A 143,441-nucleotide genomic window follows, 5' to 3' on the forward strand; every position below is an offset into this window, starting at 1 on the left:
CAACAAGCTGTAGTAACCAGTCCTGACAGGCAGGTATCAACAAGCTGTAGTAACCAGTCCTGACCAGCAGGTATCAACAAGCTGTAGTAACCAGTCCTGACCAGCAGGTATCAACAAGCTGTAGTAACCAGTCCTGACAGGCAGGTATCAACAAGCTGTAGTAACCAGTCCTGACAGGCAGGTATCAACAAGCTGTAGTAACCAACAGCAGTATCAACAAGCTGACCAGTCCTGACCAGCAGGTATCAACAAGCTGTAGTAACCAGTCCTGACAAGCAGGTATCAACAAGCTGTAGTAACCAGTCCTGACCAGGCAGGTATCAACAAGCTGTAGTAACCAGTCCTGACCAGCAGGTCAAGCTGTAGTAACCAGTCCTGACCAGCAGGTATCAACAAGCTGTAGTAACCAGTCCTGACAGGCAGTTATCAACAAGCTGTAGTAACCAGTCCTGTCCAGCAGGTATCAACAAGCTGTAGTAACCAGTCCTGACAAGCAGGTATCAACAAGCTGTAGTAACCAGTTCTGACCGGCAGGTATCAACAACCTGTAGTAACCAGTCCTGACCAGCAGGTATCAACAAGCTGTAGTAACCAGTCCTGACCAGCAGGTATCAACAAGCTGTAGTAACCAGTCCTGACCAGCAGGTATCAACAAGCTGTAGTAACCAGTCCTGACAAGCAGGTATCAACAAGCTGTAGTAACCAGTTCTGACCGGCAGGTATCAACAAGCTGTAGTAACCAGTCCTGACCAGCAGGTATCAACAAGCTGTAGTAACCAGTCCTGACCAGCAGGCGTCAACAAGCTCTAGTAACCAGTCCTGACCAGCAGGTATCATCAAGCTGTAGAAACCAGTCCTAACAGGCAGGTATCAACAAGCTGTAGTAACCAGTCCTGCCCAGCAGGTATCATCAAGCTGTAGTAACCAGTCCTGACCAGCAGGTATCAACAAGCTGTAGTAACCAGTCCTGACAGGCAGGTATCAACAAGCTGTAGTAACCAGTCCTGACCAGCAGGTATCATCAAGCTGTAGTAACCAGTCCTGACCAGCAGGTATCAACAAGCTGTAGTAACCAGTCCTGACAGGCAGTTATCAACAAGCTGTAGTAACCAGTCCTGACCAGCAGGTATCAACAAGCTGTAGTAACCAGTCCTGACAGGCAGTTATCAACAAGCTGTAGTAACCAGTCCTGACCAGCAGGTATCATCAAGCTGTAGTAACCAGTCCTGACCAGCAGGTATCAACAAGCTGTAGTAACCAGTCCTGACCAGCAGGTATCAACAAGCTGTAGTAACCAGTTCTGACCGGCAGGTATCAACAAGCTGTAGTAACCAGGCCTGACAGGCAGGCGTCAACAAGCTGTAGTAACCAGGCCTGACAGGCAGGCTTCAACAAGCTGTAGTAACCAGGCCTGACAGGCAGGCGTCAACAAGCTGTAGTAACCAGGCCTGACAGGCAGGCGTCACTAGTGGACAAGGGGCTTCTACTGGCATGATCTCCACCTGCCTTTGGGGAGATGCGTGTTTAGATACTGTCTGGGTGAGCAATCCTATTTGTGTGTGTGTGTGTGTGTGTGTGTGTGTGTGTGTGTGTGTGTGTGTGTGTGTGTGTGTGTGTGTGTGTGTGTGTGTGTGTGTGTGTGTGTGTGTGTGTGTGTGTGTGTGTGTGTGTGGGTGTGTGGGTGTGTGTGTGTGTGTGTCAGAGAGAGTGATACAGACAGAGAAAGACAGACAGAGAAAGACAGCAAAGAGAAAGAGAGAGGGAGCACAGAAAGGAGGCAGAGAGAGCAAGATGAGTGGTGGAGGCTAAAAATGCGTCTAAATTATGATGATTTACATAAAAAAGTGTGACAAAAAAATGTTGGCACAGCTCCAAGAAATGCATGTTGTTACAGAATTCAGATATGCTAGTGATGCCATAGTTTCATGCCAGCCGAAGTGCCAGCCTGAATTCATGTGTGTTTACACAGAAGGATTACATAGAGGAGAAGGATAACCTGGCATGTCTAGACAGAGGTTCTAGTGCAAACCAGCCAAACTCATTTGTAGATTTTTCCACCACACTCTGTCGTTCTCGTTTCCACAGTTATGAATGTGGAGTGTTTACCTCACGCCCGGCACAATATTGGTGCTGCTGTCGTATTTTTCCTTCACTCTGAAAATGATTTGTTCTCCTTCCCCCATCCATCTCCCCATATCTCTCTCTCTCTCTCTCTCTCTCTCTCTCTCTCTCTCTGAAATAGAGCAGGCAGACTCCTCCCAGTCCCCCCTCTCTCTCTCTCTCTCTCTCTCTCTCTTTCATGCTCCCTCCCTCCACCCTTTCTGGGTTAGTGTCATTCTGTAGTGGAGATGTGGAGTGTCCTTCTTTCTCTCTCTCTGTTTCTCCAGCCTAATTCAGCTGAGGAAGGTAAGAAACTACTTTATCTTTCTATTCCTATATAAGACCGTGTGTGTGTTTGTATTAGTGTGATTGTGAGTGAGCTTTTTGTGTGTTTGTACGTTTGTGAGTGTGTGTGTTTGTGTGCAATGGATGTGGCTCTGTGTGTGAATGTATGTGTGTATGTGTGTTGTGCGCTTGTGTGTGTTCAAGAGGGATGGAGAGTTGGTTTGTCTCTGTATGTGTGTATGTATGTGTCTGTGAGAGTGTGAGCATGCGTGTGTGTGTCTCCATGTTATAGTGTGTCAGACAGGACTTAGTTGGCATGGGAAAAGCCAGGTTCTCCATGGGGCCGGTCAAGTTCTCACAACAAAAGAATACAAATGTGGGGCATAATCAAAATGAACAATACGTTGCATAACCCTTCTCTCCCTCTGAACCCTGCCACCCCCCACTCATGATATCATGAATGTGACAGTTAAAGACCCCCTGCCTCCCTCCCTATTCAGCTCCACTACAGCCACAGTACTCCCTACCAGCACGCCTCCTCCTCCTCCCCTCCTCCTTTTCCTCCACCTCCACATCTATCTCTCCTCCCCTCCTCCTCTCCCGCCTCCTCCACCTCCACATCCATCTCTTCTCCCCTCATCCTCGTCCACCCCTCCTCCCCTCCTTCACCTTCGCTCCCCTCCACCTCTCCTCCCCTCACCTTCCCTCCTCCACCTGTCCTCCTCCCCTCCTCCTCCTCCTCCTCCTCCTCCCTCCTCCTCCCCTCCTCCCCCTCCTCCTCTCTCCTCCTCTCTCCTCCTCCTCCTCCTCCTCCTCTCCTCCTCCTCCTCTCCTCCTCCCCTCCCCCCCCCTCTTCCTCCTCTCCTCCTCCTCCTCCCACTGTAACATGTGCCTCTTTTCATTTGTTGGTCTTTATTCCCATTGTTCATGTTAATGGGAGACTGTCCCAGTATTCAAGACAGCATGTTGTTGCAGGCTTTGATAGTTCTTGGTGATGATTTATAGTCAAATGGATGGATGGCTGGATGGATGGATGGATGGATGGGAAAGAGATAAAAAGAGAGAAAGAAAGAAAGAAAGAAAGAAAGAGAGAGAGAGAGAGAGAGAGAGAGAGAATATCAATAAAGCCCTCAAATTTAAATTTAATTTAAAGAGAGAGAGAGAGAGAGGGAGAGAGAGAGGGAGGGGGAAGGATGGATGGATGGATGGATGGATGGATGGATGGATGGATGGATGGATGGATGGATGGATGGATGGATGGATAGCTGCACAAAATCCACATGCATAAGGTGGTCTGTCAAGTTGAAGTGGACTGTCATATTGAAGTGGGTTGATATGCGAAAACTAAGTAATAGTTAATGACTCACTATCTGTCTTTGGCCGTGTGTGTATGTGTGTGCGTGCGTGTGTGCGTGCGCCTTTATATGTGTATGTGTGTGTATGTGTGCATGCACAGGTGTAATTCTTTGTCTGTGTGGTGTGTACATTTGCATTCTGTCTCCATCTCTTTGGAGAGGCCTCTGCATATATTTCATCTGAAAAGCACTGGAAAGCTCCTGTTCTATTTGAAAGAAGAGCGATGATGGGTGATGTGCAGTGATTGATGTGTATGAGTGGTTATTCATGATGGCTCTGTCTATGTGTGTCAAAGCAGGGGAGGAAACTGCTCTGTCTAGCTCCACAGATTTGAGCTGCAGCGTATGTAACAGATGGTCTTTACTAAGATGAAATGTGGTGTGTGTGTGTGTGTGGGGGGGGGTAGATTGTCACTGGCACACAGATTCTGTTGATGTGCTGAATGATTGACAGATCTCTTTCTCTAATGCTGTATTAAGCTGATAGCACAGAACTCCATCTAAAACCGACATAAAACCAGTTGGTTATGCCAAGAACTGATGGTGGTGGGAGGTTGTGATTTAATTGAAATTAAATGAATATCTGACTGTCTGACAGACTGTCTCTATGTATGTGACCATGTGTTTAGTGTCTGTGGGATCTGGTGTCTGTTTTTGTCTTTCTTGGCTGTGTGTGTTGTGAGTCAGTGTGCAAGTGTGAATACATGTTTTTTGTTCTGCATGCACCAATGAGTATATCTATGTCTGTCTGTAAGGTTCTTCAGAGAGTTGTGGTTGTTGAATCTTGTGTTGTGTTTGTCCAGTGAATTCCCTGTCCAGAGGCTACTCTACACTGCTTAGGGTTGAACAACTGACGCTTTATGTCTCTGTGTGTGTTAGTGTGTGTTAGTGTGTGCGTGTGTGTCGGGGCTCACTATGGTGGCTGAAAGGTGTTGGTGTGTACACTCCTATAGCCAGGTAGGAGTCAAAGATCACAACATACCAAAGAGATTGACAAGGTGCTGATTGATGTGTATTAAACACGAAGAAAAGAGATACATCTCTCATACTCCTTGTTTTGTAGCGTCCTCCTCTGTGGCAACGTCCTTTGAAGAAGAACATCTAATAACTGGGTTATTACTCTAAGGTTTCCTGTCTGTGTTGATCCATCCATCACTCTCCTTTGAGTTTAGCTGTTCAACAGGTCTCCGCGGGTCTCCTCTGTGGCAACGTCCTTTGAAGAAGAACATCTAATAACTGGGTTATTACTCTAAGGTTTCCTGTCTGTGTTGATCCATCCATCACTCTCCTTTGAGTTTAGCTGTTCAACAGGTCTGCGCGGGTCTCCTCTGAGTTAGGGAAGACTGCTTTCAGTTACTATGCCCCTCCGTACTGGGATGACCTACAGTTCATTCTAAAACGTCATTATCTGGTCCCAGAAGGTGAATTTAGGCCTCTGATTTAAAAAAACGTGACCAATGAAAACTGCCCTTGTTTTGATTGATTGTATGTATTTGTTTCTACTGCCCTTTTGAACAGAACGTGATTTATTTGAAATGTTGTAAGTCATTTTGTAGTGATCATTGTTAAATGTGTTGCTCACGTTGCTTGAACTGTGGTTCTCAGGGCACCATTGGAAATGAGACTCTGGTCTTAATGGGTTTCCGCTGGTTAAACTGAACTGTGGTTCTCAGGGCACCATTGGAAATGAGACTCTGGTCTTAATGGGTTTCCGCTGGTTAAATGTGTTGCTCACGTTGCTTGAACTGTGGTTCTCAGGGCACCATTGGAAATGAGACTCTGGTCTTAATGGGTTTCCGCTGGTTAAATGAAGGTTAATAAATCAAATGAAAAAGCTGCTGACTTGTGTTGGGTTCAACACTAACCGGGATGCACCAACAGGAGACAGGCCTGATCACCTCAGGCACTAGAAGATGCCTGAATGGACCTTTTTTTGGGGGGGGGGTCAAATATCCCCTCTTCTGTTTTGGTAGGCTGTAACTTGTTAACCTTTTACGGTAGTGGGCTAAACCAGCGTCACACAGAGTTTTTCTTGGTAGTCTTAACAAATCTACTTTGAAACAAAAAATGTACACCTCTCACACATGGTTATGAGCTTAAAACAAAGAAGACACCTGAACCATGTCAGATATATATGGAGAGAGTTGAAATGTATTACATTTGGAGTTTGCATCCCAATATTACACTTTATATACATCACAGTAGACTGGACAAAACCATTTGACATAGAAACACCCCCCCCCCCCCTTAAAAGACCTAGATGCACTATTGTAAAGTGGCTGTTCCACTGGATGTCATAAGGTGAAAGCACCAATTTGTATGTCGCTCTGGATAAGAGCGTCTGCTAAATGACTTAAATGTAAATGTAAATGTAAATGTTTTCAGCAGTTTTTTTATAATGTAGATTAATTATGAAATTATGAAAAATATGAATAACATTCCACCCATGAGGAAATAGAGGGCGATTTGGTCATTTTGACTGCAGGAGAAGGCTATGACATGATTGGCACTGATAACTATGGCCAGTGTCTATAGGATATGATTCATATTTTCAGTTCAGCCTGACTTTGAAAACAGCAGACTTTAGTGTTAAATGCCTAACAGCAGACTTTAGTGTTAAATGCCTAACAGCAGACTTTAGTGTTAAATGACTAACAGCAGACTTTAGTGTTAAATGACTAACGGCACACTTTAGTGTTAAATGCCTAACAGCAGACTTTAGTGTTAAATGACTAACAGCAGACTTTAGTGTTAAATGACTAACAGCAGACTTTAGTGTTAAATGACTAACGGCAGACTTTAGTGTTAAATGCCTAACGGCAGACTTTAGTGTTAAATGCCTAACGGCAGACTTTAGTGTTAAATGCCTAACAGCAGACTTTAGTGTTAAATGACTAACAGCAGACTTTAGTGTTAAATGACTAACGGCAGACTTTAGTGTTAAATGACTAACGGCAGACTTTAGTGTTAAATGCCTAACAGTGTTAAATGCCTAACGGCAGACTTCAGTGTTAAATGCCTAACAGCAGACTTTAGTGTTAAATGCCTAACAGCAGACTTTAGTGTTAAATGCCTAACGGCAGACTTTAGTGTTAAATGACTAACAACAGACTTCAGTGTTAAATGCCTAACGGCAGACTTTAGTGTTAAATGACTAACAACAGACTTCAGTGTTAAATGCCTAACGGCAGACTTCAGTGTTAAATGCCTAATAGCAGACTTTAGTGTTAAATGCCTAACAGCAGACTTTAGTGTTAAATGCCTAACAGCAGACTTTAGTGTTAAATGCCTAACAGCAGTCTAGGCCTAATATGTATTTGTTTCTTGTTTATAACAGGCTGTCAGGCTGAGATGGGCCTCTCATCTAGCTGTGTGAGTTAGAGATAATAATTCTGTCATTCTCACCAGAAACGGACCCTTTTTAATGTTGATCTAACCATCATGGTTCTCTTTTATAAATCATTCATTCAGAGCATTCTGTCCTACTGCTTGACCTGCTGGTTTGGGAATATCAAAGGTGCACAGAAAAAAAGGTTGGACAAAGTAGTCAAGACTTGCAGAAGAATCATGGGGCAGCAACAGCATGAACTGTCATCTCTCTACCTGGGCAGAGCCCTCCGGATCCCTCCGGATCCCACCCAGTCCACCCCTTCCCTCTGGTTGACTCATCCCACCCAGTCCACCCCTTCCCTCTGGTTGACTCATCCCACCCAGTCCACCCCCTTCCCTCTGACCACAGGTACAGACTACATTTTCTACATATTAGTCATTTAGCAGACACTATTATCCAGAGCAACTAGGGTTACGTGCCTTGCTCAAGGGCACATCAGCAGTTTTTTTTTTTATTCACCTAGTCGGCTCGGGGATTTGAACCAGCAACATTTCGCTTATTGGCCCCAAACGGAAAAAAAATCATGGCCAAATACTCTTTTATTCTGAATGCAATTCTGCAATTTAACAAAATGTTGGACTAATTACACTTAGTACTTGCGCTATGACTATGAAATTCGCTTACCCTGCCTACTGTCTTGGAAATATCCTTTGCTATTTGTGGTTGTTTTTTCATTTAAACATTTTATATGTGATATGTTCTATGACTGCTGCAAAATGAATTGCCTCTCTGAGAACATTCAAGTTTTCTGAATTCAATTCTGAGGTCATTTAGGCCAGTGCTGGTAGCAGGTTCTGGCATTAATTGAGCAGATAATTGGCCTTATCTCTGGTGTGATAAGCTGTTCTTTCAGGGCATAAGAAATAAAAGAAAGTGTGATAAAACGGAGCACGTGTCTCTCAGCGGGAGTCTTGGGACCGTGGAACCGCTTTAAAAGAGCAGCTCTCCCACTAAAAGCTCGCTATGTCCTTGAGGGCTGGCCGCCTGCATGTGTGCGCATATGGTGATTGAAATGGCTTCGTGTGAGGCGAGAGGAGGATCCCTCAACGACACCACGACCCCTAGGTGAGCCAGGGCTTTGTTTTTCTTGGGACATTTTTTTTTGGGGGGCATACATTGTTTTTTTTCTCACATTTATTAGGCTTATTTCCCCTGTCTCCCCTTGCGTGATGTGAGGATTATCTCAGTGGTCGAGTCTGGTTTATCCATGGCTGAGTCATTAGTCACTTCTGTGATTCAAGAGCCATGAACCCCGAGGCGACAGAGACCAAAAACCACTCACTATCTGGCACAGAAGAGTTAACTCATCTGTCGAGGAGAACAACATTTTTTAAACGGAATAATAATAATAATTGTGTGTAATGGAAATGTGTTTCTTCATATCCCAACTCCCCCTGAGACACCCGTGGGGAGTGGGGTCACAGCCAGGGTCATCATTGAATAGCGCCCCTGGAGCAATTAGGGTTAAATGCCTTGCTCAAGACCACAGCGGCAGACTTTATTTTTTCAACTTGTCGGCTCCGGTATTCAAAGCAGCAACCTTTCGGTTCTGGCCCAACGCTCAACCTCGAGGCTACCTGCCGCCCAAATTAGCCCTCTAGCAAGATAGCCTCATAATGAGCCAAACAGGATTGTGTCAGAAAAGGGAGAGATAGGGTGAGAGAGGGAGAGTAACAGTTTGTTCGTGGAATGGTTAGGCCTAGGCCTGCTTTTTGAGTAAGAGGAAGAACAAATGGTGAATTAAGTTAGCCCTGAAATCAAGCTAGCTGGATAACGTGCCAAATAGCCCAATAATATTAGTCTGAAACTGGAAAGAGAGACAGGGCCACAGAACGGCAAAATAGCAGTTAATTCATTACTGAGTGGTTTAGGGATAGGCCTACTGCTACATTTCTGCCAAAAAGGAAAACATGGTTAATGGAGTTGCCCAATAGTGTGCCAAATGAGAGGGAGCTTTTAGAGCATCATGGGAAGGTAATGCCCAACATGTCAGAGAAGAGATATAGAGAGGCAGTAAGAAAAGACAGGGTATTAGCAGGGGGAAATAACTTGCTCAATGCTTCACCAAATTGTAACTGTCTGTCTTCCTGTATCTTGCTGGTGCCTGTTCAGTGGCTTACTTCTTGCTTCATTGCTAGGTGAAGCTATGCAGACTGTAACAGGGCGTGGGGTGTGATGGGTTCAGTGGCTTACTTCTTGCTTCATTGCTAGGTGAAGCTATGCAGACTGTAACAGGGCGTGGGGTGTGATGGGTTCAGTGGTTTACTTCTTGCTTCATTGCTAGGTGAAGCTATGCAGACTGTAACAGGGCGTGGGGTGTGATGGGTTCAGTGGTTTACTTCTTGCTTCATTGCTAGGTGAAGCTATGCAGACTGTAACAGGGCGTGGGGTGTGATGGGTTCAGTGACTTACTTCTTGCTTCATTGCTAGGTGAAGCTATGCAGACTGTAACAGGGCGTGGGGTGTGATGGGTTCAGTGGTTTACTTCTTGCTTCATTGCTAGGTGAAGCTATGCAGACTGTAACAGGGTGTGGGGTGTGATGGGTTCAGTGGCTTACTTCTTGCTTCATTGCTAGGTGAAGCTATGCAGACTGTAACAGGGCGTGGGGTGTGATGGGTTCAGTGGTTTACTTCTTGCTTCATTGCTAGGTGAAGCTATGCAGACTGTAACAGGGCGTGGGGTGTGATGGGTTCAGTGGCTTACTTCTTGCTTCATTGCTAGGTGAAGCTATGCAGACTGTAACAGGGCGTGGGGTGTGATGGGTTCAGTGACTTACTTCTTGCTTCATTGCTAGGTGAAACTATGCAGACTGTAACAGGGCATGGGGTGTGATGGGTTCAGTGGCTTACTTCTTGCTTCATTGCTAGGTGAAGCTATGCAGACTGTAACAGGGCGTGGGGTGTGATGGGTTCAGTGGCTTACTTCTTGCTTCATTGCTAGGTGAAGCTATGCAGACTGTAACAGGGCGTGGGGTGTGATGGGTTCAGTGACTTACTTCTTGCTTCATTGCTAGGTGAAGCTATGCAGACTGTAACAGGGCATGGGGTGTGATGGGTTCAGTGGCTTACTTCTTGCTTCATTGCTAGGTGAAGCTATGCAGACTGTAACAGGGCGTGGGGTGTGATGGGTTCAGTGGCTTACTTCTTGCTTCATTGCTAGGTGAAGCTATGCAGACTGTAACAGGGCGTGGGGTGTGATGGGTTAACCGCTGCTCTCTCCATCAGCACTTGTCCTCTTTGTAACCAACAGTGAAGTTTTGATGACTCCCTTTGACGTGCGTGAGCTTATTTCTGGAATTGTGTTAATCCCCCGTTTTCCTCATTCCTCCTCTCCCTCCCTCCCTCCATCCTTCCACTCTTTCCCTGTGTCTCTCTCTTGGTGGTTGTATGTAATGATGGAAGGTAGTAGAATCTGTCCTTGACTGACTGTCTGTGGATGGAGGCAGCATCTGGAGCGTATTAAGAGACAGGGTGGAGATGGGTGGATGAATGGAGTGTTTCAGTGTTTGTCTATAAGTGTGTATGTTGGAGTGTCTGTGCCACGATGTTTGTGTGCCTTACCTTCAGTGTGTGTGACTGTGTGTGTTTTGTAGGTGTGTTTGGGCCCATCGCAGAGAGGTGCTAAAGCATGTTTGTGTGCCTTACCTTCAGTGTGTGTGACTGTGTGTGTTTTGTAGGTGTGTTTGGGCCCATCGCAGAGAGGTGCTAAAGCATGTTTGTGTGCCTTACCTTCAGTGTGTGTGACTGTGTGTGTTTTGTAGGTGTGTTTGGGCCCATCGCAGAGAGGTGCTAAAGCATGACACACACACCTTTGGTGTCCATCAATATTAACAGGGAAGAGTTTGGTAGAGTGCTAACTGACTCTACTGCCTGGAAAGTATCAAGGCAGCCTACGTCTCCTTTTAGATGTGACTAATATGTACAGTACGAGACACTACTCACAGTGGGTGGCAGTGTATGCGTTAACAACTGTAGCTACATAGAAAGGAAGGGGGATGGAGGGATGGAAAAAGAGAGAGCAAGAGAGAGCAGGCAAGGCCACTCAACTGAAGTGAACACACCAGTGACAGTGGGACAGAAACTAATGCCAGTCACCTTTACACTCCAGAGTGGAGTGCATATTAACACCACAAGAGAGAGAGAAAAGAAGACAGAGAGACGTAAGGATTAGAGAGGGGGAGAACAACACCTTAGTTCTCTCTCTCTACCTCTGTCTGTCTTCCCCAAAGACAGGAGATAAACACATACTGTACTGTGTCTGTCTGTCCGTCTTCCCCAAAGACAGGAGATAAACACATACTGTACTGTGTCTGTCTGTCTGTCTTCCCCAAAGACAGGAGATAAACACATACTGTACTGTGTCTGTCTGTCTGTCTTCCCCAAAGACAGGAGATAAACATATACTGTACTGTGTCTGTTTGTCTGTCTTCCCCAAAGACAGGAGATAAACACATACTGTACTGTGTCTGTCTGTCTGTCTTCCCCAAAGACAGGAGATAAACACATACTGTACTGTGTCTGTCTGCCTGTCTTCCTCAAAGACAGGAGATAAACACATACTGTACTGTGTCTGTCTGTCCGTCTTCCCCAAAGACAGGAGATAAACACATACTGTACTGTGTCTGTCCGTCCGTCTTCCCCAAAGACAGGAGATAAACACATACTGTACTGTGTCTGTCTGTCCGTCTTCCCCAAAGACAGGAGATAAACACATACTGTACTGTGTCTGTCTGTCCGTCTTCCCCAAAGACAGGAGATAAACGCATACTGTACTGTGTCTGTCTCTCTTCTTTCTTGCATTCTGTCTCCTGTGTCACAGCCCTTCCCCTCTCGTTTTCTCCCTCTCTCTCTGTCCCTCTTCTGTCCGTCCACCAGCCTTCCTTTCTTCCATTCTCTCTCTCTGCGGTGTCACAGCCCTTACCAAACAAACAGTGGCTCTGGCATCAATTATGAAACAGCATGTATCTCCTTATTTGAGGTACGGAGAAGCCTGCCCAATGTCACTTTACAGATTAATAATAGACTCACGTAGAGGAGGAGAGGATGAGATGGACACGGGGACAGATGGAAGGAAAGGGGGAGAAAAGACAGAGGTATAGAGGAGAGAGAGAATAATGAAAGTGGGATAAATAGATCCATGGGTACACAGAGCAAGAGAGCGAGTGAAAGAGTGACCAGACAGACCACTGCATTAACACACCACTCAGGCCCAGATTGCAGACTCAGCAGATTTCTCATCTGTCAGGGACAAACTTTGAGTGTCTTCCCTCTAGAATGGGGACTGGAGGAAGCAGTAATAGTGCAAAGGAGGCCTACTGCTGTTCACAGTGCAGTTGTGGGTGTTTGTTGGTGTCCTGACTTTTTAAAGTCAGATACTGTGGAGAACTAGAGTGACAGTAAATTTTAGAATGATCTATTTGTTCAATCTATGGTTTAGGGGTAATGTTAGGGTTAACGTTAAAGATGAGGGTTTGTGGTTGAAATCCCATTTGTGATTTTTATTATTTTTTATTTAAACTTTATTTACAGTTTTTCTCAGTCGCTTTGGTGCATTTCTTAGATCAAAAGTGCAATTCTTGATACTACTTGTACAAATTCCAAATCATCTAGTCACTTGTGCACATCATTAAAGCAATTTCTTATTCCTTTTGAACAAATTGCAATTGATAATGTACAAGTGTCAGCTTTTTTCCACATTATCAATTGCTCATGTCATGTTGATCAAAATATAGTAGATGGTTCTCTGTTGAATAGTCTTACCCCTCAAAACATCTAGGCATTAGTTCCTTGCATAAGCCATTACATGCAAAATTGTTGAACTATTTGTCATAAACTGTCAAGCATAGTTTTACACATTTCTATTAGACCTTTTATACAAAAACATGAATTGATGAATCGTGCAGGTGAAATTGACCCTCACTCATGAAGGAATGTAAAAGTGTTAGTTCAACCAACAATCAACCAGTTGTCTAAATTGCTCAAAGTTGCATCTCATGAAGAATCAATTGGCAAGCATATATAGACAGACCACAACACAGAGTTGCAATTTTCCAATAATGGATGGACCAGGAAACGAACAGGGTCAACAGCCAAGAGGAGGAAGAAGAGGAGCAAGGATGCGTGGTGGAAGGCAAAACAGAGGAAGAGGCAGAAGAGGACATAGGCGCATATCTGATGACATAAGGGCCACTATTGTAGACCATGTTGTCAATCATGGCCTTACAATGGCTGAGGCGGATCGAAGGGTGCAGCTGAATATTGGGAGGTCAACCGTGTCCTCAATAGTTCAAACGTTTCGAAGGGAGAACAGGTATGTCCACCAATGTACACTGCACTGTTACTGTATATAAGCAGTATACTGTATACTTCCTACAATGCTTCATATTACAGTAGTCCACTTGTATTTCACAGCATACAGAAATATACTCTATACAGATACATACTGCACCTTACATGCACCCACCTGTATGTTTTACAGTAAAATGTGTGTTCGCATAGTTTTTGTCTATGTGAAAGTGTGCGATGCATCACTGCATTTCCCCACATAGGACTGCAAGATTACCTCAAACCGGTGGCAGAGTACGACTTTTCACACCTCAACAGGAGGAGGCTATTTGCACCATGGTCCGAGTAAACAATGCCATGAGACTCAGGGAAATACAAAGGACCATTATAGAGGACAACGATGTCTTTGAAAACATCCATACGGTTAGCATCTCAACCATCGACAGGGTGCTGCATAGAAACCAGATGAGTATGAAACAGCTGTACCGTGTACCATTCCAAAGGAATGAGGACAGAGTTAAGGAGCTACGGTACCAGTATGTACAGGTAAAACATATATCTATGTAACTACTTTACAGCAACATTTTATAGTGATACATAGTACAGTAAGCATAAACTGCACACATTTCCATTGCTGTGGAAGGAACATACAATATATGTACATTTTATGTCACTCTTCCTTACCAAAACAAATTCAACTGTGTGTTCTGGGATATAGCGTATAATGGAGTTGGAATCAAGTGAACCCTCTCACAACTTTGTATACGTGGATGAGGCTGGCTTCAACCTGACCAAATGCAGAAGGCGGGGTCGGAATATCATCAGTCACAACAGAGCTACTGTGGATTTGCCAGGCCAACGGGGAGGAAATATCACCATGTGTGCTGCTATTTCGGAGCATGGTGTCCTAACCCATATCCACCTTATAGGGCGATACAACACCCAGCATCTACTCAACTTTTTAGAGACTCTCTACAGGGCTCTCATCCCTGATGATGAGAGGGGTCTGCTTAGAGAGGATTTGTATGTGGTAATTTGTGATAATGTGAGTTTCCATCGATCAAACATAAGGCAATGGTATGTGACCCACCCGAGGATGCTCATAGAATTCCTCCCACCTTATTCACCATTCCTTAATCCAATTGAGTAGTTATTTTCAACATGGAGGTGGAAGGTGTACGATCGTCAGCCACACACACAGATGACCCTGCTGGCTGCAATGGATGCAGCATGTGAGGACATCACAGTAGATGCCTGCAGAGGATGGATAAGGCATTCCAAAAGATTCTTTCCACGTTGCATTGGAAGGGAAAATATCCGGTGTGATGTGGATGAGAATATGTGTAGAGACAGCACAACAGTGCTGCGGGCAAAGTTGTGCCTTAGGGGTGGTTTCCTGTGTTTCTTTCTAATTTAGTTTTTTTTCCTTTGTGCCCCTTTGGGTTGTCCAGTCTCTTTCAATCAATAACCCACATACAGTAATATGTAAATAGTACTGTTGAAATTGATATATGCCATAGAAGTGAAACCTTGTGCATTTTCAATACAGTAACTGTCATCCAAACTGTAGCCTAAGTTTACATCAGGTAATACTGTCAAAGTACACAGTTACATTGACAACATGCCTAAACATTTTGACGACCTTGTTCGTGAACAATGACTCAATGACTCATTCTGATGACACTGACATGATCATTGGCATGAATATTTACTGTTGAGAGATGTACTAAGGATTTTTAGTGACTGACTAGCTTTAGAAACATATCTATTGTATATTGCAGTTTGTACAAATTGTTCTGAGAAATGCACTTATTATTTTGCACATGTTACAGATGATGCTAAAAATGCACCAAAGCGACTGAGAAAAACTGTAACTAGGCAAGTCAGTTAAGAACAAATACTTATTCACAATGACGGCCTAGGAACAGTGGGTTAACTGCCTTGTTCAGGGGCAGAACGATTTTCACCTTGTCAGCTCGGGGATTCAATCGAGCAACCTTTCGGTTATTGGCCCAACACTCTAACCACTAAGCTACCTGCTGTAACGAAGTAGCCATATGCTTTCCCGTCTAGCAGGGCCAGATAGTGACTACAGACACATATCACCTCAACCACCGACACTGTCAGGGAAAGTCAGCAGGCTGCGCTACTCTGTAAAGACAATTATCCCCTGAGGTTGTGTGATATTGAAAAACAAAGGCAATTGAAAGGAGAGTAGTCAATGTTTCAGTGGCAAACCTTTTATTGTCATGCAACACGCTACAATAGTTGAATTCTGGCACTAGTTCCAATATAATTTCCAAGAAACACATATTCCATTGTAAATATAATGGCAATTTGAATGCCAACTGTCATGGAGCGGTTGGTTTTCATCATGGAGGATAGTTTGCAGAGCTGACAGAAACAGAATTGACATCAATTCTCCGAAAATCACGTTTCCGTGCTCTTAGCTGAAGTGAGGCTTAGTCCCGTAGAGGAGAGATGTAAGATATGGAGAGTCAGATTCGCGGCTCTTCACGTCTCTGACAAGAAGCTAAATAGCAGAGATCATATACATTTCTATGATTTAAACATGAATCTGGTCCAAAGTAGAGGGTTAATTAAATGTGAAAAGAGACATCCGTTAGTGTTGTGTTCTACCAGGATAAAAAAAGTTTCCGTATTTCTAAGGAGGCCATAATGTGTGTGTGTGTGTGTGTGTGTGTGTGTGTGTGTGTGTGTGTGTGTGTGTGTGTGTGTGTGTGTGTGTGTGTGTGTGTGTGTGTGTGTGTGCATGTGTGCTTGTATTTCTATTTCTGTACATGTACAGTACCAGTCAAAAGTTTGACACACCTACTCATTCAAGGGTGCTTATTTTTAAAACTATTTTGCATGCTTGTAGATTCTTCTTGTATTTCTATTTCTGTACATGTACAGTACCAGTCAAAAGTTTGGACACACCTACTCATTCAAGGGTTTTCCTTTATTTTTAAAACTATTTTCTACATTGTAGAATAACAGTGAAGACATCAAAACTATGAAATAACATGTATGGACTCATGTAGTGAACAAGAAAGTGTTAAACAAGTCCAAATATATGGCTGCAGGGTTGAAATATGCTACTCTCTCATTGTTTACTGTTGTGCTATCATCAGATAATAACATCTTGTGCTTTCGCCTTTTTGAAATCGCTTTTTTGAAATCGGACATGTTGGCTGTATTCAGGCTTTAATTTGCTATCTTGCATGTGTGATTTAATGAAAGTTAGATTTTTATAGTAATTTATTTGAATTTGGCGCTCTGCATTTCCCCTGGCTTTTGGCCAGGTGGGACGCAAGTGTCCGGCCTATCCCAGAGAGGTTTAACACCCCGGACATCCTACAATCTAAGCTTGATGCCCTCAATCTCACACAAATTATCAATGAACCCATCAGGTACAACCCCAAATCTGTAAACACGTGCACCCTCATAGATATCATCCTAACCAACTTCCCCTCAAATACACTTCTGCTGCCTTCAACCAAGAAATCAGCAATCACTGCCTCATTGCCTGCATCCGTAATGGGTCTGCGGTCAAACGGCCACCCCTCATCACTGTCAAACACTCCCTAAAAGACTTCAGCGAGCAGGCCTTTCTAATCGACCTGGCCCGGGTATCCTGGAAGGATATTGACCTCCTCCCGTCAGTCTCCCTATTCGTTAAAAGTGCCTTCCTCACCATCTTAAATAAGCATGCCCAATTCAAAAGATTTAGAACCAGGAACAGATATAGCCCTTGGTTCACTCCAGACTTGACTGCCCTTGACCAGCACAAAAACATCCTGTGGCGTACTGCATTAGCATCGAATAGCCCTCGTGATATGTAACTTTTCAGGGAAGTTAGGAACCAATATACACAGGCAGTTAGGAAAGCTAAGGCTAGCTTTTTCAAGCAAAAATTTGCATCCTGTAGCACAAACTCAAAAACGTTCTGGGACACTGTAAAGTCCATGGAGAATAAGAGCACCTCCTCCCAGCTGCCAACTGCACTGAGGCTAGAAAACACTGTCACCACCGATAAATCCATGATAATTGAGACCTTCAATAAACATTTTTCTACGGCAGGCCATGCTTTCCACCTGGCTACCCCTACCCCGGTCAACAGCCCTGCACCCCCCACATCAACTCACCCAAACCTCCCACATTTCTCCTTCACCCAAATCCAGATAGTGGATGTTCTGAAAGAGCTGCAAAATCTGGACCCCTACAAATCAGCCGGGCTAGACAGTCTGGACCCTCTCTTTCTAAAATTATCTGCCGAAATTTTTTCAACCTCTATTTGCAACCCCTCATCTGAGATTCCCAAAAATTGGAAAGCTGCCGCGGTCATCCCCCTCTTCAAAGGAAATCGACCTGGCCAAGGCTTTCGACTCTGTCAATCCCCACATTCTTATCGGCAGACACAACAGCCTTGGTTTCTCAAATGACTGCCTCGCTTGGTTCACCAACTACTTCTCTGATAGAGGTCAGTGTGTCAAATCGGAAGGCCTGTTGTCCGGACCTCTGGCAGTCTCTATGGGGGTGCCACAGGGTTCAATTCTCGGGCTGACTCTCTTCTCTGTATACATCAATGATGTCACTCTTGCTGCTGGTGATTCTCTGATCCACTTCTACGCAGACGACACCATTCTGTATACTTCTGGCCCTTCATTGGACACTGTGTTAACTAACCTCCAGACGAGCTTCAATGCCATACAACTCTCCTTCCGTGGTCTCTAACTGCTCTTAATTGCAAGTAAAATCAAATGCATGCTCATCAACCGATCGCTGCCCGCACCTGCTCGCCCGTCCAGCATCGCTACTCTGGACGGTTCTGACTTAGAATATGTGGACAACTACAAATACCTAGGTGTCTGGTTAGACTGTAAACTTTCCTTCCAGACTCGCATCTCCAATCCAAAATTAAATCTAGAACCGGCTTCCTATTTCGCAACAAAGCATCCTTCACTCACGCTGCCAAACATACCCTCATAAAACGGACCATGCTACCAATTCTCGACTTTGGCGATGTCATCAATAAAATAGCCTCCAACACTCTACTCAACAAATTGGATGCAGTCTATCACAGTGCCATCAGTTTTGTCACCAAAGCCCCATATACTACCCACCACTGCGACCTGTACACTCTCGTTGGCTTGCCTTCGCTTCATACTCGTCGCCAACACCAACTGGCTCCAGGTCATCTATAAGTCTTTGCTAGGTAAAGCACTGCCTTATCTCAGCTCACTGGTCACCATAGCAGCACCCAGCAGGTATATTTCACTGGTCACCCCCAAAGCCAATTTCCTCCTTTGGCCGCCTTTCCTTCCAGTTCTCTGCTGCCAATGACTGGAACGAACTGCAAAAATCACTGAAGCTGGAGACTCATATCTCCCTCACTAACTTTAAGCACCAGCTGTCAGAGCAGCTCACAGATCACTGCACCTGTACATAGCCCATCTGTATATATCCCATGCAACTACCTCATCCTCATACTGTATTTATTTATCTTGCTCCTTTGCACCTCAGTATCTTACTTGCACATTCATCTTCTGCACAGCTATCACTCCAGTGATTAATTGCTATATTGTAATTACTTCACCACTATTGGCCTATTTATTGCCTTACCTCCCTTATCTTACCTAATTTGCACACTGTATATAGACTTTTTTTCTACTGTATTATTGACTGTATGTTTGTTTACTCCATGTGTAACTCTGTGTTGTTGTATGTGTCGAACTGCTTTGCTTTATCTTGGCCAGGTTGTAGTTGTAAATGAGAACTTGTTCTCAACTATTTTTAAAATATTTTATTTCACCTTTATTTAACCAGGTAGGCTAGTTGAGAACAAGTTCTCATTTACAACTGCGACCTGGCCAAGATAAAGCATAGCAGTGTGAACAGACAACACAGAGTTACACATGGAGTAAACAATAAACAAGTCAATAACAGTAGAAAAACAAAGAAAAAGGAGTCTATATATATTGTGTGCAAAAGGCTGAGGAGGTAGGCGAATAATTACAATTTAGCAGATTAACACTAGAGTGATAAATGATCAGATGGTCATGTGCAGGTAGAGAACTAGCCTGCCTGGTTAAATAAAGGTGAAATAAAAATGTTAAAAATAACAAAATAATGTTAAAAATAACACATCAGAGACAGTGAGAGAAAGAGAGACAGAGAGAGAGAGACAGAGAGACAGAGACAGAGACAGAGCGACAGAGAGAGACAGAGAGACAGAGAAACAGAGAGCGACAGAGAAACAGACAGAGCGAGACAGAGAGAGACATAGAGACAGAGAGAGACAGAGCGACACAGAGAGACAGAGCGACACAGAGAGACAGAGCGACACAGAGAGACAGAGAGAGACAGAGAGAGAGACAAAGAGACACAGAGACCAGAGAGACAGAGAGACAGAGCGACAGAGAAACAGAGAGAGACAGAGAAACAGAGAGAGACAGAGAGACAGAGACAGAGAGAGAAAGAGAGACAGAGACAGAGAGAGACAGAGACAGAAAGACAGAGAGAGACAGAGCGACAGAAAGACAGAGAGAGACAGAGCAAACAGAGACAGAGAGACAGAGAGAGACAGAGAGAGACAGAGACAGAGACAGAGCGACAGAGAGAGACAGAGAGAGACAGAGAGAGACAGTGACAGAGAGAGACAGACAGAGAGAGAGAGACAGAGAGAGAGAGACAGAGAGAGCGACAGAGAGAGCGACAGAGAGAGACAGAGCGAGACAGAGCGAGAGAGACAGAGAGAGACAGAGAGAGACAGAGTGACAGAGAGAGACAGAGCGAGAGGGAGAGAGAGAGAGAGAGAGAGAGACAGAGCGAGAGAGACAGAGAGAGACAGAGCGACAGAGAGAGACAGAGCGACAGAAAGAGACAGAGCGACAGAGAGCGACAGAGAGACGGAGCGACAGAGACCGAGCAACAGAGAGAGACAGACAGAGCGACAGAGAGAGAGACAGAGCGACAGAGAGAGAGACAGAGCGACAGAGAGAGCGAGACAGACAGAGAGAGACCGAGAGACAGAGACAGAGACAGAGAGAGACAGAGCGACAGAGAGAGACAGAGCGACAGAGAGACAGAGAGACATAGCGAAAGAGTTTCAGAGAGACAGAGCGACAGAGAGACAGAGAGAGACAGAGAGAGACAGAGAAAGAGAGAAAAAGAGAGAGAGATGAAGTGATCAAGATGAGTCTTGATATATGACGAAAGACTCTAAAAGGGTATTAACTGAGCTTATGGGGGAGGGGATCCTGTAGTTTGTATTCTTAGAGGTGTGTTAGACTTGTTTTAAGTTAGGTATGCCTATTCCTATCTCCTCCAAGATATTCCCCACAGTTTACAGTCTGTACAGTACAATGGTTTTAGTGGAGCTATTCATTATAATGCCTGCAGTTGGATATCATCTTTTGCTATCATAGTCTATTTCAATTCTGCACTTGATGTTAATACGTACCTTCAGGATCCTGGTTTACTTTAGTGTAACATGAGATTATGAGGGAAGGAGGGCGGGCGGGAGGGAGGGAGGGAGGGCGGGAGGGAGGGAGGGAGGGCGGGTGGGAGGGAGGGAGGGAGGGAGGGAAGGAGGGCGGGAGGGAGGGAGGGAGGGAGGGCGGGCGGGCATGTGGGGAGGTTGAAGGACAGATTTGTGGTCTCCATCTGCGAGCATAATCCAAAATAAATCTCTTTACGAGAGAAAGAGGGAGAGAGAGAGAGGGAGGGACAGAGCGAGGCGGGTGGGGGGGGTCGAGAGACAGAAGGAGAGAGAGAGTTTAAAGCATCTCTTTAGTGTGGGTCACTGTGTTATCTGTCTAGCCAAACCACCTTTTCAGATCACATTCCATCTCCCTGATCATCATTTAGGTGACAGTCTGTCCCACTTTATCTCTGTCTGTTTCTGTTGGAGAAAAAGACAACGATTCTCCCTCATGCAAAAAACTCTGTAACATGAATTAGAAATGATAATATATTCTAAATGTTATGGCTGAAATGCAGAAATGATTCATTTGTAAACAGAGGATGGTTTCTGTATCTGTGTGAGGTAGCCTTCAGCACTCTGCCTCTCTCTGTGTCAGTCTCTCATCTCTCTCCGTGTCAGTCTCTCATCTCACTCTGTGTTCGTCTCTCATCTCTTTCTCTGTGTCAGTCTCTCATCTCTCTCTGTGTCAGTCTCTCATCTCTCTCCGTGTCTCTCTCATCTCTCTCTGTGTCTCTCTCATCTCTCTGTCTCTCTCTGTGTCAGTCTCTTTCATCTCTCTCTGTCTCTCTCTGTCAATCTCTCTCTGTCACTATCTGCCTCTCTCTCTGTCAGTCTTTCTCATCTCTCTCTCTGTGTCAGTCTCTCTCATATCTCTCTCTGTGTCAGTCTCTCTCATATCTCTCTCTGTGTCAGTCTCTCTCATCTCTCTCTCTCTGTCAGTCTCTCTCATCTCTCTCTGTCAGTCTCTCTCATCTCTCTCTGTGTCTCTCTCTGTGTCAGTCTCTCTCTGTCGCTATCTGCCTCTCTTTCTGTCAGTCTCTGTCATCTCTCTATCTGTGTCAGTCTCTCTCATCTCTCTCTCTCTCTGTCAGTCTCTCTCATCTCTCTCTGTCAGTCTCTCTCATCTCTCTCTCTGTCGGTCTCTCTCATCTCTCTCTCTGTGTCTCTCTGTCAGTCTCTCTCATCTCTCTCTGTGTCTCTGTGTCAGTCTCTCTCATCTCTCTCTCTGTCGCTCTCTGCCTCTCTGGGTCAGTCTCTCTCATCTCCCTATGTGTGTTTGTGTGAGTGGTGTGTGTGCACGCATGTGTGCATGTGTGTCAGCGCACACTCTTGTGTGTATGTTTGCATGCTAATTAGGTTAGCTGATTAGTGCAGTGTGTGATGGAGGCAGACAGCGTGTTTGCTCTGTGTTAACCCTGTCTGTGCTGATGTCAGCATCAATCACGTGGCATGTGTTCTGAACACCGAACCCCCCTCATGTCAAATAATGACTGTTTGCTTCCCTAATCCTAAAGTAGCTGACATCCAAGGGCTTATAGAATACTGTTGCAGGCACTCAAAGTTACTGCATGAAACTTGGGAATAATTGGTAGTTAGGCTTCTTCTCCGGATGCTGTTGGTGATCTGTACTAGTGGAGTGGTTCACCAACCATTTCCTCACTTGATAAATAAATGCTGTGGTTGTCACTTTTATAGCAATATAATTTGCCCCCCCCCTTCTATCCCCCTTCTCCCCCTCTCTCTCCCTCTCTCTCCCCCTCTCTCGCCCCTCCTCTCCCTCTCTCCCCTCTCTCTCCACCTCTCTCGCCCCTCCTCTCTCTCTCTCTCTCTCTCTCTCTCCCTCTCTCGCCACTCCTCTCCCTCTCTCTCTCTCCCTCTCTCTCTCCCTCTCTCTCTCTCTCTCTCTCTCTCTCTCTCTCTCCCCTCTCTCTCTCGCCCCTCCTCTCTCTCTCTCCCCTCTCTCTCTCGCCCCTCCTCTCCCTATCTCTCTCTCTCCTCTCTCTCTCTCCCCCTCTCTCGCCCCTCCTCTCCCTCTCTCTCTCTCCCCTCTTTCGCCTCTCTTTCTCTCTCTCTCTCTCTCTCCCTCTCCCCCTCTCTCGCCCCTCCTCTCCCTCTCTCTTTCTCTCTCTCTCTCCCCCCCTCTCTCTCTCTCTCTCTCCCCCTCTCTCGCCCCTCCTCTCCCTCTCTCGCCCCTCCTCTTTCTCTCTCTCCCCCCCTCTCTCAGTGATGCTGCTGGACACAACAGAGTCTACCTCGGAGCTTGGCTGGACCACCTATCCTGACACTGGGGTAAGCAGAGGACAAATTACTGGGCAAATCTCAAAACCCACGCACACACACACACACACACACACACACTCAGGGCTCTGGTCAAAAGTAGGTGGACTTCATTGGGTATATAGGGTGTCATTTGAAACATAGCTACTGATCGATATGACATAATCAACGTTGACATTGGTAATAGATTGCATTATGAGGCTCCAGTTCATAAGATGGGTTTGGGGTCCCATCAGAGGAAATCAAAGCCTGTGTGTGTGTGTGCATCATCTTCATCATTACTATACTCACTGAAGCAGTATCCAAAACAAATGATTGACTGTAACTGTCCTATTATATGACGGACTTACATTTCAATCTACTGTATACAGCTGCATCATGTACTCTTGTATCCATCAGTCTTTCTGGTGTTATGAAATACAGAGCTTGTATGAATACCGTACAGTACAGGCCTGGTGTATATTAGAGCCAGCTGAGTATGATCACGCTGATTGCTGTGAGGAAGCTTTGCATTTGCATGGGTGTGTTTTTTATAGAGCCACAGAGATGAGAAGTGGTTCTGAGATGGAGATATGGTGATTGGACCTGGGGCACTAAGCTAAGAGAAGCAGACAAAGAGGGAGAGAGCAAGAGAGGAGAGAGAGGGAGAGAGTTTTCCGTTAACCCTTTCCTCCCCCTTCTCTTTTCAGAATTCCTCCTCTTTGTCTTGAGGGCCTGTGGATACTCTTTATATATATTTTCCTCCCTTCGTCTTGTTCCTCCTCCTCCCCTCTTTCTCTCTCTCCCTTTTTCTCTTCCCTTCGCTGCCTCTCTCCCTCTCTGTCTTCCTCTGCCCTCCAGTGTCCCTGCTCCTCCCTGTCCTCTCTCTCCTCTGCCTCTCTCCATCTCTCCTCCACTCCTCTCTCTCCTCTCCATCCCTCCCACACTCCTCTCTCTCCTCTCCATCCCTCCCACACTCCTCTCTCTCCTCTCCATCCCTCCCACACTCAAATCAAAAATCAAATCAAATCAAATGTATTTATATAGCCCTTCGTACATCAGCTGATATCTCAAAGTGCTGTACAGAAACCCAGCCTAAAACCCCAAACAGCAAGCAATGCAGGTGTAGAAGCACGGTGGCTAGGACAAACTCCCTAGAAAGGCCAAAACCTAGGAAGAAACCTAGAGAGGAACCAGACTACTCCTCTCTCTCCTCTCCATCCCTCCCACACTCCTCTCTCTACTCTCCATCCCTCTATCCCTCCTCCTCTCCTCTCCATCCCTCCATCCCTCTTCCACCCCTCTCTCTTCTCCATCCCTCCATCCCTCATCCACTCCTCTCTCTCCTCTCCATCCCTCCATCCCTCTTCCAAACCTCTCTCTCCTCTCCATCCTTCCTTCACTCCTCTCGCTCCTCTCCATCCCCCATCCCTCTTCCACCCTCTGTCTCCTCTCCATCCCTCTTCCACCCTCTCTCTCCTCTCCATCCCTCCATCCCTCCTCCACTCCTCTCTCTCCTCTTCATCCCTCCCACACTCCTCTCTCTCCCCTCCATCCCTCTATCCCTCCTCCACTCCTCTCTCTCTCCTCTCCATCCCTCCATCCCTCTTCCACCCCTCTCTCTTCTCCATCCCTCCTCCACTCCTCTCTCTCCTCTCCATCCCTCCATCCCTCTTCCACCCCTCTCTCTTCTCCATCCCTCCATCCCTCCTCCAATCCTCTCTCTCCTCTCCATCCCTCTATCCCTCTTCCACTCCTCTCGCTCCTCTCCACCCCTCCATCCTTCCTCCACTCCTCTCGCTCCTCTCCATCCCCCCATCCCTCTTCCACCCTCTCTCTCCTCTCCATCCCTCCATCCCTCCTCCACTCCTCTCTCTCCTCTTCATCCCTCCCACACTCCTCTCTCTCCTCTCCATCCCTCCATCCCTCCTCCACCCCTCTCTCTCCTCTCCATCCCTCCATCCCTCCTCCACTCCTCTCTCTCCTCTCCATCCCTCTTCCACCCCTCTCTCTCCTCTCCATCCCTCCTCCACTCCTCTCTCTCCTCTCCATCTCTCCATCCTTCCCACACTCCTCTCTCTCCTCTCCATCCCTCCATCCCTCCTCCACTCTTCTCTCTCCTCTCCATCCTCCATCCCTCTTCCACCCCTCTCTCTCCTCTCCATCCCTCCTCCACTCCTCTCTCTCCTCTCCATCCCTCCATCCCTCCTCCACTCTTCTCTCTCCTCTCCATCCCTCCATCCCTCTTCCACTCCTCTCTCTCCTCTCCATCCCTCCATCCCTCCTCCACTCCTCTCTCTCCTCTCCATCCCTCTATCCCTCTTCCACTCCTCTCGCTCCTCTCCACCCCTCCATCCTTCCTCCACTCCTCTCGCTCCTCTCCATCCCCCCATCCCTCTTCCACCCTCTCTCTCCTCTCCATCCCTCCATCCCTCCTCCACTCCTCTCTCTCCTCTTCATCCCTCCCACACTCCCTCTCTCTCCTCTCCATCCCTCCATCCCTCCTCCACCCCTCTCTCTCCTCTCCATCCCTCCATCCCTCCTCCACTCCTCTCTCTCCTCTCCATCCCTCTTCCACCCCTCTCTCTTCTCCATCCCTCCTCCACTCCTCTCTCTCCTCTCCATCTCTCCATCCCTCCCACACTCCTCTCTCTCCTCTGCATCTCTCCATCCCTCCCACACTCCTCTCTCTCCTCTGCATCCCTCCATCCCTCCTCCACTCCTCTCTCTCCTCTCCATCCCTCCATCCCTCTTCCACCCCTCTCTCTTCTCCATCCCTCTTCCACCCCTCTCTCTCCTCTCCATCCTTCCATCCCTCTTCCACCCCGCTCTCTTCTCCATCCCTCCATCCCTCCTCCACTCCTCTCTCTCCTCTCCATCCCTCTATCCCTCTTCCACTCCTCTCGCTCCTCTCCATCCCTCCATCCTTCCTCCACTCCTCTCTCTCCTCTCCATCTCTCCATCCCTCCCACACTCCTCTCTCTCCTCTGCATCTCTCCATCCCTCCCACACTCCTCTCTCTCCTCTGTATCCCTCCATCCTTCCTCCACTCCTCTCTCTCCTCTCCATCCCTCCATCCCTCCTCCACCCCTCTCTCTTCTCCATCCCTCCTCCACTCCTCTCTCTCCTCTCCATACCTCCATCCCTCTTCCACCCCTCTCTCTCCTCTCCATCCCTCCATCCCTCTTCCACCCCGCTCTCTTCTCCATCCCTCCACCCCTCCTCCACTCCTCCACTCCTCCTCTCTCTCCTCTCCATCCCTCTTCCACCCCTCTCTCTCCTCTCCATCCCTCCTCCACTCCTCTCTCCTCTCCATCTCTCCATCTCTCTATCCCTCCCACACTTCTCTCTCTCCTCTCCATCCCTCTATCCCTCTTCCACCCCTCTCTCTCCTCTCCATCCCTCATCCCTCCTCCACCCCTCTCTCTCCTCTGCATCCCTCCATCCCTCCTCCATTCCTCTCTCTCCTCTCCATCCCTCCATCCCTCTTCCACCCCTCTCTCTTCTCCATCCCTCCTCCACTCCTCTCTCTCCTCTCCATCTCTCCATCCCTCTTCCACCCCTCTCTCTCCTCTCCATCCCTCCATCCTCTCTTCCACCCTGCTCTCTTCTCCATCCCTCCATCCCTCCTCCACTCCTCCACTCCTCTCTCTCCTCTCTATCCCTCTATCCCTCTTCCACTCCTCTCGCTCCTCTCCATCCCTCCATCCTTCCTCCACTCCTCTCGCTCCTCTCCATCCCTCCATCCCTCTTCCACCCCCCTCTCTCCTCTCCATCCCTCCATCCCTCTTCCACCCCTCTCTCTTCCATCCCTCCTCCACTCCTCCACTCCTCTCTCCATCTCTCCATCCCTCTTGCACCCCTCTCTCTCCTCTCCATCCCTCCATCCCTCTTCCACCCTGCTCTCTTCTCCATCCCTCCATCCCTCCATCCCTCCTCCACTCCTCCACTCCTCTCTCTCCTCTCTATCCCTCTATCCCTCTTCCACTCCTCTCGCTCCTCTCCATCCCTCCATCCTTCCTCCACTCCTCTCGCTCCTCTCCATCCCTCCATCCCTCTTCCACCCCCCTCTCTCCTCTCCATCCCTCCATCCCTCTTCCACCCCGCTCTCTCCTCCATCCCTCCTCCACTCCTCTCTCTCCTCTCCATCCCTCTATCACTCTTCCACTCCTCTCGCTCCTCTCCATCCCTCCATCCTTCCTCCACTCCTCTCGCTCCTCTCCATCCCCCCATCCCTCTTCCACCCTCTCTCTCCTCTCCATCCCTCTTCCACCCTCTCTCTCCTCTCCATCCCTCTATCCCTCTTCCACTCCTCTCGCTCCTCTCCATCCCTCCATCCTTCCTCCACTCCTCTCGCTCCTCTCCATCCCTCCATCCCTCTTCCACCCCTCTCTCTCCTCGCCATCCCTCCATCCCTCTTCCACCCGCTCTCTTCTCCATCCCTCCATCCCTCCTCCACTCCTCCACCCCTCTCTCTCCTCTCCATCTCTCCATCCCTCCCACACTCCTCTCTCTCCTCTGCATCTCTCCATCCCTCCCACACTCCTCTCTCTCCTCTGCATCCCTCCATCCCTCCTCCACTACTCTCTCTCCTCTCCATCCCTCCATCCCTCTTCCACCCCTCTCTCTCCACTCCATCCCTCCGTCCCTCTTCCACCCCGCTCTCTTCTCCATCCCTCCTCCACTCCTCCACTCCTCTCTCTCCTCTCCATCCCTCTATCCCTCTTCCACTCCTCTCGCTCCTCTCCATCCCTCCATCCTTCCTCCACTCCTCTCGCTCCTCTCCATCCCTCCATCCCTCTTCCACCCCTCTCTCTCTTCTCCATCCCTCCATCCCTCTTCCACCCCGCTCTCTTCTCCATCCCTCCATCCCTCCTCCACTCCTCCACTCCTCTCTCTCCTCTCCATCACTCTATCCCTCTTCCACTCCTCTCGCTCCTCTCCATCCCTCCATCCTTCCTCCACTCCTCTCGCTCCTCTCCATCCCTCTTCCACCCTCTCTCTCCTCTCCATCCCTCTTCCACCCTCTCTCTCCTCTCCATCCCTCCATGCCTCCTCCACTCCTCTCTCTCCTCTTCATCCCTCCCACACTCCTCTCTCTCCTCTCCATCCCTCTATCCCTCCTCCACTCCTCTCTCTCTTCTCCATCCCTCCTCCACTCCTCTCTCTCCTCTCCATCCCTCCTCCACTCCTCTCTCTCCTCTCCATCCCTCTATCCCTCCTCCACTCTTCTCTCTCCTCTCCATCCCTCTTCCACCCCTCTCTCTCCTCTCCATCCCTCCATCCCTCCTCCACTCCTCTCTCTCCTCTCCATCTCTCCATCCCTCCCACACTCCTTTCTCTCCTCTCCATCCCTCTATCCCTCTTCCACCCCTCTCTCTCCTCTCCATCCCTCCATCCCTCCTCCACCCCTCTCTCTCCTCTCCATCCCTCCTCCACTCCTCTCTCTCCTCTCCATCCCTCCTCCACTCCTCTCTCTCCTCTCCATCCGTCCTTCCCTCCTCCACTCCTATCTCTCATCTCCATCCCTCCACTCCTCTCTCCTCTTCATCCCTCCTCCCTTCCTCTCCATCTCTCCATCCCTCCTCCACTCCTCTTCTCCATCCCTCTATCCCTCCTCCACTCCTCCCTCTCCATCTCTCCATCCCTCCTCCACTCCTCTCTCCTCCTCTCCATCCCTCCTCCACTCCTCACTCTCCTCTCTGCCCTGCAGGGTGTTGGTGGCATTGAGACCCCCATGTAATTTCTACTGTTCTCTTCCTCCCTTCTTCCATCCCTCCTGTCTTCCTCTGCTTTCTGTTCCTCTCTTCATTTTCATCATCTCCCATCCCTTCTCCCTCTCGCCTCCCTCCCTCCTTCTTCTCTCTCTCTCTTTGTACCCTTCACTGTGTCAGAGGCCTTGCCCCTCCCTGTCCTCTGTCACTGTGAAGATTTTGTATTTTTCTGGGAGTTCGGTTCAGATTAAATCACAAATGACTCGTCTCTCTCCTCCACCCACTCCCCCCCTCCCTCTCCAATCTGTCTACTTTTTTTCCGCTCATGAGAGGGAGAGAGAAAGAGGGTGAAGGGGATAAAAGGAAGGGGGAAAAACACAGAAAACAAATGCAAGCAGGCGCGTTTCAGTATTTATTCATGGATGTACGGTGGCACAGCACACACGCGATGTCACACATTTAAACCTGTGCTCACTCACTCACACTCATCCTGTTTGACTGGCTGAGAGTCTCCACTCTATCCCCTACCATGACTTTTACCTACAGTACCTCTCTCTCTCTCTCTCTCCTTCTCTCTCTCACACAAACACAATCTGTCACACGCATGCACACACATAGTCTCGCTCCCTCATTCTCCCTCCCTCGCTCTCCCCCTTCATTTCTCTCTCCTTCTCTGTCACCCCCTCTCTCTCTGAACATAACCCGGATCACTGCCTGGAGGGGACAGCCCCCCCCCCCCCTCTCTCACACACAAACACAATCTGTGTCACATACACATTCTGTCACTCTCTCACACACACACACACACACACACACACACACACACACACACAAACCATCCAATTTCTCCTCTCTTTCCATGTATCTCTCCTTCTCTGTTTCCGTCTTTCTCTCCTAACATAACCTGTATCAGTGCCTGGGAGGGACTGTCCCTCTCCTCTCTCCATTAGTCTGCCAGCCTCTCAGCCTCTTTTCATGTTTTCACTGATGTTCTCATTACTCCAATTGCACCAAATGGGAATGCACTCTGTCTGTCAGTGTGATGGTGGAGCGCTTTGGTTCTCTGCTCTTTTTCTGTGGACAAGGTGACACACACACACACACACACACACACACACACGAGAGATAAAGTATACTCTGCTAGGGTGTACAGATCAGGACCCTGGCAGATTGGAATGATGATGAGGAATAGTAAACAGCAGTAGAGTAGCTACTGTACTACAACAGATAATGCTATGCTTGTCACTCAGGGCCACAATGGCCTAAAGCAAAGCCTTTTCATACAGAGGAGCGTCCTAGTGTATAATCTCTGAAACTAAGCCCTGCATCACATTTACATGTGACTCATTCAGCAGACTTTCTTATCCTGAGCGACTGTTTGGAGCAGCAACGCTGTCCTGCATTTTACATCTTACACTCCACACCATAAACTTGTGTTCTTACCCTCCATAACCAAAAATAACATAGAAACTACTTTTCTTTCACGTTTTCATCTGCGTTAGGCCTGTCGAGACAGACAGACAGACAGACAGACAGACAGACAGACAGACAGACAGACAGACAGACAGACAGACAGACAGACAGACAGACAGACAGACAGACAGACAGACAGACAGACAGACAGACAGACAGACAGACAGACATGTCCTCTACTGTATGCTTATTGTTATTGTTCAATGTATGGTTATTTAGACTCTTGGTTATTGTTGTTACTGTCTTCCTGTTGACAATTTTGATTCTTATTATTTTCATATTGTAAATATCCATCGTAAGCTTTGGCAATATGTACATTGTTAAATTTAATTTAATTTAACTGAGACAGACAGAGACAGAGAGAGGGACAGAGAGACAGAGAGAGCAACCACTGCACAACAGCTGCATTTCCTGACAAAATGTTTTTAAAAAACAAAAAAACTATTAGTGTAATTTCCCCAAATTTGAAACCCTTATTCAAGGTTTCAAAGACCTCTCTGATGAGAGGAAGATACCCATCCTGTTGGGGGAGGACGCAGAGAGCTGTGGGTTGGCAGCGCACTACATTGCTTCCTGCCATAAGATGAGGGACCGTGTCTGACAGACCAATCAACATGTCCTCTACTGTATGCTTATTGTTATTGTTCAATCTATGGTTATTTAGACCCTTGGTTATTGTTGTTACTGTTGTCCCGTTGACAAGTTCTTATTATTATTCTTATTAAGTCAGTTAGGACATCTACTTTGTGCATGACACAAGTAACTTTTCCAACAATTGTTTACAGACAGATTATTTCACTTATAAATTCACTGTATCACAATTCCAGTTATTCAGAAGTTTACTAAATTGACTGTGCCTTTAAACAGCTTGGAAAATTCCAGAAAATTGTCATGGCTTTAGAAGCTTCGGATAGGCTAATTGACATAATTTGAGTCAATTGGAGGTGTACCTGTGGATGTATTTCAAGGCCTACCTTCAAACTCAGTGCCTCTTTGCTTGACATCAAAGGAAAATCAAAAGAAATCAGCCAACACCTCAGAAAAACAATTGTAGACCTCCACAAGTCTGATTCATCCTTGGGAGCAATTTCCAAACGCCTGAAGGTACCACGTTCCTCTGTACAAACAATAGTATGCAAGTATAAACACCATGGGACCATGCAGCCGTCATACCGCTCAGGAAGGAGACGCATTCTGTCTCCTAGAGACGAAAGAAAAAAAGTGAAAACCAGACAACAGCAAAGGACCTGGTGAAGATGCTGGAGGAAACAGTTACAAAAGTATCTATATCCAAATCCTATATCGACATAACCTGAAAGGCTGCTCAGCAAGGAAGAAGCCACTGCTCCAAAACCCGCCATAAAAAAGACAGATTACGGTTTGCAACTGCACAAGGGGACAAAGATTGTACTTTTTGGAGAAATGTCCTCTGGTCTGATGAAACAAAAATAGAACTGTTTGGCCATAATGACCATCGTTATGTTTGGAGGAAAAGGGGGGAGGCTTGCAAACTGAAGAACACCATCCCAACCGTGAAGCACAGGGGTGGCAGCATCATGTTGTGGGGGTGCTTTGCTGCAGGAGGGACGTGCACTTCATAAAATAGATGGCATCATGAGGTAGGAAAATTGAGGATATATTGAAGCAACATCTCAAGACATCAGTCAGGAAGTTAAAGCTTGGTCACAAATGGGTCTTCCAAATCAACAATGACCCTACACATACTTCCAAAGTTGTGTCAAAATAGCTTAAGGTTAACAAAGTCACGGTATTGGAGTGGCCATCACAAAGCCCTGACCTTAATCCTGTAGAAAGATGTCAGAACTGAAAAAAACATGTGCGATTAAGGAGGCCTACAAACCTGACTCAGTTCCACCAGCTCTGTCAGGAAGAATGGGCCAAAGTTCACCCAACTTATTGTGGGAAGCTTGTAGGAGGCTACCCAAAACGTTTGACCCAAGTTAAACCATTTAAAGGAAATGCTACCAAATACTAATTGAGTCAATGTAAACTTCTGACCCACTGGGAATGTGATGAAAGAAATAAAAGATGAAATAAATAATTCTCTCTACTATTATTCTGACATTTCACATTCTTAAAATAAAGAGGTGATCCTAACTCACCTAAGACAGGGAATTTTTACTATGATTAAATGTCAGCAATTGTGAAAAACGGAGTTTAAATGTATTTGGGTAAGGTGTATGTAAACTTCCGACTTCAACTGTATTCATTCCACCGATTAGGTTAAAAAAACTTTTCTTAAACATAAGCAAACATAATGAAATAGGGAGAGAACTACCTGCATTTGTCCAATAGAAACTCTCGTTTTAGTTGCAGAACAAAATGCGACCTCAACTGGAGCCAACTTCTTGAGCTGAGCAGCCATTTCAGAAAGGAAAGTATTGACAAAGAGATCTGCTGTCTTATCAAATATCTCCTTACACAAAATCCTTCAGGTGATAACTCAGCTCCACTTATCATCTCTCTCATCAACTCTGACTGAGTTTAGTGAACAGGGAATTCCGTCACACAGACACAAAGCATATACGCACAATATGTTATTCTGGCCGGGTGGTGCCATAATAACAACCTATCCCTCAACGTAACCAATACTAAGGAGATGATTATGGACTACAGGAAAAGGAGGACCGACCATGCCCCCATTCTCATCGACGGGGCTGTAGTGGAGCAGGTTGAGAGCTTCAAGTTCCTTGGTGTCCACATGAACAACAAACTAGAATGGTCCAAACACACCAAGACAGTCGTGAAGAGGGCACGACAAAGCCTATTCCCCCTCAGGAGACTGAAAAGATTTGGCATGGGTCCTGAGATCCTCAAAAGGTTCTACAGCTGCACCATCGAGAGCATCCTGACTGGTTGCATCACTGCCTGGTACGGAAATTGCTCGGCCTCTGACGGCAAGGCACTACAGAGGGTAGTGAGTACGGCCCAGTACATCACTGGGGCTAAGCGGCCTGCCATCCAGGACCTCTACACCAGACAGTGTCAGAGGAAGGCCCTGAAAATTGTCAAAGACCCCAGCCACCCCAGTCATAGACTGTTCTCTCTACTACCGCATGGCAAGCGGTACTGGAGTGCCAAGTCTAGGACAAAAAGGCTTCTCAACAGTTTTTACCCCAAAGCCATAAGACTCCTGAACAGGTAATCAAATGGCTACCCGGACTATTTGCATTCTGTGACCCCCCCCAACCCCTCTTTTTACATTGCTGCTACTCTGTTTATCATATATACAGTACATAGTCACTTTAACTATACATTCATGCACATATGTACATACTACATCAATTGGCCTGACTAACCAGTGCTCCCACACATTGGCTAACTGGGCTATCTGCATTGTGTCCCACCACCCGCCAACTCATCTTTTACGCTACTGCTACTCTCTGTTCATCATATATGCATAGTCACTAAAACCATATCTACATGTACATACTACCTCAATTAGCCTGACTAACCGGTGTCTGTATGTAGCCTCGCCACTTTAATAGCCTCACTACTGTATATAGCCTGTCTTTTTACTGTTGTTTTATTTCTTTACTTACCTATTAGTCACCTAACACCATTTTTGCACTATTGGTTAGAGCCTGTAAGTAAGCATTCCACTGTAAGGTCTGCACTATTGGTTAGAGCCTGTAAGTAAGCATTCCACTGTAAGGTCTGCACTATTGGTTAGAGCCTGTAAGTAAGCATTCCACTGTAAGGTCTGCACTATTGGTTAGAGCCTGTAAGTAAGCATTCCACTGTAAGGTCTGCACTATTGGTTAGAGCCTGTAAGTAAGCATTCCACTGTAAGGTCTGCACTATTGGTTAGAGCCTGTAAGTAAGCATTCCACTGTAAGGTCTGCACTATTGGTTAGAGCCTGTAAGTAAGCATTCCACTGTAAGGTCTGCACTATTGGTTAGAGCCTGTAAGTAAGCATTCCACTGTAAGGTCTGCACTATTGGTTAGAGCCTGTAAGTAAGCATTCCACTGTAAGGTCTGCACTATTGGTTAGAGCCTGTAAGTAAGCATTCCACTGTAAGGTCTGCACTATTGGTTAGAGCCTGTAAGTAAGCATTCCACTGTAAGGTCTGCACTATTGGTTAGAGCCTGTAAGTAAGCATTCCACTGTAAGGTGGAATATAATGGAACCTACCACCCGTTGTCTTCGGAGCACGTGACAAGTACACTTTGATTTGATTTGACTGTGTTTATATTTGTACATGAATTAGAGAATGAGTTTGCATATGTTAGGAATGTATTACATGGTATTATGATCATGGTTTCTCTGACATCATAACACTGTATATCACAATGAAAATGTAAAGGGTGTGTCTGAGTCCATGTGCCATTTTTCCCTCCTGTAGGATTTAAGGCCTATGCATACATGCCCCTTATTCCTCCTCTCACTGTCTGAATAGGATATCAGATGTCAAACACACAGCACAGAGAGGCAGAGACCTAGTTAAATGTGATGCTGATAAGGACTTTTCACCCAGTTAACAGAGAACAATACTTTTGGATGACATTCCACTCAAGGTGCCATAAACCCCAGTTATTATGAACGAACATAAGATGATCCAGGAGAGACTGCTGAAGGTTAAGGAGATTGAACAGGCAGTAGAGCTCAGCAAGAGTAATGCAGAAAAACAGATAGCAGACAGCATGGAGGACTTCCCTGCTCTTGTGCGCTCCATTGAGAGAAGCCAGGCTGAGGTCATTATGGAGATTGAGAAGAGACAGAAAGCAGCATAGAAGCGGGCTGAAAGGCTCGTTGAAGAGCTGGAGCAGGAAATCACTGAGTTACAGAGAGGAAGCACGGGGCTGGAGCAGCTCTCAGATATTCAAGATCACCTCCTCCTCCTTCAGAGCTCCCCATCCATCTGCGCCACCCTTCCACCTACCAACAACTGGTCTGAGATACAGTAAGTGTCCACAGTGGTCTGTGTGTGGGGACTGTGAGGAGAGCTGTGTCTCAGCTGGAGGAGACACTGAATAAAGAGATGGAGAGGTTGTGTGATGCTGAGCTGAAGAGGATGCAGCAGTGTGCAGTGGATGTGACTCTGGACCCTGATAAAGCACATCCATTCTTCAGCTTGGCTGCGGACAGGAAACAAGTCAGACATGGGGACAAAAAGCAGAATCTCCATGACAACCTAGAGTGGTTTGGAGATGCAACCTGTGTTTAAGGAATGCAGGGGTTCTCCTCAGGGAGTTGCAGGTGAAAGGGAAGACTGTGTGGGTTTTAGGAGTGGCTAGAGAGTCCATCAACAGAAACTCTACTAAGACACTGTTCCCTAAAAATGGATACTGGAGCTGATAAATGGGAACTTTTTTCCTAATGCTGAGCTTTGTGTCCCCCTCTCCCTGAGAGAGAAGCCCCAGCAGGTGGGGGTGCTTGTGGATTATGAGGAGGGTGAGGTCTCCTTTTACAACGTGGAGGCCAGGTCTCATATCTACTCTTTCACTGGCTGCACCTTCACTGAGAGAGACTACCCATTCTTCTCTACAGGAAATAATTATTCTGGTGATAACTCAGCTCCACTTGTCATTTCTCCCATCAAGTCTGACAGAGTTTAGTGAACAGGGAATTCAGTCACAAGGAAGCCCAAAAAAAACTGTACATTTGAAATTGTTGATATGTTTAACTTTAATAGAGAATAAGCTGGCATACTGTCATTGATCAAACGTTACAATGTTAATATTCTATGATGTTGACCAAATTGGTCCCGCTTTAAATCACGTTCAGCTTATAAAGGTGTCATTAAAGCCTTCAAAATGCCTTCATAAGTGCTAAATACATGTGTTACAAAGCATCTATAACTGTATGTCATGCTTTATAAAGGGTTCATAAATGTGGCATAACTGTGAAATAATCACCAATGTCAAACGTGCCATAACCCACTATGTCGAATATGACATAAATATGTGCTTCATAAAGGGTGACATGTTGTGCTGAAGGACTGCATACGCTCTACAGTGAAGTCATGTTGGTCACATTACATCTGATCTCATTCCCAGACACTTCCGCCCAAATGGTCTGGTGGATCAACGCACCAAACTTTGCCATTATTAGTTAGGGTTAGGTTTATCACATTTGAATTATTTATTAAGTGGTGTTAATGTCACCCTTTATAAAGCACAGGTTTATGTCATATTTGACATAGTGGGTTATGTCACATTTGACATTGGTGATTATGTCACACAGTTATGACACATTTATGAACCCTTTATAAAGCATGACACAGTTTTGTAACACATTTATGAACCCTTTATAAAGCATGACACAGTTTTGTAACACATTTATGAACCCTTTATAAAGCATGACACAGTTTTGTAACACATTTATGAACCCTTTATAAAGCATGACACAGTTTTGTAACACATGTATGTCGTGTTTATTAAGACTTCATGAAGACTTTACAAGCTGCACTTCCTTTAAAGTGGAACCTAACAATGTAACTGTTTTGTCTGTGAACATATGCTGCTTTTTTTGTTTCCTACAGGATTTATAGCTCCTCATACAGACCCCTTATTCCTCCTCACATTCTGTAGAGCACATCTGATTTCAACACAAAGGGAGAAGGTTGTATATGTGATACTAATGTTGACCCATTACAGAGAACCCTACTGGGACATTGGAATACATTTAATTCAAGGTTCCATAAAGTCCAATAATGTTATGAACTAACGTATTGAATAGATCATTTCAAAAGTATGTATTTACACGGTAAGACCAGTCCTTGAACAGCTCACAGTGTGTTATAGAGAAGATAGACCGAACCGAATGGGTGAGCCAAGCTGTTAAATATGGACACTATTCCTTTAAGAGCAGAGTATCAGCCCGGCAGTCAGTAACAGTAGGTCAGGAAAGTATGTATTTACACAGGTAAGACCAGTCCTTGAACAGCTCTCAGTGTGTTATAGAGAAGATAGACCGAACCGAATGGGTGAGCCAAGCTGTTAAATATGGACACTATTCCTTTAAGAGCAGAGTATCAGCCCAGCAGTCAGTAACAGTAGGTCAGGAAAGTATGTATTTACACAGGTAAGACCAGTCCTTGAACAGCTCACAGTGTGTTATAGAGAAGATAGACCGAACCGAATGGGTGAGCCAAGCTGTTAAATATGGACACTATTCCTTTAAGAGCAGAGTATCAGCCCGGCAGTCAGTAACAGTAGGTCAGGAAAGTATGTATTTACACAGGTAAGACCAGTCCTTGAACAGCTCTCAGTGTGTTATAGAGAAGATAGACCGAACCGAATGGGTGAGCCAAGCTGTTAAATATGGACACTATTCCTTTAAGAGCAGAGTATCAGCCCAGCAGTCAGTAACAGTAGGTCAGGAAAGTATGTATTTACACGGTAAGACCAGTCCTTGAACAGCTCACAGTGTGTTATAGAGAAGATGGACCGAACCGAATGGGTGAGCCAAGCTGTTAAATATGGACACTATTCCTTTAAGAGCAGAGTATCAGCCCAGCAGTCAGTAACAGTAGGTCAGGAAAGGCTTATGCACTTCACTTTGCGGAAGTGAAACACTAAACTAGAAACCTGAATGTTAAATAGGATCGATTTCTTACACATTATAGATTTTATCCACACAGCTACAACTTCGGTAGTTTCCAGTCACTGGACATTTAACCTGATCTTAAGTAGAGAACAAACCGTCAACACACACTGAGGTGAGTAGAGAGTAAGAATTATACTAGAACTTTCTTTTCTAAAAGCTTGATGTGTAGTAGACCTAGTCCCATTTAGAATCAGAGTGGAAGACATAGGCTGCCCAATCTTTTTTCACTAATTCATCTTTTGAACAATCAAATCGGCTCTGAAAAAGATCTGATGTGAAAAGATCTGATGTGATAGGTCAAAAGACCAAATAGTGAACAAAAATATCAGAACCGGGCTCCCTGTGTGAATGCAGACTCTCCTCTCTAACACGTTGGCTCAACATTTCCAAACAGTCCCATTACAACTCAGAATGTTGAATACATTTCATTTGGACTTACTTTACCTGTTGTCAACTGATTGTGTCCTTGTGTCAGAGGTCATCTGGAGACTAAATATCCACAGGAAAATGTTTCTCGCCCGCTGTTCGGTAGAGTTCTGTATGTAGGTATGGTTCTGTAGAGGTTTGTAGTTTCAATACTGACACAACGTAAACACGTGCACAATATGTAAACAATGGCTGAGCGCAACAGAACCCTGAACGTTGACGACTTCCAGCTGATTGCGAGGAAAACAACGGGTACGTTCAGCTATTGTTGACATATTGTGCATCACGTTCAATGCATCGGGAGATTGAGAATGCATACTGGAATTACAAACCGATTGAGCCATACTGTATATCGACCGGCTCCCATAACGCTGGGTTAGTAATACTTTCCTGTGGACATTAAAAGGACCATCAAAAGGACCAACAGAATGGACAACCGTTAAAGCATGTTTTAAATCACATTTTATTCAACATTCTTCTCATTTAACATTCTGGATTGTAGAGACTCTTGAGTATTTTCTTTTAGGGAGATTTCATTCAGACTGAATAGCCATGGGGTAACCATGGTAACAGTCAATGTTTTAGGCAAGATGTGAGGTGATAAACAGTGTATATAAATTGTTTTATATCAGGAACCCATATAAACACTCAGAAGACATTTTTGTTTAATAAATAAATAACAGAGAAAGAAAACAATAGATTTTTATATATATATATTGGTCTGTTTATATATATATTGGTCTGTTTCCAGCTATGGCTTCCTCCAGCATTGTCCTGTCTGAAGAGCAGTTCCAGTGCTCTATCTGTCTGGATGTGTTCACTGAGCCAGTCTCCATCCCCTGTGGACACAACTACTGCAAGGCCTGTATCAGAGGATACTGGGATAGCACTGACCTGTGCCAGTGTCCATCCCCTGTGTTCACTGAGCCAGTCTCCATCCCCTGTGGACACAACTACTGCAAGGCCTGTATCAGAGGATACTGGGATAGCACTGACCTGTGCCAGTGTCCATCCCCTGTGTTCACTGAGCCAGTCTCCATCCCCTGTGGACACAACTACTGCAAGGCCTGTATCAGAGGATACTGGGATAGCACTGACCTGTGCCAGTGTCCATCCCCTGTGTTCACTGAGCCAGTCTCCATCCCCTGTGGACACAACTACTGCAAGGCCTGTATCAGAGGATACTGGGATAGCACTGACCTGTGCCAGTGTCCATCCCCTGTGTTCACTGAGCCAGTCTCCATCCCCTGTGGACACAACTACTGCAAGGCCTGTATCAGAGGATACTGGGATAGCACTGACCTGTGCCAGTGTCCATCCCCTGTGTTCACTGAGCCAGTCTCCATCCCCTGTGGACACAACTACTGCAAGGCCTGTATCAGAGGATACTGGGATAGCACTGACCTGTGCCAGTGTCCATCCCCTGTGTTCACTGAGCCAGTCTCCATCCCCTGTGGACACAACTACTGCAAGGCCTGTATCAGAGGATACTGGGCTAGCACTGACCTGTGCCAGTGTCCATCCCCTGTGTTCACTGAGCCAGTCTCCATCCCCTGTGGACACAACTACTGCAAGGCCTGTATCAGAGGATACTGGGATAGCACTGACCTGTGCCAGTGTCCAATGTGTAAAAAGACATTTGATAAGAGACCAGATCTCTTTGTCAATACTTTCATTTCTGAAATGACTGCTCAGCTCAAGAAGTTGGCTCCAGTTGAGGTCACACCCATCACCCCAGGAAAAACCCAAGTACCATGTGACGTCTGTCCTGAAGGAGAGCACAAGGCTCTGAAGTCCTGCCTGGTGTGTCTGGCCTCTTACTGTGAGACTCACCTGGAGCCTCATCAAATACTGGCATCTTTCAAGAAACACAAGCTGATCGACCCTGTGGAGAACCTAGAAGACAGGGTGTGTAAGAAGCATGAGAGACCCCTGGAGCTGTTCTGTAGGAGTGATCAGACGTGTGTGTGTCAGTTCTGCACTGAGACAGACCACAAGACTCACAAGACTGTCCCCATAGAGGAAGAGTATGGAGAGAGAATGACTCAGATGAGGAAGACTAAGGGTAAAGTTCAGGAGATGATCCAGGAGAGACTGCTGAAGGTTAAGGAGATCAAACAGGCAGTAGATCTCTGCAAGAGAAATGCAGAGAGAGAGATAGCAGACAGCATGGAGGTCTTCACGGTTTTAGTGCGCTCCATTGAGAGAAGCCAGGCTGAGCTCATAAAGGTGGTTGAGGAGAAGCAGAAAGTATCAGAGAAGCGGGCAGAAAGGTTCATTAAAGAGCTGGAGCAGGAAATAACTGAGCTGAAAAGAAGAACTCCTGAGATAGGGCACCTTTTAGATATTGAAGATCTCCTCCTGCTCCTCCAGACCTCCCCATCTAGCTCCACTCTTCCACCTACCAAGAACTGGTCTGAGGTCACTGTTCAAAGCGGTCTTGGTGTGGCGACTCGGAGGAGAGCTGTGTCTCAGGTGGAGGAGACATTAAATCAAATTAGGGAGAGGTTGTGTGATGCTGAGCTGAAGAGGATGCAGCAGTGTGCAGTGGATGTGACTCTGGACCCTGATAAAGCACATCCATTCTTCAGCTTGGCTGCGGACAGGAAACAAGTGACATATGGAGACATAATGGAGAATCTCCATGACAACAAAAAGAGATTTGTTAATAATACCCGTGTTTTAGGGAGGGAGGGGTTCTCCTCAGGAAGATTCTACTATGAGGTGCAGGTGGATGGGAAGTCTAGTTGGCTTTTAGGAGTGGCTAGAGAGTCCATCAACAGGAAGGATTGTGATGTATCACCGAGTCCTGTAGATGGATACTGGACTGTGGGGCCGTGGAATATGAATGAATACAAGGCTTACGCTGGGCCTTAGGTCAACCTCTCCCTGAGACAGAAGCCCCAGCAGGTGGGGGTGTTTGTGGATTATGAGGAGGGTGAGGTCTCCTTTTATGACGTGGAGGCCAGGTCTCATATCTACTCTTTCACTGGCTGCACCTTCACTGAGAGACTCTATCCATTCTTCTCTACAGGTCCAAATACCTCTGGTGATAACTCAGCTCCACTTATCATCTTGACAATGAAGTCTGACTGAGTTTAGTGAAGATGGAACTCAGTCATAGGGATTCCCAGCAATATGCCTCATTTAATGTGTTGATATTTCTTCTTGCGATAGAGAATTTTAGTGTTAGTACTATCAGTTGATCAGATTGTATAATGAAGAATGGATCTCTTATGTCCTACTACTATATTACAATGTACATTAAAAAAATATTTCCTGTGAGTCTTTGTACTGTTGTTTTTTAATAACTACTCCTACTTATTCCTTCTCTCACTTTAAGTGAGATCAAATTTCAAACACACACAGAATACACAGATGAAGAGGGAGTTTCAGATGGTGCAGCGATACTGATAATGACTCATCACCAAGCTAAAAGTACAATGCTTCTTGGACTTAACCTATCCAACCTCTAGGATAACCTAGAAAGTCCCATACAGTGATCCATAAAGTAATAACTCTCTGTGTCTTCTCCTCTTCCCCCTCTCTCACCCCCCTCTCTCTCGCTCTCTCAGTGGGATGAGGTCAGTGTCCTGGATGACCGGGGGAGACTCATCCGGACCTTTGAGGTCTGCAACGTCAACCAGAACCCCCGTCTCCAGGACAACTGGCTGGCCACGCCCTTCCTCTTCCGTTTCTCGGCACCACGGGTCTTTGTGACGCTGCGTTTCTCCATGCGGGACTGTGCCAGCCTGCGCTCGCCCTCGCCCTCCTGTCGAGAGACACTCACCCTCTACTACAAACAGGCCGACTCACAGAGAGAGCTGGAGAGGACATGGGCTGCAGAGGTAGGGCAGAAAGATTACACTTCCCGTCATGCCAGTAATACCCCACCTTCTTATTGTAGGTGTAATGCCACATTCACGTGCTCGTCTGATCATCCTTTTCCCTAGTTGTGATGTCAGAAACACCACTTTGTTTCATTCATGTGTTTTTTGGTCGGAACAATGATTCAACCAGATAAGATTTGAGTTAGCTTGATAAGCTGACGCTGCTAAAGTAAAGTTAGCTAGCTTGCTTGACATTGACACTATGGTCAAACGAGCTACATTATCCATATTGATTAGGTTGTAGTTATGACATAAGAACCATTCCTGGACCTGACTCAGAAAGCGAGCCACCGCTGGATGGTACTAGAAAATAGGTTCTATAGACTGTGTTTCTGTGTTTCCTCGTGTCAACACAAGTCTGACTGTTCAATGCCCCATATATTGAACATTCTTTTTGTAGCATTTTATAATAGTTTACATGAAAATGAACAAATGTATGTGTCGATTACTGTTTTATATGTCAGTTCATAGACCCGATGCCAAGGTATTGGGACATGAAAAACGGACTTGAATTTTATATGATATTGCTGTCAAACCTTTTAACTTTAAGTGAAACTGATTCATTTTTCGATTTATACTAATCATGAATCATTTAAGCCATTTACTTCCTGTGGTATTTATAGTTTCTAAGAGCATCTGTTAAGACGTTGAGCATACATACATCCCAATATCCCATTTTGGTAATATGTAGTTCCGCATACTCCACAAAACGGGCTCCAAAAACAAGGAAATAATGTTGCTTTGGTTTGCCTTAACATTCCTCTCATTCTCATCCCCCTCAATATCATAAAATAATCTACATTTCCCATCACACATCAGTACTTTGTAGTTCCTACCCTCAGGGCTTGTGGTTTCCAGTGGAGAGCAGTTCCAGAGCTGTTTTCGATAGTGCTGAACTCTTGTTGCGTCAGCGTGTCGTGCTCTCACAGAGGGAAGGATGCTGTATTTGTGGATGAATACATTTCTCCTTGGGGAAAGTTAGATACTGTTTAAAAATTGAAATAAGAGGCTGATGAGTGAAGTGTAGAGGAATGTAGAGTGGGGAGCAGCAGGAAGGCCAGGAGTCTGAGTCTCTGGGGGAAGTTAGCATGGTTATCTTGAAACTGGGGAGAATTAGATTCGACTAAAACACAGACTGTCACTGGTTCACGACTGTTTTTGACTAAACGAGTACCCTCAGAGATAACTGTTGCATACTCTTAAATACTTTAATCAACTGTTACATACTCTTTTATCTTATCCTTCTCCCTAATCCCTCACATTTTAATTTCCACAATGAAATGTATTACATGATCCCTCTCTCTCATCCCCCTCTCCCCCCTCTCTTCCTCCCCATCCCCCTTTCCCATCCCTGTCCAGCCGTCCAGTGGAGAGAAGGACACGAGGGAGGGCTGGGTGAAGGTTGACACCATAGCAGCAGATAAGAGTTTCACCAAGGTGGAGCCCAGCCTGCCTCACCAGTACCAACCAGACCGCTACCGTCGGGTCAACATCAAGACCCGCAGCTTCGCTCCGCTCACACGCAATGGGTACTGTACGAGAACATTTGAAACAAATTCATGAAAATTCCCATATACAAACCATGCTCATCACTTGTGACAAAAAGTCCTTCGCCACCTTATAGGCAATAGTGTATGGTAACTAACTCACCTAAACCCACGCTGTCACCTATCTAGTGGTCCTTCAAGCCTGATAATAAGTTAACATGTTATGACCCTTGACCCCGGTTTCAGATTCGTCCTGGCCATCGTCGACAGCGGCGCATGCGTCTCTCTGATGGGTGTGTCCATCTTCTACCGCCGTTGCCCAGCAACCAACCGCTATCTTGCTTCCTATCTGGCCACACCCTCAGGGGCGGAGCCTACCGCCCTGGTCCCTGTGACTGGGACTTGTGTTCCCCACAGCCAAGCACAGGGAGGCTCCGCCCCCCGCATGCACTGCAATGCAGAAGGTGACTGGATGGTGCCGGTGGGTGGGTGCATCTGTGAAGAGGGATATGAGCCCAATCAAAACGGATCTGCCTGCTTAGGTGAGTTCAACAAGTCTGGTATACTTTTTAAAAGTTAAAACACACACACTAAAATGTCAAATGACCAACAATATTTAACAATATCTAAGGTTTTTGCCTGCTGTCCCCCTGTCCTGTCAGTTCTCCTGTCCCTCCTCCTGTCAGTTCTCCTGTACCCTGTACTGTCAGTTCTCCTGTACCCTGTACTGTCAGTTCTCCTGTACCCTGTCCTGTCAGTTCTCCTGTCCCTCCTCCTGTCAGTTCTCCTGTCCCTCCTCAGTTCTCCTGTACCCTGTCCTGTCAGTTCTCCTGTCCCCCCTCCTGTCAGTTCTCCTGTCTCCCCCCCTGTCAGTTCTCCTGTCTCCCCCCCTGTCAGTTCTCCTGTCCCCCCTCCTGTCAGTTTTCCTGTCTCTCCTCCTGTCAGTTCTCCTGTCTCCTGTCCTGTCAGTTCTCCTGTACCCCCTCCTGTCAGTTCTCCTGTTCCTCCTCCTGTCAGTTCTCCTGTCTCCCCCTGTCAGTTCTCCTGTCTCCTGTCCTGTCAGTTCTCCTGTTCCCCCTCCTGTCAGTTCTCCTGTTCCCCCTCCTGTCAGTTCTCCTGTCCCTCTCCTGTCAGTTCTCCTGTCCCCTCTCCTGTCAGTTCTTCTGTCCCCCCTCCTGTCAGTTCTCCTGTTCCCCCTCCTGTCAGTTCTCCTGTTCCCCCTCCTGTCAGTTCTCCTGTCTCCCCCTGTCAGTTCTCCTGTCCCCCTCCTGTCAGTTCTCATGTCCCCCTCCTGTCAGTTCTCCTGTACCCCTCCTGCCAGTTATCCTGTTCCCCCTCCTGTCAGTTCTCCTGTCCCCCTCCTGTCAGTTCTCCTGTCTCCTGTCCTTTCAGTTCTCCTGTCCCCCTCCTGTCAGTTCTCCTGTCTCCTGTCCTGTCAGTTCTCCTGTCCCCCTCCTGTCAGTTCTCCTGTCCCCCTCCTGTCAGTTCTCCTGTCTCCTGTCCTGTCAGTTCTCCTGTTCCCCCTCCTGTCAGTTCTCCTGTCCCCCTCCTGTCAGTTCTCCTGTCTCCTATCCTGTCAGTTCTCCTGTTCCCCCTCCTGTCAGTTCTCCTGTCTCCCGTCCTGTCAGTTCTCCTGTTCTCCCTCCTTTCAGTTCTCCTTCCCCCCTCCTGTCAGTTCTCCTGTCTCCCCTCCTGTCAGTTCTCCTGTACCCCCTCCTGTCAGTTTTCCTGTCTCCCCTCCTGTCAGTTCTCCTGTCTCCCCTCCTGTCAGTTTTCCTGTCTCCCCTCCTGTCAGTTTTCCTGTCTCCCCTCCTGTCAGTTTTCCTGTCTCCCCTCCTGTCAGTTCTCCTGTACCCCCTCCTGTCAGTTCTCCTGTCTCCTGTCCTGTCAGTTCTCCTGTTCCCCCTCCTGTCAGTTCTCCTGTTCCCCCTCCTGTCAGTTCTCCTGTCCCCCTCCTGTCAGTTCTCCTGTCCCCCCTCCTGTCAGTTCTCCTGTCTCCTGTCCTGTCAATTTTCCTGTTCCCCCTCCTGTCAGTTCTCATGTCCCCCCTCCTGTCAGTTCTCCTGTCTCCTGTCCTGTCAGTTCTCCTGTTCCCCCTCCTGTCAGTTCTCCTGTCTCCCCCTGTCAGTTCTCCTGTCTCCCCCTGTCAGTTCTCCTGTCCCCCTCCTGTCAGTTCTCCTGTCCCCCTCCTGTCAGTTCTCCTGTCCCCCTCCTGTCAGTTCTCCTGTACCCCCTCCTGCCAGTTCTCCTGTTCCCCCTCCTGTCAGTTCTCCTGTCTCCTGTCCTGTCAGTTCTCCTGTCCCCCTCCTGTCAGTTCTCCTGTCTCCTGTCCTGTCAGTTCTCCTGTCCCCCTCCTGTCAGTTCTCCTGTCTCCTGTCCTGTCAGTTCTCCTGTCCCCCTCCTGTCAGTTCTCCTGTCCCCCTCCTGTCAGTTCTCCTGTCTCCTGTCCTGTCAGTTCTCCTGTTCCCCCTCCTGTCAGTTCTCCTGTCTCCCGTCCTGTCAGTTCTCCTGTTCTCCCTCCTTTCAGTTCTCCTTCCCCCCTCCTGTCAGTTTTCCTGTCTCCCCTCCTGTCAGTTCTCCTGTTCCCCCTCCTGTCAGTTCTCCTGTTCCCACTCCTGTCAGTTCTCCTGTTCCCCCTCCTGTCAGTTTTCCTGTACCCCCTCCTGTCAGTTTTCCTGTCTCCCCTCCTGTCAGTTCTCCTGTCTCCCCTCCTGTCAGTTCTCCTGTCTCCCCTCCTGTCAGTTCTCCTGTCTCCCCTCCTGTCAGTTCTCCTGTTCCCCCTCCTGTCAGTTCTCCTGTTCCCCCTCCTGTCAGTTCTCCTGTCTCCCCCTGTCAGTTCTCCTGTCCCCCTCCTGTCAGTTCTCATGTCCCCCTCCTGTCAGTTATCCTGTACCCCTCCTGCCAGTTATCCTGTTCCCCCTCCTGTCAGTTCTCCTGTCCCCCTCCTGTCAGTTCTCCTGTCTCCTGTCCTTTCAGTTCTCCTGTCCCCCTCCTGTCAGTTCTCCTGTCTCCTGTCCTGTCAGTTCTCCTGTCCCCCTCCTGTCAGTTCTCCTGTCCCCCTCCTGTCAGTTCTCCTGTCTCCTGTCCTGTCAGTTCTCCTGTTCCCCCTCCTGTCAGTTCTCCTGTCCCCCTCCTGTCAGTTCTCCTGTCTCCTATCCTGTCAGTTCTCCTGTTCCCCCTCCTGTCAGTTCTCCTGTCTCCCCCTGTCAGTTCTCCTGTCCCCCTCCTGTCAGTTCTCATGTCCCCCTCCTGTCAGTTCTCCTGTTCCCCCTCCTGTCAGTTCTCCTGTCCCCCTCCTGTCAGTTCTCCTGTCCCCCTCCTGTCAGTTCTCCTGTCTCCTGTCCTGTCAATTTTCCTGTTCCCCCTCCTGTCAGTTCTCATGTCCCCCTCCTGTCAGTTCTCCTGTCTCCTGTCCTGTCAGTTCTCCTGTTCCCCCTCCTGTCAGTTCTCCTGTCTCCCCCTGTCAGTTCTCCTGTCCCCCTCCTGTCAGTTCTCCTGTCCCCCTCCTGTCAGTTCTCCTGTACCCCCTCCTGCCAGTTCTCCTGTTCCCCCTCCTGTCAGTTCTCCTGTCCCCCTCCTGTCAGTTCTCCTGTCTCCTGTCCTGTCAGTTCTCCTGTCCCCCTCCTGTCAGTTCTCCTGTCTCCTGTCCTGTCAGTTCTCCTGTCCCCCTCCTGTCAGTTCTCCTGTCTCCTGTCCTGTCAGTTCTCCTGTCCCCCTCCTGTCAGTTCTCCTGTCCCACCTCCTGTCAGTTCTCCTGTCTCCTGTCCTGTCAGTTCTCCTGTTCCCCCTCCTGTCAGTTCTCCTGTCTCCCGTCCTGTCAGTTCTCCTGTTCTCCCTCCTTTCAGTTCTCCTTCCCCCCTCCTGTCAGTTTTCCTGTCTCTCCTCCTGTCAGTTCTCCTGTTCCCCCTCCTGTCAGTTCTCCTGTTCCCACTCCTGTCAGTTCTCCTGTTCCCCCTCCTGTCAGTTCTCCTGTCTCCCCTCCTGTCAGTTCTCCTGTCTCCCCTCCTGTCAGTTTTCCTGTACCCCCTCCTGTCAGTTTTCCTGTCTCCCCTCCTGTCAGTTCTCCTGTCTCCCCTCCTGTCAGTTCTCCTGTCTCCCCTCCTGTCAGTTCTCCTGTCTCCCCTCCTGTCAGTTCTCCTGTTCCCCCTCCTGTCAGTTCTCCTGTTCCCCCTCCTGTCAGTTCTCCTGTCTCCCCCCTGTCAGTTCTCCTGTCCCCCTCCTGTCAGTTCTCATGTCCCCCCTCCTGTCAGTTATCCTGTACCCCTCCTGCCAGTTATCCTGTTCCCCCTCCTGTCAGTTCTCCTGTCCCCCCTCCTGTCAGTTCTCCTGTCTCCTGTCCTTTCAGTTCTCCTGTCCCCCCTCCTGTCAGTTCTCCTGTCTCCTGTCCTGTCAGTTCTCCTGTCCCCCTCCTGTCAGTTCTCCTGTCCCCCTCCTGTCAGTTCTCCTGTCTCCTGTCCTGTCAGTTCTCCTGTTCCCCCTCCTGTCAGTTCTCCTGTCCCCCCCTCCTGTCAGTTCTCCTGTCTCCTATCCTGTCAGTTCTCCTGTTCCCCCTCCTGTCAGTTCTCCTGTCTCCCGTCCTGTCAGTTCTCCTGTTCTCCCTCCTTTTAGTTCTCCTTCCCCCTCCTGTCAGTTTTCCTGTCTCCCCTCCTGTCAGTTCTCCTGTTCCCCCTCCTGTCAGTTCTCCTGTTCCCCCTCCTGTCAGTTCTCCTGTTCCCCCTCCTGTCAGTTCTCCTGTCTCCCCTCCTGTCAGTTTTCCTGTCTCCCCTCCTGTCAGTTCTCCTGTTCCCCCTCCTGTCAGTTCTCCTGTACCCCCTCCTGTCAGTTCTCCTGTCTCCTGTCCCCCCTCCTGTCACTGTCTGGATCAATATGGGATGGAACTGCTGCCGTCACTCTGTTCACTGGCCCAGCTTGACTGAGAGGACAGGGGGAGGAGGGCAGGGACGGACAATGGCCCTGTGCTGTGTGTGTGTGTGTGTTTGTTGGGGGGGGGGGGGGGTTTATGGGCAAATGTTTTATGAGACTGTGTTGACAACATCCTTCATAAATGAAAAGGTGTTTATGTCTGGGAGCATAAGTAGGAGATGAGGGCTTTGCGTTGTGGTCTCTGTGTTGGTGGTGTTTTAACTGAAGAAGCAGGAAGGGAGCAGAACTCAGGGGAATAAGAGACAGCTTGTCAGACCAAGAGCTCAACTACTGCTTCAACAAGCCCCACTTGACCCAGAATGTTAGCACAGAGGAGGAAAGGAACACACACACACACACACACAATACTACAGGAACATGGACACTACACCACAGTCTGGGTCAGTGTGCCCCCTGAAGAAGTAAAGTGTTCAATCTTCACAAGGTGGGGGTCAAAGAGGAAGATATGTTTTGGAGAAATCTCAAGAAAGACTCCATGGAAAATTGAGAGAGGGAGGAGGGAAAGAGAGACAGAGGGGAGGGAGGGAGGGATGTGACACATTTAGGTCATAGTGATGTAATGGCCACTCGTCTGTGAACAAGTGACAGAAACCACAGCGGGAGAGAGAGAGAGGGAAAGAGAGAGGGGGAGATGGAGAGAGAGGGGGAGGGAGAGAGGGGATAAGTGGACACAAGTTAATGACTCAAGGAATTGAGCAAGCAGAAAGTCTGAGGAAAGTAAGGACACAGAGAGAGGGGGGAGGGGTATTGACTGAGATGTGGATAGCCTGTGTGGTGCTGTGTGTGTGTCCTTGTATGTTTGTCTCTTAGATAAATGGGTTCCAAAAGGGTTCTTCGGCTGTCCCCATAGGAGAACCCTTTTTGTTTCCAGGGAGAACCCTTTTTGGTTCCAAGTAGAACCCTCTGTGGAAAGGGTCCTACATGGAACACTAAAGGGTTCTACCTGGAACCAAAGGGCTCTACTGGCAACCAAACAGGATTCTTCAAAGGGTTCTCCTATGGGGATAGCCAAATAACCATTTTGGAACCCGTTTATCTAAGTGTGTGTGTGTGTGTGTGTGTGTGTGTGTGTGTGTGTGTGTGTGTGTGCGTGTGTGCGTGTGTGCGCGTGTGCGCGTGTGTGTGTGGACAGTTGAAGGTTAAGGTCCAGTAGTTCTCTGTGGGGCTATCTGCTACACTTCTCCTCCACAGGCCAGACCAGGGCTGGTCAGGGGCCTCCCAGTCCCAAGCTAGCTAACAGATTCATTAAGACTGGTGCTCACAACCAAGTCAAGTGCAAAATGTCTTCATGCTCTAATGGTTTACACCTGGGCTCTCCCCACCACTCACACAGTTGGTCCCACTTTGATACTGAGAAATAACCACTCCAACGCCACTCTGTGGCTCAGTGGTTTGGCCTTCCAGATGGGGCTAAACAGATCAGAAGGACTGGGAGCCCCACCCACACAGGGATTTTTGTGTTCTAATTATTCTGTGATTATGTTTAGTTGATCAGGTCACTGACTAATGATGTGGATGTGACATCATGGCATTGTTGTCCCTGTTTGGTCGTTTGGATGAAAAAAATGATAGCTGAGATGGTTGCTGAGCCATGTTGCTGTGGTCGCTGAGGGTTTTTATTCTACATTGACTCTGAGGCTCCGGTATACATATCTGTGTAGACACCAAGAACTCAGTTGTACAGCTCTTAAGGGGGTTCCAGGCACATTCAAGATCGGAACTGATGAATGATATATTCGTTCAGCAAACGCTGTAATCCAAATGGACTTGCAGTTCAGCTATTCATTAGTAGTGACCTGTGCTGGAATTAAACCCACAACCGCTTGGTGTTACAAACACCATCCACGCTCTAACCAGCTCAGCCACCAGAACCACTAACTCCTCTCAGATCCTCTAGTGATGACAGGGAACAGAGCAGGAGACAAGCAGCGCTCTGTGCTCTCCTAAGCAGAAGAGTTCCCTTAACAATGATGATATATATTCCTTAAGACAGTTCCCTTAACAATGATGATATATATTCCTTAAGACAGTTCCCTTAACAATGATGATATATATATATATTCCTTAAGACAGTTCCCTTAACAATGATGATATATATTCCTTAAGACAGTTCCCTTAACAATGATGATATATAATCCTTAAGACAGTTCCCTTAACAATGATGATATATATTCCTTAAGACAGTTCCCATAACAATGATGATATATACAGTGGGGCAAAAAAAGTATTTAGTCAGCCACCAATTGTGCATGTTCTCCCACTTAAAAAGATGAGAGAGGCCTGTAATTTTCATCATAGGTACACTTCAACTTATAATTTTATACCTGTTTCCTCCAGCATCTTCACAAGGTCCTTTGCTGTTGCTCTGGGATTGATTTGCACTTTTCGCACCAAAGTACTTTCATATCTAGGAGACAGAACACGTCTCCTTCCTGAGTGGTATGACGACTGCATGGTCCCATGGTGTTTATACTTGCATACTATTGTTTGTACAGAGGAACGTGGTACCTTCAGGCGTTTGGAAATTGCTCCCAAGGATGAACCAGACTTGTGGAGGTCTACAATTTTTTATCTGTGGTCTTGGCTGATTTCTTTTGATTTTCCCATGATGTCAGGCAAAGAGGCACTGAGTTTGAAGGTAGGCCTTGAAATACATCCACAGGTACACCTCCAATTGACTCAAATTATGTTATCAGAAACTTCTAAAGCCATTACATAATTTTCTGGAATTCTCCAAGCTGTTAAAGGCACAGTCAACCTAATGTATGTAAACTTCTGACCCACTGGAATTGTGGTTCCATGTAACACCTTTTCCACGGAGGGTTCTATATGGAACCCAATAGGGTTCTACCTGGAACCAAAATGGCTTATCCTATGGGTACAGCCGAAGAAACCTTTTGGAACCCTTTCTTCTAAGAGTGTACCTTATCTGTTTGGCGTTATGTTATATCTATTTTTCCCTTTTTAAATGTATTCTTTATTTAACTAGTCAAGTCAGTTAAGAAAAAATATTATATTAAAATATTACTACCCCGGTCAAACCCGGACGACACTGGACCAATTGTGCGCCACCCAATCAGCCTTGAATCGAACCAGGGTCTGGTCTGTAGTGATGACTCTAACACTGAGATACAGTACATTAGACCGCTGCACCACTCGGGAGCCCAATATGTCTAGGAAATATCTTTCTCCAGGTCATGTAACCTCATGTTGATATTATGACAGTAAGTACTGGAGCTGATATGAGCTGGATAAGGCATGAGGTGTTTTTATATGAGACTGAGTGATACCAGGGCAGGGCTGAAAGGGACATGGAGCAGATTAGAACATTGTATTACCATTCAATATGCATTTCCTGGACAAACGTTGCTAACTACAGAATGTCACAGACAGTGGAGAAATGGAGAGAGACGGGAGAGAGGATAGAGATAGACAGAAGGGAGAGAGGGAGGAGAGGATAGAAAGACAGAAGGGAGAGAGGGAGGAGAGGATAGAGATAGACAGAAGGGAGAGAGGGAGGAGAGGATAGAGATAGACAGAAGGGAGAGAGGGAGAAGAGGATAGAGATAGACAGAAGGGAGAGAGGGAGGAGAGGATAGAGATAGACAGAAGGGAGAGAGGGAGGAGAGGATAGAGATAGACAGAAGGGAGAGAGGGAGGAGAGGATAGAAAGACAGAAGGGAGAGAGGGAGGAGAGGATAGAGATAGACAGAAGGGAGAGAGGGAGGAGAGGATAGGAAGACATAAGGGAGAGAGGGAGGAGAGGATAGAAAGACAGAAGGGAACAAGATATTTGCTCATGGAACCATGTGTATTCATGTCTCCTGTGTGTAGCTGCATCTGCGCTCTGACGTGTGTGTGTGTGTGTGTGTGTGTGTGTGTGTGTGTGTGTGTGTGTCAGATTTGAATGCTGGGAGCAAGAGAGAATGAGCACGTAAGAGAGAGAGAGAGAGAAGGAGAAATTGGGTCAGTGATCTAAATACCAAGTACTATGTCAACGGCAAATGATTCACTTCACTGCCAACCATCCATCCATCTTGCTCTCTCTCTCCCTTTGTTTCTGCTTATTATTATCTTTTGGTTGTTTACGATCTCGATCCTTCTCTCTTTTTTTCTTGTGTCCTTCTCTTTTTCTCTGCCATCATTTCAGTCCCATCCCATTCTCCTTTCTACATTCTCTCTCTCTCTCTCTCTCTCTCTCTCTCTCTCTTTCTCTCTCTCTCTCTCTCTCTCTCTCTCTCTCTTTCTCTCTTTCTCTCCCGGTCAGTGTTCATGCATTGCAGTGTCCACTGCTGTTTGTTAATGTGTGTTTATTATTAACTCATTCTCCTCACCCATCCTCTATAACTTCAGTGCCTACCTCTCTCTCCCTCCCTGTTGCTCACTCTCCCTTCCTTCCTCCTTCCCTCGGTATAGTGAGTGGTAATGTAAAGACATGCGGGCCTCCTCCTTCCCTCGGTATAGTGAGTGGTAATGTAAAGACATGCGGGCCTCCTCCTTCCCTCAGTATAGTGAGTGGTAATGTAAAGACATGCGGGCCTCCTCCTTCCCTCAGTATAGTGAGTGGTAATGTAAAGACATGCGGGCCTCCTCCTTCCCTCAGTATAGTGAGTGGTAATGTAAAGACATGCGGGCCTCCTCCTTCCCTCAGTATAGTGAGTGGTAATGTAAAGACATGCGGGCCTCCTCCTTCCCTCAGTATAGTGAGTGGTAATGTAAAGACATGCGGGCCTCCTCCTTCCCTCAGTATAGTGAGTGGTAATGTAAAGACATGCGGGCCTCCTCCATCCCTCAGTATAGTGAGTAGTAATGTAAAGACATGCGGGCCTCCTCCTTCCCTCAGTATAGTGAGTGGTAATGTAAAGACATGCGGGCCTCCTCCATCCCTCAGTATAGTGAGTAGTAATGTAAAGACATGCGGGCCTCCTCCTTCCCTCAGTATAGAGAGTGGTAATGTAAAGACATGCGGGCTTCCTCCTTCCCTCAGTATAGAGAGTGGTAATGTAAAGACATGTGGGCCTCCTCCTTCCCTCAGTATAGTGAGTGGTAATGTAAAGACAGGCGGGCCTCCTCCTTCCCTCAGTATAGAGAGTGGTAATGTAAAGACATGTGGGCCTCCTCCTTCCCTCAGTATAGTGAGTGGTAATGTAAAGACATGCGGGTCTCCAGTTCATAATATACAGTGCCTTGCGAAAGTATTCGGCCCCCTTGAACTTTGCGACCTTTTGCCACATTTCAGACTTCAAACATAAAGATATAAAACTGTGTTTTTTTGTGAAGAATCAACAACAAGTGGGACACAATCATGAAGTGGAACGACATTTATTGGATATTTCAAACTTTTTTAACAAATCAAAAACTGAAAAATTGGGCGTGCAAAATTATTCAGCCCCTTTACTTTCAGTGCAGCAAACTCTCTCCAGAAGTTCAGTGAGGATCTCTGAATGATCCAATGTTGACCTAAATGACTAATGATGATAAATACAATCCACGTGTGTGTAATCAAGTCTCCGTATAAATGCACCTGCACTGTGATAGTCTCAGAGGCCCGTTAAAAGCGCAGAGAGCATCATGAAGAACAAGGAACACACCAGGCAGGTCCGAGATACTGTTATGAAGAAGTTTAAAGCCGGATTTGGATACAAAAAGATTTCCCAAGCTTTAAACATCCCAAGGAGCACTGTGCAAGCGATAATATTGAAATGGAAGGAGTATCAGACCACTGCAAATCTACCAAGACCTGGCCGTCCCTCTAAACTTTCAGCTCATACAAGGAGAAGATTGATCAGAGATGCAGCCAAGAGGCCCATGATCACTCTGGATGAACTGCAGAGATCTACAGCTGAGGTGGGAGACTCTGTCCATAGGACAACAATCAGTCGTATATTGCACAAATCTGGCCTTTATTGAAGAGTGGCAAGAAGAAAGCCATTTCTTAAAGATATCCATAAAAAGTGTTGTTTAAAGTTTGCCACAAGCCACCTGGGAGACACACCAAACATGTGGAAGAAGGTGCTCTGGTCAGATGAAACCAAAATTGAACTTTTTGGCAACAATGCAAAACGTTATGTTTGGCGTAAAAGCAACACAGCTCATCACACTGAACACACCATCCCCACTGTCAAACATGGTGGTGGCAGCATCATGGTTTGGGCCTGCTTTTCTTCATCAGGGACAGGGAAGATGGTTAAAATTGATGGGAAGATGGATGGAGCCAAATACAGGACCATTCTGGAAGAAAACCTGATGGAGTCTGCAAAAGACCTGAGACTGGGACGGAGATTTGTCTTCCAACAAGACAATGATCCAAAACATAAAGCAAAATCTACAATGGAATGGTTCAAAAATAAACATATCCAGGTGTTAGAATGGCCAAGTCAAAGTCCAGACCTGAATCCAATCGAGAATCTGTGGAAAGAACTGAAAACTGCTGTTCACAAATGCTCTCCATCCAACCTCACTGAGCTCGAGCTGTTTTGCAAGGAGGAATGGGAAAAAATTTCAGTCTCTCGATGTGCAAAACTGATAGAGACATACCCCAAGCAACTTACAGCTGTAATCGCAGCAAAAGGTGGCGCTACAAAGTATTAACTTAAGGGGGCTGAATAATTTTGCACGCCCAATTTTTCAGTTTTTTGATTTGTTAAAAAAGTTTGAAATATCCAATAAATGTCGTTCCACTTCATGATTGTGTCCCAGTTGTTGTTGATTCTTCACAAAAAAATACAGTTTTATATCTTTATGTTTGAAGCCTGAAATGTGGCAAAAGGTCGCAAAGTTCAAGGGGGCCGAATACTTTCGCAAGGCACTGTACATAAGCCATATTAACCGTCCATTGTGTGGAAACAGGGAGGGTGGAGGGAGGGAGGGAGGGAGGGAGAGTTGGATGCAGACAGAGGAAGGGGCAGAGGGCAGGAGAGGGAGCAGTAATAGAAGCTGTGTGATTGGCTGAGAGGGGTGGAGGGGAGGGCAAATAGAACGTGGGGGTTATTGTTGGCAATAGAAACAGCGGGGGAAGTTTTGTAGTGAAGTCGTGTTCCGTGTCACAGCCCTATAGAACACATCTGGTAATGTGTGCCAGAGACATGAAAGATGGATGGAACAATTCCCTTTTCTCTCCACTCCTCTACCAGTACTTCTTCTCTCTCTCTCTTTCTCTCTTTCTGTGTCTCACATTCCACCCTCTTTTCTCACTATAACTACCCCACCTTCCTCATCATCTCTCCATCTCTCTAACGGACTCAATCATCCTCTCTCTCTTTCTGATTCCCTCTCCTCCACTCTCACTCCATCCCTCCCCATCTTCTCTCTCTTTCTAACACCTCTCTTCTCTCCTCCAGTCTCACTCCATCCCTCCCCACCTTCTCTCTTTCTAACACCTCTCCTCTCTCCTCCACTCTCACTCCATCCCTCCCCATCTTCTCTCTCTTTCTAACACCTCTCCTCTCTCCTCCAGTCTCACTCCATCCCTCCCCACCTTCTCTCTTTCTAACACCTCTCCTCTCTCCTCCACTCTCACTCCATCCCTCCCCACCTTCTCTCTTTCTAAGGGGAGGAGAGAGGAGCAGAGTGGAGGTGGGGAGGGATGGAGTGAGAGTGGAGGAGAGAGGAGAGGTGTTAGAAAGAGAGAGAAGATGGGGAGGAATGGAGTAAGCGGATAGTGTTCCCTCTGTCAGGAGGAGTGAGGAGGATTGAGGTTTCTCACTCCCCCTCTTTCCTCCTCTCTGCTCCTCTTACCTCCTCTTTCATCCTCTCCTCCTCCCTCTTCCTCTCTGCTCCTCTCTCCTCCTCTCTGCTCCTCTCACCTCCTCTCTGCTCCTCTCTCCTCCTCTCTCCTCCTCCTCTTTCCTCTTCTCTACTCCTATTCCCTCCTCTTTGCTCCTCTCTCCTCCTCTCTGCTCCTCTCCCCTCCTCTCTCTTCCTCTCTGCTCATCTCTCCTCCTTTCTCCTCCTCTCTGCTCCTCTCTGCTCCTCTCTCCTCCCTCCTCCTCTTTCCTCTTCTCGCCTCCTCTCTGCTCCTCTCTGCTCATCTCTCTTCCTTTCTCCTCCTCTCTGCTCCTCTCTCCTCCTCTCTCCTCTGCCCTCTGTCTTTCCTCTTTTCCACTACCAAATTCTCTCGCTCTCCCTCTTTGTCCTTTTTTCTCCCTCTCTCTTTCTCATCTTTCATTCCGTCTCTCTTTCTCACTCTCTCTCCCTCTTTCTCCCTCTCTCTCTCTCCCTCTCTCTCTCCTTCTCCCTCTCTCTATCTTCCCACCCGTCTCCGACTTCACGCCTGTGTCTGAGAGTAGATCTATGCTCTTCCAGACAAGTGAGAACACAGGAAGCCTTTTATCTGTTTAAACATCTCCCCTGTCTCTCTACGTCTCCTCTATTCCCTCTCTCTATTTTACTGTCTCCCTGTACACATGCATTCTCTCAAACACACCCACCCACAGACGCACGCACACACGCACGCGCACACTCACACACACCTCTTGTCAACCTTTGGAGGTGGTACATGCTGGTGAAAAGGTTATCTAAATAGGGTCAGAGGACGTAAGAGGTGTTCACCGCAGCAGAGCACTCAGACCACCATGTCTGTCACACACGCACACAATGACAGATACACACACAAACACAATGACAGATACACACACAAACACGCACACAATGACAGCTACACACACACACAATGACAGCTACACACACACACACACACACACAATGACAGATACACACACACACGCACACGCACACAATGACAGATACACACACACACACAATGACAGATACACACACACAATGACAGATACACACACACAATGACAGCTACACACACACACACAATGACAGATACACACACACTCATTCACAATGACAGATACACACACACGCACACAATGAAAGCTACACACACACACACACAATGACAGATACACACACACACACACACACACGCACAATGACATATACACACACACACACGCACACACACAATGACAGATACACACACACAATGACAGCTACACACACACACACACACACACACACACAATGACAGATACACACACACACAATGAAAGCTACACACACACACACACACACACACACAATGACAGATAAACACACACACACACGCACAATGACAGATACACACACACAATGACACACACACACACACACACGACAGATACTCAAACACACACAATGACAGATACACACACACACACATACACACACACACACACAATGACAGATACTCACACACACACACACAATGACAGACACACACACACACAATGACAGACACACACACACACAATGACAGACACACACACACACACACACACACACACACACAATGACAGATACATACACACACAATGACAGATACACACACACACACACACAATGACAGATACACACACACACACACACACACACAATGACAGATACACACACACAATGACAGATACACACACACACACACACACACAATGACAGATACACACACATACACGCACAATGACATATACACACAATGACAGATACACACACACAATGACAGATACACACAATGACAGATACACACACACAATGACAGATACACACACACACACACACACACACACACAATGACAGATACACACACACACACTCTCTCGTTATCTCGTTCTGTGCCTGTCTCATAAACCCCAGTAGTTATCACCTAACATAATGAACATTTTTTAGTACAGTCTCATATAACTGATAACACACACTCTCTCTCTCTCTGTCTCTCTCTCTCTCTCTCTCTCTCTGTCTCTCTCTGTCTCTGTCTCTCTCTCTGTCTCTCTCTGTCTCTCTCTCTCTCTGTCTCTCTCTCTGTCTCTCTCTCTGTCTCTCTCTCTGTCTCTCTCTCTGTCTCTGTCTCTCTCTCTGTCTCTGTCTCTCTCTGTCTCTGTCTCTGTCTCTCTCTCTCTGTCTCTGTCTCTGTCTCTCTCTCTCTGTCTCTCTCTCTCTGTCTCTCTCTCTCTGTCTCTCTCTCTCTGTCTCTCTCTGTCTCTCTCTCTGTCTCTCTCCGTCTCTCTCTCTCTCTCTCTGTCTCTCTCTGTCTCTCTCTCTCTGTCTCTGTCTCTGTCTCTCTCTCTCTGTCTCTCTCTGTCTCTCTCTCTGTCTCTCTCTGTCTCTCTCTCTGTCTCTGTCTCTCTCTGTCTCTGTCTCTCTCTCTGTCTCTGTCTCTCTCTCTCTGTCTCTCTGTGTCTCTGTCTCTCTCTCTCTGTCTCTCTCTCTCTGTCTCTCTCTCTCTGTCTCTCTCTCTGTCTCTCTCTCAGACTCTGTCTCTACACACAGACTAAATCAGAACCGTAGAGACACTCAGGGCCTGCCTAGGAGTGACATGTCGGTCACTCCTAGGCAGAATCTCAGTATAGCTACAGTATAAGGCAGAATCTCTCACTGCATTACAGTACGTTCAGAGAGAGCTACAGTATAGGCAGAATCTCTCACTGCAGTACAGTACGTTCAGAGAGAGCTACAGTATAGGCAGAATCTCTCACTGCATTACAGTACGTTCAGAGAGAGCTACAGGCAGCTAGTAGGCTGCTATAGGCAGCTAGTACAGTAAGTACATTCTTCTCTATGATCATGTGTGAACTAGAGTTGATGAGTGCTGTTTTAATGTGTTGATCCTGGCACTAGTACCGACCCAAAGACGCCTCTATCTCTCTCTCTCACTTTCTCCCTCCATCTCTCTCTCTCTGCAGAATGTCCAGTGGGGTACTTTAAGTCGGTGTTGGGTTCGGTTCCGTGTTCAGTGTGTCCGTCTAACAGCAGAACCAGTCAGGAGGGATCACGTGTGTGTGAGTGTCGCAGCGGCTTCTACAGAGCACCCGCCGACGTCAACTCCTCCGCCTGCACAAGTGAGCTGTGTGTGTGTGTGTGTGTGTGTGTGTGTGTGTGTGTGTGTGTGTGTGTGTGTGTGTGTGTGAATCAGATTAGCTACATGCACTAGCAGCATTGTGAACAAATAGATTTGTCTGATTGAAAAGCTTTCACCTTTCTTGAGATGATGTAACATATATATTGAGTCATTTAGCCGATGCTTTTACCCAGAGATAAGTATCTACTTCAGCACATATAATATGCACAGTGCTTTCAGAAAGTATTCACACCCCCTGACTTATTCCACATTTTGTTGTGTTACAGCCTGAATTCAAAATGGATTCAATAGATTTTTTTCTCTCACCCATCTATACACAGTACCCCATAATGACAAAAATAATTTTTGTAAATATATTGAAAATGAAATACAGAAATATCTCATTTACATAAGTATTCGAACCTCTGAGTCAATGCATGTTAGGAACACATTTGGCAGCGATTACAGCTGAGTCTTTGCACACCGGGATTGTACAATATTTGCACATTATTATTATTCTACTAGCGCTGTCAAGTTGGTTGTTGATCATTGCTAGACAGACATTTTCAAGTCTTGCCATAGATTTTCAAGCCGATTTAAGTCAAAAATGTAACTAGGTCACTCAGGAACATTCACTGTGTTCTTGGTAAGCAACTCCAGTGTTAGAAACACCTTCCTAATATTGAGTTGAACCCCCCTTTGCCCTCAGAACAGCCTCAATTCGTCAGGGCATGGACTCTACAAGGTGTCGAAAGCGTTCCACAGGGATGCTGGCCCATGTTGACTCAAATGCTTCCCACAATTGTCATGTTGGCTGGATATTATTGGGTGGTGGACCATTGTTGGTACACACGGGAAACTGTTAAAGTGTGGAAAAACCCAGCAGCGTTGCAGTTCTTGAAAATGTCTTGCCCATTCACCCTCTGAATGGTACACATACACAATCCATGCATCAATTGTCTCAAGACTTAAAAATCCTTCTTTACACTGATTGAAGTGGATTTATTAACAAGTGACATCAGTGATGTGTTGTGTTGGATTTGCCCCAAACATAACACTTTGTATTCAGGACATAAAGTTGTTTTTTGTTGCAGTATTACTTTAGTGCCTTGTAGCTAACAGGATGCGTGTTTTACAGTATTACTTTAGTGCCTTGTTGCTAACAGGATGCGTGTTTTACAGTATTACTTTAGTGCCTTGTTGCTAACAGGATGCGTGTTTTACAGTATTACTTTAGTGCCTTGTTGCTAACAGGGTGCGTGTTTTACAGTATTACTTTAGTGCCTTGTTGCAAACAGGATGCGTGTTTTACAGTATTACTTTAGTGCCTTGTTGTTAACAGGATGCGTGTTTTACAGTATTACTTTAGTGCCTTGTTGCTAACAGGATGTGTGTTTTACAGTATTACTTTAGTGCCTTGTTGCTAACAGGATGCGTGTTTTACAGTATTACTTTAGTGCCTTGTTGCAAACAGGATGCATGTTTTACAGTATTACTTTAGTGCCTTGTTGCTAACAGGATGCGTGTTTTACAGTATTACTTTAGTGCCTTGTTGCAAACAGGATGCGTGTTTTACAGTATTACTTTAGTGCCTTGTTGCAAACAGGATGCATGTTTTACAGTATTACTTTAGTGCCTTGTTGCTAACAGGATGCGTGTTTTACAGTATTACTTTAGTGCCTTGTTGCTAACAGGATGCGTGTTTTACAGTATTACTTTAGTGCCTTGTTGCAAACAGGATGCGTGTTTTACAGTATTACTTTAGTGCCTTGTTGCAAACAGGATGCATGTTTTACAGTATTACTTTAGTGCCTTGTTGCTAACAGGATGCGTGTTTTACAGTATTACTTTAGTGCCTTGTTGCAAACAGGATGCGTGTTTTACAGTATTACTTTAGTGCCTTGTTGCAAACAGGATGCGTGTTTTACAGTATTACTTTAGCGCCTTATAGCAAACAGGATGCGTGTTTTGGAGTATTTTGTATTCTGTACAGGTTTCCTTCTTTTCACTCTGTCATTTAGATTAGTATTGTGGAGTAACTACAATGTTGTTGATCCATCCTCAGTTCTCCTATCCCAGCCATTCAACTCTGTATCTGTTGTAAAGTCACCATTGGCCTCATGGTAAAAATCCCTGAGTGGTTTCTTTCTTCTCTGGCAGCTGAGTTAGGGAAGGACGCCTGCATTTTGGAATTGTAATTAATAACTTCACAATGCTCAAAGGAATATTCAATGTCTGCTTTTTTATTTTTACCCATCTACCAATAGGTGCCCTTCTTTGTGAGTCATTGGAAACCCTCCCTGGTCTTTGTGGTTAAATCTGTGTTTGATAGGCGCTCTCTTTTGATGACTTCTGTAACCGTAATAGCCTTGGTTTCATGCATGTTAACATTAGAAGCCTCCTCCCTAAGTTTGTTCTTTTCACTGCTTTAGCACACTCTGCCAACCCGGATGTTCTAGCTGTGTCTGAATCCTGGCTTAGGAAGACCACCAAAAATTCAGAAATTTTAATTCCAAACTACAACATTTTCAGACAAGATAGAACTGCCAAAGGGGGCGGTGTTGCAATCTACTGCAAAGATAGCCTGCAGAGTTCTGTCCTACTATCCAGGTCTGTACCCAAACAATTTGAACTTCTACTTTTAAAAATCCACCTCTCTAAAAACAAGTCTCTCACCGTTGCCGCCTGCTATAGACCACCCTCTGCTCCCAGCTGTGCTCTGGACACCATATGTGAACTGATTGCCCCCCATCTATCTTCAGAGCTCGTGCTGCTAGGCGACCTAAACTGGAACATGCTTAACACCCCAGCCATCCTACAATCTAAACTTGATGCCCTCAATCTCACACAAATTATCAATGAACCTACCAGGTACCCCCAAAGCCTTAAACACGGGCACCCTCATAGATATCATCCTAACCAACTTCCCCTCTAAATACACCTCTGCTGTCTTCAACCAAGATCTCAGCGATCACTGCCTCATTGCCTGCATCCGTAATGGGTCAGCGGTCAAACGACCTCCACTCATCACTGTAAAACGCTCCCTGAAACACTTCAGCGAGCAGGCCTTTCTAATCGACCTGGCCGGGGTGTCCTGGAAGGATATTGATCTCATCCCGTCAGTAGAGGATGCCTGGATATTTTTTTAAATGCCTTCCTAACAATCTTAAATAAACATGCCCCATTCAAGAAAATTAGAACCAGGAACAGATATAGCCCTTGGTTCTCCCCAGACCTGACTGCCCTTAACCAACACAAAAACATCCTATGGCGTTCTGCATTAGCATCGAACAGCCCCGTGATATGCAGCTGTTCAGGGAAGCTAGAAACCGTTATACACAGGCAGTTAGAAAAGCCAAGGCTAGCTTTTTCAAGCAGAAATTTGCTTCCTGCAACACTAACTCTAAAAAGTTCTGGGACACTGTAAAGTCCATGGAGAATAAGAACACCTCCTCCCAGCTGCCCACTGCACTGAAGATATGAAACACTGTCACCACTGATAAATCCACCATAATTGAGAATTTCAATAAGCATTTTTCTACGGCTGGCCATGCTTTCCACCTGGCAACTCCTACCCCGGTCAACAGCACTGCACCCCCAACAGCAACTCGCCCAAGCCTTCCCCATTTCTCCTTCTCCCAAATCCATTCAGCTGAAGTTCTGAAAGAGCTGAAAAATCTGGACCCCTACAAATCAGCCGGGCTAGACAATCTGGACCCTTTCTTTCTAAAATTATCTGCCGAAATTGTTGCCACCCCTATTACTAGCCTGTTCAACCTCTCTTTCGTGTCATCTGAGATTCCCAAAGATTGGAAAGCAGCTGCGGTCATCCCCCTCTTCAAAGGGGGACACTCTTGACCCAAACTGCTACAGACCTATATCTATCCTACCATGCCTTTCTAAGGTCTTCGAAAGCCAAGTCAACAAACAGATTACCGACCATTTCGAATCTCACCATACCTTCTCTGCTATGCAATCTGGTTTCAGAGCTGGTCATGGGTGCACCTCAGCCACGCTCAAGGTCCTAAACGATATCTTAACCGCCATCGATAAGAAACATTACTGTGCAGCCGTATTCATTGATCTGGCCAAGGCTTTCGACTCTGTCAACCACCACATCCTCATCGGCAGACTCGACAGCCTTGGTTTCTCAAATGATTGCCTCGCCTGGTTCACCAACTACTTCTCTGATAGAGTTCAGTGTGTCAAATCAGAGGGTCTGCTGTCCGGACCTCTGGCAGTCTCTATGGGGGTGCCACAGGGTTCAATTCTTGGACCGACTCTCTTCTCTGTATACATCAATGAGGTCGCTCTTGCTGCTGGTGAGTCTCTGATCCACCTCTACGCAGACGACACCATTCTGTATACTTCCGGCCCTTCTTTGGACACTGTGTTAACAACCCTCCAGGCAAGCTTCAATGCCATACAACTCTCCTTCCGTGGCCTCCAATTGCTCTTAAATACAAGTAAAACTAAATGCATGCTCTTCGACCGATCGCTACCTGCACCTACCCGCCTGTCCAACATCACTACTCTGGACGGCTCTGACTTAGAATACGTGGACAACTACATATACTTAGGTGTCTGGTTAGACTGTAAACTCTCCTTCCAGACCCATATCAAACATCTCCAATCCAAAGTTAAATCTAGAATTGGCTTCCTATTTCGCAACAAAGCATCCTTCACTCATGCTGCCAAACATACCCTTGTAAAATTGACCATCCTACCAATCCTCGACTTTGGCGATGTCATTTACAAAATAGCCTCCAATACCCTACTCAACAAATTGGATGCAGTCTATCACAGTGCTATCCGTTTTGTCACCAAAGCCCCATATACTACCCACCATTGCGACCTGTACGCTCTCGTTGGCTGGCCCTCGCTTCATACTCGTCGCCAAACCCACTGGCTCCATGTCATCTACAAGACCCTGCTAGGTAAAGTCCCCCTTATCTCAGCTCGCTGGTCACCATAGCATCTCCCACCTGTAGCACACGCTCCAGCAGGTATATCTCTCTAGTCACCCCCAAAACCAATTCTTTCTTTGGCCGCCTCTCCTTCCAGTTCTCTGCTGCCAATGACTGGAACGAACTACAAAAATCTCTTAAATTGGAAACACTTATCTCCCTCACTAGCTTTAAGCACCAACTGTCAGAGCATCTTACAGATTACTGCACCTGTACATAGCCCACCTATAATTTAGCCCAAACAACTACCTCTTTTCCAACTGTATTTAATTTATTTATTTATTTTGCTCCTTTGCACCCCATTATTTTTATTTCTACTTTGCACATTCTTCCATTGCAATACTACCATTCCAGTGTTTAACTTGCTATATTGTATTTACTTTGCCACCATGGCCTTTTTTGCCTTTACCTCCCTTCTCACCTAATTTGCTCACATTGTATATAGACTTGTTTTTTTGTTTTGATTTTTTTACTGTATTATTGACTGTATGTTTGTTTTACTCCATGTGTAACTCTGTGTCGTTGTATGTGTCGAACTGCTTTGCTTTATCTTGGCCAGGTCGCAATTGTAAATGAGAACTTGTTCTCAACTTGCTTACCTGGTTAAATAAAGGTGAAATGAAAAAAATTATAATAATAAAAAATACTCACTGCTCAACTGATGGACCTTACAGATAATTGTATGTGTGGGGTACAGTGATGAGGTAGTCATTTAGAAACCATGATAATCACTATTATTGCTCACAGAGTCCATGCAACTTATTTAGGCTTGGGGTTGAATATTTATTGACTCAAGACATTCAGCTTTTCATTTTGTATTAATTTGTAAAAATGTCTCAAATCATAATTTAACTTTGACATTATGGGCTATTGTGTATGACTCAATTGTATCTATTTTAAATTATTGCTGAAACACAACAACATGTGGAAAAGGTCAAGGGGTGAACTTTCTGAAGGCCTTTTCTTTCCTTCTCTATTTCTCCCTCCCTTACTCTCTCTCCTTCCTTCCCTCTTTCTCCCTCCCTTACTCTCTCTCCTTCCTTCCCTCTTTCTCCCTCCCTTACTCTCTCTCCTTCCTTCCCTCTTTCTCCCTCCCTTACTCTCTCCTTCCTTCCCTCTTTCTCCCTCCCTTACTCTCTCTCCTTCCTTCCCTCTTTCTCCCTCCCTTACTCTCTCTCCTTCCTTCCCTCTTTCTCCCTCCCTTACTCTCTCTCCTTCCTTCCCTCTTTCTCCCTCCCTTACTCTCTCTCCTTCCTTCCCTCTTTCTCCCTCCCTTACTCTCTCTCCTTCCTTCCCTCTTTCTCCCTCCCTTACTCTCTCTCCTTCCTTCCCTCTTTCTCCCTCCCTCACTCTCTCTCCTTCCTTCCCTCTTTCTCCATCCCTTACTCTCTCTCCTTCCTTCCCTTCTTATCCATCTCTCGCTTCCTCTCTTCCTAGATTACATTTAAATGATTAGATTATTGTTCACTAACATATATTGTGCCTTACTTTCTAAGCCCCATTTGTCTCCCCAGTCCCCATCCCTCTCTCTCTGTCTCTCTCTGACATCACTCATTCTCTCTATCTGTCCCTGAGCCATGATCATGTGACAACTGGAGTTGATGAATGCTGTTTTAATGTGTTGATGCTGGCTGTTGGCACTAGTACTGACCCAAAGAGGTTCAAAATGTTTCATCTCTCACTCCACCCCCCCACCCCCCTCTCTCTCTCTTTTCCCCCCCCAGGCTCTCCCTCTGCTCCGACCTCTGTCTCCTGGGAGTATGAGAGTAGTGATGGTGGGGTGTCTCTGCGCTGGCGCCCTCCAGTGGACATGGGTGGTCGTAGCGAGGTGTGGTATGGGGTGGTGTGTAGGATCTGTCCCTCTGCCACCTTCACCGCCCCGGGGGCGTGCTCCTGGTGTGGAGAGGCAGTCACCTTCACCCCATCCCAGACTGGCATCAAGCAGACCAAGGTCACCCTCAACAACCTGCTCACCAGAGTCACCTACCTTATACAGGTATGACTACAACTCCCATGAGCACTAGATTTACATACCTCTTACAGGTAGGACTATAACTCCCATGAGTATTAGAGTTAACTATCTCATACAGGTAGAACTAAAACTTCCCTGATCCCTATCCCCTATAGACACTACATTTCCCATCACCTACCTCATACAGGTATAAAACTTGTGCAATAGAGTCACCTACCTCATATAGATACTGGATTAAATATACATCCACTTAGTTAACCTAACCTTGTCTTATGTTTTCCTGCTGTTGATTGACAGGTGCAAGCAGTTAATGATGTCTCAGCTCTGAGTCCTTTCCCACCTCAATTCACCAGCATCAATTTCACTACTAGCCAATCAGGTGAGAGCATGAGTCAGGCTTAAAGGGCCCTTCTGACACTTTTCATCTCCAGCACCAAACCAGTGTCTACATACGTGAAAACAGCGTTTCTATGATCTGTGGTTAAAAGGCTTCTCATTAACATCACACTGTAGGATTAAAAGTAATTTTCAAATCCTGCAAGAAGTTTCTCGTGTTGCTCCCCATGTCACTGTGAATTTCATAGTGTTTGAAAATCACTTTATATGTTGTAACTTACTTGTGTGTACTTCATGTCTGTCAGTCTACATCAGTTTCTTTGAGTATGGGTTTCTATCTCTCCCTCTTTTCTGCTCTCCATCTTTTCCGGTCCTGCTCTCTGGGCTCGATATCCTGTCAGCTCACATTATGCTCAGAAGAGAGATATAGAGAGGGATGGAGAGAGAGGGAGAGAGTTTACAGACAGACAGTATAGACAGACAGAGAGATATAGAGAGGGACGGAGAGAGAGGGAGAGAGTTTACAGACAGACAGTATAGACAGACAGAGAGATATAGAGAGGGACGGAATGAGAGGGAGAGAGTTTACAGACAGACAGTATAGACAGACAGTTTATAGACAGACAGAGAGATATAGAGAGGGACGGAGAGAGAGGGAGAGAGTTTACAGACAGACAGTATAGACAGACAGTTTATAGACAGACAGAGAGATATAGAGAGGGACGGAGAGAGAGGGAGAGAGTTTACAGACAGACAGTATAGACAGACAGTTTATAGACAGACAGAGAGATATAGAGAGGGACGGAGAGAGAGGGAGAGAGTTTACAGACCGACAGTATAGACAGACAGTTTATAGACAGACAGTTTATAGACAGACAGAGAGATATAGAGAGGGACGGAATGAGAGGGAGAGAGTTTACAGACAGACAGTATAGACAGACAGTTTATAGACAGACAGAGAGATATAGAGAGGGACAGAGAGAGAGGGAGAGAGTTTACAGACAGACAGTATAGACAGACAGAGAGATATAGAGAGGGACGAAGAGAGAGGGAGAGAGTTTACAGACAGACAGTATAGACAGACAGTTTATAGACAGACAGAGAGATAGAGAGAGGGACAGAGAGAGAGGGAGTTTACAGACAGACAGTATAGACAGACAGTTTATAGACAGACAGAGAGATAGAGAGAGGGACGGAGAGAGGGAGTTTACAGACAGACAGAGAGATATAGAGAGGGACGGAGAGAGAGAGAGTTTACAGACCGACAGTATAGACAGACAGTTTCTAGACAGACAGAGAGATATAGAGAGGGACGGAGAGAGAGAGAGTTTACAGACAGACAGAGAGATATAGAGAGGGACGGAGAGAGAGAGAGAGAGTTTACAGACAGACAGTATAGACAGACAGTTTATAGACAGACAGAGAGATATAGAGAGGGACAGAGAGAGAGAGAGTTTACAGACAGACAGAGAGATATAGAGAGGGACGGAGAGAGAGAGAGAGAGTTTACAGACAGACAGTATAGACAGACAGTTTATAGACAGACAGAGAGATATAGAGAGGGACGGAGAGAGAGAGAGAGAGTTTACAGACAGACAGTATAGACAGACAGTTTATAGACAGACAGAGATATAGAGAGGGACGGAGAGAGAGGGAGTTTACAGACAGACAGTATAGACAGACAGTTTATAGACAGACAGAGAGATATAGAGAGGGACAGAGAGAGAGAGAGTTTACAGACAGACAGTATAGACAGACAGTTTATAGACAGACAGAGAGATATAGAGAGGGACGGAGAGAGAGGGAGAGAGTTTACAGACAGACAGTATAGACAGACAGTTTCTAGACAGACAGAGAGATATAGAGAGGGACGGAGAGAGAGAGAGTTTACAGACAGACAGAGAGATATAGAGAGGGACGGAGAGAGAGGGAGAGAGTTTACAGACAGACAGTATAGACAGACAGTTTATAGACAGACAGAGAGATATAGAGAGGGACGGAGAGAGAGGGAGAGAGTTTACAGACAGACAGTATAGACAGACAGTTTATAGACAGACAGAGAGATATAGAGAGGGACGGAGAGAGAGAGAGTTTACAGACAGACAGTATAGACAGACAGTTTATAGACAGACAGAGAGATATAGAGAGGGACGGAGAGAGAGGGAGAGAGTTTACAGACAGACAGTATAGACAGACAGTTTATAGACAGACAGAGAGAGATAGAGAGGGAGAGAGTTTACAGACAGACAGTATAGACAGACAGTTTATAGACAGACAGAGAGATATAGAGAGGGACGGAGAGAGAGGGAGAGAGTTTATAGACAGACAGTTTATAGACAGACAGTTTATAGACAGACAGAGAGATATAGAGAGGGACGGAATGAGAGGGAGAGAGTTTACAGACAGACAGTATAGACAGACAGTTTATAGACAGACAGAGAGATATAGAGAGGGACAGAGAGAGAGGGAGAGAGTTTACAGACAGACAGTATAGACAGACAGAGAGATATAGAGAGGGACGAAGAGCGAGGGAGAGAGTTTACAGACAGACAGTATAGACAGACAGTTTATAGACAGACAGAGAGATATAGAGAGGGACGGAGAGAGAGAGAGTTTACAGACAGACAGAGAGATATAGAGAGGGACGGAGAGAGAGAGAGAGAGTTTACAGACAGACAGTATAGACAGACAGTTTATAGACAGACAGAGAGATATAGAGAGGGACAGAGAGAGAGAGAGTTTACAGACAGACAGAGAGATATAGAGAGGGACGGAGAGGGAGAGAGAGAGTTTACAGACAGACAGTATAGACAGACAGTTTATAGACAGACAGAGAGATATAGAGAGGGACGTAGAGAGAGAGAGAGAGAGAGAGAGTTTACAGACAGACAGTATAGACAGACAGTTTATAGACAGACAGAGAGATATAGAGAGGGACAGAGAGAGAGAGAGTTTACAGACAGACAGTATAGACAGACAGTTTATAGACAGACAGACAGAGAGATATAGTTTACAGACAGACAGGACAGAGAGAGAGAGAGAGTTTACAGACAGACAGAGAGATATAGAGAGGGACGGAGAGAGAGAGAGAGAGAGTTTACAGACAGACAGTATAGACAGACAGTTTATAGACAGACAGAGATATAGAGAGGGACGGAGAGAGAGGGAGTTTACAGACAGACAGTATAGACAGACAGTTTATAGACAGACAGAGAGATATAGAGAGGGACAGAGAGAGAGAGAGTTTACAGACAGACAGTATAGACAGACAGTTTATAGACAGACAGAGAGATATAGAGAGGGACGGAGAGAGAGAGAGAGAGTTTACAGACAGACAGTATAGACAGACAGTTTATAGACAGACAGAGATATAGAGAGGGACGGAGAGAGAGGGAGTTTACAGACAGACAGTATAGACAGACAGTTTATAGACAGACAGAGAGATATAGAGAGGGACAGAGAGAGAGAGAGTTTACAGACAGACAGTATAGACAGACAGTTTATAGACAGACAGAGAGATATAGAGAGGGACGGAGAGAGAGGGAGAGAGTTTACAGACAGACAGTATAGACAGACAGTTTATAGACAGACAGAGAGATAGAGAGGGACGGAGAGAGAGGGAGTTTACAGACAGACAGTATAGACAGACAGTTTATAGACAGATAGAGAGGGACGGAGAGAGAGGGAGAGAGTTTACAGACAGACAGTATAGACAGACAGTTTATAGACAGACAGAGAGATATAGAGAAGGACAGAGAGAGAGAGAGTTTACAGACAGACAGTACAGACAGACAGTTTATAGACAGACAGAGAGATATAGAGAGGGACAGAGAGAGAGAGAGTTTACAGACAGACAGTATAGACAGACAGTTTATAGACAGACAGAGAGATATAGAGAGGGACGGAGAGAGAGGGAGTTTACAGACAGACAGTATAGACAGACAGTTTATAGACAGACAGTATAGACAGACAGTTTATAGACAGACAGTATAGACAGACAGAGAGATATAGAGAGGGACGGAATGAGAGGGAGAGAGTTTACAGACAGACAGTATAGACAGACAGTTTATAGACAGACAGAGAGATATAGAGAGGGACGGAGAGAGAGAGAGTTTACAGACAGACAGTATAGACAGACAGTTTATAGACAGACAGAGAGATATAGAGAGGGACGGAGAGAGAGGGAGAGAGTTTACAGACAGACAGTATAGACAGACAGTTTATAGACAGACAGAGAGATATAGAGAGGGACGGAGAGAGAGAGAGAGAGTTTACAGACAGACAGTATAGACAGACAGTTTATAGACAGACAGAGATATAGAGAGGGACGGAGAGAGAGGGAGTTTACAGACAGACAGTATAGACAGACAGTTTATAGACGGACAGAGAGATATAGAGAGGGACAGAGAGCGAGGGAGAGAGTTTACAGACCGACAGTATAGACAGACAGTTTATAGACAGACAGAGAGATACCAAAAAACAATTAGGCAACAACAAATTCAATCCCTTTTAGACAATTTCCTGGGTAAAACGTTCCACTGTAATAGTGAAGGTGTAAACCTGGCAGTAGAAAATCTTAACAGTATATTTGACCTCTCAGCTTCCCTATCAAATCTAAAAATCTCAAATAGAAAACCGAAGAAAATTAACAATAATGACAAATGGTTTGATGAAGAATGCAAAAATCTAAGAAAGAAATTGAGAAACCTGTCCAACCAAAAACATAGAGACCCGGAAAACCTGAGTCTACGCCTTCACTATGGTGAATCACTAAAACAATACAGAAATACACTACGGAAAAAGAAGGAACAGCATGTCAGAAATCAGCTCAATGCAATTGAAGAATCCATAGACTCTAACCACTTCTGGGAAAATTGGAAAACACTAAACAAACAACAACACGAAGAATTATCTATCCAAAATGGAGATGTATGGGTAAACCACTTCTCCAATCTTTTTGGTTCTATAACAAAGAACAAAGAGCAAAAACATATACATGATCAAATACAGATCTTAGAATCAACTATTAAAGACTACCAGAACCCACTGGATTCTCCAATTACATTGAATGAGTTACAGGACAAAATAAAAACCCTTCAACCCAAAAAGGCCTGTGGTGTCGATGGTATCCTCAATGAAATGATCAAATATACAGACAACAAATTCCAATTGGCTATACTAAAACTCTTTAACATCATACTTAGCTCTGGCATCTTCCCCAATATTTGGAACCAAGGACTGATCACCCCAATCCACAAAAGTGCAGACAAATTTGACCCCAATAACTACCGTGGAATATGTGTCAACAGTAACTTTGGGAAAATCCTCTGCATTATTATTAACAGCAGACTCGTACATTTCCTCAATGAAAACAATGTACTGAGCAAATGTCAAATTGGCTTTTACCAAATTACCGTACAACAGACCATGTATTCACCCTGCACACCCTAATTGACAACCAAACAAACCAAAACAAAGGCAAAGTCTTCTCATGCTTTGTTGATTTCAAAAAAGCCTTCGACTCAATCTGGCATGAGGGTCTGCTATACAAACTGATGGAAAGTGGTGTTGGAGGTAAAACATACGACATTATAAAATCCATGTACACAAACAACAAGTGTGCGGTTAAAATTGGCAAAAACACACACATTTCTTCACACAGGGTCGTGGGGTTAGACAGGGATGCAGCTTAAGCCCCACCCTCTTCAACATATATCAACGAATTGGCGCGGGCACTAGAAAAGTCTGCAGCACCCGGCCTCCCCTGCTAGAATCCGAAGTCAAATGTCTGCTGTTTGCTGATGATCTGGTGCTTCTGTCACCAACCAAGGAGGGCCTACAGCAGCACCTAGATCTTATGCACAGATTCTGTCAGACCTGGGCCCTGACAGTAAATCTCAGTAAGACCAAAATAATGGTGTTCCAAAAAGGTCCAGTCACCAGGACCACAAATACAAATTCCATCTAGACACTGTTGCCCTAGAGCACACAAAAACTATACATACCTTGGCCTAAACATCAGTGCCACAGGTAACTTCCACAAAGCTGTGAACGATCTGAGAGACAAGGCAAGAAGGGCATTCTATGCCATCAAAAGAAACATCAATTTCAACATACCAATTAGGATTTGGCTAAAAATACTTGAATCAGTCATAGAGCCCATTGCCCTTTATGGTTGTGAGGTCTGGGGTCCGCTCACCAACCAAGACTTCACAAAATGGGACAAACACCAAATTGAGACTCTGCACGCAGAATTCTGCAAAAATATCCTCTGTGTACAACGTAAAACACCAAATAATGCATGCAGAGCAGAATTAGGCCGATACCCACTAATTATCAAAATCCAGAAAAGAGCCATTAAATTCTACAACCACCTAAAAGGAAGCGATTCACAAACCTTCCATAACAAAGCCATCACCTACAGAGAGATGAACCTGGAGAAGAGTCCCTAAGCAAGCTGGTCCTGGGGCTCTGTTCACAAACACAAACACACCCTACAGAGCCCCAGGACAACAGCACAATTAGACCCAACCAAATCATGAGAAAACAAAAAGATAATTACTTAACACATTGGAAAGAATTAACCAAAAACAGAGCAAACTAGAATGCTATTTGGCCCTAAACAGAGAGTACACAGCGGCAGAATACCTGACCACTGTGACTGACCCAAAATTAAGAAAAGCTTTGACTATGTACAGACTCAGTGAGCATAGCCTTGCTATTGAGAAAGGCCGCCGTAGGCAGACATGGCTCTCAAGAGAAGACAGGCTATGTGCTCACTGCCCACAAAATGAGGTGGAAACTGAGCTGCACTTCCTAACCTCCTGCCCAATGTATGACCATATTAGAGATACATATTTCCCCCAGATCACACAGATCCACAAAGAATTCGAAAACAAATCCAATTTTGAAAAACTCCCATATCTACTGGGTGAAATTCCACAGTGTGCCATCACAGCAGCAAGATTTGTGACCTGTTGCCACGAGAAAAGGTCAACCAGTGAAGAACAAACACCATTGTAAATACAACCCATATTTATGCTTATTTATTTTATCTTGTGTCCTTTAACTATTTGTACATTGTATATATATATATATATATATATATATAATATATGACATTTGTAATGTCTTTACTGTTTTGAAACTTCTGTATGTGTAATGTTTACTGTTCATTTTTGTTGTTTTTCACCTTATATATTCACTTTGTATGTTGTCTACCTCACTTGCTTTGGCAATGTTAACACATGTTTCCCATGCCAATAAAGCCCTTGAATTGAATTGAATTGAGATATAGAGAGGGACGGAATGAGAGGGAGAGAGTTTACAGACAGACAGTATAGACAGACAGTTTATAGACAGACAGAGAGATATAGAGAGGGACAGAGAGAGAGGGAGAGAGTTTACAGACAGACAGTATAGACAGACAGAGAGATATAGAGAGGGACGGAATGAGAGGGAGAGAGTTTACAGACAGACAGTATAGACAGACAGTTTATAGACAGACAGAGAGATATAGAGAGGGACGGAGAGAGAGGGAGAGAGTTTACAGACAGACAGTATAGACAGACAGTTTATAGACAGACAGAGAGATATAGAGAGGGACGGAGAGAGGGAGAGAGTTTACAGACAGACAGTATAGACAGACAGTTTATAGACAGACAGAGAGATAGAGAGAGGGACGGAGAGAGAGAGAGTTTACAGACAGACAGTATAGACAGACAGTTTATAGACAGACAGAGATATAGAGAGGGACGGAGAGAGAGGAGAGAGTTTACAGACAGACAGTTTAGACAGACAGTTTCTAGACAGACAGACAGAGAGATATAGAGAGGGACGGAGAGAGAGGGAGTTTACAGACAGACAGTATAGACAGACAGTTTATAGACAGACAGAGAGATATAGAGAGGGACGGAGAGACAGAGAGAGTTTCTAGACAGAGACAGTTTCTAGACAGACAGACAGTTTATAGACAGACAGTTTATAGACAGACAGTTTATAGACAGACAGAGATATAGAGAGGGACAGAGAGAGAGAGGAGTTTACAGACAGACAGTATAGACAGACAGTTTATAGACAGACAGAGAGATATAGAGAGACAGAGAGGAGTTTTAGAGACAGACAGTTTCTAGACAGACAGTTTATAGACAGACAGAGAGATATAGAGAGACAGACAGAGACAGACAGAGGACAGTTTACAGACAGACAGTTTTAGACAGACAGTTTATAGACAGACAGAGAGAGTTTCTAGACAGACAGGGACAGAGAGAGAGGGAGAGAGTTTACAGACAGACAGTTTAGACAGACAGTTTATAGACAGACAGAGATATAGAGAGGGAGTTTGGAGAGAGAGTTTCTAGACAGAGGAGTTTACAGACAGACAGTTTAGACAGACAGTTTATAGACAGACAGAGAGAGTTTATAGAGAGGGAGTTTCTAGACAGACAGGACAGAGAGAGAGAGAGAGTTTACAGACAGACAGTTTAGACAGACAGTTTATAGACAGACAGAGAGATATAGAGAGGGACGGAGAGAGAGGGAGAGAGTTTACAGACAGACAGTTTAGACAGACAGTTTATAGACAGACAGAGAGATAGAGAGGGACGGAGAGAGAGGGAGAGAGTTTACAGACAGACAGTTTAGACAGACAGTTTTTATAGACAGACAGACAGAGAGATAGACAGACAGGGACAGGTTTCTAGAGAGAGGAGTTTACAGACAGACAGTTTCTAGACAGACAGTTTCTAGACAGACAGAGAGAGATAGGAGAGGGACGGAGAGAGAGGGAGTTTACAGACAGACAGTATAGACAGACAGTTTATAGACAGACAGTTTCTAGACAGACAGAGAGATATAGAGAGGGACGGAGAGAGAGGGAGTTTACAGACAGACAGTATAGACAGACAGTTTCTAGACAGACAGTTTCTAGACAGACAGTTTCTAGACAGACAGTTTCTAGACAGACAGGGACAGACAGTTTCTAGACAGGACAGACAGACAGTTTCTAGACAGACAGTTTCTAGACAGACAGTTTCTAGACAGACAGTTTCTAGACAGACAGTTTCTAGACAGACAGTTTCTAGACAGACAGTTTCTAGACAGACAGTTTCTAGACAGACAGTATAGACAGACAGTTTCTAGACAGACAGTTTCTAAACAGACAGTTTCTAGACAGACAGTTTCTAGACAGACAGACAGACAGTTTCTAGACAGACAGTTTCTAGACAGACAGTTTCTAGACAGACAGACAGTTTCTAGACAGACAGACAGTTTCTAGACAGACAGACAGTTTCTAGACAGACAGACAGTTTCTAGACAGACAGTTTCTAGACAGACAGTTTCTAGACAGACAGTTTCTAGACAGACAGACAGTTTCTAGACAGACAGACAGTTTCTAGACAGACAGTTTCTAGACAGACAGTTTCTAGACAGACAGTTTCTAGACAGACAGTTTCTAGACAGACAGTTTCTAGACAGACAGTTTCTAGACAGACAGACAGTTTCTAGACAGACAGTTTCTAGACAGACAGTTTCTAGACAGACAGACAGTTTCTAGACAGACAGTTTCTAGACAGACAGTTTCTAGACAGACAGTTTCTAGACAGACAGTTTCTAGACAGACAGACAGTTTCTAGACAGACAGTTTCTAGACAGACAGTTTCTAGACAGACAGTTTCTAGACAGACAGTTTCTAGACAGACAGTTTCTAGACAGACAGTTTCAGACAGACAGTTTCTAGACAGACAGTTTCTAGACAGACAGACAGTTTCTAGACAGACAGACAGTTTCTAGACAGACAGACAGTTTCTAGACAGACAGACAGTTTCTAGACAGACAGTTTCTAGACAGACAGTTTCTAGACAGACAGTTTCTAGACAGACAGTTTCTAGACAGACAGTTTCTAGACAGACAGTTTCTAGACAGACAGACAGTTTCTAGACAGACAGACAGTTTCTAGACAGACAGACAGTTTCTAGACAGACAGTTTCAGACAGACAGTTTCTAGACAGACAGTTTCTAGACAGACAGTTTCTAGACAGACAGTTTCTAGACAGACAGTTTCTAGACAGACAGTTTCTAGACAGACAGTTTCTAGACAGACAGTTTCTAGACAGACAGTTTCTAGACAGACAGTTTCTAGACAGACAGTTTCTAGACAGACAGTTTCTAGACAGACAGTTTCTAGACAGACAGTTTCTAGACAGACAGACAGTTTCTAGACAGACAGACAGTTTCTAGACAGACAGACAGTTTCTAGACAGACAGTTTCTAGACAGACAGTTTCTAGACAGACAGACAGTTTCTAGACAGACAGTTTCTAGACAGACAGTTTCTAGACAGACAGACAGTTTCTAGACAGACAGTTTCTAGACAGACAGTTTCTAGACAGACAGTTTCTAGACAGACAGTTTCTAGACAGACAGTTTCTAGACAGACAGTTTCTAGACAGACAGTTTCTAGACAGACAGACAGTTTCTAGACAGACAGACAGTTTTAGACAGACTAGACAGACAGTTTCTCTAGACAGACAGTTTCTAGACAGACAGTTTCTAGACAGACAGTTTCTAGACAGACAGACAGTTTCTAGACAGACAGTTTCTAGACAGACAGTTTCTAGACAGACAGTTTCTAGACAGACAGTTTCTAGACAGACAGACAGTTTCTAGACAGACAGTTTCTAGACAGACAGTTTCTAGACAGACAGTTTCTAGACAGACAGTTTCTAGACAGACAGACAGTTTCTAGACAGACAGACAGTTTCTAGACAGACAGACAGTTTCTAGACAGACAGTTTCTAGACAGACAGTTTCTAGACAGACAGACAGTTTCTAGACAGACAGACAGTTTCTAGACAGACAGTTTCTAGACAGACAGTTTCTAGACAGACAGTTTCTAGACAGACAGTTTCTAGACAGACAGTTTCTAGACAGACAGTTTCTAGACAGACAGTTTCTAGACAGACAGTTTCTAGACAGACAGTTTCTAGACAGACAGTTTCTAGACAGACAGTTTCTAGACAGACAGACAGTTTCTAGACAGACAGTTTCTAGACAGACAGACAGTTTCTAGACAGACAGTTTCTAGACAGACAGACAGTTTCTAGACAGACAGTTTCTAGACAGACAGACAGTTTCTAGACAGACAGACAGTTTCTAGACAGACAGTTTCTAGACAGACAGTTTCTAGACAGACAGACAGTTTCTAGACAGACAGTTTCTAGACAGACAGACAGTTTCTAGACAGACAGACAGTTTCTAGACAGACAGACAGTTTCTAGACAGACAGACAGTTTCTAGACAGACAGTTTCTAGACAGACAGTTTCTAGACAGACAGTTTCTAGACAGACAGTTTCTAGACAGACAGTTTCTAGACAGACAGACAGTTTCTAGACAGACAGTTTCTAGACAGACAGACAGTTTCTAGACAGACAGTTTCTAGACAGACAGTTTCTAGACAGACAGACAGTTTCTAGACAGACAGACAGTTTCTAGACAGACAGACAGTTTCTAGACAGACAGACAGTTTCTAGACAGACAGACAGTTTCTAGACAGACAGACAGTTTCTAGACAGACAGTTTCTAGACAGACAGACAGTTTCTAGACAGACAGACAGTTTCTATTCAGACAGACAGTTTCTAGACAGACAGTTTCTAGACAGACAGTTTCTAGACAGACAGTTTCAGACAGACAGTTTCTAGACAGACAGACAGTTTCTAGACAGACAGTTTCTAGACAGACAGACAGTTTCTAGACAGACAGTTTCTAGACAGACAGTTTCTAGACAGACAGTTTCTAGACAGACAGACAGTTTCTAGACAGACAGTTTCTAGACAGACAGACAGTTTCTAGACAGACAGACAGTTTCTAGACAGACAGACAGTTTCTAGACAGACAGTTTCTAGACAGACAGTTTCTAGACAGACAGTTTCTAGACAGACAGTTTCTAGACAGACAGTTTCTAGACAGACAGACAGTTTCTAGACAGACAGACAGACAGTTTCTAGACAGACAGACAGTTTCTAGACAGACAGACAGTTTCTAGACAGACAGACAGTTTCTAGACAGACAGTTTCTAGACAGACAGACAGTTTCTAGACAGACAGACAGTTTCTAGACAGACAGACAGTTTCTAGACAGACAGACAGTTTCTAGACAGACAGACAGTTTCTAGACAGACAGACAGTTTCTAGACAGACAGACAGTTTCTAGACAGACAGACAGTTTCTAGACAGACAGACAGTTTCTAGACAGACAGTTTCTAGACAGACAGACAGTTTCTAGACAGACAGACAGTTTCTAGACAGACAGTTTCTAGACAGACAGTTTCTAGACAGACAGTTTCTAGACAGACAGTTTCTAGACAGACAGTTTCTAGACAGACAGTTTCTAGACAGACAGTTTCTAGACAGACAGTTTCTAGACAGACAGTTTCTAGACAGACAGACAGTTTCTAGACAGACAGTTTCTAGACAGACAGTTTCTAGACAGACAGACAGTTTCTAGACAGACAGACAGTTTCTAGACAGACAGACAGTTTCTAGACAGACAGACAGTTTCTAGACAGACAGACAGTTTCTAGACAGACAGACAGTTTCTAGACAGACAGACAGTTTCTAGACAGACAGACAGTTTCTAGACAGACAGACAGTTTCTAGACAGACAGACAGTTTCTAGACAGACAGTTTCTAGACAGACAGTTTCTAGACAGACAGACAGTTTCTAGACAGACAGACAGTTTCTAGACAGACAGTTTCTAGACAGACAGTTTCTAGACAGACAGTTTCTAGACAGACAGACAGTTTCTAGACAGACAGTTTCTAGACAGACAGACAGTTTCTAGACAGACAGACAGTTTCTAGACAGACAGTTTCTAGACAGACAGACAGTTTCTAGACAGACAGACAGACAGTTTCTAGACAGACAGACAGTTTCAGACAGACAGTTTCTAGACAGACAGACAGTTTCTAGACAGACAGACAGTTTCTAGACAGACAGACAGTTTCTAGACAGACAGTTTCTAGACAGACAGTTTCTAGACAGACAGTTTCTAGACAGACAGACAGTTTCTAGACAGACAGACAGTTTCTAGACAGACAGACAGTTTCTAGACAGACAGACAGTTTCTAGACAGACAGTTTCTAGACAGACAGTTTCTACAGAGTTTCAGACAGACAGTTTCTAGACAGACAGACAGACAGTTTCTAGACAGACAGACAGTTTCTAGACAGACAGTTTAGACAGACAGACTAGACAGACAGTTTCTAGACAGACAGTTTCTAGACAGACAGTTTCTAGACAGACAGACAGTTTCTAGACAGACAGTTTCTAGACAGACAGACAGTTTCTAGACAGACAGTTTCTAGACAGACAGTTTCTAGACAGACAGTTTCTAGACAGACAGTTTCTAGACAGACAGTTTCTAGACAGACAGACAGTTTCTAGACAGACAGACAGTTTCTAGACAGACAGACAGTTTCTAGACAGACAGTTTCTAGACAGACAGACAGACAGTTTCTAGACAGACAGACAGTTTCTAGACAGACAGACAGTTTCTAGACAGACAGACAGTTTCTAGACAGACAGACAGTTTCTAGACAGACAGACAGTTTCTAGACAGACAGACAGTTTCTAGACAGACAGACAGTTTCTAGACAGACAGTTTCTAGACAGACAGTTTCTAGACAGACAGACAGTTTCTAGACAGACAGACAGTTTCTAGACAGACAGACAGTTTCTAGACAGACAGACAGTTTCTAGACAGACAGACAGTTTCTAGACAGACAGTTTCTAGACAGACAGACAGTTTCTAGACAGACAGTTTCTAGACAGACAGACAGTTTCTAGACAGACAGACAGTTTCTAGACAGACAGACAGTTTCTAGACAGACAGTTTCTAGACAGACAGTTTCTAGACAGACAGACAGTTTCTAGACAGACAGACAGTTTCTAGACAGACAGACAGACAGTTTCTAGACAGACAGACAGTTTCTAGACAGACAGACAGTTTCTAGACAGACAGACAGTTTCTAGACAGACAGACAGTTTCTAGACAGACAGACAGTTTCTAGACAGACAGACAGTTTCTAGACAGACAGACAGACACAGACAGTTTCTAGACAGACAGTTTCTAGACAGACAGTTTCTAGACAGACAGACAGTTTCTAGACAGACAGACAGTTTCTAGACAGACAGACAGTTTCTAGACAGACAGACAGTTTCTAGACAGACAGTTTCTAGACAGACAGACAGTTTCTAGACAGACAGACAGTTTCTAGACAGACAGACAGTTTCTAGACAGACAGACAGTTTCTAGACAGACAGTTTCTAGACAGACAGACAGTTTCTAGACAGACAGACAGTTTCTAGACAGACAGTTTCTAGACAGACAGACAGTTTCTAGACAGACAGACAGTTTCTAGACAGACAGTTTCTAGACAGACAGACAGTTTCTAGACAGACAGACAGTTTCTAGACAGACAGTTTCTAGACAGACAGTTTCTAGACAGACAGTTTCTAGACAGACAGTTTCTAGACAGACAGTTTCTAGACAGACAGACAGTTTCTAGACAGACAGACAGTTTCTAGACAGACAGACAGTTTCTAGACAGACAGACAGTTTCTAGACAGACAGACAGTTTCTAGACAGACAGACAGTTTCTAGACAGACAGACAGTTTCTAGACAGACAGTTTCTAGACAGACAGACAGTTTCTAGACAGACAGTTTCTAGACAGACAGACAGTTTCTAGACAGACAGTTTCAGTTTCAGTAGACAGACAGACAGTTTCTAGACAGACAGACAGTTTCTAGACAGACAGACAGTTTCTAGACAGACAGACAGTTTCTAGACAGACAGTTTCTAGACAGACAGACAGTTTCTAGACAGACAGACAGTTTCTAGACAGACAGACAGTTTCTAGACAGACAGACAGTTTCTAGACAGACAGACAGTTTCTAGACAGACAGACAGTTTCTAGACAGACAGTTTCTAGACAGACAGACAGACAGACAGTTTCTAGACAGACAGACAGTTTCTAGACAGACAGACAGTTTCTAGACAGACAGTTTCTAGACAGACAGACAGTTTCTAGACAGACAGACACAGACAGTTTCTAGACAGACAGACAGTTTCTAGACAGACAGACAGTTTCTAGACAGACAGTTTCTAGACAGAGTTTCAGACAGTTTCTAGACAGACAGACAGACAGTTTCTAGACAGACAGACAGTTTCTAGACAGACAGTTTCTAGACAGACAGACAGTTTCTAGACAGACAGTTTCTAGACAGACAGTTTCTAGACAGACAGTTTCTAGACAGACAGTTTCTAGACAGACAGACAGTTTCTAGACAGACAGACAGTTTCTAGACAGACAGACAGTTTCTAGACAGACAGTTTCTAGACAGACAGACAGTTTCTAGACAGACAGACAGTTTCTAGACAGAGACAGTTTCTAGACAGACAGACAGTTTCTAGACAGACAGTTTCTAGACAGACAGTTTCTAGACAGACAGTTTCTAGACAGACAGACAGTTTCTAGACAGACAGACAGTTTCTAGACAGACAGACAGTTTCTAGACAGACAGACAGTTTCTAGACAGACAGACAGTTTCTAGACAGACAGACAGTTTCTAGACAGACAGTTTCTAGACAGACAGACAGTTTCTAGACAGACAGTTTCTAGACAGACAGACAGTTTCTAGACAGACAGTTTCTAGACAGACAGTTTCTAGACAGACAGTTTCTAGACAGACAGTTTCTAGACAGACAGACAGTTTCTAGACAGACAGACAGTTTCTAGACAGACAGTTTCTAGACAGACAGTTTCTAGACAGACAGACAGTTTCTAGACAGACAGACAGTTTCTAGACAGACAGACAGTTTCTAGACAGACAGTTTCTAGACAGACAGACAGTTTCTAGACAGACAGACAGTTTCTAGACAGACAGACAGTTTCTAGACAGACAGACAGTTTCTAGACAGACAGACAGTTTCTAGACAGACAGACAGTTTCTAGACAGACAGACAGTTTCTAGACAGACAGTTTCTAGACAGACAGACAGTTTCTAGACAGACAGACAGTTTCTAGACAGACAGACAGTTTCTAGACAGACAGTTTCTAGACAGACAGTTTCTAGACAGACAGACAGTTTCTAGACAGACAGTTTCTAGACAGACAGTTTCTAGACAGACAGTTTCTAGACAGACAGACAGTTTCTAGACAGACAGACAGTTTCTAGACAGACAGACAGTTTCTAGACAGACAGACAGTTTCTAGACAGACAGACAGTTTCTAGACAGACAGTTTCTAGACAGACAGACAGTTTCTAGACAGACAGTTTCTAGACAGACAGACAGTTTCTAGACAGACAGACAGTTTCTAGACAGACAGACAGTTTCTAGACAGACAGACAGTTTCTAGACAGACAGACAGTTTCTAGACAGACAGACAGTTTCTAGACAGACAGTTTCTAGACAGACAGACAGTTTCTAGACAGACAGACAGTTTCTAGACAGACAGACAGTTTCTAGACAGACAGACAGTTTCTAGACAGACAGACAGTTTCTAGACAGACAGTTTCTAGACAGACAGTTTCTAGACAGACAGTTTCTAGACAGACAGTTTCTAGACAGACAGTTTCTAGACAGACAGTTTCTAGACAGACAGTTTCTAGACAGACAGACAGTTTCTAGACAGACAGACAGTTTCTAGACAGACAGTTTCTAGACAGACAGTTTCTAGACAGACAGACAGACAGACAGTTTCTAGACAGACAGACAGTTTCTAGACAGACAGACAGTTTATAGACAGACAGACAGACAGTTTCTAGACAGACAGACAGTTTCTAGACAGACAGACAGACAGTTTCTAGACAGACAGACAGTTTCTAGACAGACAGACAGTTTCTAGACAGACAGACAGACAGAGAGAAACTTGTAATTTTTTTTAAGCAATTTTCCTCCTTTTGAAAATAAATCATTTCTGAAGCCCCCATACGGCCAGAGATCTGCTAATAATCATGGTATTATTAGGTTGTTATAACCTCTGTTTGTGTTGCCTTCTGTGAGTTAGAGAAAGCATTTGGGGTTGTGAAATGACAGGAATTCTAATAGATACACAGCTAAGTCTGGCAGGCAAGTCCATACCACAGATAGAACAATGAGACATATATTTCAATGGATGTGTAAATGTGAAGCATCTGGTTGGCGTTTCTACTCACTACCAAATATGGTGATCAGAGTAAGCCCAGTTGGCGACATTCTGCTCATTTTCTCATTGATTAAACATTTGATCTCCATACAGTTATCTGTTTCCAAAACTATAATCTGTAGCAAACAGAATGGGCTGCGTTTTTCATACCCTTTGCCAACGTTTCTAAAAAATGTTGTTGTTTAGAAGGAAAAGGGCTTATTGAGTTATTGCAGACGGGCACTTCATAGTAGGCGTTCCCAAATTAATTAATTCATTGTATTTTTTATTTAACTAGGCAAGTCAGTTAAGAACAAATTCTTATTTACAATGACGGCCTACCAAAAGGCTAAAGACCTCCTGTGGGGACGGGGGCTGGGATTAAAATAAATAAATATAGGACAAAACACACATCATGACAAGAGAGACAACACAACACTACATAAAGAGAGACCTAAGACAACAACATAGCATGGTAGCAACACAATATGACAACAACATGATAGCAACACAAAAATGCTAGAACGCTCCAATAGGATCTCACTAGCTTGTGCTTAGCTCTACCCACCTCCTTGCTTGTTCTTCCCACTATGATTCATTTTCTCCCATTGGAAACAACAGGCTTTGGTCTATCTTGGGTCAGTTATACAAGTCTTTGGCCATACAGCACTCTACAGAGCTTGCTCATTCACTAGTCTGTGTCATATGCTGCCCCCATCTGGTCACTACAGAAATGACACGATCTGGCAAGACCAGCTTATGTTTTCCTCCTGTTCGTCTTTCTTCCTCCCTCTTCTTTACAAAACTCATACATCTCTCTCACCGTCTCTCTCTCTCTCTCTCCCAGTACCCTCTCCAGTCCCTAGCCTGCACCAGTTGAGTCGAGCCCCAGACTCCATCACCCTGTCCTGGCCACAGCCTGACAGACCCAATGGAGACATACTGGAGTACCAGCTCAGATACTACGACAAGGTACAGGCTACACACATGCATGTAGACACAAGTACATACACCCAGAGACTGAGCCATTCTCCCCCCCCCCCCCCCCCCCCCCCTCTCTCCCAGGGTTCAGATGAGGACAGTGCAGTGAGTGTGTTCAGTGAGACCAACACAGTGACCGTCAACTATCTGGCTCCCGGCTCCATCTACGCCTTCCAGATCAGGGCCCGCAACGAGAGGGGCTATGGCCCCTACAGTCATACTATCTACTTCACTACATTGGCTCTGGGTAACTCACACACAAATGCACGCACCACACACACACTCACATACACACACAGTCAAACACACCCTCTAAATCGCTCTCTGCTTCTCACTTTTTCTTTCTCAGAGGGGAGTTCTAAGCAGATCCAGAATCGGCTCCCTCTATTGGTTGGTTCTGTGATGGGCGGGGCAGCCTTCCTCCTGGTCGTTGTGGCGATAGTGGTCGTTTTTGTGTTCCGCAGGTGAGTGGGTCCTTAAATCCCATCCACACATACATGATCATGTCACACACACACACAGTGCAATGTTCTGAAACACTGGTTTGTTGTCTTTATTCAGTAAGAGGAGGGAGAGCCCCTACAGTGACAGACTCCAGAGGTACATCAGCCACAAAGGTGAGTCAGGGTGTATGATGGCTGTTATTACCATTCTGTCTGTCATATTCTCAGCTGCACATACAGTATATGCTACTTCTATGGTGTTGTTGACATGTTGGTGCAGAGGATGCCTCTGCACTGTGTTATAGAGGAGAATGGAAGTAGTGACCGTGTCTAATGCCCATTACCATCATAACCCCAAGGGCTTGTGGGAGAAAGAGGGGGAGGGAAAGACAGAGAAGAAGAGAGAGTGACAGCATGAGACATCTGTAGAGAGACAGAGAGAAAAAGATGTGGGCAATGGAAGGGAGAGGGATAAGGAGGGAGAAAGATGAGGAGAGGAAGAAATACATGTTCTGCTTGTACAAACGCAGTATGTTTTTATTGAGGGTGCCATTATCCCTCTGGGCTCAGTGTTCTGCCATCACGCAGCATGTCACGCAGCATGGCTTGACCCAGACATGTCCAAGTCTAGGGCCAAATACTGTACATCAACACACTCCACAGGCCCTATTTTGTAGTTGTACTGGTTCACTACAGCCATCCCTGCTCTGTGTGTTCCCTCTGTCAGGGGGGGTGAAGTACTACGTAGACCCTTCCACCTATGAGGACCCCAGTGAGGCGGTCAAGGAGTTTGCCCGTGAGATCGACCCCTCTCACCTTAAGATAGAAGAAGTGATTGGTGCAGGTAGGAGTCCTGGTTTGATCCATGCTTACAGGGATAGTTCTGTAAAAAGCTTGTCAGGTGTTTTCATAGCTCATAAGTTGGGCCAGGAGTCAAGCTGGGTCCAAACTAAACTCATAATATCTCTCTCTCTCTCCCACCCTTTCCCCCACCCCCTCCAGCCCAGTTTGGGGAGGTGTCTCGGGGGCGCTACCGGCCCCTGGGTCGTAGGGAGGTGCTGGTGGCGGTGAAGACGCTGCGCTGGGGCGTGACAGACAGAGAGAAGGCAGTGTTTATGACCGAGGCGGGGGTGCTGGGACAGTTTGACCACCCCAACGTGCTGAAGCTGGAGGGGGTGGTCACCCACAACCCACCAGAGAGGATCATCACTGAGTTCATGGAGAATGGACCACTAGATGCCTTCCTCAGGGTGAGAGCTACAACAGCTATACCATGTTAGACAAAGAACTACAACTCCCATCTACACAACGTTAGACTACATTGTACTCCCATGTACACAATAACTAACTCAGGGTGAGACTGAGAAAACACTACATTATATTACAATAACTGACAATAATCTATCTCTCTCTATCTCTCCATCTCTCTCACTCCCCAGGAAAATGAGGACCAGTTCAGTGTTCTTCAGCTGGTAGGGATGGTGAGGGGTGTTGGGGCTGGGATGAGGTACCTCTCTGAGAGGAACTTTGTCCACCGGGACCTGGCTGCCAGGAACGTGCTGGTCAACTCTAACCTGGTGTGTAAGGTGTCTGACTTTGGGCTGTCGCGCCTCATGAGGGGTCTGGACCATAACATGCCCACCTACACTGCCTCACTGGTACATGCTGCTGGGAAATTGAGTTTTCCTGTTGATATGCTTCTGTGTTTGTTTAATGATGATTAGTCTTGTATTTCCACTCTAAAAGACTACTTATGTTAATAGAAGATCACAACATTCACAGTCCTCAACCACTCATCCCTCTCTCTCCTCTCTCAACCACTCATCCCCATCGCTCTCCTCTCTCAACCACTCATCCCCATCGCTCTCCTCTCTCAACCACTCATCCCCATCGCTCTCCTCTCTCAACCACTCATCCCCATCGCTCTCCTCTCTCAACCACTCATCCCCATCGCTCTCCTCTCTCAACCACTCATCCCCATCGCTCTCCTCTCTCAACCACTCATCCCCATCGCTCTCCTCTCTCAACCACTCATCCCCATCGCTCTCCTCTCTCAACCACTCATCCCCATCGCTCTCCTCTCTCAACCACTCATCCCCATCGCTCTCCTCTCTCAACCACTCATCCCCATCGCTCTCCTCTCTCAACCACTCATCCCCATCGCTCTCCTCTCTCAACCACTCATCCCCATCGCTCTCCTCTCTCAACCACTCATCCCCATTGCTCTCCTCTCTCAACCACTCATCCCCATCGCTCTCCTCTCTCAACCACTCATCCCCATCGCTCTCCTCTCTCAACATTTACATTTAAGTCATTTATCCCTCTCTCTCCTCTCAGGGCAGTAAGATTCCTGTCAGGTGGACAGCCCCGGAGGCCTTCCAGCATCGCAAGTTCAGCTCAGCTAGTGATGTCTGGAGCTTCGGAGTGCTCATGTGGGAAGTGATGTCATATGGCGAGCGGCCATACTGGGACATGAGCAATCAGGAAGTGAGTTGTGGGAGGGTTAAGCGAGAGCCAAACAGAGACTAAACACACTGACAGCTGAACAGAATGGTTAATCATCTCTAAGTCCCTCTGTACTGATGGGACCTCTCTATATAGGGCAGCTTGTTAACATCCAGATGGTTATTAATATCCTTCCTCCTTCTTTCTCTCTCTCCCCCTCCCTCCCCCTCTCTCTCTCTCTCTCTCCCCCTCTCTCTGCCCCCCCCTCTCTCCCCCCCTCTCTCTGCCTCCCCCCCTCTCTCCCCCTCTCTCTGCCTCTCTTTCTCCCCCTCTCTCTCCCCCTCTCTCTGCCTCTCTTTCTCCCCCTCTCTCTCTCTCTCCCCTCTCTCTCTCTCTCTCTCTCCCCTCTCTCTCCCCTCTCTCTGCCTCTCTCTCTCCCCTCTCTCTGTCTCTCTCCCCCTCTCTCTCTCTCTCTCCCCCTCTCTCTGCCTCTCTCTCTCTCTCCTTGCTCTTCCTCCCTTCGCCACTCTCCCTCCCTTTGCCTCTCTCCCTCTCCCTGCCCCTGTTCCTCTTCTCCCCTCCCCTACCTTCTCTCTCTCCCTTTGCCTCTCTCCCTCTCCCTGCCCCTGTTCCTCTTCTCCCCTCCCCTACCTTCTCTCTCTCCCTTTGCCTCTCTCCCTCTCCCTGCCCCTGTTCCTCTTCTCCCCTACCTTCTCTCTCTCCCTTTGCCTCTCCCCTCCCTCTTCTCCCCTCCCTCTTCTCCCCTCCCCTACCTTCTCTCTCTCCCTTTGCCTCTCTCCCTCTCCCTGCCCCTGTTCCTCTTCTCCCCCCTCCCCTACCTCCTCTCTCTCTCCCTTTGCCTCTCTCCCTCTCCCTGCCCCTGTTCCTCTTCTCCCCTCCCCTACCTTCTCTCTCTCCATTTGCCTCTCTCCCTCTCCCTGCCTCTGTTCCTCTTCTCCCCTCCCCTACCTTCTCTCTCTTCCTTTGCCTCTCTCCCTCTCCCTGCCCCTGTTCCTCTTCTCCCCTCCCCTACCTTCTCTCTCTTCCCTCCCTATAATACAGGTAATGAAGGCAGTAGCAGACCAGTACCGTCTCCCAGCCCCCCATAACTGTCCTCCAGCGCTCCACTCCCTGATGCTGCAGTGTTGGCAGGCTGAGAGGGGCGACCGGCTAGGCTTCGACTCCCTCCTCTCCTCCCTGGACAGGCTCATACGACACCCTGCCTCCCTCAAGGCAGAGCATCCCCGGTGAGACTACACTTCCCATCTGCCTTTTCTTCCATATTTTACACAGCAAACAGTGATCTTAGGAGAGCATGTATTATGTTATCATGTAAATGTATTGAATCATTGCTATGTTAGGCCAATCATTTTCGATCTCGATCTTTCCCTCTCCAACTCAAGCTCCACCCAGCCACTGCTAAGCCCCACCCCCACAGACCTGTCGTCGGTGGCGACGGTCAGTGAGTGGCTGACAGCGTTGAGGATGGACAGGTATAAGGACCAGTTTGAGAGGGCACATCTGGACACACTGGACCGAGTCAGCAGGCTAACCATGGAGTGAGTCCTGGGCTTCCATTTCAATATCAATAAAGTTATTTTCATAAAATGCTAATCATGCTTTTATAAGCAATGGATACTTTTCTGAACTCTCTCCTTCTCTCCTTCCCTCAGGGATGTGCAGAACCTGGGGGTGAACCTGTTGGGACACCAGAGGAAGATCACCAATGCAGCCCAGCAGCTCAGAACTCACCTCACCCAGGGTCAGGTGGAGGTCTAGAACCCACCTATCACCTGAGAGCTTCACAGGAAGTAACAGAGAGGTGCACTATTGGAGCTGTAGTCCAAGGCAATGTAAGATCTGGGAGGAGAGTTGCTGAGGAGGAACAGGAAGATTTGAAGGGGAAAAGTCTTAAAAAATGTGTTTTATTTCACTTGTTTGCTGTTGTTACCAACTCTCTCTTTGCCAGTCTCTACTTCTCTCTTCCTCATCTCTTTCTATCACTCCTCCCACGTTGTCTCACTACTGTCCCTCCCTCTTTCACTCGTGTCACCACCCTCAATAAATGAAAACAGTGAAAATGTCATTTTTACCCAAACATAGGGATCTCCCGTCACAAGCAATTGCATAGACAATCAAAACTGATTTTACTGATTAATGTTGACATCATGAACACTGTTCATGATTATTTGCTAAGCTACATCACATCATCTGTACTGAAATCAGAAAATGGCAACCCTTGTTGACTAAACATTAGCCAATGGTTTTTCCCATCAGTCACTAGCCTGGTCACTTTTATGGGGATTATTCCATTAGACTCAAGAAATGGGGTTGTAGTTAACGTCGTGGCAGAATGGAGTCACCCACCATTGAGCAGCACCCCCTCTGTGTATATTTCACAGTTCACATTCCTTTTTTTATAGATAAAGTCACTGGGTCATTTGAGCATTGTGAATGTGAAATGGTTTAACTGGACTATGTGTGATCTGATTGCCCATCGAAGTAAGGAAGGCGATGTTATGCTTCGTGAGTATTCTGGGTCTGTTTGTGTTCATGTTAATGTGTGTATGTTGTATGAGGAGTGTGTGTGTGTGTGTGGGGGGGGGGGGTGAAGAAATCCCCATCAACTGAGGAGGGTCACCATTCCTTGTCACTCCTCCTTGAACTATCCGCCGTCCGGCTAACAAAATCACAGTTTCCCTTTAACAATAAATCCATAACACTTAGAGTACAATAAAACATATCAACATTTGTAACATGACAGTTTAATTCACACAGTAACATTAATTTCATCCATCTTCACACCTCCAATGGTGTCCACACTACCAGGGTTCTGGGGGAACGTCCCTCCCTGAAGAAAGCCTCAGATAAGGTGTGTTCGACCCCTTTGACAACCCACAGATTGTCAGCCTTCAAACAGTGTCATAAATCAGGATTGTGTGTGTGTGTGTGTCTGTGTATGGCACTTGAGTAAGTGTGTTTATTTTTATGTGTTCACTATTCCACTATTGTGCAAATTTGTAAAATAAAGAATATGATTTTATTTAAATCACTGCATTAAGCCTGTTATGTGTCTTATGCATAAAAACAGTTTAATCACCAGGGGGCAGTAGCAATTTTAGCATGTAAATCTTGGTGATGCAAACTCAAAAACAAATCGCCAGCAAAGCCACGACACAACACTATGCAATAAATGAATTGCACTATAAGGGTGAAAACGGTGCCCACAAACTATTGGGGCACTGTTTCTTTTCAGCACCATGCAGGGAATCCTTACGACCGTTACACCTGGCTATCAGAGGAGCCTTGTCTGGCAGCGAAACAGTTCATTCAGCCTCATTCACTGCCTTTTTTTAAAACATAGCTGTTATGGTTGACTTGCTTAAACAAACGTGGTTTCTACTGACAATTGAGATGTAGAAACTATGGCATAAGAGAGTGGTGAGCGGATAAGGGGCTATCCGTAATTTTGATTAAGACATTAATTAGCGAGCTAAGACAGACGTAGTCAATATAACTATTTGTTTAGCACTTTTAAAATGTACAGCGACAGAATTCAGAACATGGGCCATTCTTACAATATTCTCCCTGTACACCAAGTCAGAACCGTAGGATAAATAAATGGGGCATATAAGCAGACAATGAAAGCTCTTACAATATTTGATGAAGACATTTCTCTAAAACAGGCTAATAGCTACATGTGCACCACCAAGTCAGAACAGCAGGCTAAGTTATGAGGGGAAAAGGGACCCCATTATTAGGGTGAGTCACATGGGCTACAAAGCATTACATGGGCTTGCTCCTACCTATCTCTCTGATTTGGTCCTGCCGTACATACCTACACGTACGCTACGGTCACAAGACGCAGGCCTCCTAATTGTCCCTAGAATTTCTAAGCAAACAGCTGGAGGCAGGGCTTTCTCCTATAGAGCTCCATTTCTATGGAACGGTCTGTCTACCCATGTCAGAGACGCGAACTCGGTCTCAACCTTTAAGTCTTTACTGAAGACTCATCTCTTCAGTGGGTCATATGATTGAGTGTAGTCTGGCCCAGGAGTGGGAAGGTGAACGGAAAGGCTCTGGAGCAACGAACCGCCCTTGCTGTCTCTGCCTGGCCGGTTCCCCTCTTTCCACTGGGATTCTCTGCCTCTAACCCTATTAGGCTGGGTCACTGGCTTACTGGGGCTCTCTCATGCCGTCCCTGGAAGGGGTGTGTCACCTGAGTGGGTTGATTCACTGATGTGGTCATCCTGTCTGGGTTGGCGCCCCCCCTTGGGTTGTGCCATGGCAGAGATCTTTGTGGGCTATACTCAGCCTTGTCTCAGGATGGTAAGTTGGTGGTTGAAGATATCCCTCTAGTGGTGTGGGGGCTGTGCTTTGGCAAAGTGGGTGGGGTTATATCCTTCCTGGTGTCCTCGGATGGGGCCACAGTGTCTCCTGACCCCTCCTGTCTCAGCCTCCAGTATTTATGCTGCAGTAGTTTATGTGTCGGGGGGCTAGGGTCAGTTTGTTATATCTGGAGTACTTCTCCTGTCCTATTCGGTGTCCTGTGTGAATCTAAGTGTGCGTTCTCTAATTCTCTCCTTCTCTCTTTCTTTCTCTCTCTCGGAGGACCTGAGCCCTAGGACCATGCCCCAGGACTACCTGACATGATGACTCCTTGCTGTCCCCAGTCCACCTGGCCGTGCTGCTGCTCCAGTTTCAACTGTTCTGCCTTATTATTATTCGACCATGCTGGTCATTTATGAACATTTGAACATCTTGGCCATGTTCTGTTATAATCTCCACCCGGCACAGCCAGAAGAGGACTGGCCACCCCACATAGCCTGGTTCCTCTCTAGGTTTCTTCCTAGGTTTTGGCCTTTCTAGGGAGTTTTTCCTAGCCACCATGCTTCTACACCTGCATTGCTTGCTGTTTGGGGTTTTAGGCTGGGTTTCTGTACAGCACTTTGAGATATCAGCTAATGTACGAAGGGCTATATAAATAAATTTGATTTGATTTGATTTGGCTACTAACAACTCACTACACAACATACACTTAGTATTACTTTCTTAGCTACAGTATACATATCTCCCTGGCATATTACATCATATATATACAGCAGCATGCAATACATTTCTGGACTCCGTTGTGCTGTGCTCACTTGAATAGGAAGGTAGCATGGCGATCCTTCTTGTGGGCAATTTTTTTCATGAAGCTTTGTCATCAAAGTCCGGCATTCTTTGGATTTACGGTGATTTTTGGGAATTCGGAAAAAAACAAGATCGAATCATGACGTCAGTGATCTTCAGGTCGGAGCACTAGAAAGAGGCCAGAGTTCCCAACTTGGAATTCCTAGTTAGATGACTGCTCCAAATATATATTTTTTAGTTCCCAGTTGTGTTGAACTCACGGAAGTCTGACATTTTCCAGTTCCGAGGTCCCAGTTGTTTTGAACGTGGCAGAAGTCATGCTGGATTGACAGAAATGGTATCCGTGAGCTCATCTGACTCTGGAGAAGTAGATAAAGAAAGACTTCGGTTATACATTGCACTTACAGCTGAAATCCTAACTCTAAACCGTAAACCTATTTGACATAAAACAGAAAAGTGTCCACACTATAACCTTTCCATCAAACAGAATGAACTTCATGTTCCCCCATGTCTGATAGGAATAGACAGATCAGCACATTTCTCCTGAATCTGTTGGAGATCTGTTGACTTCAGCATTAGAGGACAAGACACCTGTCTCCCAGATCTGGTGGCATCAGATAGGATCTGACCTGAGGGCCTCTTACACAACCACCATGTCCATTTCACCTGATCATCAAATTAAGATCCAATATATGTATATAAATGACTCAACTAGATACTTAAAGTAAAAAAGATCAACTCCTCTCAGTCTCAACCCCTTGTTCTTGTTCTGCAAAATATTCCCAAGGTTATCATGTGTAGGGGAGACCGGAGTTGGTTGTCGCACTTCTTACTCTCATGTCTATTTCTCAGCACCAGTATGTATATCTTACAAGACTCTTTTCAATATTAGGATAAAGACTAAGATCTTGGATTAAAATGAGGACCGTTTTTACCCTTTTTAACTCCAACATGGAGTTATAAATCATCAAACACACTGTCCACTTGTGACAACCAGCCCAATCGCTGGGTTGGTTGTCACAATGTTCACTAGTAACTTATTCCTTTTGTATCAGGAAATGAAGAAAAATAACAAACAGCCTTAGAAATAACTAAGCCTTTCTTTGATCGAACAAAATACAGCATTTTATGCCTTGAGAATAACATTTTTAGTACATTTGTGTATGTATGCGTGCATGTGTGTGTATGCATGTATGTGTATGTATGTGTGTATGTGCGTGTGTGGGTGCGTGACAGGAAAAATATGTGTGTCAGAGAGAGGCAACACTAATGCTAGTTAAGATATTACTTACCACATGGCTTGACCTAGGAACTCATAAATTGGTTTGAAACATAGCAATCCCTTTTCTCTGTTCAACAAACATAATTATTTATGGATACTCCCATTATTTAAACATTTACAAAGAAAATAACAATATATATTACTTTTTTACTTTCATCTATGAAAAACACATACATTCCCCTCACCTCAATGTTTTGTCATATGCTAACATGAATTGGCCCGTGAGACAACCAACCCCTGGTCTCCCCTACTGAGCCAGTCTGAAACCACACACACACACACACACACACACACACACACACACACACACACACACACACACACACATAAATAAAGGCATTATGACATTTGAAACCACTGGTCTATATGGCAGCACTCCGGTGTCTCACTGCAAGGCGCTGTAAATAGCTATTATCAAGACAACACAAGATGACTGGCTCAGTCAGAACCATTACCCAGGCCTGTCTGATGTAAACCTGCATTGAAACCCTTTAACACGCTGTGGGTAACCAACATGTTACTCATGACCTATACATGGGACACACAAACACCTGAATACACACACCAAACCATGGCATTTGGAAAGTGTTTTGGGTGTTTGAGTTGTTATGTATAATAGATGGTCATCAAATATGTGGACATAAAAATACTGTATGACATTCAGTTTAGAATATGTGCTTTACTGTATAAGAGGTTTGGATGGTAAGAAACCAAATGTAGCATCTTTTTTTTAATAGGAAAAACATACTCTGTCATGGATGGGTTAGCAGACAATGTCACGAAAACGATGTGCACGCTTCACATGGGGCAGAAGTCTGTGTCTTGTTGTGATTCTGGATGGCCAGATAGCTAGCAACAATGACAAATTGAAATGTTTATACCGTAACACTAGATATTGTAACATCAAAGTTAAGAAACTGCTTGTCTCAACCTTGAATCCGTGTCATTTTGATTATGCTGTCGTATTATACTTAGATAACTGTTTGTTTACCCATAGCTTTTTCGCTGGTTAGCTGACGTTAGCTGTCTAGCTAGCGAGAGAAGGTCATCTCGATCTAATTCGCTAGTCTTAGATATTATAAATGGATTATTGTTGGCCCGCATATGTCCTTTCAATTTACCGCAGACTAGCTGGGGAGACAACCCTACCAAACGGTGCAAAGTAGCCAATCCTATGGCGAGATTGACACCTACTTGGTTTAATCTCCAGGTTAGCATAAATATTCAAATGCAGAAGAATATTATAGCTGTTAAATGGACGGATAGAGCTCATGAGTCCTCAGTACAGCTCAAAACACCCATCATTCATGTTTTGAGCCCCACATTTTTTGCAAAAAATAAATACAAATAAATGTTTTCTTTTTTGGGGCTTGCCTGTTTTGCATGTTATTTTGGCATTAATGTGTCACATATTTAATTTTTTATTTTATTTCACCTTTATTTAACCAGGTAGGCCAGTTGAGAACAAGTTCTCATTTACAACTGCGACCTGGCCAAGATAAAGCAAAGCGGTGCGACAAAAACAACAGAGTTAGTTTGCAAATAATGTAAAAAATTATATATATATCATTGAGTTAATAAAGCTGCATACAAACATGGTCTATTTTTTGTTTTCTTGAGTAAGACAGCTCCAAAATCCAAATGTTTCAGCCTGACTCAGTGCTCTCTGTGGTGGCGGGGCAAGCCATCAGAAAATATGTAATGTTGCGCCGTGATTGGCTCAGTGTTCTGTCACTCATGAGGACACTACGTCACCGCGAAGTCTAAGGGTAGGCTTAGAAAATTCTAGCTTCTTGGGTGCTGCCATTGAGTTACATTAGAAGTGCCCATCCAAGAAGGCTCAAGGTCATTGGCTACAGGTTGCACGCCCAATTTTTCAGTTTTTGATTTGTTAAAAAAGTTTGAAATATCCAATAAATGTCGTTCCACTTCATGATTGTGTCCCACTTGTTGATTCTTCAGAAAAAAATACAATTTTATATCTATGTTTGAAGCCTGAAATGTGGCAAAAGGTCGCAAAGTTCAAGGGGGCTGAATACTTTCGCAAGGCACTGTATGTATACTGTAGCTATGAAAGTAATACTAAGTGTATGTTGTGTAGTGAGCTGTTAGTAGCTCATGTGCCTCACCCTAACAATTTGGTCGATTTACCCCTCTTAATTTTGCCTGCTGTTCTGACTTGGTGGTGCACTTGTAGCCTATAACCTGTTTTATAGAAATGTATTCATCGAATTTGAAAGAGCTTTCATTGTCTGCTTATATGCCCCATTTATTTATCCTACGGTTCTGACTTGGTGTACAGGGAGAACACAATAAGAACGGCCCATGTTCTGAATTCTGTCGCTGTACATTTCGAAAGTGCTAAACAAATAGTTATATTGACTACGTCCATCCTAGCTCGCTCATTAATCTCTTAATAGAAATGACAGATTGCCTCTTATCCGCTTGTTGTCCTCTTATGCCATAGTTTGTACATCTCAATTGTCAGTAGAAACCACATTTGTTTAAGCCAGTCAGCCATATCAGCTATGTTTTTTTAAAGGCAGTAAATGAGGCTGAATGAACCATTTCGCTGCCAGACAAGGCTCCTCTGATAGCCAGGTGTAGCGGTGGTAAGATGTTGGGACTGCTGTTGGGACAGCTTTTGTGGGCACCGTTTGTCACCGTTATAGTGTAATTCATGTATTGTTTAGTGTTGTGTTGTGTAGTGACTTTTCTGGCATGCATCCCACTTTACAGTTGTTTTATCCCACCAAAATGTACATGCTAAAATAGCCACTGCAATAGCTCAAGCCATGCAACTCTTGCTGTGTTTGTCCCATTCTATTCAATCAGCATGACTCTTCTACATTGTAACCAGTAGTGGAAAAAGTACCCAATCGTCATACATGAGTAAAAGTCAAAATACCTTTATAGAAAATTACTCAAGTAAAAGTTAAAGTCACCTAGTAAAATAGTACTTGAGAAAAAGTCTACAAGTATTTTGTTTTAAATATACTTAAGTATCAAAAGTTAAAGTATAAATCACTTCAAATTCCTTATATTAAGCAAACCAGGCAGCATCATTTAAAAACTAAATTAAATTACGGATAGCTAGGGGCATACTCCAACACTCAGACATCATTTAAAAACTAAATTAAATTACGGATAGCTAGGGGCATACTCCAACACTCAGACATCATTTAAAAACTAAATTAACTTACGGATAGCTAGGGGCATACTCCAACACTCAGAAATCATTTAAAAACAAAATTAAATTACGGATAGCTAGGGGCATACTCCAACACTCAGACATCATTTAAAAACTAAATTAAATTACGGATAGCTAGGGGCATACACCAACACTCAGACATCATTTAAAAACTCAATTAAATTACGGATAGCTAGGGGCATACTCCAACTGTCATGGTTTTCTAGGTGTGGTGAAGGAGTCGGACCAAACTGCAGCGTGTCGATTGCGATCCATGTTTATTTAAATAAACGCAAACACGACTAAACACGAACACTACAAAACAATAAACGAAACGAAACGAAAACCGAAAACAGCCTATACTTGTGTCAACTAACATCCAACAAGGACATCAAGACACTCAGGACAATCACCCACGACACACTCAAAGAATATGGCTGCCTAAATATGGTTCCCAATCAGAGACAACGATAAACACCTGCCTCTGATTGAGAACCACTCCAGACAGCCATAGACTTTGCTAGATAACCCCACTAGCTACAATCCCAATACAATACACGCCAAAACCCCAAGACAAAACACACCACATTACAAAAACTCCATGCCACACCCTGGCCTGACCCAATACATGAAGAAAAACACAAAATACTTAGACCAGGGCGTGACACCAACACTCAGACATCATTTAAAAACTAAATTAAATTACGGATAGCTAGGGGCATAGTCCAACACTCAGACATCATTTTACAAACCAAATTAAATTACGGATAGCTAGGGGCATAGTCCAACACTCAGACATCATTTAAAAACTAAATTAAATTACGGATAGCTAGGGGCATACTCCAACACTCAGACATCATTTAAAAACTAAATTAAATTACGGATAGCTAGGGGCATACTCCAACACTCAGACATCATTTACAAACTAAATTAAATTACGGATAGCTAGGGGCATACTCCAACACTCAGACATCATTTAAAAACTAAATTAAATTACGGATAGCTAGGGGCATACTCCAACACTCAGACATCATTTAAAGACTAAATTAAATTACGGATAGCCAGGGGCATACTCCAACACTCAGACATCATTTACAAACAAAGCATGTGTTTTTAGTGAGTCCGCCAGATCAGAGGCAGGGATGTTCTCTTGATAAGTGAGTGAATTGAAGAAAAATTCTGTCCTGCTAAGCATTAAAAATGTAACAAGTATTTTGGGTGTCAGGGAAAATTTATGGGGTAAAAAGTACATAATTTTCTTTAGGAATGTGGTTAAGTAAAAGTAAAAGTAGTCAAAAATATAAATAGTTAAGTAAAGTAAAGACACCCCCAAGAATGACTTAAGTAGTACTTTAAAGTATTTTTACTTAACACCACTGATTGTAACGGTGTATTCTCGATTATTCACTACTTGTTCTCATTTCTATAATACATCAAAATCTGAATCTGCTTTATTTAGGATGCTTAAGACAGAAGCGTATACTATCTTAAACAAAACAAATGATTTGAACAACAGCACAGAAAGTGTGGTTTCAAATAAAACTATTTTCTAATTAATGTGCCTACAACAAGATTCAACCTCATACCCTCACATCCATGAATGTTCCATAGTTCCCTACTCTACTTGCTAAGCTACCGATCAGGTGAACATTTTGGTACAAAATCCTACCTATATTTGCAAGTACGGTGTCCAGAAGAGGTCAGTGTTTGAAAGCAGCTTGGAATCAACAAAAGAGCCCAAACCACCGAGAAATCAGTGGGATCTCGCATTTCTGCAACACACGGGTTGAAAAAACACGTGACCAAACAAAGCTTCGGGTGTCTTTGATAAAGTACTTCTGATAAAGTGATACAAGCATCGGTACACCACTTTGAAGGTAGCTGCTTAGCGATTTTAATGCATTCCTCAGAGCTCCGGTTTTAAAGGTAACATCACTACTTACCAGTACCACCCATGACTGTGTTTGCTAGTGACCGAGACATGGCTGTTGCATTCAATCATTTTCAGTTTTGTGGCCTTCACCAAGTGAGATTCTAAGTGAATATGTTGTCATTGTTGAAGAAAATAGATGACCTATTTCATAAGGCCTTATTTTGAGGGTCTAGTTTTACCCTAATACAGTGGCCTGAAACTCACATTATGCTGACTTGCAAAGTGATGTGTAATTCCTATTGAAATCCAGCCAGAGTGGGGATGTACAACAATTGGAATATTTTAGTCACCCACAACCTGCATTCAGAATGACTGACAGCGCTAGGGTTGGGAAGACTAAGATATGAGACTGCCTTAAACATCTAAACTGAAACAACCCTTTCAGTAATGGGTGCAATAAGTCCAAGTAACAGATTGGAAATGTTTAGAAAAATGTACGTTATTTATATTTGAATAGCATAAGATTAATTAATCAATCAATGTACATAAAAAACATATTTTGGAGAAAAAAAACTATTTAAAAAAACTGGAAAATATGTTAATGACAGGCGTGGTTATAATTATGGTTATTAACACCAACACTGGGGTTATTTTACGCCACTGAGTGTAATGTAACTCTCTACAGTGTTAATTTAACTTTTGAATCAACCCTAGAAATGTTACACTGAAAAATCAACACTAGTAACACTGGCCAATTTGCTGTGTGCTATGAAAGGGACACATCTGCAGGTTTCCATACAATTCAAGAACCTTTTAGAATTCCGAAGAACTGTAGATGCCATGTCAAGAACCCCACACTTAACTCAAAGCTTTTTTATCGGGCAAGAGTTCTCCAAGGAACCTTAAGAGCTAAAGAAGAACCATTTAAGAATATTTATTTGTTTCAGTGTAGATTGAACTAGATCACAGCCAGTCAAAACTAGTTTCTATAGACCTGACAGGTAAGGTGTCTATAGGATCGTACAGCTGAATCAGCAGATACTTGTCCAGGTAGACAAGCTCACCTCAATATGAGCTTTTTGATTACACACCAGCATTGAGACAATTGAAAGGTAGACGACTTTCGAACCAGTTATCTGAACGGTTCACTGAGAATAAAGACCAAAAAGTGTTGACTGTCATGATGTTGACATTTTTACATGGGGGTGATGCAGGGGCTGAAAATGAGCCATGGGGGAGACCTATGGACCGTGGACCAGTCTCAGGACATCTGCCAGGGAAACTGAGTGTGACGGTCAAGCGCAAGGCCAGAGCGTTCAAGATGTTTTAGCAAAATGTCAAGCAGCCTTAGTATACTGCAGAAAATGATTCCAATAAAAATATGGATCTTCCCAAAAGATAATGCTCAAGTTATGACTACTACTCCTTTCCACCATTTGGCCCCTCCCTCCCTCCTCCTTCCTCTCTCCTCTCTCTGACATCCATCCTCCTCTTGACCTCCTCCCCTCCTCTTGACCTCCTCTCCATATATATAGATCCCCACCTGTGAATCCTTCTCTTTCTCAAGTCAGCTTGATGTTGCATGTTCCCTTAGTACCTGACTGTCAATTAGGTGTAAAGGACTAACTGTTTTCTTCTGTAAAAGGTAAGTGAGTCACTCCACCAATTCGGTGCCTTTTGAGAAGTATAACTTGATTTTAAAAAAGTGATTTCACAAAATGTTAACATTGTCATAATATTTTTTTTGCCATCTCAAGTGGTAAAATAAAATTAAAAAATACTATAATAAGTGCCAAATAAAGTAACAGGGTTGACAAAGTAACAGGGTTGATGATTTCATCTTAAATCAGCCATGAATCAATCCCCTTGTGACAGTCAGAACTGAAGCTTGTTGTTTGCAACAGGGAGTGGCAATTGAATACAAGCTTCACAATAAAAGTGTAATTGTTCAAACATTTCTAGCCTGTCTACCTAGGGGTAATAGTGTTGGTGTGTTGAGCTTGACCCACTTAGTGTTCCACCACAAAACAATACAAAATGGCCAAAAAGAGTAGAACCAGCTCACCTGCTATTACACTATGATTTGACTATTAGATGTCAAATGTTTCATCAGAAAAAAAACATTTTAAAAGGAACAGTTTACCCATTTTGAATTGAGAGTTCAGTTCACACATCAGGGTGGACCTTAAAATGAGGGACAGACATGAAAGAAATAATAATTTTCAAAAATCTCTTAGGCGAAAAATGTTTGGGTTAAGTGGGTAGCAATCTTCCTAGAAGAAGATTCCTCACATAGGGGGCACAGAGGGACATGTCAAAATACTGAATTTGGGCACTTTAGCAAGATTTTATTCATATAAAAAAAATCAGATTTATTGAATTCTCCATGTGGTATGTATTAAAGCGATAAGAGAAGGAGAGAATGGCCTTCCTAAGGTTGTGTCCCAGATGGCACCCTATTCCCTGTTAAAGAGCACCACTTTAGACCAGGGGCCATAGGGCTCTGGTCAGGAGTCGTGTACTATATAGACTACGGGGTGACATTTGGGACACAATCTTGGATACGTGAGCGGTTGTTTTCTCGAAGTGTATCAGTTCATTTTGTGTGTTGCTCAGTTGGTAGTACAGCTCAGTTGGTAGTACAGCTCAGTTGGTAGTACATGGCGCTTGCAATGTCAGGGTTGTTGTGGGTTTGATTCCCATGGGGGGAATTCAGTACAAAATGTATGCATTGACTACTTTAATCCGCTCTGGATAAGAGAGTCTGCTAAAACAAATAAAACGTAACAAATATTTTTTAAATGTCAAGGGCACTACATTTAATATAACAGGGTCTTAAAATGCAATATTGGTGCACAATTTCTACTTGAAATATCGAAGGGATGCAAAAGGCTCTTTTTGTGGAACAATAAGTGTTAACCTTTTACGTTTTACAGAACTGTTTAGAATAGGATAGAATAGAGAAAAACAACTTTATTGTGGACATCTTCCTTTGCCTGGATTAATGGGGAAATATGGACCTCTGTTTCAGGTTCACCTCTGGTCTGTGGAATGGTGCAAACCTGAGTGATCTGTCAGTTAGTTTGCTGACAGCTCACACATTCTAGATTTGATTTGAGTCCCTAGTACATAAGGATAAGGATGTATTTCTTTCTGAGTTAAGTCTGGTGGTAGAACATCTCTGTTTCTGACACTCAATTTCTCTCACAAACATGCACGTCTCTCTCCTCCCAGCCATTTCAAATAGACTCCCCGTCTGAGACGATGGCCCCGCCCTTGGCAAGATCTGCTCCAAGTGAGCTCAACCATTGGTGGAGACAGTTTAGGTTCCGCCTCCAGAACAGGAAGGGGTGGAAAGAGATGCTGGATGAAACTTTTTTGCTGCAGAACAAAAGGTGAGTATCCTGTTGGTAAAAAATAACAGTGACTGTCCGGTATTGGATGATATTATATTATTACAAGTGGGAAACTCTGAAAATATTAATTGTAACCTGGAAGCAACGAGTTGTTTGTGTTCAAAAGCTTTGAACTCACTTAGAACGCTGATTGGCTAAACCCAAACCGATAATCTGGGAGGTATTCCCTTCATATTAAAAATGACAGCCATAGGAATCAATGGTGGGCTGAAAACGTATTTTTTCTGGATGGTTTGTCCACGGGTTTTGCCTGCCATATCAGTTCTGTTATACTCACAGACATTATTTTAACAGTTTTAGAAACTTTAGAGTGTTTTCTATCCAAATCGACCAATTATATGCATATCCTAGCTTCTGGGCCTGAGTAACAGGCAGTTTACTTTGGCCATGCTTGTCATCCAGACATCAAAATACTGCCCCTAGCTCAAGGAGGTTATTAATCATTTGTATTTTTTTTATTATGTTTTGTTCTTGTACTTAACTGCTAAAAATACTGCTATCGGGGTCATTTCCTTAGTAGCCCACTTGGCAAATCAATGTTGTTTCCACTTCATTTCAACCCAAGAAATCTATCTATGTGATCTATTTTGAATCAACATGGAAAACTTATTGGATTTGTAAAAAGTCATCAACATAAGGGCATTTTGTCTTGGCTGAGATCCCGCTATTGGGATCGATATGACAACAGTCAGTGAAAGTGCAGGGCGCGAAATTCAAAACAACAGAACTCCCATAATTAAAATTCCTCATGCATAGAAGTATTTCAAACCATTTTAAAGATACACTTCTTGTTAATCCCACCACAGTGTCCGATTTCAAATAGGCTTTATGGCAAAAGCACCACAAACGATTATGTTAGGTCAGAGCCAAGTCACAGAAAAACACAGCCATTTTTCCAGCCCAAGAGAGGAGTCACAAAAATCAGAAATAGAGATAAAATGAATCACTAACCTTTGATGATCTTCATCAGATGACACTCATAGGTCTTCATGTTACACAATACATGTATGTGTCATGCCCTGACCTTAGAGAGATGTTTTATTTCTCTATTTGGTTAGGTCAGGGTGTGATGTGGGGTGAGCATTCTATGTCTTGTTTTCTATGTTTCTTCATTTCTATGTTTTGGCTGGGTATGGTTCTCAATCAGGGACAGCTGTCTATCGTTGTCTCTGATTGGGAATCATACTTAGGTAGCCCTTTTTCCCTCCTTTCAGTGTGGGTAGTTGACTTGTGTTAGTGGCACAGCTTCACGGTTGTTTATTTTGTTTTGTTGGCATCATTCCATAATAAAGGAAAATGTACGCTCACCACGCTGCCCTTTGGTCCACTTCTTCCTCCACCGACGACTGCCGTGACAGTATGTTTTGTTCAATAACTTCATATTTATATAAAAAAAATCTCAGTATACATTGACGCGTTATGTTAAGTAGTTCCAAAAACATCCGGTGATTTTGCAGAGAGCCACATCAATTTACTGAAATACTCATAATAAATGTTGATGAAAATACAAGTGTTATGCATGGAACTTTAGATAAACTTCTCCTTAATGCAACCGCTGTGTCAGATTTCAAAAAAGCTTTACGGAAAAAGCAAACCATGCAATAATCTGAGTATGACGCTCAGAGACCAAACAAGCCAAAAAGATATCCGCCATATTGTGCAGTCAACAGAAGTCAGAAATAACATTATAAATATTCACTTACCTTTGATCTTCATCAGAATGCGCTCCCAGGAATCCCAGTTCCACAATAAATGTTTGTTTTGTTCAATAATGTCCATCATTTATGTCCAAATAGCTACTTTTGTTAGCGCGTTTTGTAAACAAATCCAAACTCACAAAGCGCGTTCACTAGAAATGTCAAAAAGCTCCGTTACAGTCCGTAGAAACATGTCAAACGATGTATAGAATCAATATTTAGGATGTTTTTAACAAATCTTCAATAATGTTCCAACCGGAGAATTCCTTTGTCTGCAGAAAAGCAATGGAACGCAAGCTACCTCTCACGTGAACGAGTGTCACGAGCTTGTGGCACACTGCCAGACCCCTGACTCAAAGAGCCCTTATGAGCCCCTCCTTTACAGTAGAAGCATCAAACAAGGTTCTGAAGACTGTTGACATCTAGTGGAAGCCTTAGGAAGTGCAACATGACCAATATCCCACTGTATCTTCAATAGAGAATGAGTTGAAAAACGACCAACCTCAGATTTCTCACTTCCTGGTTGGATTTTTTCTCAGGTTTTTGCCTGCCATATGAGTTATGTTATACTAACAGACATAATTAAAACAGTTTTAGAAACTTCAGAGTGTTTACTATCCAAATATACTAATAATATGCATATCTTAGCTTCTGGGACTGAGTAGCAGGCAGTTTACTCTGGGCACCTCTGGGTACCTTATTCATCCAAGCTACTCAATAATGCCCCCAGCCATAAGAAGTAAACCTAAATCCAATGACAAGGCCACATTTTTTTGTTGATTTCCTGTTGAATTCACAATAGCTGACAACTCAACCAAATGTAAATCAAAATTAGACGTTGAACTGATGTCTTTGCCCAGTGGAATGTGACATCAGAGCTCAGCATGTGGGAAAAGTCTGCGCTCAGAAATGATATACAGTTTCCCACTAGTAATTACCAGCTGGAGGAGCATTCAAGTGAATTTTTCCCAGTCATATGCTGATAATTACAATATGTTATGAATGCAGCATTTGAATTTTAATTTGCAAACACACTCTCTCTCCCATAGGACAAATGGCGTCCCTCTCTTTTTTGCCGCCAAAGAGAACAGTGCAGGTTGCATTAAGAAACTTCTGGACAGTGCGTCCACTAACATCTTTGAGAGAGGGGCTCTGGGGGAGACCGCGCTGCATGTGGCAGTTATGAATGATAACATGGAAGCTGCTTTAGCTCTGATGGACGGAGCACCTGAACTCATCAATGAGCCCATGACCTCTGACCTCTTCCTTGGTACATAAACTCTCACACACAAATACACTATAATATCATAAAACTCACACAGATATTTAATCACACAATCATATATTCTCTCTCTCTTACTCGCTCTCAATCAGGCATGACACCTCTCCACATTGCCGTGGTGAATCAGAACTTTAACCTGGTCCGCAGTCTGATTGGTAAAGGGGCGGATGTGGCCACGCCCAGAGTCACAGGCCTGTACTTCAGAAAGAGAAGAGGAGGGCTGCTCTACTATGGTAAGATGATTGTTTGTGGTCTGTAAGGAGTAGAAAAATGCATTTTGGGAAATGTGGTTATTTAATTCTGTTTGCTTTACTTTAGGTGAGCACATCCTGGCATTTGCGGCCTGTGTGGGGAATCAGGACATAATTTCCATGGTGATCAACGCAGGAGCCAGCACCAGGGCCCAGGACTCCATTGGTATGAAACATTCCTCTTTCTTCTCCTCGTCCTGCCCCTCTCCTCTCTCTTCTCCCTTTTTCAGCAGTTTAATATCTCATTCTCTCCCCCCTAGGTAACACAGTGCTCCATATTCTGGTCCTGCAGCCCAATAAGACTATAGCATGCCTGGTGTTGGATCTGCTGTTGGCACGTGACGTTGAGCTGGACCAGGCTGTGCCACTGGACATGGTGCCCAACTACCATGGCTTAACACCCTTCAAACTGGCTGCCAAGGAGGGCAACCTTGTGGTGAGGATGGATAGAGGGATAGAACGAAGGGGACAGTGGGAGACATGGGAACAGTAAAAAATACAAAATAAAACAACATCTGTCCCTTCCAGGTCTTCCAGCACCTGGTCAACCGGAGGCGAATCAACCAGTGGAACCTGGGACCCTTGACCTCTAACCTCTATGACCTCACAGAGATCGACTCCTTGGTCGCCGACGACGACTGCTCTGTGCTTGAGCTCATCGTGGGCAGCCAGAGGAGAGAGGTACAGTACATTACAAAACACAAACATGATACATTGTAATATACAGTTCAGGGAAACTGATGATGATCTCCTACTTCAGGCAAGGAGGATACTGGAAGTGACTCCTGTTAGGCAATTGGTCAGTCTCAAGTGGAACCTCTATGGAAAACACTACTTTAGGTAACAACACATACAATGAGGGAAAAAAGTATTTGATCCCCTGCTGATTTTGTATGTTTGCCCACTGACAAAGAAATGATCCGTCTATAGTTTAATGGTAGGTTTATTTGAACAGTGAGAGACAGAATATCAACAAAAATATCCAGAAAAACGCATGTCAAAAATGTTATAAATTAATTTGCATTTTAAGGAGGGAAAAAAGTATTTGACCCCCTCTCAATCAGAAAGATTTCTGGCTCCCAGGTGTCTTTTATACAGGTAACGAGCTGAGATTAGGAGCACACTCTTAAAGGGAGTGCTCCTAATATTTGTTTGTTACCTGTAGAAAAGACACCTGTCCACAGAAGCAATCAATCAATCAGATTTCAAACTCTGGATGTCAGGGACAAGATTGTAGACCTATACACAAGGCTGGAATGGGCTACAAGACCATCGACAAGCAGCTTGGTGAGAAGGTGACAACAATGGTGCGATTATTCGTAAATGGAAGAAACACAAAAGAACTGTCAATCTCCCTCGGCCTGGGGCTCCACGCAAGATCTCACCTCGTGGAGTTGCAATGATCATGAGAACGGTGAGGAATCAGCCCAGAACTACACGGGAGGATGTTGTCAATGATCTCAAGGCAGCCGGGACCATAGTCATCAAGAAAACAATTGGTAACACACTACGCCGTGAAGGACTGAAATCCTGCAGCGCCCGCAAGGTCCCCCTGCTCAAGAAAGCACATATACATGCCCGTCTGAAGTTTGCCAATGAACATCTGAATGATTCAGAGGACAACTGGGTGAAAGTGTTGTGGTCAGATGAGACCAAAATGGAGCTCTTTGGCATCAACTCAACTTGCCATGTTTGGAGGAGGAGGAATGCTGCCTATGACTCCAAGAACACCATCCCCACCGTCAAACATGGAGGTGGAAACATTATTTTCTGCTAAGGGGACAGGACAACTTCACCGCATCAAAGGGACGATAGACAGGGCCATGTACCGTCAAATCTTGGGTGAAAACCTCCTTCCCTCAGCCAGGGTGTTCAAAATGGGTCGTGGATGGGTATTCCAGCATGACAATGACCCAAAACACAAGGCCAAGGCAAAAAAGGAGTGGCTCAAGAAGAAGCACATTAAGGTCCTGGAGTGGCCTAGCCAGTCTCCAGACCTTAATCCCATAGGAAATCTGTGGAGGGAGCTGAAGGTTCCAGTTGCCAAACGTCAGCCTCGAAACCTTAATGACTTGGAGAAGATCTGCAAAGAGGAGTGGGACAAAATCCCTCCTGAGATGTGTGCAAACGTGGTGGCCAACTACCTGAAACGTCTGACCTCTGTGATTGCCAACAAGGGTTTTGCCACCAAGTACTAAGTCATGTTTTGCAGAGGGGTCAAATACTTATTTCCCTCATTAAAATGCAAATCAATTTATAATATTTTTGACATGCGTTTTTCTGGATTTGTTTGTTGATATTCTGTCTCTCACTGTTCAAATAAACCTACCATTAAAATTATAGACTGATCATTTCTTTGTCAGTGGGCGAACATACAAAATCAGCAGGGGATCAAATACTTTCCCCCTCACTGTACAGTGATCATGTTCTGATGTTGTGTTTGAGATGCTGCCATTTGTTTATGTCTAATGTTGTGATGTTATTATTGTGTTGTGTACAGGTTGTTGCTGCTGCTGTACCTCCTGTACATTGGGACCTTCACACTGTGTTGTGTGTATCGCCCCCTAAAGGACGCTCCAGAGAATTACACTGTATCTGACATGGACCAAACCATCCGCGTGCAGAAAACTCTGAAGGTGCGGGAGACATGAAGGCATCTTCATATGAAAGCCTGTGTGCAAACCTCAATCAGAGGTGTTCATTTGAACCCTTTGTGATCCACGTGCCCTGTTCTCTGTCCCTGTAGGAGAGTTATGTGACCTATGGGGACAACTTGCGTCTGGTAGGAGAGATGATCAGTGTCCTGGGTGCCCTGGTTATTCTGCTACTGGAGGTAAAACATACATCACCCAATAGTTTTACATGTCACTTATATTTACACTGTAGATTAGATCACATTATTGGCTGTCAATATAATCTGTTTTATTCCCAATCCCTAAGATCCCAGATATGCTGAGAGTGGGGGCCAAGCATTACTTTGGACAAACGGCCCTGGGGGGGCCCTTCCATGTCATTCTGTAAGTCAACCTTGGTGCCTATGTAGTATTTATTACCTACCTGGTGATGTTGTTGTGTTTTGTCATGTATATGTAGCATTTATAACCTGTGTAATAATCTGTGTTTCCTCCCCAGTATTGCCTATGCGTTCCTGGTGGTGCTGCTGTGTGTGTTCAGGGTCAGTGGGGTGCAGGGGGAGACAGTTGTCATGGCTGTGTGTCTGGTGCTGGGCTGGAGCAACGTCATGTTCTTCGCCCGAGGCTTTCAGATGCTGGGGCCTTACGTCATCATGATACAGAAGGTATGTAAGGGAAGCAGACACACACATGTGAATGCACACACACACACAAGCATTAGCATGACGTTACTGTAGAACGTATGGTTTTGCTGTTTTGATTCCCATGTTAAACTGTTGTGGTGTTTTGTCTCATTTCCTCCTAGATTATATTTGGAGACCTGACCAAATTCATGTGGCTGAGCTTCATCGTGCTCATAGGGTTTTCTACCTGTAAGTACATTCTGTAAAAGAGAATCTCAAAAACCATATTAATAGTACAAATGTATTAAACCAAATATAATTCCTATTTTTATTTGCCGGTTATTCTCCCTCCCTCCCTCCCTCCCTCCCTCCCTCCCTCCCTCCCTCCCTCCCTCCCTCCCTCCCTCCCTCCCTCCCAGCCCTGTGGATGGTGTACATGACTCAGGACCCAGACTCTCTACCTGCGTACCGCTCCTTCCCCATCACTCTGTTCTCCCAGTTTGAGCTGAGTGTGGGTCTGATAGACCTGCCAGTGGACCACACCATCACAACGCCCCCTATTGTCCATGTGCTGCACTGCACCTTCTCTGTGGTCTCCTACATACTGCTGCTCAACCTGCTCACAGCCATGATGAGTGATACACAATGGAGAGTTGCCCAGGAGAGGGACGAGCTCTGGAGGACACAGGTGTGCCACACACACACACACATTTTGACACACACACATGCACACACACTCAGGCACACACACATAGTCTCTCCTACATCAAATAAAATGTGTACATACTCCATAAAAATAGCTTAAAACCATGATGGAAGTGTATACAGCATCCCAATCAGTGCCATTCTAATGATCCTTACATCCTTTGTCCCTGCTCACTGTGTGTAGGTGGTGGCCACTACCCTGATGTTGGAGAGGAGGTTGCCCCGCTGCCTGTGGCCCCGGCTGGGGGTGTGTGGACTGCTCTACGGCCTGGGGGAGCGTTGGTACCTCCGGTAAGACAACAACACTTCATCTAACTGGCCTATTACTGTACTCTCTGTCTTAGGTGTGGTGGTGTTAACAGTGTTTCCCCATCCCCATCATACACAGGCTTTGTATTATAATGACTCTCTTAATGTCTCCATTGCAGGGTTGAGGATCGCAACGACCCACTGGTGCAAAAGATGCGTCGCTACATCCAAGCCTTCTCTAAGGATGAGGACCAGAGCAAGGAGCGGGAGGAGACGGAGAAGACTGACATGTCAAAAGGACCTGGAAGCCCTCTGATCAGACCCAAACACAGGGGTGGGATAGATGGAAACAGGAAGTCCCTGGCACGCTGGCAGATGATTCGCCACAGCGCTCTGGGTTTAGATGTGGAACAGGAAGAGCCTGAGGATGACCAGGAAGTAAGATAGATCTGAGGTTTAAGACAACAAAACAGATCGTTATGTTGTTATTATATAGTATACGAGGCACACACATATTTTGAAACACACATGCAAACACACACTCAGACACACACATATTGTCTCTCCTACATACCTGAAAACCATGATGAAAGTGTATACAGCATCCTAATCAATGCCCCTCCCCCCATATTCTCCATGGTAAGTGGTTCCTTCCTAGGTGAACTACTGAGCAACGATATGTGTGAAGACAGTATCATGAGTGAAGGAGGAGAGAGTGTCAAGTGACACACAGCGTTTCATCTGATTTTAGCTGCCGGTGATGGGCAGGACTGTTTGTAAATTAATTTGATCAAGCTATGTTGATTCCTTCTTGATGAATAAATAAAACAAGAAGTAAAGAAGTGCACCTTCAGAGGGGTTGCTGATGACACTGACGAAGGCTGAAAGTTTGTCTATCTACCCACCCTTGAATGAAATAAATACTAAAAATGTACCTCGAATCTCTTTTTTGAGTGCGGACCAGCTAAACAATTTAGGAATTCTATTACATTTTGCTACCGGCACCTGTTCTGAGTGCAGTGGTCACAATAAGTTTGTCTGTCATATTAGCCACCTTGCAATTTTATAAAGTTTATTTTAGCTTGCCAGCTAGATCATCGTAACTAGCTACCTTGTCATTTCAGGCTATCAATTAAGTTGGCTTGTCTAACTAACTTAGCAGGCATGCCAGCTGGCAAGGTTGCTAGACTTTAGATAATACAAAAATTGCTTTAATTATTTTCTTATGATAGAATACACACCACATGGCCAAAAGTATATGGCACCCCTTCAAATGAGTGGATTCATCTATTTTCAGCCACACTCTTTGCTGACAGATTTATAAAAATCGAGCACACAGCCATACAATCTCCATAGACACAAATTGGCAGTAGAAGGGACCGTACTTGAAAGCTGACATTCAACGTGGCACCGTCAGAGGATGCCATCTTTTCCATCAAATGTCTGCCCTGCTAGAGCTGCCAGGTCAATTGCAAGTGGTGTTTTTGTGAAGTGGGAACATCTAGGAGCAACAATGGCTCAGCTGCGAAGTGGTAGGCCACACAAGCTCACAGAACAGGACCGCTGAGTGCTGAAGCACGTAGTGTGTAAAAAACGTCTGTCTTCGGTTGCAACACTCACTACCGAGTTCCAAACAGCTTCTGGAAGCAACATCATCAAAATAACTGTTTGTCGGGATCATCATGAAATGGATTTCCATGGCCAAGCAGCCACACACAAGCCTAAGATCGCCATGCACAATGACAAACATCAGCTGGACTGGTGTAAAGCTCGCTGCCATTGGACTGGAGAAGTGGAAACGCGTTCTCTGGAGTGATGAATCACGTGTCACCATCTGGGTTTAGCGGTTGCCAGGAGAACTCTACTTGCTCAAAAGCAAAGTGCCAACTGTAAAGTTTGGTGGAGGAGGAATAATGGTCTGGGGCTGTTTTTCATGGTTCGGGCTAGGCCCCTTAGTTCCAGTGAAGGGAAATCTTAACGCTACAGCATACAATTATATTCTAGATGATTATGTGCTTCCAACTTTGTGGCAACAGTTTGGGGAAGGCCCTTTCCTGTTTCAGCATGACAATGCCCCGTGCACAAAGTGAGGTTCATACATAAATGGTTTGTCGAGATCAGTGTGGAAGAACTTGACTGACCTGCACAGAACCCTGACCTCAACCCCATCGAACACCTTTGGGATGAATTGGAACGCCGACTGTGAGCCAGGCCTAATTGCCCAACATCAGTGCACGACCTCACTAAAGCTCTTGTGGCTGAATGGAAGTCCCTGCAGCAATGTTCCAACGGTCAGTGGAAAACCTTCCCAGACGAGTGGAGACTAGCTTGTTTGATTGCCTTGCGAAGGGAATAGTTCCACTGTTTGTATTCTTTCATGTTTCCAGTCACCTTGCCCTGATTAAAAGCAGTGGTTTGCTCTTTCAGTTTCACGTGAATGCTGCCATCAACCACGGTTTCTGGTTGGGGAAGGTTTTAATTGACGCTGTGGGTACAACATCACCGATGCACTTGCTAATAATCTTGCTTACCGAATCAGCGCATTCATCAATGTTATTGTCTGACACTATGCGGAACATATCCCAGTCCACGTGATCGAAGCAATCTTGAAGCGTGGAATCCGATTGTTCGGACCAGCGTTGAACAGACCTGAGCACGGGCGCTTCCTGTTTTAGTTTTTGTCTATAGGCTGGGAGCAACAAAATGGAGTCGTGGTCAGATTTTCCAAAAGGAGGGCGGGGAAGGGCTTTATATGCTTCGCGGAAGTTAGAATAACAATGATCTGGGGTTTTGCCAGCCCGGGTCGCGCATTCGATATGTTGATAAAATTTAGGGAGCCTTGTTTTCAGATTAGCCTTGTTAAAATCCCCAGCTACTTAAATGCAGCCTCGGGATATGTGGTTTCCAGTTTGCATAGAGTCAAATGAAGTTCTTTCAGGGCCGTCGATGTGTCTGCTTGGGGGAGATATACACGACTGTGATTATAATCAAAGAGAATTCTCTTGGTAGATAATGCGATCGGCATTTGATTGTAAGGAATTCTAGGTCAGGTGAACAAAAGGACTTGAGTTCCTGTATGTTGTTATGATCACACCACGTCTCGTAATCATAAGCGTTTCGTTAAGCATACACCCCCCCCCCCGCCCTTCTTCTTACCAGAGAGGTGTTTGTTTCTGTCGGCGCGATGCGTGAAGAAACTAGGTGACTGTACCGACTCTGATAACGTATCCCAAGTGAGCCATGTTTCCGTGAAACAAAGAACGTTACCATCTCTGATGTCTCTCAGGAAGGCAACCCTTGCTCAGATTTCGTCTACATTGTTGTCAAGAGACTGGACATTGGCGAGTAGTATGCTAGGGAGCGGTGCACGATGTGCCCGTCTATGGAGCCTGACCAGAAGACCGCTCCGTCTGCCCCTTCTGTGGCGCCGTTGTTTTGGGTCGCCGGCTGGGATCCGATCCATTGTCCTGGGTGGTGGTACGAACAGAGGATCCGCTTCGGGAAAGTCGTATTCCTGGTCGTAATGTTGGTGAGTTGACGTTGCTCTTATATCCAATAGTTCCTCCTGACTGTATGTAATAAAACCTAAGATTTCCTGGGGTAACAATGTAAGAAATAACACATAAAAAAGCAAAATAGTGCATAGTTTCCTAGGAATGCGAAGCGAGGCGGCCATCGTAGTCGGCGCCGGAAGTACTCATGTGGGAACTCCTTCAAGACAGTTGGAAAAGCATTCCAAGTGAAGCTGGTTGAGAGAATGCCAATAGTGTGCAAAGCTGTCATCAAGACAAAGGGTGGCTACTCTGAAGAATCTAAAATACATTTTGATTTGTTTAACACTTTTTAGGTCACTACATGATTCCATATCTGTTATCTCATAGTGTTGATGTCTTCACTACTATTCTACAATGTAGAAAATTGTCAAAATAAAGAAAAACCCTTGAATGAGTAGATGTGTCCAAACTTTTGACTGGTACTATATACAGTTGAAGTCGGAAGTTTACATACAGAACACTTAGGTTGGAGTCATTAAAACTCATTTTTCAACCACTCCACACATTTCTTGTTAACAAACTATAGTTTTGGCAAGTCGGTTAGGACATCTACTTTGTGCATGACACAAATAATTTTTCCAACAATTGTTTACAGGCAGATTATTTCACTTATAATTCACTGTATCACAATTCCAATGGGTCAGAAGTTTAGAAACACTAAGTTGACTGTGCCTTTAAACAGCTTGGAAAATTCCAGAAAATGATGTCATGGCTTTAGAAGCTTCTGATAGGCTAATTGACATCATTTGAGTCAACTGGAGGTGTACCTGTGGATGTATTTCAAGGCCTACCTTCAAACTCAGTGCCTCTTTGCTTGACATCACGGGAAAATCAAAAGAAATCAGCCAAGACCTCCGAGTTGTAGACCTCCACAAGTCTGGTTCATCCTTGGGAGCAATTTCCAAACGCCTGAAGGTATCACGTTCATCTGTACAAACAATAGTCCGCAAGTATAAACACCATGGGACCACGCTGCCGGCATAACGCTCAGGAAGGAGACGCGTTCTATATCCTAGAGATGAACGTACTTTGGTGCGAAAAGTGCAAATCAATCCCAGAACAACAGCAAAGGACCTGGTGAAGATGCTGGAGGAAACAGGTACAAAAGTATCTATATCCACAGTAAAACGAGTAGTATCACGAGTAGTATTGAAGTATCATCTCAAGACATCAGTCAGAAAGTTAAAGCTTGGTCACAAATGGGTCTTCCAAATGGACAATGACACCAAGCATACTTCCAAAGTTGTGGAAAATGGCTTAAGGACAACAAAGTCAAGGTATTGGAGTGGCCATCACAATGCACTGACCTCAATCCCATAGAAAATTTGTGGGCAGAACTGAAAAAGCGTGTGCGAGCAAGGAGGCCTACAAATGTTTGACCTAAATTAAACAATTTAAAGGGAATGCTACCAAATACTCATTGAATGTATGTAAACTTCTGACCCACTGGGAATGTGATGAAATAAATTAATGCTGAAATAAATCTCTCTCTACTATTTCACATTCATAAAATAGTGGTGATCCTAACTGACCTAAGACAGGGAATTTTTACTAGGATTAAATGTCAGGAATTGTGAAAAACTGAGTTTAAATGTATTTAGCTAAAGTGTATGTTTAACTTCCGACTTCAACTGTATATGCAGTATTACATGTCAAAAACAAAATATTTGTACATGGTATGACTGGGTTGAAATGTAGACTAGATTCATTTTAAATTTTCTTGGACCATGTACTTTATCATTCCAAGTAAAGCACATGAACACTTTTTATGAAAGATTTGACGAGACAGTATAATAACGGATTCTTTATTACAGGGACAAGTTATATTAAACTTTTGTTTCTTTCAGGATTGTGAATCAATACTTAAAACATAATGATTGGTTAATGCACATAATCATGTAGGTCATTATCACATTCAAAGGCATTAAGAAAACATATAGAAAACATCTCAGCAAAACAAGCAAATAAGTGCAATATTGCGTGTTAATCTTTAACATTAGTGCAAATTCTAACTGAAACTGTAAGGCCGACTTGATTGTTCTTCACAAGGCATAACTAACTGTAATGTGATTATATTTACCATCAATAGTCATACCTGGATGTCTAATGAATGAATTATAACATAGACGTATGTCATACAGTGTATAATCAAGGTTTAAAAGGCTGTTGATAGAGATGTGTAATCATGGGATAAAAGGCTATGGAATAGGACTGAATGATAGAAGTCTAAAGAGAATTGTCAGGTTTCTTAGTTGGAATATGGCAGTGGCCACTAACCCTGCTGACCTACATGGTGTACAACACTTAAATGATTCAGCTAATCAAGGTGATTCATTGACTAGCTAAATCATGTGTCTTACTGCTGGGATGGAACAAAAGCCTGTACATCGTATAGCTCTCCAGGACCAGGGTTGGTGACTGCTGGCAGATGGTGAAGTCTGTCCTTTAGCGCCCCCTCTGGCAGATGTAGAAGCTGTACTGGTCACATGATGTGGAGCTCCAGCTTCTCTCAGGAGGATCCCTTCCTGTCAGTAACCCACAATCCCCTTGTCTGTTGGATCCTGACCAGTAACTACCAATGAGAGGAAAGGGAACAACTCAGTACTGTCCATACTAAAACATTACACTTATTTTCATTTCTGTATAACAAAGTCTGTTTGCCATCTTGAAGGCCAATAAACATCATCATCGGTTGTCTCACCTCTGTCCCAGTACAGTGTTGTTGACCCAAACCCAGTTCCTGGTTCTCTGTCTCAGGCCAATCCAGTACATCAGGTTCCCCTTCTTCGTTAGAAAGGTCTGGGAGAATGCACAGTTTTTATTAGTAACCTTCATCAATCCAACTGTTATGTATGGTTGTCATACAATCACTGTTGCGTTGCTATCATCATTGTATGGTCACTGTTATACAAAGAAGAGAAACAAGAGGTAGAGAGGAGTAACAATTGTAGTAGAACCACCTGCACTGTTTTGTTTGTTATGACAGCCAGATCTGCCCCTCTCTTCTTACACTCGTCCCTGCTCTCGTCCCAGTTCATTCTGTCTCTGGAGAGGAAGTAGCAGAAGCTCTCAAAGTGCAGCCAGCCTTCATCACACATGTGGCAGGCAGGGACTGGAGGAAAGGAGGGAAATTACTCTTCAAGTACAACATATAGTTCAATTAATACATGTAGGTTCAATTATAATTATTAGCATTATTATTAGCATGGTATGAAGTCAAAGAGAAAACATTGTAGTGGTACAATACATCTCAAAGCATTAGATCGATACATCGACAATATGTAGAGCGATATAGTTGAATAGGTTACATTAGACTAACACACTACAGTAGTGGACTCACCCTGGCTCTGTTGTTGAAAGTATTGTGCTTGGCATGTCTGCAGGCTGCACACCTCAGTGGACTGGAACCTCTCCTCTTTAGCCTCAATCCCTTTTTCAGTCCCATGACAGACCTGAGGCTGGGATGGAACTAGAGAATAATGAAGAAAAAAAGAGAATGGAATCCTATTACACATTTGTTTAGTTATTTTCTTGCATAGAAGGCTATCTAAACCAACATGCTGGATATTCTATCAAATTAAAAATGAGTCTTGCCTGTTTCTAAATCACTATTCTAGAATAGAATGTCTATGATACTCACATTTGACACAGAGGATGATGATGACGAGCAGTAGAACCAGACAGATGACAGACAGTAGTAAACACATTGCGCGGTACAGACCAACATTCCCCAGGACCTGCAGGTCTAGACAAGGAAAGAATAGTCTTAAGGGCCATCCACACCAACGACGATAACTATAACGATAACAATAACATTATACACTGAGTGTACAAAACATTAGGAACACCTTCCTAATATTGATTTGGACCCCCCTTTTCCCCTTAGAACAGCCTGAATTCATCGAGACGTGGACTCTACTAGGTGTTGAAAGCGTTCCACTGGGATGCAACGTTTCCCACAGTTGTGTCAAGTTGGCTGGATGTCCTTTGGGTGCTGGACCTTTCATGATACACACAGGAAACGGTTGAGTGTGAAAAACCCAGCAGCGTTGCAGTTGTTGACACACTCAAACTGGGGCGCCTGGCACCTACTACCATCCCCCGTTGAAAGGCACTTAAATATTTTGTCTTGCTCATTCACCCTCTGAATGGCACACATACACAATTCATATCTCAATTGTCTCAAGGCTTTAAAGCAGACAGCCGTTTTTCACTGTTTCACTGTGGTTTTAGTCATCAATCTAGAAAGAGGTCAATATTTTATTAATGTAGTAATGTTTCCCCCCCTAGAAAGCTACGACCTTTGGCTTTCACCTGGAATTGTTTATTTATGTCTGAAAAATAACACTTCAACTCATATGATCTAATACCCAATACAAATAATACAAGTAATACATAATACAAATGTGATTTATTATTTTTTTGTGAATGAATAAGCCTTTTTATACTTAATAAAATGTCCATATATAGTTATAATCGGATGTAGGAATGTCTACCCAAAATATTTCACCTTCTTTATTACATTAATGATAGTCAAAATCTGTTAAATGTGTGAACGTATAAATCAACATTTGGGCCATTTAAACAGCTTGCATCCCTCCTATAGACAAGGGGAGAAGGGCCATGTAAAGGGCTCGATTTTGTCATTCTGAACACATGAAATGTGTCTATCTGCCTCTGACATGAAATGTTTGACTTCCTCACAAACTTGTGAGTGGGTAGGTCGCAATCTTTATCGTAGAGCTATGAAAGTTATATATTTAGATCTGCCTGCTCGAGACAAATTCAGTAATTGCTTTGCCATGTCTGTGCCATGAAGCAGTCAAGACTGTTTTTCTAAGGACCGCCTATTTGACCTAACGTTGCAGTGAAGTGATATAAATGAATGTAATGATGCAGCCAACCACCAGAGGGAAGCAAATACAAGTTTATTCGACAAATGATGTTGACGTGGTACTAGGAAACTCTGGATGGCTGTCTTCTGGTAAACATTCATATTTTTTAAGTAATTCTAGTGCCTGATTTGGAAAGAGCAGGTGTTCCTAATGTTGTGTACACTGTGTATAAAAATGAATATATAATTTCAATAACCTCTAAAAAGCCTTGCATTTGAATGCCTGTTTCATTCTGAAATAATAATAATCTAGCCTAGGCCTGATTAGGCTATTATACCATTTTGTTCAGTAATGGGTCTTTTCTTGACAGTTCACAAGATTCTGAAAGGCACATTAGCAGAACAGTGAGAGTGTCTATTTTGTCAGGATGTATTGCTATTAACAAATACAGTACCAGTCAAAGGTTTGGACACAACTATTTATTCAAGGTTTTTTCTGTATTTTGTACTATTTTCTACATTGTAGAATAATAGTGAAGACATCAAAATGATGAAATAACATATATGGAATCATGTAGTAAACAAAAAAAGTGTTTAAAAAAAAGCCACCCTTTGCCTTAATGACAGCTTTGCACACTCTTGACATTCTCTCAACCAGCTTCATGAGGAATGCTTTTCCAACAGTCTTGAAGGAGTTCCCACATATGCTGAGCACTTGTTGGCTGTTGTTCCTTCACTCTGCGGTCCAACTAATCCCAAATCATCTCAGTTGGGTTGAAGCCGGGTTATTGTGGAGATCAGGTCATCTGATGAGGCACTCCATCACTCTCCTTGGTCAAATTGCCCTTACACAACCTGGAGGTGTGTTTTGGGTCATTGTCCTGTTGAAAAATAAATGATAGTCCCACTAAGCTCAAATCAGATGGGATGGCATTTTGCTGAAGAATGCTGTGGTAGCCATGCTGGTTAAGTGTGCCTTGAATTCTAAATAAATCACAGACAGTGTCACCAGCAACGCACCCCCACACCATAAGACATCCTCCTCCATTCTTCATGGTGGGAACCACACATGCGGAGATCATCAGTTCAGCTACTCTGCGTCTCACAAAGACACGGCGGTTGGAACCAAAAATCTCAAATTTGGAATAATAATGTCCATTGCTCGTGTTTCTTGGCTCAAGCAAGTCTCTTCTTCTAATTGGTGTCCTTTAGTAGTGGTTTCTTTGCAGCAATTTGACCATGAAGGCCTGATTCATGCAGTCTCCTCTGAACAGTTGATGTTGAGATGTGTCTGTTGAACTCTGTGAAGCATTTATTTGGGCTGCAATCTGAGGTGCAATTAACTCTAATGAACTTATCCTCTGCAGCAGAGGTAACTCTGGTCTTCCTTTCCTGTGGCGGTCCTCATGAGAGCCAACTCCATGAGAGCCAACTCCCAACTCCATAGGGCTTGCGACATAACTTAAAGGAACTTTCGAAGTTCTTGAAGTATTGATGGGCTGTTATTTTTCTTTGCTTATTTGAGCTCTTCTTGCCATAATATGGACTTGGTTTTTTACCAAATAGGGCTATCTTCTGTATACAAGCCTTACCTTTTCACAACACAACTGATTGGTTCAAACGCATTCAGAAGGAAAGAAATTCCACAAATGAACTTTTAACAAGGCACACCTGTTAATTGAAATACATTCCAGGTGACTACTTCATGAAGCTGGTTGAGAGAATGCCAATAGTGTGCAAAGCTGTCATCAAGGGAAAGGGTGGCTACTTTGAAAAATCTCAAATATATTTAGATTTTTTTTAACCCTTTTTTGGTTACTAAATGATTCCATGTGTTATTTCATAGTTGATGTCTTCACTATTATTCTACAATGTAGAAAATAGTAAAAATAAAGAAAATCCCTTGAATGAGTAGGTGTGTCCAAACTTTTGACTGGTACTGTACCATCGGAAAATATGGCCTTATGCGGATATGGCTGTTTGTCATGTATCATCATTCTCCCAAGTCGTTCTATATCAGCTGTGGTGAAAAAAGTACTCAATTATCATACTTGAGTAAAAATAAAGATACCTTAATAGAAAATGACTAAACTAAAAGTGAAAGTCACCCAGTAAAATATTACTTGCGTAAAAGTCTAAAAGTATTTGGTTTTAAATATACTTTAGTATCAAAAGTATATGGAATTGCTCAAATATACTTAAGTATAAAAAGTAAAAGTTTTAATAATGTCTAATCGCTTATATTATGCAAATCAGACGGCACCATGTTTATTACATTTTTTTATTTACGGATAGCCAGAGGCACACCAACACTCAGACATTAATTTACAAATGAAGCATTTGTGTTTAGGTAGTCCGCCAGATCAGAAGCAGTTGGGATGACCAGGGATGTTCCCTTGCTAAATGCATGAATTTGACAATTTTCCTGTCAAAATGTAACGAGTACTTTTGGGTGCCAGGGAAAATGTATAAAGTAAAACAATACATTATTTTCTTTAGGCAAGTTTACTGTGCCCTCCTCTCGGAGCAGCCTCACGCAGCTAGAACCAAGAGCGCGTTTTTGATTGGTTGTTAGGTACTGGGTAAACATCGCTCTGAAAGTGACCCCAACCGATAGATAGATCTCGTTATCCACACATTTTGTAGTTATAGGTGTAATGTGAACGCTCCTGTTCACTTGAATTAGAACGATTTCAATTGTTTGATATTATAGTTCGTTATAGGTATCGTTGTTGGACGGCCCTGGCTTTGTTATATGGCCGGCACCATCAGACATTTTATAAGCAATCACTACGAGCAACAATTGAAATCCTGCTTACCTTTCTCTTGCTGTTCCTTCACTTCAACCGATAACTTTGTGTCTGTATCGTCTGGTAATTTGGCAGTCCCTCCACTTCCTCCAATACGGCAAAATTGTATATACATTACTGTCGTTCCTGACCCACAGACTGCGACTGTAAAGTACTGTGAATGCTAAATGCACTGTGGTTTAAAAAAAATCCCTCTCAGTCTCTATAGCAACGTGCCCTTTTCAGATTTATAACTAATTCCTGTAATACAATACTCAGTCTGTCCCAAAATCATTTGGATGCTGCTGCTACTTTCTGTCTCTCTATCTCTGCGTGTCTAGAGACAGCGTTCTGAATAACTGTCTGGAGAGATATCAAGTCCTTGGAGTGATGTCCATTCAGCCTGGCTGTGTTTTTCAACAATAGATTGGGTCTCTGCTTGGAGGTCTGCTATTATCATGTCTCAGCCTTGAAACAGGTCCTTTCTCTCCAGATGGGTTTCGTTATGTTACAAGCTAGATAATATTCTCCCCTAAAACTAGACATTTTCACCACATTATTTCATGTTTCCATGTCAGAAATATATCAATCCTGTTATATGGACATTTTGGAACATTGACATTCTGTTTTTGTTATAACAACTTCACCTGACCTGTAACATGTGCTATATAAGGGTTGGCAATGAATGACCTCAAAAGTCTAGACGTGCAGATGCAAACTGCAAGTTGCACACCACACACAACATTAATAGTAGGCTAGACCAAGGAAATGTGTCGGTAATCAAAATTCGGAACTGGGAAAATTACTTTCACTGTCGCACTGACTATTTTTCTCTCTCTCACACACATAGACTGAATGAGTGTTTCTCTATTCCTCTTTTTCCTCTCTTGCGTAAAAGTAGAAATAATGTTTATTATTTTAATAAGACATTTTTAGACATCCATTTATTTAGGATTAGTTCAGACATATGTAATAATAATGTAATAATCTTATAATTATAATATTTGGGGTTTAGGCCGAGTGTCTGTAAATCACTTTGTGACATCTGCTTCTGTAAAAATGGATTAATAAAATATATTTCACTGATTAAATTTGATGAATAATATAATAACAGTGTTGTAGCCACTTGTACCTGGTCTGTCTTTGGCACAGCGCTGGCCAGGAGAAGCTTCAGCATAAATGTCCTCCGATGGACTCTTCAGTTTGGAATAGACTGTAGATTCAGCTTCCTCGACTGATAGACATGCAGACACACAAATAGGTTATGTGGAAGCTTAGGACCAAATTAATCTTCTCAGAACACAACAAAAAATAGCATATAGCCTAAGACGCTTTTTAAAAGGATTGAACCTAATACCGTAATAGAAATGAAAATATGCTGATGTATTCCAAGGAAAGTGGTGCAAATTTACCCCAGTAGCTGAAGTTTGGTGATGAAGATGTTCTCTTTCTTTACCTGAGGTCTCCAGAATTATCTGACTCTCGTCCACTTCCACGAATCTTTCCTTCTCTCGGGGGGTTTCTTGCATCTCCATGATTCTCTCGTTTTCTGTCTGGGTCTAGAACTTTCTATTTCCCTGGAAAGCCTATAAGCCTGTTCAGCCAAAACTCCAGAAAGTTACTTGTGTAGCAAGTCTCCCACACACAAACCAAATATGTCTCTTAAAATTATCTCCCTTAGTCTCTATAGCTAATGTCACTTGATTACAACATAAACAATGTACTAAAGTTATCCCTCCTTTCAATTACAAGTTACACTTCCTCACTGATTTCTCTTTGGCTCACTCACTCTTTTTTATTAAGGACGTTTCGTCATTCCCACTCGCCATTACTGAGTGTCAGCAATTTATTTGAATTGTGATTTATGGGAAATGTGATAGACAAAATGAATCACACAGTATATCCAAATGAAACACCTTAGAACTTCTGCAAAAGACCAATGTCTTACATTCACAACTTTTTAAAATAGAGGATGAGATGGGGACAGGTTGTGATATGACAATACACACTCGCACACAGGCTTGCTTGAATAAAAATGACATACTGCAGAACTAGCAAACCATGCATTTCAGATTTTATTTTCCACAAAAGTCCATGATATTAATTTACACAAAAAAAATACTATTTGCATTAAATACAGATGGCTGGCTGAGAAAGAAAGAGCTTTCCCCTTAACACTCTTCTTTTATTGAAATATCTTTTTCACTCCCCCTATTTCCAATTACCCCATTATTTTTCAAATTTAGAATGCCTTACCATGGTTGAGAGCATACTGACACAGAATATGATCACCCCAAAAATACTGACAAAACTTATACAAACCCTACCCACCAAACTCTCCTCCCCACCGCCATCTCCTAAATACTTAAAGAATAATAGTGCTGAAACATTACAAAGAGTTCTCTCCCATCTCCAGTCTCTCTCTCTCTTTCCTCCTTTTGTCCCATCTCAGGCACCGTAGACGCTCTCGTTACTGTAGGTCATGTATAGGAACAGGTCCTCTTCATGGTGCTCCTGTGAGGGACCGGGGAGGACAGGGACAGGGAGGGAAATAGGAAATAAGGATTTAAAATGGCAAAAGCAGAACTGCTGACAATAACTGAAGTATGTACACTGAATAAAACATGATACTTTAATTCTAATTGTTTATAACATAGGCAAAACCCACGCAACACAATCTCAATGTAATGGAGTTGTGTCACTGATAGTGAGGAAATGCCTGGCATCTGGATCTCACGTTAGGGGGTCATGGGGGTAGGATAAAAGGTTGTGTCAGTGTGCGTGTGTGTTTACCTCATAGACAGCGGAGAGAGGAGAACTGGATGGGGGAAGGGAGTTGTTGACGAAAAAGAAGAGAGCCTCCTCAGGTCTCATAGACACACGTTGTCGGATCAGGAAGCACAGTTGACCCACTGAGAGAGAAAAATAGAGAGATGGTCAAACAGGGACTTACAGAACGAAACTAAACACATTACCTAGACTTTCATTTCAAAAGAAGAGGAAGAGTGGCGCTATAGTGGAGAAAATAAGGAAGGGGGAGAGAAGGAAGAGAGGCACGGGGAGAGGGAAGAGGATAAGAACAAGGTCATGAGTTGGAAGAGAGGAAATAATTGTGAGAAAGACAGACATCTCGTCAGTTTCACCTGTGAGGTCAGAGGGCACAAGGTACTTCTTCTTGTCCAGGTCAGGAGCTCTCGACCTGGTAGCCCTCTCCACAATGATCTGGTGGAGGGAACACAGTACTTGGTCAGTAATTACACACTGCACCGTCATGTCCCATTCAATTGGAGCCAAGAAACTTGGCATGCAAGGCTAACATCCATGTATTGAACCCTATCTGACCTTAATAACACCTTACTAGCTTCCTTTCCTTTAATCCTATGCCAGGATCACTTATCTGCTGATAAAGGGATGGATAGGGTTTTTAGACCCTGAAAATTAATTCACAATCATGAGTGTGATGTCCTTTCAGATCAGTGACCAATGGTCATAAGAGAAAGGAGTTAAGGAAAGGAAGCTATTCAACACTACTGGCATTTATTCTGTTCACACTCACCGGTATCTTGTCAGGATGCTTGGCTCGCACCCTCTCACCCTCTGCCCTCCTCACCTCCAGTGGTACAGAGCGCTGGTACTGACTGTCCATCTACAGAGACACACAGGGATGGGTCAACAGTGGTTAACATTTGATAATGCATCATATATGGATGCACCGTTATCATTGCAACACCACTGTATACAGTGGGGCAAAAAATTATTTAGTCAGCCACCAATTGTGCAAGTTCTCCCACTTAAAAAGACGAGAGAGGCCTGTAATTTTCACCATAGGTACACTTCAACTATGACAGACAAAATGAAGAAGAAAAAATCCAGAAAATCACATTGTAGGATTTTTAATGAATTTATTTGCAAATTATGGTGGAAAATAAGTATTTGGTCACCTACAAACAAGCAAGATTTCTGGCTCTCACAGACCTGTAACTTCTTCTTTAAGAGGCTCCTCTGTCCTCCACTCGCTACCTGTATTAATGGCACCTGTTTGAACTTGTTATCAGTATAAAAGACACCTGTCCACAACCTCAAACAGTCACACTCCAAACTCCACTATGGCCAAGACCAAAGAGCTGTCAAAGGACACCAGAAACAAAATTGCAGACCTGCACCAGGCTGGGAAGACTGAATCTGCAATAGGTAAGCAGCTTGGTTTGAAGAAATCAACTGTGGGAGCAATTATTAGGAAATGGAAGACATACACAAGACCACTGATAATCTCCCTCGATCTGGGGCTCCATGCAAGATCTCACCCCGTGGGGTCAAAATGATCACAAGAACAGTGAGCAAAAATCCCAGAACCACACGGGGGGACCTAGTGAATGACCTGCAGAGAGCTGGGACCAAAGTAACAAAGCCTACCATCAGTAACACACTACGCCGCCAGGGACTCAAATCCTGCAGTGCCAGACGTGTCCCTCTGCTTAAGCCAGTACATGTCCAGGCCCGTCTGAAGTTTGCTAGAGAGCATTTGGATGATCCAGAAGAAGATTGGGAGAATGTCATATGGTCAGATGAAACCAAAATATAACTTTTGGCAAAAACTCAACTCGTCGTGTTTGGAGGACAAAGAATGCTGAGTTGCATCCAAAGAACACCATACCTACTGTGAAGTATGGGGGTGGAAACATCATGCTTTGGGGCTGTTTTTCTGCAAAGGGACCAGGACGACTGACCGTGTAAAGGAAAGAATGAATGGGGCCATGAATCGTGAGATTTTGAGTGAAAACCTCCTTCCATCAGCAAGGGCATTGAAGATTAAACGTGTCTGGGTCTTTCAGCATGACAATGATCCCAAACACACCGCCCGGGCAACAAAGGAGTGGCTTCGTAAGAAGCATTTCAAGGTCCTGGAGTGGCCTAGCCAGTCTCCAGATCTCAACCTCCATAGAAAATCTTTGGAGGGAGTTGAAAATCCGTGTTGCCCAGCAACAGCCCCAAAACATTACTGCTCTAGAGGAGATCTGCATGGAGGAATGGGCCAAAATACCAGCAACAGTGTGTGAAAACCTTGTGAAGACTTACAGAAAACATTTGAGCTCTGTCATTGCCAACAGAAGGTATATAACAAAGTATTGAGATAAACTTTTGTTATTGACCAAATACTTATTTTCCACCATAATTTGCAAATAAATTGATTAAAAATCCTACAATGTGATTTTCTGGATTTTTTTTCTAATTTTGTCTGATGAAAATTACAGGCCTCTCTCATCTTTTTAAGTGGGAGAACTTGCACAATTGGTGGCTGACTAAATACTTTTTTGCCCCACTGTATGTATCCTGCTGTTACTTGCAGTTGTGCAAATAATAATGCATGATAAAAATATGTTAAGTGATACTCTTCAAACAACCTCTATTCTTATGTGTATAGTTAATTTTAAAGTAAAATATAGCCTAACTAGCTGACTATGTGTGAAGCCTGGAGCCACTTATCAGCTGTACCTTGATATCAAGGTACCAAGACCATGATGACATAATGGATCAGGTACACAAAAACAAACTTGTCAAGGAGAGTCAGATAGGCTACTGTATGCTGTCTTGACAACTCAATCATTTGAAATAATGTATTGTATGTATAGGGGCCTACAATGTTTAAACGTTTTTTAATTTTTAATTTAAACTTTATAAATGTGATATGCATATATAGTCTTATATTTGCACTTGTTGGTCAACTAAATATTGAGATTAGATATGAAAATGTACAACATAGCCTACATTGCGTGAACACACTGTCTTGCTTTCTAGTGGATACATTAATTAGCTACACAGCTTATTTACAAACATCGTGTGATCGCCAAGGTAACGTTAGCTAAAATGTATTATCATAATAGCTACAGGTTGAATGCTGCATAGCCCTGTTTATATCACAGCCAACTACAGTAGCCTACTGTTGTGGTTTTTCAGACAATGGCAAGGTGGCCACGTCATTATTTACAGTTTTGGGCTTGGTCAGCTGAGTAGGCGAAGGTTAACGTCAGCTGCCTCCAGTAGCTAGTTTACGTTGCAAGCGGATGTTATGGCGAATCCTTATAGCTGAATGAAAAACGTATTCACATGACATCCAAAAGAGAGCCAATCCCAGCCAACAAATCGATCAAAGCCAATGAGCTATTTCAGATATTGTGCAAGATTGAGGAATATGCTGCACGATCTCGAAGCGAAGACAATGAATAAACAGCCAGACACTCACCTTCTTTGGAAAAACGTAATAAAAACAAATACAAGTGAAAATTCCACACCGATCTTTCCCACCGACTCTTCACGTAACCAACGTTTTCATATAATGAGCACGACGAACAGTTATTTTGGATGAAATTATTTAAACGAAATATATTCTTAAATAGCCGACTGTTCTAACCAGCTAGCTACTTCTTGCCCCAGAAACAACAAATACCGTCACGCCCAATTTGAGTTATTTAGACCAATGAACGTCCTTTGCGCTGACGGACAAAGAGCGGCGTTTAAGTTTGTTTACAATGCTCCCATTGGAGTAATGGTGCTGTTTCCCGCCCTCCAACTCGGTTTTGCTTGAATTACGTTTTAGTCAACCAATTAAATTGTTGGAAAACTGGGACAGGAGCTGTTTCTTCTACGTGCCAGACGTTGCATACGTGCCAGACGTTACATACCAGTTGTCCTGTAAAAAGTACGCTTTAAGTCAGGGCTGTAAACATAGTTGTGTTCAGTCTAAGTCCTTTGACCAGGGTCTGCTATTGATTTTAGGCCTAAAGTCTATGGCGTAGCCAAGTTCTCCTGCTGTTCACTATTTGCTATCAAAAACAAAAGTCAGAAAATGAAAAAGTATTTCACATAGGCCATTTATTTCCAAAGCATACTTCTCAGTCTCCTCGACAGACAGAACAGCTTATTTTTATAATTGCACCTATTTTGCCATAAAATGATAGTGTAGGCTACATGCACAGTCCTGGAAATGTATTGCACTTACAGCCCTTTCAACATTCTTAACAATGTGCATGCAAACTCTCTCTTTATCTCATATTCTTCTGTATCTCAATAGGGGATTAAGTATCCTCGCCTGGCTACTCAAACTCCTTGTTCCAGTCAAACGCTACGCCATGCCCACAGACATAAGTTTCTTCTACGGATCTGAATACCTCCCTGACGATTTCTAGAAAGCAAACACATTCTAACCGTTCTGATTGGTCCCAGAAACCGATGGGTTGGGCCAGATCCAGAGCACACGTCGGTAAAGGGGCATTTAAAATATTTGTCGTTGGCTTTGATACTCTGATTGGTTAAAGATGATCAAGTCGCTGATTACTTTGTTTTGTACAACACGCCTCAATTAGACGTCACCACAAACGACTTCAACGATGGCAGTCTTATCCTGAAGTATGTAGTGAACATAGAGCAGCGGAACTATTCAATTTGAGCCGTCAACCAATAAGTACCCCCCATAAAAGTCATTTATTAAATCTTTTTAATATACACAAATAATACATTGCCCTGAATATATAGAAACATTTTGTTCAAAGACAATAACCTCTATTGCAAAACACTGCCATGGTGTATCATACCATGTCTTATTTTAGTTGTTCTATTTTTTACCCCTTTTTCATGATATCCCATTGGTAGTTACAGTCTTCTCCTATCGCTGCAACTCCTGTACGGACTCGGGAGAGGTGAAGGTCGAGAGCCATGCGTCTTCTGAAACCCCCCGACCTGCCACAAGGAGGCACTAGAGCGCGATGAGACAAGGACATTCCGGCCAGCCAAACCCTCCCGTAACCCAGAGGACGCTGGGCCAATTGTGTGCCGCCTCATGGGTTTCCCGGTCGCGGCCGGCTGCAACACAGCCTGGGATCGAACCCAGGTGTATCATGAGGCCTCTAGCACTGCAATGCAGCGTCTTAGACCGCTGCGCCACTCGGGAGGCCCCATGCCATGTCTTTAAAGTCCCCAAATAAAGCAGTTATGGAGAAACTGCTGTCCTTCTCCGGGGCCACAGGATCTCAATCCACAATGTTCTTAGATGGCTGATTTCCAATACATCCTGTAACAGTCCATCGACATTCATTGCCAGGGTTCGATTTACAAGGCTACCCTAGACACTCCCAGGCACCTCCAAAAGCCTTTCAATAATTTACATTGACACTCCTGTAAGTGTTACAGGTATTCATGTCAGTCCAGTGCCTCTCTCTAAGGCACCCCCATCTAAGGCACTCCCCCTAAAGCCATTCATCCCCTTGCCATTCATCCCCAATAAGCAGGCTGAGGCCGGGAAGGACAACTCCAGTCTGAAACACTATGTTTCATCCACTGTCCAAATCCACATGTCCACAGTAACACAGTGACTAGGATTCCACTAGTGCAGTCAGGCAGTGGTTGGCTTCTCATACTGCAGCCGTGGCTGTGGTAATTTTTAGAGCGTCCAGCAGGTTGCGCTGTCGGACCCTGAGGCTGGCTATGGTTTCCAAGTGGGACTCAGGAGTCCATCCTCTGTGTCTGTCTGACAGCCTGGTCCCCTCCACCCAACCTGAGGAATGACAGATAGAGGGAGAGAGCGAGAGAGGGAAACAGGGAGGGGGAGAGGAAAGAAGGGTGAGAAGGGAAAGAGTTTTAATAAAAAGCAACTAAAAAAGCAACACATTTGTAGCACTCAAAAACACTGAGGTATGGAGATGTTGTGTATTCCCACATCCAATCAGGAAGTGGGTGGTTCTGTCTTCCTTACCGTCGCTGCTCTGCTGGTGGACGAGAATGACCTCAGCCTTCTCCAGGGACAGCTCATCTGGTTGGTGGGCAACGAAGGCTCGGACGCACTGCATCTGTGTGAAGTCTGTGAATGGGAGAGCGGGTCAGAGGACAAATACAGCAGGGCCATGAGGGTCAAGATGTCCCCATTGTCTGGCCATGCTAGGCTGGATGGCAGTATAGCAATTTTCAACCCACCTTGTGCTGTAGAGTAGTCAATAACAGGATGGGGCCTGGAGACAGCTGAGATCCAACGCAGTTTATCACCCCTGAAAGATCACAAGAAAACACACTTTTTACACACACCTGTGGATTAAACTACTCTCATTCTTTGTAACACACACACAGGCACACACTCACACACACACACAACCCTCTCTGTCTTACTGTGTGTCGGTGCTAAGTAGCAGGGCTTTCTTGTTAAGGTGGAGGCGGAAAAGGTTCTTCTCTAGAGAGTGCAGTTTGACCCGACAGTTCTCAGCTCGCAGTTCTGACACCGGAGCATGGTCTATCACCGTGAACCTGCCCCCTCTAGAGCGAGGGAGGAGAAGAGGAGAGGAGTGGAGAGTAAATAATGCCCAATGATGAGAACATTGAAAAACTTGTCAATAAAAAGTGATATCAGTCTAGATTTCCAAATGCTTGGTTTGCTTTGGTTGTTGTGTGAGTGTGTTTGTCTGAGGGGACTCACTCTTTGTGCAGCGACAGCAGCAGATAGTCATTGAAGAGGTGAAGGTAGACACTCCTCTCTGTCTCCTTCAGAGAGAAATCCATCATCTCAGTCACCGGTCCCTCTCTCACCAGCCTACGAGACTGACTGACCAGGGGGAGAGTCTACAACACACACACATAGGTTAAACTCGGTTAAAGCTTGCTGCTGTACTTGTATTGCAACTTGTTATTGTGATCAGTTCAACACAGATATGTTCAGCAAAGCAGGGGATCATGGGATCAGTAAAGCAGGGGATCATGGGATATGTAGTTTATTACTCACCCTGCATTCAAAGTCCACTCTGGCACTGAGAGAGACCAGCGACTCAATGCTCTTCATCTGAGTAATACTGTCATTGCTCTCCTGGATCAACTGAAGGACAGAGGGAGAGAAGAGAGATGGTTAACAGTTATCTCTTGGCTACATCATGTAACAGTGCACCACCAGAAGGAGGGGGGGGTGTAACATACCCTCTCCAGTAGCTTCATAGCTTTGATGGCCTGGACCTCCTCCTCTGTGCCTTGGGCTGTTCTCTTCACAATGTTCTGAGGCAAAAATACAGAGAGAAAATGGGGAGAATGAGAGAGATTGAGAAGGGGAGAGTGAGACCGAGTCGAAGAGAGGATTATAAGGAATCGCATACTTAGATTGTGCACTTAAAACATACACACAGTCACACAAACACACCTGCACAAGGAGTTTGATTCGTGTGATCCTCTGGAAGGGGAGAATGAGGAAGGAGCGAAGAGGAAGACGCTGACACACTGGACTGCGTTCCAACTTCTCCACTACCCGCCTGAACCCTTGGTTCTCATCCCTGCAAGGCAGACAGAGAGAAAGAAGGTGCTGTTTGTAAGTCAACGTAAACACATATAAATGTGCAGTAATACAAAGAGTGTCAGAAAGAGTCTGTCCAGTCAGTGAACCCTGGGGGAGGACTCACATGAGTCTCTGGTAAGTGGCATCCTGATATGATTGGTTGGTGAGGTAGGGCACGTAGACCTTCTTGAAGCGTTGACAGTGGCGAGCGATGATGTCACACAAGGTGAAGTGCATCATATCAGATTCTACCCTCTCTTCCAGCTTCGACAGAAAACTACGAGAATAACAAATACAGAGAAGGACTGTGGTAAACGTTGACAGAAACAAGATAAAGGAGGGGCATAGAGAGGCCCGTGACATTCAGTCTTTGGGTTTGCTAGTTTGAGGAACAAACAAATAAGTCCCAGTCCTCTCACCTGTGGCTGATGGCTCGGACATCAGCCAGCCTGGAGAACAGCCAGCTCCTGTCCTGAGTAGTCAACAACTCCCCGAGCTGCTTAGACTTGACAAAGTGATCCACCACAATATCCAGACTACGACAGTACGACGCTTCTGAAGTTACAACCTCAAACTGCACCTGACAGGAAGAAGAAAGAAAGGGGAGAGAGGGGGGGATTACAGGCACTGTTCCAAATACCCAGAGGACCCATAGATCCAGGCTCTAAAACAAAATCAACATTAGCTACCAGGCCCCTGGCAAATGTCATCATCGACATCGCTGGTTGAAGGGTCAACTGTTTGTTTTTGTTTACCTCCTGCAGGCGTCTCTGGTCATTAGTCAGCTCCCCAAACTCAGCACTGTTCCTGACCTCAGGGATCTCCTGCCACAGGCTGGGGGACTGGGTGAGGGAGATGGAGAGGCGGGGAGAGGAAGGCCTGGCCGGGGGGGGCTGGGGCGGCTGTGGTACGGGTAGGAACTTGGCACTGGTGCCACTGGAGGTAGATCCAGAGTGGGACAGAGAGTGGGGGTGGATGACTGGGGGGAGACAGGGTAAGGGCCTGCGAGCCGGAGGGAGCGAGGGGGCCAGAGAGGAGGGTACGGGGGACACGGGGACAGGGAGCTCCTCGTAGATGGAGAGGGCGTCAGAGCAAGACTGACTGAGGATCTCCCTGTTCTGGGCCGTCTCACTGTACTGCTGGTAGAGCTGGGAATCTGAGAGAGGACGAAGGGAGGAAAGGAGGGAGAGGGAGAGTGAAGAGAGAGAAAGGAGTAGAGGTGGAGGGGAAGCAAATAGAGGTGACGAGAGAGATGAGTAGAGTAAGAGAGAGAGAAGTTAGACAGGGACAGAATGGGTATAGATGAAAAGGTAGAGGTATAGAGAGACAGAAAAGTGGGTTAGCCAGAGTGTATGGTTTGCATTTTACACTTCTTGGAATGCCATGCTGTAGCAGCAACAGTTGGTTTTAATTGGCGTTAAGAGATATGAATACCTGCACAAACCTGCCTGTGGCCCTGGAGCGCACACACACACACACCTGCCCAATTTCATACAATTTCACCATGACTCATAGACCTGCAAACCTGCTGCCATGTTGGTATGTTTAAACGATTGGGTTGGAAAGTAGAACTGAAAATGAAATCCTACAGTTTATAGGTTCCGTGGAAGAAACCTACAACATGTTTGAGCTGGAAAACAATCTGGGAAAATACAGAAAGGGATCAAGCACACACTGTTTACATGATTAAGCCATTCACAGGAAGAAGTCTGTCTTGGGACTCATAGTACACTGCTATACAGTCATATCTAGTCTCAGATTCAATCTGTCTGTGGACACGTTTGTTTAACAGTACCTTCACTGGCAGATGATATCTGTCTGTGGAAATATCTTGTATGATTTTACTGACTTTTTCATTTCAAATTACAAGGAGCGTAGTCAACCTAGAAATACATGTGCCTTCACAGATTCCATACCTACATAGCCATAAACACAAGACTAGCTATCTCTGCTCATTGTAGCATAAAATGTGCTATTGAACTAACATTACTATCATATTATTACATATAAAATACATTTCAGAGAAGTGGATGTGTGAAAGTGGATGTGAGTGCCTCAGGGATGAAGGAGAGAAAAGAGAGGCAGAGCAGTAGAGGTAGAGCAGTAGAGGCAGAGCAGTAGAGCAGTAGAGGTAGAGCAGTAGAGGCAGAGCAGTAGAGCAGTAGAGGTAGAGCAGTAGCGGCAGAGCAGTAGAGGCAGAGCAGTAGAGGTAGAGCAGTAGAGGTAGAGCAGAAGAGGTAGAGCAGAAGAAGCTGAACAGTAGAGGCAGAGCAGTAGAGGTAGAGCAGTAGAGGTAGAGCAATAGAGCTAGAGCAGTAGAGGTAGAGCAGTAGAGCTAGAGCAATAGAGCTAGAGCAGTAGAGGTAGAGCAGAAGAAGCTGAGCAGTAGAGGCAGAGCAGTAGAGGCAGAGCAGTAGAGGTAGAGCAGTAGAGCTAGAGCAAGAGCTAGAGCAGTAGAGCTAGAGCAGTAGAGCTAGAGCAATAGAGCTAGAGCAGTAGAAGTAGAGCAATAGAGGTAGAGCAGTAGACATAGCGCAGTAGAGGTAGAGCAGTAGAGGTAGAGCAGTAGAGGCAGAGCAGTAGAGGCAGAGCAGTAGAGGCAGAGCAGTAGACGTAGCGCAGTAGAGGTAGAGCAGAAGAAGCTGAGCAGTAGATGCAGAGCAGTAGAGGTAGAGCAGTAGACATAGCGCAGTAGAGGTAGAGCAGTAGAGGCAGAGCAGTAGAGGCAGAGCAGTAGAGGCAGAGCAGTAGACGTAGCGCAGTAGAGGTAGAGCAGAAGAAGCTGAGCAGTAGATGCAGAGCAGTAGAGGTAGAGCAGTAGACGTAGCGCAGTAGAGGTAGAGCATAGATACTCACTGTAAAATTTGGAGTTCCTCCTATCCATTCTGATGGTATCCGTGACATTCCTGGACAGAGGGAGAGACAGAAGTCAGGACAGGGAACCGTCCACACTTCATCTACAGAAGTAGTGTGGTATATTTTGTGACGACCCTCCCACTCTGTCTGCCGTATTCTTTCTCTTTGCTCTTGGTTTCCTTGTTTTCGGCGAGTGGAGCTGAGCGGAGCTGAGCGACATGGGACACACCTGGGCCCGGGTGTGTCCCGGGATAAATACACCTCTTCCCCCATTCATTGAGAAAACTCTCTCCATGTAGACACACTGTTAGAATTTGGTAGTAGCATTTTTTGTGGTTGTTTTGTTTGTTTGCTTTGGCCCCTTTCAACTCCCCTCATTATCACATTTATGCACGCAACCACTCACTTACACTACTGATTACACACACCATTGTTAATTGTATTTACGTTACCGCAGTTAATAAATGTATTTTTGTTATCCCTAATCTCCACGTTGTCTCCCTTTTTGTTACAGACTTTGAGCCGGTTCGTGAAAATTTTAACTCAGGCACTAACTAACAGAGCCTAATGTTAGGGTTAAATGGCAGGCAACAAATCTAAATGTACTTATTGCATGCATGACATAAAAAGACTGACTCTATACATAAAATAAAATATGAGCATGTAATAAAACAGTCACTGTGGTAGCCCAGTGCACTAACATAACATGTGCCCCCTCTTCTACTCACCTCAGGTCCACGTCTCCCCAGTTGACGCTCACTTCCTCCTCATCTGGAAGCAGAACATATTGGTTCCAGTGTCGTCCAGAGAGATAGAGCAACATAACCCAATAATGTAATATACTGTGGCTGAGAACAGCTCAGCCCAATATGGCCTACAGAACAGGCAGAGCTGTTTTGGGTTGTTTGCAGAACTCCCCTGGCTGTGCTCCACTCTAGGTGCTGTGCTCTAAACAGAACTACTGAACTGACAACAGAGCTGGGATAGAATGGCTAGAAGAGTCATGGAGGAAGAATGAGTTCTGGTTCCAGACAGTCTAACCCTGCCTATTTATTGCGAGATTCTGGGATTGCCACACTGTCTCCACCTACACTGTCCTCCTCCCTTTCCCCCGCCCCCTTCCCCCATTTCAGTGACTCAGCTGATGGCAGTTCACATTTACGTCATTTAGCAGACGCTCTTATCCAGAGCGACTTACAAATTGGAATTTCTTGTAAGTCTCTGCATAAAATCACTTCAATGAACTGATGATGAAATTCACACCTAGATTATAAGGAAATTTAAACAGCAGAACAGAAGTCCACAGTTGTGGTAAGGTTGGGTTAGTTAGCATCAGAGGTTGGATCGCATTAAGATTTTTGTGAGATCCCACATGAAAAAATACTAGTTTACTATAGAATATTACAATACTTACTATAGAATGTTGTAGTATACTGTAGAATACTATGGTAAATACTACAGTAATGTCCACAAAAACACTCGTCAGCAAAAACACTCCAGTAAATACTACAGTATATTACAATTCGCAAAAACACTACATTAATTACTTTTGTATATACTACAGTTCTTTTACTACAGTATTTATACTATAGTTAATTGTAAATACTACAGTATACTACAGTAAATATTCCAGTATTCTGCAAAAACACTACAGTAAAGTCTGCAAAAACCCTACAGTGAATACTTAAGCAAAAAGGCGAGATGGGGTGTTGTATATGGCTAATATACCATGGCTAAGAGCTGTTCTTATGCAGGACGCATCGAGGAGTGCCTGGATACAGCCCTTAGTCGTGGTACATTGGCCATATACCACAAACCCCTGAGGTACCTTATTGCTATTATAAACTGGTTACCAACTTAATTAGAACAGTACAAAGTACTTTTTTGTCACACCAGTGTTAGACAGTCTGTTATACCACGTCTTTCAGACAATCAGCGTTCAGGGCTTGAAACACCTGGTTTATAATATAGTATTTATACCATAGTATACTATAGTATTTCTTCATGTGAGTATCAATAACTAAGAATGAACAGTTGTATAACTGTCTTCAAATGAAAAAGTTTGAACTCTTTGGCCTGGTGTTCTAAAAGGTTTGGTTAGGTTGACAAAATGAGATGATTGAGATGATCATGAAATGAGTTGAGCATGAAGATCATGATTAGGATGTTCTAATGTTAATCTGTGTGAGGTGCTGCTTTTCTCTCGATTTATTCCTCCTTCTCTTTCTGTCTGTCTCACCTGACACCTGGAATATTCTTGTTCTGCGATCCCTCGCATCTCCTCTTCCTTCTCCTTCCTCGTTTCTTCTTTCTGTTGTCTTGTGGAACCCCAGCCTCCTATACCGAACATCGGTGCCCAAATCTTGGAAGCTACAAGTGCTCTTCATCCCCCCTCCCGTTTTTTTACTATTTTCCTTGCCCTCCCTCATCCTCTCCTCTTCCCCTCCTACCCTCTTCTCCTCCTCCCTTTCCACTTTCCTTTCCTCAGTTGCCTCTCCCACTTTCCCCCTGTCCTCGGTCCCATCTTCTATGCTCCTTTCCTGCTTCCTCTCTACCACACTATTCTCTTCCCCCTCTCCCACAGTCCTCTCTTTCTCCTCTTCTTCCTCTGTCTTTTCCTCTATGGTGGTGATAGGTTGTTCTGAATCAGGGTTGTATATAAGGCTGGGGCAGCTGGTTGGTTTGTACAGGGTGTTGCTCACAGAGAGAAACAGATCTTCCTCTTTCTGGGAATCCGCTTCTTTCTCTGCATCCAGTATATGAACCTCGTCCCCAACTTCGACCCCTTTCTCCATCTCACCCTCATCCTCTGTCACCATCTCTACCTGGATATGTATATGACTGTCTGTTTGTCTGTCCGCACACACATTGTTACCCTCCACCTCCTCTCCCTGTGTGTCTGTAGGTGTGTCACCATGAGTATTGTGTAGGGTCAGGGCAGCATGCATGTCTATGGGTTTGCCATCACCAAGCATAGTTGTGAAAGCCTCAGCATGCACGTCTGCTAGTTTCTCCCCTGTACCTCTCTCATCCTCCAGCTTCCCTGGCTCTGCCTCCAGTTCAGCCAGCCTCTCCTCCACCGACTTCCTCCCACGCTTCTTCCTCTTCTGAACCGTGGCGTAGACGGGTGAGGCTCCTCCCCCCTCTAGCGTCTCATCCTTTTCTTCCTCTAGCTCCTCTTCTACCTTCTCGGTCCCTCTCGTAGTCTGGCTGACCTCTTGACCTCCCTGTGACTCTGGCTGGGGGTTGCCGAGGGCTGGTTCCTCCGAGCTGCCAAGGATCTCGCTCAATACGTTCTTGGCCCACTTCATGTGTGAGGCCTGGGAGTGGCGCTTGGCCTCCTCTTCTGTGCTCCAGGCTCCCCTTATACAGATTTGGATGGCCACAGCTTCCTCTGGGCTCATCACTACAGGGTTATTCTGGTCAGAGGTGGCTTGGTCAACTACAGGGATCCCATGGTGGTGGTACTCTCCACTGGGATGCGAAGATGGACCTATCTCTGGTTCTATCCTCCTCCTGTCTGTTGGGTCCCTCTCTCTTGTTTCGGTGTACTCTTCATGTCTTTCTCTCCACTCTTTGAGGAGTTTTTCGGTCTCAGAGTTCCTCCTTCGCTCTATCTCAGCGTATGGGTTCTCCTCCATGACCTTCAGTCGTTCTCCGCTCTCTCGTTCTAGGGTGGTGTGACTGACGTCCACTATGGAGCTCTCTTCTGTGTCTGTTCTCTCCCCCTTTGGCACGTGGATCTCATCCCTCACTATTTTTCTCTCATCCTCTGCCCCTTGGTCTCCATCTCTGGAAGGGTTCTCATGAGGGAGGTGTGTGATGTCACCACTGTCCCTATGACCATATCCAGGATTTTGATTGGTCCGCTCTGATTCCATGTCACCCAGGACTGCTGTCTGATTGGGTTTTGACCTGGGCAGTGTTTGTCCAATCACACAGAATACATAGGTGGGTTGCTTCTTCCCATTTCCGTCATTCACCTCTCCCTCCAATGCATCATCTTTTTGCTCTGTCCGCTCTTCTGCTCTTTCTCTCTCTCTTTCATGTCTTCTCCCTCCACCTCTCTCCATCTCTCCCTCGCTCCCCTGAAAGCTAACAGGTTGCCTGGTAACATGATTAGTGAACCCAACTTCCACGAATTCCTTGCAGTCCTCAAACTCCTCTTCTCCACCACTGGACACAGTGATAAAGCCGTCCTCAGAGGAAGGAATTCTATCCCTCTCTCCTTCCCACTCTGCATATCTATCACTTCTTCCTTCTTCCTCTCTGTCACCCTCTGTGTTATCTGTCACATTCTCTCTCTCTGTCTCCCTGTCCCTCTGCCAGCGTTCCTCTCTCTCTCCATCGCTGTAAGTCTGGTGTTCCTCTCCTCTGCTATAACTCCTCCAGGCTTCTGTCTCATCGTCTTCATCTACATTTAACCCTCTCTCCAAATACCTCTCCCTCCCTCCCTCCCTCTCAGCTTCTCTCTCGTCGTCTATGGACTTTCTTTGTTCCACCGACCTGTCCTCTTGTCCTTCTCCCTCTGTCTTCCTCTCTTTATCTCTGCCTGTCCTTTGTTCCACGGATCTGTCCTCTTCTTCACTTCTCTCTCTCCATCTGTTAGTGTGCCTATCTCTTTCTCGCTCTATAACATCATCCTCTAAAGAGGAGTCTTTGTTATATCTGACCTTCTGTGGTTCTAACCACATCTTCCTCTGCTCAGGGCGCTTTGGTATGGTCTCTTCCTTTCCTTCTTCTCTCCCCCTCACTCTATCTGGTCTCTCTCTTTCACTACAGTCTCTCTGCCCCCTGTCCACATCTCCCTCTGACTCCTTCTCTTCATGACTTTCTCTTCCTCTTCTCCATTTTCTTTCCCTCTCTAGGTCACTGCTCCTTTCTCCACTGCTCTGGACTCGTGGTGGCACCCTTGGGGCTGTCTCACTCGGCGATCGGCTAGCTCCATCTGCTTCTCCCTCCCTTTTGGGATCTGTCTCTCTGTCACTCTTCTCCCTGCACCTCCTCTCTTCATCCTTCCCCTTGGAATATCTCTCCCTCTCTCTGAATCTCTCTCCATCCATCCGATTCCCTCTCTCTCCTTTTACATTGGGCTGTGTTTTCTCCCCATCTTTCTCCGGATCCCTCCTTTCCCTTGGTCCGCTCTCTTGCCTGCCCCCTTCTCTCACCCCATCCCTCTCTCTCTCCACTTCCCTCACTTTTCTCCTGTATCTGTCCATGTCCCTCTCTTCATCAATGTCCCTGCCCCCGTCCCTCACTCTCTGTCTATAAGCATCTTTACTTCCATCCCTCTCTCTGTACATCTCCCCCCCACTCCATTTCTGTCTCTCTTTTTCCCTCACTCTATCCCATGCTGCGTTCCCCTCAGTGTCCCCCTCACTTTTACTGTGCAGATGTTTCAGTTCTCTTCTGTTGTTATCTCTCACTCTCTCTTTCCTCTTCTCTCCATCACTGTCTCCCTCACTCCTGGTGTCCCTCTGTCCCTCAGTATTTCCTTCCCTCCTTCCATCCCTGCCCTCTCTATCTGAATAGTTCTGTGAATCTCCCTCTCTTCCTCTAACTTCCCTTTCTCCCTGCCAGAGTTTTAGCCTCTCTCGCTCTCTATCCATATACCTCTCTCTTTTGCTCCATAGGCCATTGCCCTTTGAGTCCCTCGCTCTTCTCCTCTCTCTGAAATCTGGCTCTGCTTCCCTCGCTCTCTCCCTCCGTCTCACGGTCTTATCCTCCATGGGCTTTCCTCCATTCTTCTCTCTGTCCTCCTGTGCCCTGATTCTCTCCTTCTCCCTCTCCCTCTCTCTGTGCCTTTGGAAGTCCCTCTCTGCATCTCGATACCGCTGTATCTTTGCTGCTGTCTCTCGTTCTCTCTCCCAGTCGTCCATCTCTGTTCCCTTCGGTCTCTCCAATTGTCTCATTCCTTCTTTCCCCACATCTTCCTCCACAAATGCACTCATTTTTCTGTCTCTCTCTTTGCTATGTTTTATAATTGTAGGAAACGTGTCTCCTTTCTTTCTCTCCTTTTCTCTGTCTCTGTGGTTCCTGATCTCCAGATTTGAAGTAGGTCTTCCATTGGCACGTCTCTCTCCCGCTCCCCCCCTTTCTCTCTCTCTCCATTCCCTTTCCTCCTCCCTCCCTCTGGATATGGGGGAACAGTCCTTCTCTCTGTTCCTCTCTCTTGGTCCGGGTTCCATCTCTTTTCTTCTATTTCTTGTCTTGTCCTTAAATCTCTCCATTTCTCTTTCTCTCCTCCATTCCTCCTCTCGGATCCCCTCCCTCTCTCTGTCTGTCCGGGCCACAGTTCCAGGTCTGGGACTTGTTTCACGGCAGATCTGGCTGATTGGCTGAGGGTTCAAGTAGGAAGCGCTTTGATTGGATGGATCAGATGTGTCAAAGGGAGTCAGACTGGGGCGTTTGGTCCCCATGGTAACATACTTTTTTCAGAACCTGAAAGATGGTAATATTCTCTCATTAATTTATAATTCATCACAATCTGGACATTCTGCAAGGATACTGCCACAACCAATATAATCACTTGAAGTAGCAACACTTTCAATCACGAAATGGAGATAAAATAATATTGAGATCAATGAAAATGGAAGGGTAACAACAGCATTACATGCTGACCAGACCGGACACGTCGCGTGCGCGAGTGTCGCAAAATACATTTAGAGATCCATGTTTTTCCATTATTGCACCAACACTGCTCACGCGCGCCAACGAGCGTCTGCGATGCCAAGAGCTAAAATAGAACTCCTTTCTATTTCTGACGCAGATCAGGCTGAAAGTCCTGCCTCTCCCATCTCCTCATTGGTTATACCCACGTGGGTGATTGAAAGACAAACTGTTTTGCCGGTTGTCATGGTAATACTATGAAAGTGTAGATGGATCCCCATATAAGTTCAAAGATGAAAAATCCTGGGAGGAGGAGAGATGACTAGAAACGATTCGGCTGGCCGTTTTATGTGTGGATTAATTGTCGGAGTAGAGGACCTTGTGCATTTCAGGTAAAATAACACCTCAATGTTTATATCCCAGGACAAATTAGCTAGCAACAGCAAGCTAGCTAAATAGGACAAATTAGCTAGCAAATGTAAACTAACTAGCTAAATAGGACAAATTCTCTAGCAAGTGCAAGCTAACTAGCTAAATTGCCATAGATGTTTAATGCTTTTCGACCTCTCCCCAAATTAATGTCATTGGTTCAGAGTTTGTTTTGATATTTTAACCTGCATGTCGTGATCGCGTTTGGTGTAGGGGGACAAAATAAATGTATGCACGATAGCGCACGTCGCAACCGGTTTTGGTTCCATGTTAGGCCTATTGTGGCCTCTGAACACTGAAGCTGAATAGTGGCCTAGTGTCTTTACCAGCCCTGACCAATGCTTCACTATTCATTCATTCAAATTGGAAGTAGAAAAAAAATGTAATTACAAAAAGGTGAAAATACTGTAACTATAATACAACACAAGTCCAATGTGTTATAACTGTGGGTGTTATGATAAGAATCACAGGCAACAATGTGTTTATGCGATCAGTTTGAGACCACAGCATCACATCACCTTTAGTCAGACAACACTTAATAGCCAACCCTGTAATTCAATACACTTGAACTCAATGGGTTCTACTGCTAACTGCTTGAGTTAATTTAAAGAGAAAATCTACTCAAAAACTATATTTTCACTTTAAGCTTGGAGCGCCAAGTATCTATACAACAACAGAGCCAACAGCAAAGTGTTGTAGATAATGACAGTTACAGCCCCGCAGATTGTGACACCTGGGAACACTGATTTACTGAACGCAGCACAGTTCACGTCTGCATAGCACAGTCCACATAACATCGCTCAGCACACGTCTGCATAGCACAGTCCACATAACATCGCTCAGCACACGTCTGCATAGCACAGTCCACATAACATCGCTCAGCACACGTCTGCATAGCACAGTCCACATAACATCGCTCAGCGCACCAACTAACCCTAAAACAGGACTCTTACACACAATGAACACACATGTAACACATAAACCACTAGACAAATTAGCCATAAATCAATGTTAGAACTGTAAAATGACTGGTAGATCAGTAGAGAAACACAGTAAAGAGATCTGAGGGACTCACCTGAGTTTAGTACGCTAGAGATGTCCAGTCTCCCTTCTCTCTGCAGCTCTCAGTTAGATTAGTAGTGTGAACTAACAAGGATTGCACAACACAAGCAATCCTTCCTCTCCAGATCTGCTGGGGGGGAGTTCTATTTCAACTTTAATCCAATCCTGACCCTCTGTCTCTCTCAGCATCTGTTTTCTTCTCAATCTGTCTGTCAACCTCTCCCCTCTGTTCTTCTCTCTCTCTTTCTTGCTGTTTCACCCCTCCTCCTCCTCCCTCCTTCCTTGCTCAAATTCCCAAACAAGTCTGAACAGATTGACACTTATCTTCCCCTTCCTATTTTTCTCTCTGTCTTGTCTTCACAGCCGCTGTTAATGAACAGAAGAATCTGGACAAACTAAATGAAAGCCCGCGGACTTCATCCCACAAATCACTCTGTTCTCCTTCCTCCAACACTGACGTGATCAGTTACTGTTGATCCCGAGATGAAGCTCGCTGACTCACTATCTCTCTCTATCCTGCTCCATTCCTCTCACTAAATACAGGAAGTACACCTCCTGGGTGACTCTCCCTTGTCTGTGATTGGTTGATGCAGGATAGTCGGGTGTGTCTGCATAGCACACTTAAGGTAGGTAGGGGTTGTAGATTCTAGAATCAAGGAAGGGGGAGGGGAGGCAAAGAGGAGTGAGAACACACTCACACAGCGACTCAGCAAACAAACCACCAACACAGCCTACAGCAGGCTTATAAAAACGTCCCTAACATTCCCTGGAGAAGTAGTAAAGTGGGAAAGAACTCCAAGTTCCACAGAAAAGGAAA

At 44.7% G+C, this 143,441-nt stretch overlaps 6 protein-coding genes across 10 annotated transcripts; 3 read left to right on the top strand and 3 right to left on the bottom strand.

The window, feature by feature from the left end:
- Nucleotides 1-2,330: 2,330 nt before the first annotated feature.
- On the top strand, nt 2,331-90,909 carry LOC115125711 (ephrin type-B receptor 5-like). Of its 2 annotated transcripts, none has more exons than XM_065027851.1 (19): nt 2,331-2,406; nt 23,130-23,194; nt 41,924-42,196; nt 43,598-43,767; nt 43,972-44,267; nt 59,373-59,528; nt 66,219-66,490; nt 66,764-66,845; nt 84,839-84,963; nt 85,057-85,219; nt 85,322-85,436; nt 85,534-85,589; nt 86,143-86,259; nt 86,418-86,665; nt 86,855-87,073; nt 87,753-87,902; nt 88,923-89,107; nt 89,264-89,419; nt 89,534-90,909. In XM_065027851.1, the coding sequence occupies exons 1-19, from the start codon at nt 2,349-2,351 to the stop codon at nt 89,637-89,639; spliced, it is 3,012 nt and encodes a 1,003-aa protein (XP_064883923.1). In that variant the 5' UTR covers nt 2,331-2,348; the 3' UTR covers nt 89,640-90,909. The 2 variants fall into 2 exon arrangements, with proteins under 2 accessions (XP_064883923.1, XP_064883924.1); XM_065027852.1 differs by having other exon boundaries at nt 88,932-89,107.
- Nucleotides 37,946-41,633, top strand: LOC135559488 (E3 ubiquitin-protein ligase TRIM39-like). The gene is made up of 2 exons (XM_029655253.2): nt 37,946-38,034; nt 39,100-41,633. Exon 2 carries the CDS (start codon nt 39,102-39,104, stop codon nt 41,223-41,225), a length of 2,124 nt encoding a protein of 707 aa, XP_029511113.1. The 5' UTR covers nt 37,946-38,034; nt 39,100-39,101; the 3' UTR covers nt 41,226-41,633.
- Nucleotides 90,910-100,896: 9,987 nt separating the features above from the next.
- On the top strand, nt 100,897-111,128 carry LOC115142019 (transient receptor potential cation channel subfamily V member 6-like). The gene is made up of 16 exons (XM_029681488.1): nt 100,897-100,983; nt 102,573-102,733; nt 105,501-105,721; nt 105,826-105,966; nt 106,052-106,150; nt 106,245-106,420; nt 106,513-106,665; nt 106,745-106,824; nt 108,485-108,620; nt 108,731-108,817; nt 108,925-109,001; nt 109,117-109,282; nt 109,423-109,489; nt 109,660-109,928; nt 110,130-110,236; nt 110,374-111,128. Exons 2-16 carry the CDS (start codon nt 102,603-102,605, stop codon nt 110,639-110,641), a joined length of 2,178 nt encoding a protein of 725 aa, XP_029537348.1. The 5' UTR covers nt 100,897-100,983; nt 102,573-102,602; the 3' UTR covers nt 110,642-111,128.
- A 4,409-nt stretch (nt 111,129-115,537) lies between these two features.
- Nucleotides 115,538-123,149, bottom strand: LOC115140801 (CD209 antigen-like protein E). 2 transcript variants are annotated; one of them, XM_029679150.2, is made up of 8 exons: nt 122,828-123,149; nt 122,504-122,605; nt 121,402-121,479; nt 117,389-117,493; nt 117,089-117,217; nt 116,709-116,860; nt 116,450-116,547; nt 115,538-116,320 (listed from the first exon to the last, which is right to left on the bottom strand). In XM_029679150.2, exons 1-8 carry the CDS (start codon nt 122,904-122,906, stop codon nt 116,194-116,196), a joined length of 870 nt encoding a protein of 289 aa, XP_029535010.1. In that variant the 5' UTR covers nt 122,907-123,149; the 3' UTR covers nt 115,538-116,193. The 2 variants fall into 2 exon arrangements, with proteins under 2 accessions (XP_029535010.1, XP_029535012.1); XM_029679152.2 differs by lacking the exon at nt 121,402-121,479 and having other exon boundaries at nt 122,828-123,148.
- A 274-nt stretch (nt 123,150-123,423) lies between these two features.
- On the bottom strand, nt 123,424-127,830 carry LOC115140802 (gamma-aminobutyric acid receptor-associated protein-like 1). The gene is made up of 5 exons (XM_029679153.2): nt 127,613-127,830; nt 124,928-125,017; nt 124,515-124,593; nt 124,165-124,283; nt 123,424-123,885 (listed from the first exon to the last, which is right to left on the bottom strand). Exons 2-5 carry the CDS (start codon nt 125,015-125,017, stop codon nt 123,820-123,822), a joined length of 354 nt encoding a protein of 117 aa, XP_029535013.1. The 5' UTR covers nt 127,613-127,830; the 3' UTR covers nt 123,424-123,819.
- Nucleotides 127,831-128,221: 391 nt separating this feature from the next.
- Nucleotides 128,222-143,164, bottom strand: LOC115140803 (rho guanine nucleotide exchange factor 5-like). Of its 3 annotated transcripts, none has more exons than XM_029679155.2 (15): nt 142,638-143,164; nt 136,764-140,965; nt 135,253-135,295; nt 134,525-134,574; nt 132,424-132,824; nt 132,088-132,248; nt 131,793-131,945; nt 131,537-131,666; nt 131,320-131,394; nt 131,132-131,221; nt 130,829-130,971; nt 130,525-130,668; nt 130,336-130,406; nt 130,118-130,222; nt 128,222-129,919 (listed from the first exon to the last, which is right to left on the bottom strand). In XM_029679155.2, exons 2-15 carry the CDS (start codon nt 140,941-140,943, stop codon nt 129,777-129,779), a joined length of 5,889 nt encoding a protein of 1,962 aa, XP_029535015.2. In that variant the 5' UTR covers nt 140,944-140,965; nt 142,638-143,164; the 3' UTR covers nt 128,222-129,776. The 3 variants fall into 3 exon arrangements, with proteins under 3 accessions (XP_029535015.2, XP_029535014.2, XP_064883925.1); XM_029679154.2 differs by having other exon boundaries at nt 137,547-140,965; nt 142,638-143,162; XM_065027853.1 differs by lacking the exons at nt 136,764-140,965; nt 142,638-143,164 and having other exon boundaries at nt 135,253-136,749.
- Nucleotides 143,165-143,441: the final 277 nt, after the last annotated feature.

This window comes from Oncorhynchus nerka, linkage group LG14 (genome assembly GCF_034236695.1).
Source record: "Oncorhynchus nerka isolate Pitt River linkage group LG14, Oner_Uvic_2.0, whole genome shotgun sequence".
NCBI classification, from domain to species: domain Eukaryota; kingdom Metazoa; phylum Chordata; class Actinopteri; order Salmoniformes; family Salmonidae; genus Oncorhynchus; species Oncorhynchus nerka.

Coding starts and splice junctions, on each gene's coding strand:
- LOC115125711 (XM_065027851.1), top strand. CDS start 2,349: ATGTGGAGTGTCCTTCTTTCTCTCTCTCTGTTTCTCCAGCCTAATTCA. Junction 87,903..88,922: donor GGGACATGAGCAATCAGGAA/GTGAGTTGTGGG, acceptor CCTATAATACAG/GTAATGAAGGCAGTAGCAGA. Junction 89,420..89,533: donor GTCAGCAGGCTAACCATGGA/GTGAGTCCTGGG, acceptor TCCTTCCCTCAG/GGATGTGCAGAACCTGGGGG.
- LOC135559488 (XM_029655253.2), top strand. CDS start 39,102: ATGGCTTCCTCCAGCATTGTCCTGTCTGAAGAGCAGTTCCAGTGCTCT.
- LOC115142019 (XM_029681488.1), top strand. CDS start 102,603: ATGGCCCCGCCCTTGGCAAGATCTGCTCCAAGTGAGCTCAACCATTGG. Junction 108,818..108,924: donor TGGTTATTCTGCTACTGGAG/GTAAAACATACA, acceptor CCAATCCCTAAG/ATCCCAGATATGCTGAGAGT. Junction 109,002..109,116: donor GGGCCCTTCCATGTCATTCT/GTAAGTCAACCT, acceptor TTTCCTCCCCAG/TATTGCCTATGCGTTCCTGG.
- LOC115140801 (XM_029679150.2), bottom strand. CDS start 122,906: ATGGAGATGCAAGAAACCCCCCGAGAGAAGGAAAGATTCGTGGAAGTG. Junction 117,218..117,388: donor CATCATCCTCTGTGTCAAAT/GTGAGTATCATA, acceptor ATTATTCTCTAG/TTCCATCCCAGCCTCAGGTC. Junction 116,321..116,449: donor AACACTGTACTGGGACAGAG/GTGAGACAACCG, acceptor TCTCATTGGTAG/TTACTGGTCAGGATCCAACA.
- LOC115140802 (XM_029679153.2), bottom strand. CDS start 125,017: ATGGACAGTCAGTACCAGCGCTCTGTACCACTGGAGGTGAGGAGGGCA. Junction 124,594..124,927: donor AGCATCCTGACAAGATACCG/GTGAGTGTGAAC, acceptor TCCCTCCACCAG/ATCATTGTGGAGAGGGCTAC. Junction 123,886..124,164: donor CTCTCTCCGCTGTCTATGAG/GTAAACACACAC, acceptor GGTCCCTCACAG/GAGCACCATGAAGAGGACCT.
- LOC115140803 (XM_029679155.2), bottom strand. CDS start 140,943: ATGGGGACCAAACGCCCCAGTCTGACTCCCTTTGACACATCTGATCCA. Junction 132,825..134,524: donor GAGGAACTCCAAATTTTACA/GTGAGTATCTAT, acceptor GTCCTCTCTCAG/ATTCCCAGCTCTACCAGCAG. Junction 132,249..132,423: donor ACCAGAGACGCCTGCAGGAG/GTAAACAAAAAC, acceptor TCTTCCTGTCAG/GTGCAGTTTGAGGTTGTAAC.